A 144179-nucleotide genomic window follows, 5' to 3' on the forward strand; every position below is an offset into this window, starting at 1 on the left:
AGTACTGCGCAGCGAGTAAGTGTGCAGACGTTTTCAGACGTGCTGATGGTGACTGTGTTGAAAGTGGCTCAAAGAACACATATTGATGACGCTATGAAGGGTAGAATACTAGGGTGACTGGAGGCTGGCCAAACAAAGCAGGTCGTAACACGGGCTCCCCGTGTGCCACAAAGTGTGATCTCAAGATTATGACAACGATTCCAGCAGACAGGAAACGTGTCCAGGCGCTACAGTACGGGACGTCCACAATGTACAACACCACAAGAAAACCGATATCTCACCATCAGTGCCCGCAGACGGCCACAGAGTAGCCTTCCTCGGGACCTTACCGCAGCCACTGGAACAGTTGTCTCCAGACACATAGTCTACAGACGACTGAACAGATATGGTTTATTCGCTCGGAGACCTGCAAGGTGTATTCCACTGATCCCTGGTCACAGGAGAGCCCGTAAAGCAGGTTGTGTTCACGGACGAGTCCAGGTATAGTCTAAAAAGTGATTCTCGACGGGGTTTCATCTGCCGTGAACTAGGAACCAGATACCAACCCGTTAATGCCCTTGAAAGGGGCCTGTATGGAGGTCGTGGTTTGATGGTGTGGGGTGGGATTATGATTGGTGCACGCATGTCTTTGACAGAGGAGCTGTAACAGGTCAGGTGTATCGGGACGTCATTTTTCACCAGTATGTCCGCCTTTTCAGGGGTGCAGTGGGTCCCGCCTTCCTCCTGATGGATAACGCACGGCCCCACCGAGCTGTCATCGTGGAGGAGTACTGTGAAACAGAAGATATCAGGCGAATGGAGTGCCCTGCCTGTTCTCCTGACCTAAACCCTATCGAGCACGTCTGGGATGCTCTCGGTCGACGTATCGCTGCACGTTTTCAAACCCCTACGACACATCAGGAGCTCCGACAGGCACTGGTGCAAGAATGGGAGGCTATACCCCAGCAGCTGCTCGACCACCTGATCCAGAGTATGTCAACCCGTTGTGCGGCCTGTGTACGTGTCCATTGTAAACATATCCCATATTGAAAATGGTTCAAATGGCTCTGAGCACTATGGGACTCAACTGCTGAGGTCATTAGTCCCCTAGAACTGAGAACTAGTTAAACCTAACTAACCTAAGGACATCACACACATCCATGCCCTAGGCAGGATTCGAACCTGCGACCGTAGGGGTCTCGCGGTTCCAGACTGCAGCGCCAGAACCGCGCGGCCACTTCGGCCGCCTCTCATAATGATGTCGGGGTACTTGCGCAGGGAACAGTGGCGTTTTGTAGCACATGTGTTTCGGGACTGTTTTCTCAATTTATCGCCAATACCGAGGACTTAAGATCTGTGTCGTGTGTGTTCCGTATGTGCCTGTGCTATTACCGCCAGTCTTGTGTAGTGCATATTGTGTGGTACCACATTCTTCAATTATCCTTAATTTATGAGCATGAGTGTACTTTAGCACATTAACACAGCGAATCATATATTAAACTTTTAATTGGGTTTTATAGCGGAATGTTTTTACTTCCGAATTTCCATTTTGATATCTCCTGTTAATTTTGGTTGTTTCCAGAGGTGAAACACAGAACCACTTACGAAAGATTAAGTACCGTAAACGGAATAAACTTAGAGACATCCAAAACCTGTATGACTAGACCACAAATTACACAAAGAAAGACTGGAGACATTTGGATAAGTATGGAAGAAGTAAGGTGCATCTTGGTCTAAAAACACCCTGCAACTCATGGCCAATCCTCACTTGTATTTTTTACAGTATCACTCCATTTCCTAACAGTCACCCAAAGCTCCAAGAGGGTATTTATATCGATTACATGGCTGTCGCCTGCTCGTATATCGTTCCTGATACAGACGTAGCACAGGTTGCAGAAAACCAAATCGGCAGGGGCACCTGAATTACTCAGTGTATCAGGACCAGCCACGGAGTGTCAAATGACACGTGTGCACCGTGTGCGGGCCGCAACCATGCCAAGCCCCGGCCTGTCACTCAGGTTCGCCCAGTCCTTCTCCTAAGTACCCGGAAAAATCCCATATTTCATTCAGCATTGCGGTGCGCCATTTTTCGGTCGGCTCAACTCTCTGAGTTCGGAATAATCGTGGTGTCAGCGCTGGTTATCTTTCGCTAATTGTTCACGGTATGAAAGACGTTCACAGGTCCAGTGGCTGTTTGAAGAAAAAGAGCCTATCGTCACAATCCTTTAAAACGTACGGGAATGACAGAAGAGGGGGGTTAGAATTTGCATAAGCGATGGGTACTGCGTATTTTCTATCAAACGACATTACAGTACCATGCAGAGAATATTTAAACATTTAGTGACAATGAAAGAGCCAAAAATTACAACGATCGACAAATGGGGCTCGATGTACTGTACGTCAAGAAGCACAGTGAGCTAAATTTGTAAGCATGGAGCACTTGAAGAAAAGGATGGTACGAACAGCAAAATTTCTGAAGTCATACGCATTATTCCACTATCAGTTGCAATGAAGAGTATGAAAGCTTCATATATTACTGCAAAGTACGTTGGTGAAGTCAAAGGGCATTCTTGGAAAGATTTTTAAATTTAAAATTTGCTGTTGTTGAATTTATGAAGGAACGAAAATGAGAACATCCGGAATGGATTGCAGACTTCTTCTTTTAAGTGCACTTGACTGCACACTGCCCAAAGTAAAACATTGCAAGGTAACTTATTTTTCATTTGATGCGACTTTATTTAAAAGAAAGTCGCGTGTGTAGATTTGACACATTCTGACGTGCACAGTCCAGCTCCCCAAGTTCACTGGCGTTAAAGAAAGCGCGAGGCTTGCAAAATTCATTGTGGTCTTGCAAGAATTGAAAGGATAGTTTTATAAAAGTTTTTAAGGCACTGTCAATCTTACATTTCTCTTCGAGCTGTTTTAGAGTCCGTTTGCCGTTTCATTTGGAAGCGTCCTGTACGTGTGCAGTAGTAACTGATTGACCTCCAAGGTAATTCCAGTTTCAATGACGAATCTTTTTACGTTAAAACTGTCCAGGATGCCTACATTGATTTCCTCAGGTAGATTTTCTAAGCCTCCGTATTGTGGTTACAAAAGTGCCACAATATTTCGATCGACGTATTTCAGTGAAGGACCTGTTTTCGATCATGAAACTAAATAAGTCACGATTACATGTCAATTTGAGTGCGAAACTCTGTGAAATTGTCTGCGTCTGTATGTATGCCGATAATTTTTACAGAAAAATTGCTTTGTTTGTGATCTGTGTTGTGTAGAAATGTGAAATATAAAACCAAGTCACATACAGTGCTACTGCACTGCCATTTAAATGCCGTTCGTTCGCTGTTTCCGCTCTTCCCCTTCCCCACGCTCAGGCAGGGTGGCGTGGCGGTGGGGGAAATGTTAAGCGCTTTGGCACTCTGAAGTGGTCTGAGACTTTCACATCCTGGAAAAATATTTTAACTGTTAGATAAAATTTAATCAGTTTCATTCTTGGTTCCATTTGATTCTTTTCAAGACCATTTGCTATTTGTTTTGGGTCAGAAAGTATGTGCCAGAGATAAAAATGGCCTCCCATAAATAAACATCGAATAATTGTCAACAGAAAATTAATAATAATTAATAATAATAATAAAATAATAATAATTATTATAATATTTCTTAATATTTGAAATCGTAGGAATGATGATTTAGTGGCTGCAGATGTTGTTCATGACGATCGCCGAAGAATGAAACCTCTTACCATGTAGCTCTCCCGCTTCGTCGATAGATAAATTGGAGCGGCAACACAATAAAATTGCTGCACTTCTCTTTAACACAGAGCAGCGATTATTAAATAATGTGGTCTGAAGGTACAATAATACAAATAATAAATGCCGGAAAGTTAATTACTGTAAATGTGTATATTCCGTAAGAGTTTCTTCGTAACGTCGCATCAGGTGCAACACTACCGAGCGCACATGTCGAATTATTAATATGTAGCGCCGCAAGAGCGGGTTATGCGGTATAGTAGCAGAGCAGTCGCATTCGCGTCCTAAATCAGTCGGTGCTGATACCAGACAGACATAAGAAGCGGAGCTAATCTGTATTTTCTTAATTTTAAACAAAAGGAAAACGTAACTGCAACCAATGATGCGGGGCCGAATTTTTAAGCTGCTACTATGTCTGCAGAGATTAATGATTCAAAGCAAACGTATAACTATCAGGAAAAACAGTTTAAAACATTACACCCTGTAATAAAATATTAGTCCGATTTTAATTCTGTTTGGTCCACATTTTTAATTACACTTCTCGTAACTATGTCTGATCGCATTCTCTTTCAGTCCAGTACCCTATCTTTAGATACTAAAGTCTGCAATCAACTGTCTCAAAGTTAATATCTACGTTTACACGCCGTAAGCCAGCCCGTGGCGTGTGGTGCAGGGTACTTGTCATATCACTGTCATTTCCTCCATTTCCCGTTCCTGCTCCAAATAAATGGATGTGGAAGAAGTTCGGTTTCCAAGATCAATGTTATTGTCTGTTTAGCCGAACATTGTTTAGGAAGATGTGGACGTAGGAATAGCAGAGCATGCCTTGAAGTTGACGTCACCACTCGATTTCCCTCAGTCGATTACGCCCAATATTTTTTCATTCAGGTCGGAATACAGACGTCCCTGGAACTGATAAGTGGCAGCAGGGACTCTGATAACTGTGCCCACAGTATATTATCCTGCCAAAGTGTGAAATCTGAGAAGACGTATGAACAGTGTCAAGCCGCGGCAGAGTTACGCACGCAGCTACACTACTGGCCATTAGAATTACTACACCAAGAAGAAATGCAAATGACAAATATATTATACTAGAACTGACATGTGATTACATTTTCACGCAGTTTGGGTGCATAGATCCTGAGAAATCAGTACCCAGAACAACCACCTCTGGCCGTAATAACGGCCTTGATACGCCTGGGCATTGAGTCAAACAGAGCTTGGATGGCGTGTACAGTTACAGCTGGCCATGCAGCTTCAGCACGATACCACAGTTCATCAAGAGTAGTGACTGGTATACTGTGACAAGCCAGTTGCTCGGCCACCATTGACCAGACGTTTTCAGTTGGGGAGAGATCTGGAGAATGTACTGGCCAGGGCAGCAGTCGAACATTTTCTGTATCCAGAAAGGCCCGTACAGGACCTGCAACATGCGGTCGTGCATTATCCTGCTGAAATGTAGGGCTTCGCAGGGATCGAATGAAGGGTAGAGCGACGGGTCGTAACACATCTGCAATGTAACGTCCACTGTTCAAAGTGCCGTCAATGCGAACAAGAGGTGACCGAGACGTGTAACCAATGGCACCCCATACCATCACGATGGGTGACGCCAGTATGACGATGACGAATACACACTTCCAACGTGCGTTCACCGTGATGTCGCCAAACACGGATGAGACCATCATGATGCTGTAACCAGAACCTGAATTCATCCGAAAAAATGACGTTTTGCCATTTGTGAACCCAGGTTCGTCGTTGAGTACACAATCGCAGGCGCTCCTGTCTGTGATGCAGCGTCAAGGGTAACCGCAGCCATTGGCTTCGAGCTGATAGTCCATGCTTCTGCAAACGTCGTCGAACTTTTCGTGCAGATGGTTTTTGTCTTGCAAACGTCCCCATATGTTTACTCAGGGATCGAGACGTGGCTGCACGATCCGTTACAGCCATGCGGATAAGATGTCTGTCATCTCGACTGCTAGTGATACGAGGCCGTTGGGATCCAGAACGGCGTTCCGTATTACCCTCCTGAACCTACCGACTCCATATTCTGCTAACAGTCATTGGATATCGACCAACGCGAGCAGCAATGTCGCGATACGATAAACCGCAATCGTGATAGGCTACAATCTGACCTTATCAAAGTCGGCAACGTGATGGTACGCATTTCTGCTCCTTACATGAGGCATCACAACAACGTTTCACCAGGCAACGCCAGTCAACTGCTGTTTGTGTATGAGAAATCGGTTGGAAACTTACCTCATGTCAGCACGTTGTAAGATGGCAAGAACTATGCCCCTTACATGAAGTCGTTAAAGATCACCTAACTCACCTTGAGCGAACAGTAGGGCTGAACAAAAATGACTGACAAGGCACAATGCATCTTGTAGAGGGTATAGTATGGACGTATTGAAATAATTAATGTCGGGTGATGGTTTTAAAGTAATTCACACGACATAAAAACTTTGTGGAAACGCATCGATTTACTGGAGGCTAGTTTATTCCAGGGAAGTACTCAGAATTGACCGTGGCCACCGGGGGAGCGGCTAAGGGAAGCGACAAGAGGCAGCTTAAGGTGGCTCAAGCTCTGAGAAAGTGGTAACGGGGCGCGACCTCCAGCCGCCTTAAGATGAGTGACAGCATGGGTGGTTGCCCCCTACACCATGCTGGTGTACCGGGAAGCAGACGGAGAACATGTACTCCTGTTGATAAATGTCCGTCGTCCCGTTTTCAGTGAGACATGCGAGAAAGCCGCGCAAAGCTATGGTGGAGCGGTCAACAGAGGTCAAAATATGTGTGTTCCTGACTATAGCAACTTCACGCTGAATTCACAGTCCACAGAGTCTGAAGTAAATCAGGTGAAGAGCGACAGAATGACATACGCCGGCCTCCGATGGGAATGTAGGACTGAGGAATTTGAAGTACTCTCCTGGAAGTCAGAATTCCGGAAAAATTGGTGTTTTGTGCAGCCGCTATCCTTGGTGGGTGGCCTGGGACGAGCCAAATAGCAAAAGTTGAGAGGAAGGGAAATTTTGTGGGAATTTGTTCACTTCTGGGAAGCGACGCATAATTAACGCGGCTTGCGCTGCAATTGGCGTAAGTGATTTTGCTGGAGGGGAAACCGAGACGAAGAGCGGACTGGGAGAAGTCCCCGTAGAGGTCTTCCGTTCCCAGCTTGCCTAGAGTGCGAACGTGGCGTCCTTTACTCAGCTTGCCTGAGAAAGAGTGAGCATATCTGCAGTTTAGGACCTAGCAAACGGAACAATTGAGCTTGGAGATAGGAAGTTTTGGTTCAGCTATGTACTGAGCAAGATAGCTAGAAGTGAATAGACGAGCGCAGCCTTGCAGCACCACGAGGTGGGCCGACGTCCGCACAACGATTCCGCTCCGCCACGCTGAATTCGGTGATATTGCGCCCGCTCCGGCCACTGATTAATTTGTTGGATCACGTCGGCAAAGTTTCCACGAGGGTTTCATGGACCGTGTATTGTAGAATTCTTCTCGCACTTCGCATTACGCCTGGGTCAGTCGATAGGAATTGCTTTTGATTTATCGCACTTTACTCCACGCAAACGCAGTTTATTACCACTGGCTGTTAGGAGAGTCATGTAATGTGATGATTGAAGGTCACGAGTTAAAATAAATCTGTGCTAATCGTCTGCATCTGTTTTCAATCAAGTAGTTGAAATCCCAAGTCACTTTCTTAATTAATTTTATGTTCAACATTTGCATCTGGTGTTCAATAGCTGAATATAACATCAATGTGCACCCCTTTTTAATTAAAAGGGATCAATTCTGAATCAATTAATGTCAACACTGTCACCGCAGTTCAATCAGGAGTCACAAGGCCTCATTACTTTCTTTGCGTTATCCGACATTGCGGCAGTTTTGCTCTCTCCGTTGATCTGTTAGTCAGTTACCTGGGGTGAACACACACCAAAACCAGATAAGTGATGGGTGGGGTGTTACAACGTTGTAGGTGTCGGCACTGGCGCCAATCTTGTGTGAATGCTCTGAAAAGCTAATCATTTGCATATCACAGCATCTGCTTCCTGTCGCTTAAATTTCGCGTCTGTAGCACGTCATCTTCGTGGTGTAGCAAATTTAATGGCCAGTAGTGTATTTCAGCACAGGCCTAAGAGCTTGTAAGTCTGAGAGCATCAGAAAATCAACAGGTACAGTTCACATGTAAGCATGGACTGCATGTCAGTATCGTCTTATAGCAGTCTGTCTGTTGTCGTGCCACTCCTAACACTTATTCCAAAGTGTAGCTGACTCTGACGCTCCTTCCTGCCTGGAGTGTACACTCTAAGAAAGAAAAAAAAATGGTGCACCACGGAGGAATCGTTAGATGTAATGTATTTGTACAAACAAATGAATGATTACAATTTCAGGAAAATTGGGTGATTTATTCAAGAGAAAGAGCTTCACAAATTGAAAAAGTCAATAATACATTGGTTCCCTTCTGACCCTTATGCAAACATTTATTCGGCTTGGCAATGATCGATACAGTTGTTGTATGTTCTCCTGAGAGATGTCGTGCCAAATTATGTCCAATTAGCGCATCAGATTGTCAAAAATCAGGGGCTGGTTGGAGGGTCCTGCCCACAATGCTCCGAACATTCCCAATTGGAAAGAGATACGGTGACCTTGCTGACCAAGGAAGGCTCTGGCAAGCACGAAGACAGGCAGTAGAAACTTTCGCCGATGCGCTAATTGGACAGAATTAGCACGAGATCTCTCAGGAGGGCATCCAACAACTCCATCAATCAGTGCCAAGCCGAATAACTGTTTGCATAAACGTCAGAGGTGGACCAACGTATTATTGACTTGTTCACTTTGTGAAGCTCTTTCTCTTGAATAAATCATCCACATAGAGTGCTCTATCAAGATTGTTTCTTGTGGATTCTAACAGCTGCGCGACGTGTACTGCTGTTTTGGCGATTGAGATTTATCCTGGATAAATCGTTTGATTCGTGTGCTGGGGTGGTTCCTACGAAAATGACACGGCTGATCTCCTTTCCCATCCTTCCACAATTCGAGCTTGTACTCCGTCTCTAATGACTTCGTCGTCCACAACATCGCTGATAGTTCCCTTACATAAATTTCTCGTTCATTTACGAATTTTCTCGTGGTACATGTTGTATCTTGGAGTGGGATGTATTGATGACCTCATTTGAATGTTGATACTGGGAAACTTCTGTTACTATCTATTAGTTGTGTAAGTTATTTAAAACAAATATTAGCTGCCTTGGTATCGGCGGCGGTTTTTCAGGACAAGTCTACACAAACGCAGAAAAATTAGACGTAAGTTGTTGATGTATTTGTAGACTAATTATTTCTTGTAACATTCTCAAAAAATAAGTCAAAGCGGTGTATGGACATGTATAACAACAGAAAGTTTTCCCCCTTATACCTACAAAGGTAGAGTATTAGTGTGAGTACTGTCAACTTTAATGTACTAGATGCCTTTATAAGCAAAGATATGATTGTCAACAATTCTTCACATCCTCATGCACGAATTAATCATTTTGCTGTAGTTCCCATTATGCTGATAACTTAGAGTGACGTAGAGAGTATCAAGGTCAGAGAGAACCATATACAGCAAACATACATCCTTATAATCGACTGAATAGTAACTTTGTTGTTGTTCTTGCTATTAATACAGGACAGTCATCGAAGTTAACCTGTGATTAAAATAGTTGGAACTGAACGACTCTGCGAGAAATACACTACTTTGGAAAAAAGGAGTGTTGATTCTCCAAATATATTATCTAGCAATTCCTTATCTATAAATTCGTTCAGCATATTTCATTCGGTATAATGATGAAAAAGAGTTAAGAAGACTTATTTCACATTGCAAATTATCCCTCTAAGAACCAAAAGGGATTTATAAATTTATATTCGGACGCTGTATAGATTCAAAGACCCTCTATTGTTCTCCAATACACGTACACCGGACAGAACAATCACTGGGAGCAGTTACTTCCATAAAATATTTAGGAGTATGTGGACGGAACGATTCCAAGTGGAAAGACCACACAAAGTTAATCACGGGTAAGGCAAATGCAAACTGAGATTCAATATAAGAATATATATCAACTACCCGAGTAACTGGTGTTTCCTGGAAGCGCATTTATTCCAATTTTCTGTTAGTTCACCCCCTCCTCCCCCCTCTCTCTGTCCATTCCCTCTTGCTCCCTCTCGTTGTTCATGTCCTCCTTCTGCCTTCCCCTATACCAATACTTGAATATTACTTGTCAGTCTGGGATCCGTAGCAGATGGGATTGAAGGGGAAATAGAGAAGATGCAAGAAGAGCAGCGCCTTTCGTTGGAGGTTCATTTAGAAAGCGCGAAATCGTCACGGAGATGCCAGCTATCTCCAGTGGCAGACGCTGCAAGAGAGGCGTTCTGCATCACGATGTGGTGTACTGTTAAAGTTCCGAGAGCGTACTTTCCTGTGCGAGTCAACCAATATATTGATTCTTCCTACGTGTATTTCGTAAAAAGACCACGGAAAGAAAATGAGAGAGAGACGAACCCACACTCTGGCATCCCAGCAGTCATTCATTCTTCCAGTGGACTATGAGGGCAGTCAAATGAAAACCGAATACCCGCCACAACGGGACCATAGTATGCTTCCATTCAAAAGTAATCACCACACGCGTGAAGACATTATCCCACTAGGAGCCGAGACGATCAATTCCTGTTTCTTAGCAAGCGGTTGGCCGCTTACGGATCCACAACTACAGCCACTCTTGCACTACGCCGTCCGACTGAAACCGACGTCCACGGATGTCTTTCTTCAGGTCGCCAAAGACATGAAAATGACACGGTGAAAGATCCGGGCTGTACCGATGACGTTGCAGTGCTTCCCGGCCAGATAAGTGACGCTTAGTCTTCTTCCTGTTCGCACTGTGGAGGCGGGAGTTATGGTGCAACAGGATGATTGCGAGGTGCCGGGGCTAGCAGTGTATTTAACACTAAATTCTTCTAGAATCTTCATACGGAAATGATGCTCTAAGCCTCCCCCCCCCCCCCCTCCCCCCTTTTCTAACTCCGACTTTTGCTGTTGCACATGGATTAAGAAGAAACGCGAACTGACTGTAATAGACCCTACAAGTGGAGTAGAAAAGAGTTTGGCACCTGCAATAATTTAATTTGAGAGAAATTAATTTGATAAAGGAAAGTTTCATTAACGTAGTGAGAAATGAAAGGGTTGCTTTACCGATCCACAGAATGAAAGTTCTGCCCAAAATAACAATTTGATTTATTATGACAAAACTAAACTAATAAACAGAACACATGAAACATTTACAATACGTCAAATTGGATACTCAAATAAATGCTGTGAAGGTGAAGTTGTCCATAAACTACACTCCTGGAAATGGAAAAAAGAACACATTGACACCGGTGTGTCAGACCCACCATACTTGCTCCGGACACTGCGAGAGGGCTGTACAAGCAATGATCACACGCACGGCACAGCGGACACACCAGGAACCGCGGTGTTGGCCGTCGAATGGCGCTAGCTGCGCAGCATTTGTGCACCGCCGCCGTCAGTGTCAGCCAGTTTGCCGTGGCATACGGAGCTCCATCGCAGTCTTTAACACTGGTAGCATGCCGCGACAGCGTGGACGTGAACCGTATGTGCAGTTGACGGACTTTGAGCGAGGGCGTATAGTGGGCATGCGGGAGGCCGGGTGGACGTACCGCCGAATTGCTCAACACGTGGGGCGTGAGGTCTCCACAGTACATCGATGTTGTCGCCAGTGGTCGGCGGAAGGTGCACGTGCCCGTCGACCTGGGACCGGACCGCAGCGACGCACGGATGCACGCCAAGACCGTAGGATCCTACGCAGTGCCGTAGGGGACCGCACCGCCACTTCCCAGCAAATTAGGGACACTGTTGCTCCTGGGGTATCGGCGAGGACCATTCGCAACCGTCTCCATGAAGCTGGGCTACGGTCCCGCACACCGTTAGGCCGTCTTCCGCTCACGCCCCAACATCGTGCAGCCCGCCTCCAGTGGTGTCGCGACAGGCGTGAATGGAGGGACGAATGGAGACGTGTCGTCTTCAGCGATGAGAGTCGCTTCTGCCTTGGTGCCAATAATGGTCGTATGCGTGTTTGGCGCCGTGCAGGTGAGCGCCACAATCAGGACTGCATACGACCGAGCCACACAGGGCCAACACCCGGCATCATGGTGTGGGGAGCGATCTCCTACACTGGCCGTACACCACTGGTGATCGTCGAGGGGACACTGAATAGTGCACGGTACATCCAAACCGTCATCGAACCCATCATTCTACCATTCCTAGACCTGCAAGGGAACTTGCTGTTCCAACAGGACAATGCACGTCCGCATGTATCCCGTGCCACCCAACGTGCTCTAGAAGGTGTAAATCAACTACCCTGGCCAGCAAGATCTCCGGATCTGTCCCCCATTGAGCATGTTTGGGACTGGATGAAGCGTCGTCTCACGCGGTCTGCACGTCCAGCACGAACGCTGGTCCAACTGAGGCGCCAGGTGGAAATGGCATGGCAAGCCGTTCCACAGGACTACATCCAGCATCTCTACGATCGTCTCCATGGGAGAATAGCAGCCTGCATTGCTGCGAAAGGTGGATATACACTGTACTAGTGCCGACATTGTGCATGCTCTGTTGCCTGTGTCTATGTGCCCGTGGTTCTGTCAGTGTGATCATGTGATGTATCTGACCCCAGGAATGTGTCAATAAAGTTTCCCCTTCCTGGGACAATGAATTCACGGTGTTCTTATTTCAATTTCCAGGAGTGTAGATTGTGACATTTATGACCAAGTGGTATGTGGAGCCAATTCCTTGCAACTCAAATCTTAAGAGAAACACCCAGCCAACCCAAAATTAATTGCTGCTACAGTAGTGAGAACTCAGACAATGAACACCTAAGACAGAACCACATTAGAAAAGGCGAGAACAGGCGCGCTCTGTTGAGCTCTGATTGTCACATAGCAAAATTCCCTGATTTGCCGGTGCTCGGACATACATCTGGCTTCTTAACTGCAAGGACACGATCTGGCATACCGGAGGCGATGGCTGGTTGTTTCGACGTCCTGTCGTGGTGATGATAATGTCGCGAGTGTAGCCTGGTCTGGTTGTTGCAGACTAAAGGCTTCCTAGCATGACAAATACGCCTCCGAGGGACACGAAGAAGGCTCGCTACACAATCACTGACGGTACAGTGAGCGATTTTAAGAAGCGAAGTCACACAGTAACTCCGATACGGTCAACTTTAGCCAAAGCTGCTCAAGACGGACAACATAGGCCGCTTGTACGCAGAACGCTCAATTGCCAACTGTACTCGGAAAGTTACATTGAAGTCGAAAATTCAGCAACTTCGTCAAACAGTTACAATTAAATGAAAGTGTATTAGACAGCCAACAGAAGGCAGGGTGTCCAGAGCAGTGAGAGCTCAGTCTTGTAACCTACCCCGACCGAAAGGCGAGAGCCGACCCTGTCAAGAGCACCCGTACAAGCCGAACACAGAACATTCTCGCCCCCAAGACAGTGGCCGTGGTTAAACGTTCCAATCAGCAACTCGAAAACCAGCGGAAAATTCCACTCTATTGCCGACGCACTACTGTTCGAACAATGGAGATACTTGGCGCAAATTTCTGCGCCGTTTTTGCTACGTCACGGAGCTATCCCCCGAGCAAGCCAATCACAGTTATGATTTTGCAGAAAACGCGGGAATTTGCCCGCGAAGACTGCCTGGGAACACAAGTCACTCCCACACCTCGCTGGTAGCCCGCCAGAAAGTGTTTTCACTAAGTTTCTGCGAAGTAACGGAATCTCTAGCCCCGCCGCTCCGTCAGGCGCCTCGTGGGCGTGTTGCGCCCGCTCTTATGATAATGTCGGTGTCTGGACAGCATCCACTATATTCCCTCACACCCGTCGGCGTAACCCTTTCAAGATCAGCAGTGGGCTCATGCCACCTCTCATGATTTCGTCCGACAACGTTCCTGAGCGTCTTGACATTATGGCGCGGCGCTGTTTCTGCAGTGTCTTCGTAGCGCTGCGCATTGAATGTAGTTCCAAGCTTGAGGAACTCGACGAGGAGATGAAGCATACTGTAACACGACACCGTCCGCGCCCACACTGCCAATCGGACGAAGGCTACGCTTCGGCGATTTGGTTGAGAAACATTGCAACATCCCCTGTACAGTCCAGACGTTCCAGCGTGTGGTTTTCATATTTATAGCGACCTGCAGAAAGATACGCGTGGACTTCAGTTTCAGTCGGACGAGGAAATGCAAGAGTGGGTGGCGGTTGTGTATCAGTCAGCGGCCGACAGCGTTCTGTGAAACAGGAATTGATCGTCTCTCCTCCCAGTGGGATAAATGTCTTAAGAGAGATAGTGATAATTTTTGAACTCAACAATTCCGTGGTCCTATTTTGGTGGGTGTTAGGTTTTCATTTGACTGCCGCTAACATACGCGACTGGAACAAGAAAAGGGGAAGTGATAGTGGTACACAAAGCACCGTAAGGTAGCTTGCGCAGTATAGATGTGGATGTAGATGTAGATATTGATGAAAGATATGTGACAACTATAATTATCAGCTGCAAACAATAATATTTTCTTCTGTAGACATTAACTTTCTTTAGAATAAAACAGGTTATTCCATATCTGTTGAAAAACGTCAGACACACAAATTAAAATCGGAAGTCCATAGAGGAGCTGTTGTGTTGTGTATGTAACAAACTGTTAAATAATGCTTGGTTCCAAAATCAACATATTTAGACCATTCAATGAACATGAGACTAGAGAAGAGTACTAGCAATTTAATTTTGAATTCCAGAAAATTTTTAAATTGTTATTGTGTACCTAAAGGCACCATGTTAAATGTTTTTATGTAGCAACTGCCCGAGTAGCTGGTGTTGCATGGGAACGTATTTATTCCAATCTTCTATTAGTCCATCTTCTCCCTCCCCCTCTCTCTGTCCATCTCCCACTCTTCCCTCTCACTGATCAATCCTCCTTCCGCCTTTCCCTATCCACCTCTTCCTCTCCCACCTTCTATCCATCTGCTCCTCTTCCTTTCTCTGTCCACCTCCTCCACTTCTTCCTCTATCTGTCCGTCTCCTCCTCTTTCTTCTCCACCTATCTCTGACCACCTACTCCATTTTCCTTTCTCTGCCCATCTTCTCCTCACTCCTCTCTCTGCCCATCTCTTCCTCCTTCCTCTCGCTTCTCTTTGTCCATCTCTTCCCCTTTCTGTCCATTTCCTCCACCCATTTATCGGTGTCCATTCCCTACTGCCCCCTCTCTTTCTCTCCATCTTCATCTTCTCCTCACTCCTCTCTCTGCCCATCTCTTCCTCCTTCCTCTCGCCTCTCTCTGTCCATCTCTTCCCCTTTCTGTCCATTTCCTCCACCCATTTATCGGTGTCCATTCCCTACTGCATCCTCTCTTTCTCTCCATCCCCTCTTAACCCCTTCTGTCCCCCTGTTAATATCCCTACCGCAATAGGAGGTTTCTGGTTTTCACTCCCTCAGTATTTCTTTCCAAACAGTATGTAGTATGTGTGGTGTCACCGCCAGACACCACACGTGCTAGGTGGTAGCCGTTAAATCGGCCGCGGTCCAGTAGTATACGTCGGACCCGCGTGTCGCCACTATCAGTGATTGCGGACCGAGCGCCGCCACACAGCAGGTCTAGAGAGACTTCCTAGCACTCGCCCCAGTTGTACAGCCGACTTTGCTAGCGAGGGTTCACTAACAAATTACGCTCTCATTTGCCGAGACGATAGTTAGCATAGCCTTCAGCTACGTCATTTGCTACGACCTAGCAAGGCGCCATTATCAATTGCTATTTATCTTGTGATGCATGTACCGTCAGACCGATGTTCACCAATTATGGATTAAAGTTAAGTATTCCAACAGCTGCGTACTTTATTTGCTAGACTCAAATCCTTTACCTGTTCCAGACCTCACGCCAGCCTGCGTGAGCTTAAACGGGTGCCTTTCGGCTTCACCTCCTAGTGGCTTGGCTGTCTTGCCAAGTCACAACAGTATGTTTACTAAGTTTGGTAGAAACCGTTCCAGAGGTTTAGGAGGACCGTTTTACACTTGGCCGTGCTCGTATACGCACGCGTGACACATATTTCACATACGTTTAAGATATTTCGAACATATTTGTACGTCTAGTTCACCTGGATCTCTAGCTAATTTTGCCTTGCAGTTTCGTTTTCACTCAGCTCAATGTTTAAAACGTCACACCTCCTGAACTGTGTTTACTGTACAATGGTATAATTTTGTGGTTACTTTCAGCAGCATATGTGAATACCGTCTGGACAACGCACTGCGAATGCAGTTAGTAGTAAAGAAGAAATAAATTAAAACGTCATGTCCGATGCGCGTTTCTGCTGCATGAACAGCGAGAATGTAGTTTCCTTTCAGCATTTTGTTGGGACTGTCGGGGAGAAAAAGTTTAGTAAAGGTTTGAAATTATGTGTAAAGTTTGTTGCAAGTCACTAAGTGCCCTCATTCTCTAATTGTGGATTAATAAAGTCTGTGTATTTGTGCGTCGTAGGATACATTTTTTTTCACTCCCATCCCTTAGATAAGCAGGTGGTTCTTATCACCACAGCGATTCTTTCCAGACAGTAAGTGATAGGTGTACCAAGTTTGGTTGAAACTGGTCCACTAGTTTAGGAGGAGATGTGGAAAAAGCACTCATACATACACTACCTGAACAAAAGTATCCGGACACCCCCAAAAATATACGTTTTTTGAAATTAGGTGCATTTTTCTGACATCTACTGCCAGGTACTTCATATCAGCGACCTCAGTGAGAGAGCAGAACGGGGCGCTCCGCGGAACTCACGGACTTCGAATGTGGTCGGGCGATTCTGTGTCGCTTGTGTCATACGTCTGTACTCGAGAATTCCACACTCCTAAACATCCCTAGGTCCACTGTTTCCGATGTGATAATGAAGTGGAAACGTGAAGAGACACGTACAGCACAGGCCGACCTCGTCTGTTGACTGACAGAGACCGCCGACAGTTGAAGAGGGTCGAAATGTGTAACAGGCAGACATCTATCCAGACCACCGCACAGGAACTACAAACTGCATCAGGATCCACTGAAAGTACTACGACAGTTAGGCGGGAGGTGAGAAAAGTTGGAGCGGCTGCTCATAAGCCACACATCTCGCCGGTAAATGCCAAACGAAGCCTTGCTTGGTTTAAGTGGCGTAAACATTGGCGGATTGAACAGTGGAAAAACGTTGTGTGAAGTGACGAATCACGGTACACAACGTGGCGATCCGATTGCAGGGTGTGGGTATGGCGAATGTCCGGTGAACGTCATCTGCCAGCGTGTATAGTGCCAACAGCAAAATTCGGAGGCGGTGGTGTTATGGTGTGGTAGCGTTTTTCATGGAGGGGGTTTGCACCCCTTGTTGTTTTGCCTGGCACTAGCACAACACAGGCTTACATTGATGTTTTAAATACCTCCTTACTTCCCACTGTTGAAGAGCAATTCGAGGATGGCGATTGCATCATTCGGAACGATCGAGCACCTGTTCGTAATGTACGGCCTGTGGCGGAGTGGTTGCAAGACAATCACATCCCTGTAATGGACTGGACTGCACAGAGTCCTGACCTGAATCCTATAGAAAACCTTTCGGATGTTTTAGAACGCCGACTTCGTGCCAGGCCTCATAGACCGACTTCGATACCTCTCCTCAGTGCAGCATTCCGTGAAGAATGGGCTGGCATTCCCCAAGAAACCTTCCAGCACCTGATTGAACGTATGGCTGCGAGAGTGGAAGCTGTCATGAAGGCTAAGTGTGGGCCAACGCCACATTGAATTCCAGCATTACTGATGGAGGGCGCCACGAACTTGCAAGTCATTTTCAGCTAGGTGTCCGTAGACATTTGATCACATAGTGTGAATACAAATATCCATTTTTGTGACATGTATGGATATAAACCTAGAAATTTAAGTAAGGAAATCGGTTTTTATATCCCGTATTTCGGTCCTGCACGTGAATCACCACCACCTGAATTTGGATTTTATCATAGCTGATAATTGGAGATGCAATCCCCCCTTTCTCGCCGACTCAAGAGAGGAAATATCGCATTGTTAGTTCGTCCCGTCCACGGCTGATAACCTTCGCGTGACCAGCAGCTGGCAGAGCGCTGGCGACTTACCAGCGAGGAGAAACTGGTTTAGCGTCAGCGAGACTTCTGTCTCCGGGAAGGCGACAGGCAAGCAGGCGGCGCCGCTCCGAGGAAACGATGCCGGCAGGCCGGCACGGAATGTGCGGCTAGGTCAGTTCCAGCTTTCACCGCCGCTTCACTCTCCCAACTGGCGCTGATTAAATGTCTGCTTGAGACACTGTGCACGGGAAAGCACTGGTCCCTTCACGGTAAAACTGTTTATCACTGCAAGTCTATTTTAATACTTACAGATCGTTGGCGGAAAGCATATTGTACCATGGTCTGGATTTACAAAAATATTTATTATTGCTACCAGTTTCGACTTATTACTAGCCAAAATTGGGTACAATAAATTATTCAGTAAATCTGTGAAGATACAAACAGGGAGTACCATACCATAAATAATACACTGCCAAAAAGAAAAAAAAAAGAAAGAGAATTGAAGCAACAGAGGGAGAGAACGAAATGAAATACAACTTCACTGTTTGAGACGGTATGTCACGTAATTTCAGTGATTACAAAATCGAGCCCAGTTTACAAAGAATTGGCAGTATGGGCCTACTTAACAGTACGATGTTCCACCCCCTCTGGCCTGGGTGCATGCGTTAATTCGGATGGGAAGGATGTGATAAACCGTTATGTCCTCTCCTAAGGGAAGATGACCCGCAACTGTTGTAACTGGTCCTTGACATCCTGGGTATTGGCACTGGGATGGAGTTGACCTCCGGGCTGGGTCCACATTTGTTCTATCGGTGACAGATCTGTCGGTCTTGCTGGCAGTGGGAGTAGGTCAGAATCACTCAGACAGTTCATAGAAACCTGTGCCGTGTGTAGACGAGCGTTGTCCTGTTGAAAAATTGCAGCACAATACAGTCGCATGTGAGGTAACTTATGAGGACGCAGGTAGTCCGTCACGTATCATTGTGCCGTCAGATTTCCCTCGGTTACTACCATCCAGAAATTGAAGTCACACCCAACGGCTCCCCCACGCCTTGATGATGAGAGCAACACAACTGAGTCTCTTCAAAACACTGGAAGAGTAGGACCTCTCCCCATGTCGAAATCATACTCGCCAACGATCGTTATCTGGAGTAGTGCGTAACAATGATTCATCGCTCAACACAGTGGAACACCATTCATCAGAATTCCATGATTTCCAGTCACGGGAGCACTCCAAACACAGTGTAGCGTTAACGGCAGCCTACGCTTGGGATGATAATTTTCTAGTCTGGCACCTGCGAGTCTCCGACCAACGGCGTGGGATGACATAGAACGCTGCAGCAAGTCCGTTGCCTGTTCTCGGACGGCAGGCTCAGATGTGAAGGGACCACGATGTGCTTGGTGCACCATACGGTGATCCTCCCTGGCGGTCAGACATGGTGTGTGAGTATGACGAGAAGATGACTGGCCTCAAGTTCCCATGGAGTCCAACATCAGGCCACTGGCTCATCCGAATGCCCTATAAATATGGATACTGCACTATCCGACGAGCCGGCCGAATGGAGAACCACAATGAAGCCCCTTTCGAACTCTGTCGGGTGCTGTTAACGCTGTCTCATACGAGTACGCTGCAGTCCGTGTCCTTCACAGTGATCTCTTAACATAGGACGGTATTCAGGCCCCTTATGTGCTCCAATAGGCCTGGTAACAACACTAATCACGACCAGCGCTAATGGACTCTGGTGGCCATTCTACTGGTCACAGAGAATTTACATACAAGCCGACGGTGTGTACGAACATGACATTGACAGGCGACCACGTCTTCTGGTTCCTTAGCTTTTCTTGGCAGACAGTGTAACTAAACTTGACGTACGTGAAAATACTGAATGCGACGATGGAAGCATAAACGTTTCAATAATCACAGACACGCAAATGAGCCATTTGGGAGACAACTGTGAATTTGGTAACGGAACGCCACTGTCCTCAGTATTTCATATTGTCCTAGCTAGTAAAGATGTACGAGGGTCGTTCAATAAATAATGCTCTATATTCTTTTTTACACACGATAATGTACAGGGTGGTCAGAAACGGTCTGAAAACCTTGTAGGGGTATTGTAAGTCAGGTAGAGATGAGAAATACGTAATTGTTGCGCCATTTTAGAGTTAATTAGCATTGAAGTTAACCAATCAGGCCGTTGCTTGTGCCATTTCGAACGACCCTCCAGAGATGGTGTCGCCAAACGTGTTCTTCGTTTAATTTCCTGAAACCGAACGAGAAAGTGATACGTGAACTGGACATGGGATGGTAATAAGGATCCAACCGAGCAGAAAGCTCAGCAGTCTTATGCGCTACCATCTACGCTATGAGAACAACTGTCGCGAATTGTATCTGCTGGGCCCTTGAATTTGGGCGCACAAAGGGCTGGTTTGTTAACTTCAATGCTAATTAACTCGGAAACGGTACATCATATCGATTTTTTCTTAACAATTATTTCTCAGTGCAGCCTACCCTGCAACACCGTTACAAGCTCTTCAGACTGTTTCTGACCATTCTGTACATAGGAAAACGCTCTTTCAGGTTCTTCAGATTTGATGTTTCTTCTGCATTTGTGCGAAGTTCGCAACTTATTTCGACAGATGGTAGAATGACAATGAATCATCAGAATAGCGTCTACACAAGTCACTAGTCGCGAGCGAAGTGCTTAATTGAATTCTTGGTTGCGGAAAAGAAACTTTCAGCTGATTGGTTTGAGTGGTAATTTCAGGTATAGCTATGTGGCACGTCCGTTTTATTCTGTAGAAAAGCTCTTGAAAAGACGAGTGCTTTGATGTAATGCTTATTAATGTTAAGCACATTATTTTATTTAATATGAAATCAGTTCCATGCCTTTGCTTGTTCTGATGATTACATAGAATTAGTTTTTGCTTATGATATTTTAATTTCTTTCGTAATCGTAAGATTTCTGTTATTTTATTAGTGCCATACCTTATTACATTCTTTGGAAATCAGTCGTTGAAGATTAATAGAATTCTATCTGGGGAAGCAATAAATCTATACGTAATTGACATGTTTCATGTCGTACGCATCGCTCCAGTCAGCTTCCTGTACTTCTCTTCATGATTTCACTTTATTGTGATCAGGTAAATTATTAAAAACAACCAGACAGGCCATATCACCGACTGAGTGTACATCCACAAATATTTTGTGTTAGTGACAATATGTCCTGAGCAGCTGTGGTGTGTGTGTGTGAGAGAGAGAGAGGGAACACAAAAAGCAAACTCAAGTAACAAGTGTTAAATAACATTTCGAAATTATTTCGTTTATCTCATTTTTCAGAAAATTTACATTAAAATCACCACAGATTATCTTTTACTTTCTTGTATCCACGAGGAGGGATAATAATGGCTCCAATTTTCCTAGAAACTTTGTCAATTTCCCATCAGGGATGCATTTACTGTGATAATTATAACTGACATTCTAGGTAACAGTAATTCAGAAGCACAAGCTTTCAAATGTCAGTTTAAGTCGAAACTAATGTTTCAATAGATTTAAATTTGATGCTGTTTTTGGCATACATGACTACTCCTTTCACCATTCTTTCCATAAATAAATAGGCTGTTAATGCACAGTCCTCCATGTTTAACGCATGTTTTCCTATATTTACGTGGTTCTGAGACAGACCTAAAATATTAACTTTCTGTTGGCTTCTCAGCTCATCACAGTACTATTTAAATATGAGAGATAAAATTCAACAAAATTATCCAGTAAAACAGGTATTGTGTAAACACGACTGTCAGTTCATTCCTTAGTTCAAGTCGTAATTGTTCGACGACAGCCTGGGGGCAATCCTTCTCGTGGAAATTTCCTATAAAAGCTTTTAAATAAACAAGCCTGCTGATAATAGGGCTTGTTTCCGCCATTAGCTTCATACTTATGTTCAAAATATTACTAAACTTCAAATAAGGGTAAGTGGATAAAACGAGCTTTTACGGCCGGTGACTGGGTGATTAAATCAGTTGGTTTCTTATTTTTTGTCTTCTATTTCTTTGCCGTTAGTTACATAACTGTACCATCGTGATGACGACTGTGAGCGTTGGACGTGTTTGAGAACCGTCTTGCTTCGACGATCTTTATAATAATCGCTCACCTTCGTCTTTCTGTGTGTTTTTCAAGTTCGATTAAGTCTGAATAGTCTTACTTGTTTCAACAACCGGCAGATTATCATCTGAGATATTATACTGAGGGATACTTTTACCCGCTTACTATTTATTATGCAGTTTTAATAGTTGTCGAAAGCGACCGATTTGTACTCGGAAGAATAAAAGCAATGTCCAGTCCGAATTTATCTGTAAAAGAACATCTTTTGCAGAGTCCAGATGCATTTAATTTCGTCAGCCACAACTATTCGTACCAGCTAATGAAAACTGTTAGTACTGCTGTAGTGTTAAATCAATGGAGTTGGTAATAAAGTGGATGAAAGAGAATAACATTTCTAGATTTTGTTGTTTTCTTGTAGCGCAAAGATCAAAGTCCAACAGAGCAGAAGCTCCTCAACGGTCTGATAACACGTTCATACTTGGGAACGTGCTGGAAACTCATCCAGCCTTAAAATATCGACCGCATTCCCACAATGTGTAGTCGAAAGTGCGAAAACACGGAGCACAGGGCGATCCGCGTGACCGCCTTCACCACCAGACTGCGACTCCACGTCTTGACGCTTCCTTCAAATTCTGTTGCTACAACTTGTTCTTATTTGTTATCATGTGTGTAACATATCTGTCGCGATTAAACGTGGTTCAGACATTCACACCCTACCACAATTCCCTAGCACTTGCTTATGATACTGTTAAGCTCAGCAGAAGCTTGAGGTCTTCCTTGCGTCAGAGTAGGAGTATTAACGCACTCGTCTGACGCCTAAGTGGTTCTGCATTAGGGCTCCGTGCTTCTCACGAAATAAAGTCCTCTTCCTCTCAGAAAAGCGAGCAAAAATGAAACGACAACAAAAAGCAGATTGTACAGGAGATGGAAAAAGCCGCAGTACCCTCAGACTCTTTCATAATCTAGCTTTAACTTTATACTGAAGAGGTCGTTTCCACTTCCAGTTGTATTCATGCAGTTCGTTTGTTGTGCGATTTTTGCTCAGTATTTGAACTAAGAGAGCAAAGAGAACCACAAAAGAACAGTAACAAGGATTCACAGTTTTCAATTCTCATGTCTGTAATAAGTTTACCATGTAGGAGAGCATCACATACTTAAGCGAGTTTCTCCAGGTAATAGGTTGACATGAGAAGCGCTCGCTAACTCTCCGCCATCTTATGTTCGCAGGGATTCAATATTTACACTGCGTTTCGAAAACAGCATTAGAAGAAAGTTGCATTGTACAGATTTATTGTAAAGTTTCTGACTTCTTCTAGTGGCTCTTTACGTTCAACTGTTTGATGTAAAAACTAAACGGCGTTATTTGGGCGCTCGGAGCCTCGCGTAATGGGAACAACATCCGCCTTGTTTGTTAATTTCTCATTTGCCTCCATTTAACACCGAGCGAGAACAGTCGACAATTCCTGTGTGCCCTGATTAGTCAGGACAAATGTAATTTTTCGAAAGTAATAACATGAGAAATAAACTTGAATATCTCTATTTATAACGTCGAAAAATAATTCAGATTGGAATGCTAATTGCAGCGAAACAGTTCCCGGATGCTGCCATAGGGATAAGATAAACTGAACAGCAGATGTTGCCCTTTAGCTGTCACTTGTGTTTCTCGGCGTGTGTCTTCGCTATCTTTTGGCACAAGGGAACTAGTACTGCCAGCTTTTAAATACTTACCTACCTCTCTAGCGTGCAGAAGTATTGTCTCACGAAAGCAAGGAAATCAGTCTAATACAATATATGAAAGCAGTCTAAAGTTGGGTATGAAATTATGAGGTGAAACTGCAGACTCATAGAGCTGTACCATGTCCAGAAAATTCATATAAAGGAAGTCTGCTGTCACAGAAAGATATATTGAATTTGTGTTAGATCGCTAATGGGTCAATGAACACCGTCGCAAAGTCTTCGACTTTAAAAAAACAGCTGTTAATGTCTGTATTTCCTCTAAATGCAATCGGAGAACGAAAATGACGCTTTCAGTAAATCCTGCCCATCTTTACCCTTCTCTATAGGAAACCGTCATACCCAAATCTATAGAAACTGCCTGTCTACAGTTTGTTGTGGATTGTGGTTTCTGTCGCCAGTGATTCTCTTCCGCTGAACAATTGTCGTTTACGTACTTGTAACAACATATTAGTTTTAAAATCAATGTTAACGTTTTTATTTATAAACGGCTGTTTTGTATTATATTCAAATTGAGCACCCCAACGAATTTAAATACACATATTTGGAGGCACTGTTTCATTCTCGTCTATCTTTATTTGCCTGCCTTTATGAATCCGGAATCTTTCAGTTATCACTAAATGTTGACAGACTATGGCATTTCTAAAATGTAGCCAATAAGCCCAGTTTTAGTTAATAAAAGTAAAACTATAGAGCATACAAAGTATTTTAATTGTTTGTGATATTGAATATTATTCATAAAAGGGCTTATACGTGGACCAAGAGCTGAAACGAGGAGTACAGCTCTGTTGCACAATAGAGATAATATTAGGGAAGTGCAAATATTTAGAGCGTGAAAAGTAACTAAACTGGTTTTTACCTATAGATAATGTGAGCAGTTTCAAAATACTGGAATTAATTTCAGGCATAGCTGTGTAATATACACTTTACGAAAAAAAAAAAAAAACACAGTGAAGGAATCATCCAAATGAGATGAAACTTGGTAGATATACATGTAACTAGTGGGGGAAAGCCATTTCTGGGACAAATAATTTGTTCAAAATGGCGGCGGTTTCACTAGCCCTTCTATGATGTCACCCCCCCCCCCTCTCCACTGCCTGGAAATGGTGGGAAATTTTAGTGAGAAAAGGTCAATTAGACTATCTATGCCAACTTAATTTCCCCTCCCCCTTTTTCCCTCTTCCTCACCCCCGAGACATCACCCTTGGAAATGGTAGGAAAAGGTCAGTTGAGCTAAGCTAACTCATGGAAATGTTGAGAAACAGTAATTTCGTACTGAAGACGAAGGCATGGTATCTATTTGTTTGTTTATTAATAGCTTAACTCCTTAACTGGTCTACCTCCAGTAAACTAACTCGACATTCAGAGACTGATTGAGCTAGTTGGCACTACATTCACCATAGGATGCTGTTGGCCTTACCTTCCTCCCTTTCTTCCCCCACTCCTCCCACAACTTACCCTCCCCTCCACCACCTTAAAATTGGAAGGAAAAATACTCAGCCTGTGTTGGAGAGTCCACCTGTTTAGCTGAGTGGTAACATGCTTGCCTCCCATGCAGCAGGTCCGAGTTCGATTTGCAGGCGGGTTGGAGATTTTCTTCACTCGTGAACTGGACGTTGTGTTTTCCTCATCATCATTTCATCCTCATCGCCGGTGCGTAAGTCACTCAATATGGCGAAGACCGACATACGACTTGTACTCGGTGGCTGAACTTCCCCAGATGCGGCCTCCTGACCAGCGATGCCGTACGTTCATATCATTTCATTTGTGCTGGAGAGAGGTTCTTATGCCATGAAATTCAAATCATATCAATTATATAGTGCTGCATATTGTTTATTTAATAAGTTTGTGGTAGACAAGGCTCCTCCCTGGTGAGAAATAACTCAGTTGCAGTACTGCCACTCTTAAGCCACCATCTCACACCCTGTTGGTGTAAATCCTTGCTGCATTGATCCCACAATCCTTTGGTTCCCCATTTTTGATTGATCGCATGCATATTGGACAGGAAATATCTCATCAGTTTGATTGACTTTGTGGAATAATGCAATTTGTGTGAAAAACACTTGTCACATAACCAGGGTTTTGTACGCAATGACGCATGGTTACACAAGTACCCTCCTCCACCACCAGAGACGATATATGACAAAAAAAATCTTCCTATCGCTTCTTCAAACTGACTGCAGGGCAGTGTGCCAACCACCTTGCATATTCCTGTATGCACAGATTGGGTGAGAGACCTGCACACAGGGCTGGTTCACGATGCACGTACCAGAAGTCGCACTAATCGCTGAACAAAGTGTCAGTTGACGGCAAGACTTTGCACGGTTATGCCAATAGGTCATACGTGATAGGAAGTACTAGCTTTCTGCTGCCACAAACAACAGATGTGATGTCCTGCTCTGTTTACAATGCTACAGACTGGTGGTGGGAATAAAATATAACAAAAAAACACTAATGAAGATCTACACCTTCCACAAAGATCGTAGAAAAGTCCCCACCTAACACGTATACTGCAAATAGACTCTATAAAACAAACACCCACTATCAAGCCTTGTGCCCAGATCTGCGGACATTTAGCGAACGATTCCAGCACCCAAACCACATTGATGGGAACTACCGACTCGTAATCACATCACAAAGAGTGATGTGGTCCACCCCCCCCCCCCAACCCCCCCCCCCCACCCCGCCCTGTGTATAGACAGATAAAAGCAAATCAAATAATTAAATTTCAAAGACACTTGCTGTATATCGGGTGTTTGGTATGCAGAGGCATTTGAGAACACAAGCACACTCCTCCATACATTGCGTGTAACTAATACGATGAAGAAAGCAACCAAAGGCGTACTGAGCAGTAATTCGTTATTCACCTACCCTGAAGACGCCTCGATTGTAGCCAACTGGACTGTCCAGCGACCGCAGAGCAGAAGTCGGCGTCCTTCGATATCTGATGTCTTCGAGACTGCCTCTGCTCTCTTTTAAGTGGCTACTTCCTGTTTGTGTGTGAATCAACATGTCCAGACACACAGACAGAGGTTTCATCCCTCCTTAGAATACCTGTGTTCCTGTTGTCTAACGCTGGGGAAAAAAGGGAGAGCTCGCCCAAGCTTGCGATATAAAAAATGGAGGGAAATGGTCAATTTGCACTACTCTATCAAATTAATTGTTTAACAATTTACAGGAGTCAAGCAGATCGCTTAAAACACTCACCACCACGTTACGATGATCGATATTCATAATAAAACATATTTTCAACGTTTACGAATCACATGCAAACATTATACAAATCAGTTAAATTTCCGCCACAAATAGACTGTACAACTAAATATATCCGAGTTCTGGTACGCACAGACTTTTGAGAACACAAGCACCCTCCTCCACCACAACATTGCCTCTAGACAATATCTGGCGAAAAAGCCTTCCACAGTAACCATCGCGGAACGCGCACCATCAGATGACTGCTGGAGAGTGGCGACCACGACTGTCAACTTGGGCATTTGCGGCTGTTCCAGACGCTCAGGGGCTAGAGATACTGTCACAGTGGCTGCCCAGCCGTCAACCAATTAATTTACATGACTGGGAATAATCGTCCAGCACAAACACTTGCCATATTGAGTGTTTGTGCTGGACGTTTGACGGCTGGCCGGCCACTGTGACGGTATCTCTGGCCCCTGAACATCTGGTACAGCCGCAACCGCCCAACTTGACAGTCGTGGTCGCCACTCTCCGGCGGTTATCTGATGGTGCGCGTTCCGCGATGGCTAGTTCAAATGGTTCAAATGGCTCTGACCACTACGGGACTTAACATCTGAGGTCATCAGTCCCCTATAACTTAGAACTACTTAACTAATCTAAGGACATCACACACATCCATGCCCAAGGCAGGATTAGAACCTGCGACCGTAGCGGTCGCGCGGTTCCAGACTGTAGCACCTAGAACCGCTCGGCCACACAGGCCGGCCGATGGCTAGTGTGGAAGGTTTTTTCGCCAGATATGTCTAGAGGAAAAGTTATGGTGGAAGAGGGTGCTTGTGTTCTCAAACGTTTATGCATACAAGAACTCGGATATATTTAGTGCTACGATCAATTTGTGGCGGAAATTTAATTACTTGATTTGCATAATGTTTATGTGTGATTCTCAAACGTTGAAAATATCTTTTATTACGAAGAAGAATCATCATAAGGTGGTGGTGAGTGTTTTAAGCCATCTACTTGACTCCTGTAAATTATTAAACAATTAATTTGATAGCGTAGCGCAGATGGACTATTTCCCACCATATTTTCATGTCGTCATTGGGCGAGCTCTTCCTTTGTCCCCAGCATTGGCAAATGGGAACACAGTATGCTGAGGAGAGATGAAAACCTCTGTCTGCGTGTTTGGACACATTGATTCACACACAAACAGGAAGTAGGCATTTGAGAGCGAGTGAAGGTCATTTCCCAGGCATCAAACATCAAAGGATGCCAAACATCAAAGGATGCTGACTTCTGTTCTATGGTCACTGGACTGTCCAGGTGGCGATACTTGAGGCATCCTCTGTGTAGGTGAATAGTGAACTACTGTTTAGTAGGCCTTTGGCTGCCTTCGTAATACCATGGTTTATGGGCAACGAGTGGAGGAGGGTGCCTGTGTTTTCAAACGCCTCTGCATACAAGACCCCTGATATATGGCGAGTGTTTTTGAAATTTGATTACTTGGTTTGCTTTCGTCTGTCTGTGCACATGGGGATGGACCACGTCACCCTTTGTGATGTGACCACCAGTAAGTAGTTCCCACCAATGTCGCTTGGGTGCTGGAATTGTTCGCTAACTGTCGGCATATCAGGGAACAAGGCTTCCGAACACCGTGGGAAGCGGAATGTTGTCACCATAGTCCCAAAGAAGTACACTAAGGCAGCAATTTTTATAGTGTCATGCACCTGCTCAGAGCTGTTAGAATGTGTGTGTTTCATAGAGTCTATTTGTAGTATGTGTGTTTGGTGGGGATTTCGCGATATTTGTGGAATGGTTAGGCCTTTACGAGGGTTGGAACTTAAATAGTGGCAACTATTTATTCACAACCGATACCAAAGAGTTACATGTTTGCACCTGTTACTGTCCTTCAAAGTAGTCACCAGCGTTGTGTAGAACCCGTTGCCAGCGATCAGGAAGGCCTAGTATACCGTTAGCAGAGCCTGTTCTGTTGGTGGTGCGAATGGAGTGGTCTACTGCCTGTCGAACCTCTGGAACAGTTCTGAAGCGCATGCCACGAAGTGGTTCCTTCATCTTCGTAATGAAATCAAAGTCACAAGGACTTAAGTCCGTGGAGTATGGTGGATGGTACAGTACTTCCCAGCCCCATCGGCCGAACAGAGCAGCCACAGCTTGCGCTGTATGCGCCCGCGCATTGTCGTGCAAAATGATGGGTGGGTTGCGCCGCTTCTTTCGCAAAGCTGGTCGGAGGTGATGCTCCGAAAACGAACAGTAATACTGTGCGTTGACGGTCTGCCGTGGAGGAACGTAATGTATTAGGATAACACCATCACAGTCGTACACGAGAATCACCATAACTTTCACCATACTGAGGCTCTGACGCACTTTCGACTTTCACAGCGACCCATAATGACGCCATTCGTGATTGGCGTTTCAGTTTTGCCTCGTATGATGTGGCCCACGTCTCATCCAGTGTTACGATACGGCGTAAGAAAGTGTCTCCTTGATCCTACTCTGCTGTTCCTGTTTCGAAAACATAGTGACACCGTTACGTTAGACCGCTCGCTCACAAGTGACCGTGTTTCCCTCGACTGTGCGCACGCGGATGACGTGGGACTGGCGAGTCCATTTGCTCGGAGGTAAGGTAAGTGTGTCAACAACGTGTGCTGTCAGCGACAATAGTAGATTCCACTGCATAGAGTCTCCACAGCAGTGTTGCCACTATTTAAGTTCCAACCTAGGTATCAGCGTTTTATTTTTGTGATACGTTGTTCCCATAACCAGCCTGTAGTACTGTAAACAGAGCAGAACAACACATCTGATGTTTGTGGCAGCAGAAAGCTAGTGCTTCATACCACCTCTTACCTGTCAGCACAACCACCAAAGACTTGCCGTCACCTGACCCTTTGTTCAGAGACTGGCACGACATCTTGCCATTTCCAGGGGTCTGAAGCCATAGGAGGGGTGGGGGGAGGGGTAAAGCTAGGTTGTCGAGGTAGCTCTCTTGACCTTTTCGCGCCAAAATTTCTCGCCGTTTCCTGGGGTGGAAGGCGGTGTGTACTGTTATAGGAGGCCCGGGAGGACCGCCGCTTACGTGAGTAAATTATTTATCTCGTAAACGGCTTTGTACCATTACCCACAAATGATTGCAATTTCCGAAAAACATCAACAACTGATACTACCACCCTTCAGAGAATGTACCTTTAGTGCTGACTCACGCTGCATAACTGTTCCCGTCTTTTTAAGAAATTACAAACGCAATTAAGGAAGTTACACCGTTCCATAAGAAGACATACTAACGTTTAATACCTCGCTAAATACAAAAGTTAATAGCATTACGTGACTCTCTGTGAAGCATCATTCGAACGGCTCACGATATCCAAGGAGCGTTTCGTTTTGAGCGACCCACCCTTTGTACACCAAAGTGGTGCAGTGGTTAAAGCAATAGACTCGCATTTTGGAGAGGCGAGTTTCGAAGCCGCACACATATTTATGTTTTCCATGGTGTCTCTAAATAAAAAATTCCAGGCTGATTCTTTTATAAAATGCCACAGATAATTTCCAAGTGCTCTATCTCTTCGTCGACTGGACGTAAAATCATACTTTTACTTCCTTGTCAACACTGGGTTCACATAAGGAGAGGACAGAAGCTTTCGAAATGTAATGTTATACAAGAATACTGAACATTAGATGGGTGATCGCGTAACTAATGAAGAGATAGTAAATCTAATTGGGGAAAAATTAGATCTATGGCACAACTTGACTGATTAGTTAATGGTACACATTCCGATTCGTTAAGGTATCATGAGTTTGGTGACAGGAAGAAGTGTGAGAGGTAAAAATTGTAGAGGGAGAACAAGGCTTGAATACAAAAAGTGGGTTCTAATGAGTGTAGGTTGCAGTAGGTATGCGCGTTGAAGTGGCTTGCACAGATTAGAATAACATGGAGAGCTGCTTGAAACCATTACTCGAACTGAAGACCGCAACAACAACATCAATACAGGATCATACAGCAACGATTCATTTAAAACTCACACCCACGCTAGAGACAAAGGCAATATCGCAGATTGTGTCAGCATGGCACCACATGATCCTATATTCTTTTTGTTTATGTCAGTGATGTGACATCGGTTTTATCCTGCTGCAAAGACCATATGTACACTGATGACCTTCAGTTGAATCTTAGTACAAAACTAGTAAAACTGAAAGCAGCTATCGAGAATCTCAATACCAGTGCGTGTGCACTGTCAAAATCGGCGCATGGTATAGGGTTAAAGCTCAACCCATCCAAAACTCAAGCGGTATTCACTGGTCATTTCAGGCTCATTAGCTCCAAATATCAGAAATACCTACCATTTTTAACCTTAATCGGGACAAATGTCAACTTCTCTCCCTCAGAAAGGAGTCTAGGAGTAGTAATACACAAAAATCTAAGTTGGTCTGAGCACGTAACCAAGTGTGCAAGATGCCATCAACATCTCTCCATGCCCTACAAAAATGTGAGAAGCTCTTCCTTCTTTACCTGAAAAATAAACTTGTAAAAACATTCATGCTTCTTAATTCTTCATTTGTGTGGCCATAGTGTCCGTAGTTGCCTTATGATTCTTGAGGGTATTTTTGTTCTGTCGTTCCAACTACAAAATGAGTGCTTTTTTTTCTTTTTTTTTCCAGGCCGCGTTTCGCTTTATTGAGGTAAAGCATCATCAGTGGTCTGTAACTACGTTATTTACATTTTGATTTGCTTTTACATCGAAAAACAATTCGTTAATAATAGGTTGATTTGTATGTACGGTGATTTTTCGGCTAATTTCTCGTTTACATCGGGAAATGCCGTCTGTTAGCACATCGTTGTTCTTCTGTGTTAGACAGTCATCATTTTGTAAAATGTAAATTCTAAATATTATTTTAATACCATCGCAGTCATTCTAGCATAGCATAATACACGTGTTCACTTCGGTAGAGCCTCGAAGTATTTTTCAGTGCCCGGACGAACAATTCCAGGACCGTGATCACCATTTCGGTTCGTGTAAACGTATCTGGATCCGCTGATCAGAGTCCGATATTGGAACTGGCGTGCTGCGGCATGCGGCACACCTCGGAGGGGAGCTATTGTTTCGGGCTGTTTGTCTTTGGCTGACACGTGGAGTTTCGCCTTTTATGTCTCACAGGTATTGTCTCCATAGTCTCTAAAGGTAGACCTCGTCAGTACGTAGTGGCTGCCGGCTCCAATACCGCGGCTGTTGTGATTGCGTGTTTCAAGTGCCTTCCGTAGACAAAGTGATTAATTTCTCCGCGAATATATGCTTCTTACTGGATTTGCTTTTACGCCGCAATATACAGTTTTTATGCAATATACAGTAACGGTATAACCTTCCCGGCCATCCAGTCGTGTACTGACTGTGGTCTTCTGTTATGCCTTTCCATGAAATTCGGAAAAGCGATAAAAATGCTTTATTAGACGCTATTAGTTCGTTTTTCTGTACCAGAGTAGGTCCCAATTTTAGTTCCTTGTCGTTTAGAAACTCGTTAGTGAGCTAAATATCGCAGGTGTTTTGTTGATGACGACTGGGGTTGAAATCGAAATTCAAATGGTTCAAGTGGTTCTAAGCACTATGGGGCTTAACATCTGAGGTCATCAGTCCCATAGACTTAGAACTACTTAAACCTAACTAACCTAAGGACATCACACACATCCATTCCCAAGGCAGGATTCGAACCTGCGACCGCAGCAGCAGCGCGGTTCCGGACAGAAGCGCCTAGAACGGCTCGTCCACAGCGGCCGGCTTCAAATCCAAAGCCGACAGTCGACGATAAGTTTCTTTACATAAAAGGAGCCCAGGTGCGGTTTCAGTTCGACCAGGACGAAGTTCTCTTCTGCACTGCACAAGCATAAAGTCTTGGTATACATTTCCTCAATCTTATGAAATACTCAATAATGATGTTATGATCATTTTCAGTAAAACGGTTATTCAATAAATTCCCTTCCTCACTACGTGTGAGAAATTTGTGATTTATGTCATATGTCGTTGATATAGTATATCTTAAGCCAGCACAGGAAATTGTATAACACTTCGTTGAAAGGTGTGATGTTTACTTGTTAACGTTTGTATTTTTGTGTTAACATATTGTAAACGGTGTGTATGTTGAGCTGAAACCACAGTAAACGTATATACGAGCAACGGTGGAACTGGAAGCGCGTCACTCGAAACGGCGGTTTGAATACGTTATCGGTCTGCATTGATATTTCTTCCGATGGATGAAAATAAGCAGCACTTAAAGCAGATAGAAAAATATATTGATGGTGAAAGTAGACATTAAAGCAAATATTACAGCCTTTACAAACGTATCGCAAAAATAAACAAAAAACTAAAAATTTTTGTCGGGTTGCCAGAAATATATATTTTGCTACAAATTATTTCATACTATGTTAAGTAAACCGCGTAGACTCAAGTACAACATTTGAGTGACTGGCTTATCTGTGACGTAAAAATATACCCTCTAGCCAAAGGGCCACAAGCTGATAGCGCGCAACAGGTTTCAGCCACGTGAACAGTATCAGAATTTGATGACACTAACACGCTCTGCGTCCTGATAGGCCTCATTCACCCAGAATCACACTCATATGCATGTGTACTCAAGCCACAACGCAACAAAACGTAGAGATAAGAAAAGTGTGACACTTGGTGATTCAAATCAAATTAATGTTCCACACAAATCGCGACTTTGTTTCTGCTTGCATTCTTAGAGCACATCTGTTGTAAAAGATGCTTTCCGGTAGGACCGGATGTACCCTGGAAAGTGAAAGAAACGAATGTTTTAAACAAAACGTTGAAACAGCTATTTTCTGTTCTTTACCTTAGAGGAAGTATTTCACTTCGTTCATAACTTTATGAGTAAACTATTATTATTTGTATTTCATTTCAGCAATTTAAAACAGTTTATAAAACAGCTATCAAAAAGCTTCAGTTCGAAGAGCGTACACTCAGAATAGGCGTGCCAATCAGGCAAAATCGCCGTGAGCATCGAGGTAATCATACCACCGACTCACCACACTGAAGACACCCGTTTGATAGAACGCCGTGTACCGCTGTGTGAAGAAGTCAGTAAAGGCTATTTTTTAAGGAACCGAGGGCGTGATAATTACGTGGAGAGAAACCACGATTATACGGCAGTGTTTGTCTTTCGGCAGCCAGGAAAAGAATAACACCAAGTTGGTCTTACTTGGACGCATTTGTTAATAGCGTCGCCTAGTTCATGTTTCCTCATTTGCCGCAGGCACGTCGGAAAGACACGAATGCTACACTAATCCCTTGGCTTCATATCGGTGCTTATATACCCGCATCGGAGTCGCCCTGCGTTACATATATGCTGCAGCAACGCACTCTGAAGGCTACTTTTGGATAGCCCCTATAGTTTGTCCTTAAATAGATTTTCGGCAGTCCATATGTCTACACTATCAGGCTCAAGTCCAAGTGTTACAATCGACCCACCGCTGCTTCAGCCTCTTCTTAAGGCATGTTTGGGATTAACTGAAGGGGTTGTGGTTAGCACACTGTACTCCCAGCGGCGAACATCGACTTTCGAAAAGGAACCCCTCCTTCTGTTGCTCAATATTTCTCACCAATTTATGAAGACTTGACACACTGCTAAATGGCGAAATCTGCGATAACCGAATTATTGAAACGTTTTTATTACAGTCAGTTCTTGCACTTTCCTACAACCATAACTGGTTTCGTTCAAGTACTGAACATCTTCAAATCATACTATCTGCACTTTCGTACGCAAGTTCAATGAACATCGTCCATGAGTGGCAAATGACTCGTTGTGGTGAAGCAACTACATTCTTTGATAATTTGAACGAAACCGGTTATCATCTAAGAAGGTCCTACTTTAGACAGTAACATAACACACTTCAGTTCTCACTGATATTACGTTGGCTGGCCGGAGTGGCCGAGCGGTTCTAGGCCTTACAGCCTGGAACCGCGCGACCGTTACGGTCGCAGGTTCGAATCCTGCCTCGGGCATGGATGTGTGTGATGTCCTTAGGTTAGTTAGGTTTAAGTAGTTATAAGTTGTAGGGGACTGATGACCTCAGAAGTTAAGTCCCATAGTGATCAGAGCCATTTGAACTAGAGATGGGCAAAACTGTTCTTTTCAGAGATCGGATCAGAACTGTTCACTCCCTGAAATGAATTAGCTCTTTTTCATGACTCACCACTCATTTACAATAGAAAATAAATGGAAGGCACATTGCCCTTTAAACTTGGTTTATTCCAGTACTATACCTGTATTTTGATCTTATTTGATCCTATTTTGAAGTAACACAGATAATGAGTAAGAATTTTGTATTGTTTATTGAAATTTCCACGATATGACAAAGTTTTTGATTGTTGATTTATTTTGCACTATCGTGGTTTTTTGGGTGATCGGAAAATGTTGTAACTTGAGATTTACATTAACAATATATTTGGCTACAATGTATTAAAATTTCATTAACCTCATACAAATACATCGCAAGCCATATATTTTTAAAGTGAACGTTTCCTTCCGAAGACGCCTAAAATCGCAAAATCCGTACCAGAATAAGAAAAAAACTATAAATTTGACTGTAAAACGAAAGTGCTGCATATAGCCTTACGCAGAATAAAACAAGGAAAATATTGGTGTATCACATTTTGCGATACGTTTATCGGTTCGCTCGTAATTAAAGCGTAAATTCGAGTGTCCATAATAAAAATCCTATAGTAAGAGGAGTCGTCAGGAACCTAATCTAATCAGTTTAAACAAATAAAAATAAAAACAAATGATGTATACATAACATAATAATGTAATATACGTAGCGGTATTACTACGAAGAACAATATCCAGTAGAGACGAACTCCGATGCCGAGCCGCTGAGTCGAGCAGGTCGAGCCGCGAGCTGTATTACTGCGTGAGCCGAGACCGCAGAGACCAGAGTGACACCTGAGTCGCTTTGCTCAACGCTCTGGCTAGAGTCGAGACGGTGGGGTGAGCGTTGAGCGGGCGAGTTCCCAGGGGGGGGGGGAGCGGTGAACTCACCCGCTCCGAGACAAATCGTCTGTTCTCTTGCGAGCAGGTTGTTGCAAATAGTTCCTATGTTATCCGCTAGGTGGCTCTCTGTCCTGTTGCTCGCATCAACTGTCCAGAGGGCGATGCGAAGTCAAGCTGCGCCAGACACTGCGCGCGGCAGACGACGCACAGAGACGGCACGGCATATGTGAAACACTAAATCCAATGGGGCACTGCACAATGGAGGCAGCCAAGGTAGAAGCAGGGCAGAGGCCGGCGCTGGCTGTGTTGTGTGGCGTGCACTGTGCTGTGACCAGCAGAGGCGCCGCTGATATGCTCCGTCTCTCTCTCTCTCTCTCTCTCTCTCTCTCTCTGCCGTGGGGAACGTTTGGAGCTACCGTTCTTTTTTTCTGAATCACTGATTGTTCACTCCTTTGAAAGATTCAACTCTATGAATTAGTTCAAGAGTGCATCCCCCATCTCTAATTTGAACCACTTTGACTCTTTGCCTTGGAAAACTGGGAATGTTGCATCTGAAAGGTAAGCAGACGGGTGGGTGTGAAACAGCGTGCCGTATTCGCATCCATTGTGTTGATGAAAGAGAGAGGGGGCGGAGAGTGTGAACCGCAGTTCCGGCGCATAGCCTACTTCATTCCATTCGACGGGCGGAGTACCATTAACGGAGTTTGTAACGCCGGAAATGCATATCCTCCTATTTCCATCGATTGTACTATTATTTTTTTTCCTTGTTTTGTTACCTCAAGATATGACATTTCTGTCTCTTTATATATTGTAATTGTTTTACTGTTTGTATATATATATTTATGCACTTGTGTCGATGTATAATTGGTTTGTTGTGTAAAGAGTATTTGTATTTTTACGCTGGGTCTTGCCTAGGGAAAACTGCTATCGAACGATTACATCGATAGGTCGTGTGAAGAATCAAAGTTTGTAGGATCTTTGGTAGTGTTAACTCTGCCGCGTGGAGCGCGGGCAGAACAGTGAGAGTCTGGCTGGAGTAGCGAGTGGAGCAGGTGTGTTGTGTGACGCTCCCGCGAGTTGCCGCGCTTTCGGGGTTTGGCAGCATGTAATTGCGCTCGACTCGCGATGATAGTTTCTGACATGGTGTCGCGGACGGGAAGCATTAGCTGGCGCACATCAAGAGCCCGTTTCGCCTGGTGACCGTGTCGAGAAGAAGGCGCGCCAACATCCAGCTTCTGCAACAGCGACGGCCGACAATGAGTGACTGTCGCCACCTCCTCGATCGACGGCTTCAAACCTTCAACCAACCAACAAGGAAGACTAAAAGCACGTAAAGTTTCAGAACTGTATGGCAGACCTCAGCTTTTCAAATTGTTCCATTTGCCTCGCAAAATTACAGCAACTTAGCATGAACCTTTGTTGCTCATTGTCCCGATTGCATTGCCAAGCAGGGTCCCTTCCTTTTCCGAAATGAACCCGAGTGTCGTTGAAATTCAAACGCCAGCATTAAAATAATATAATTAGATTTCACTGCTTTAATTTCAAAGTTCAGTAGCTGGCTACAATATTTAGGTTACACGAGCACAAATTAAGAGTGCGAGTTTTGTTAGCATATTTTAGCTTACCTGTGACTGCAGCTCAGCTTGGTACGTACTAAATTTTACTATTGTTAATTGTTCAGAATCATTTAATTCAAGATCAAAGTTAAATCTCTTATTTCTAAATTGCGTAGATTCAAGTAGCTTTTGAAACGATTGTTGAGGTAGTCCAAGACTAACTGTATTTTACTGAATTTCGATGTGCTTCAGAAAGAAAGCTCACTATTAACTTCAGTCACTAAATTAACTTTCGATTTTCCGGTTTTATTAATTCTTTTGCTAAATTAAGTCAGGGTGTAGCGAAATTTATTACTTCTGACAAACTTTCAGTTTTCACACTACACGTGTCAACCTTCAGTTGCCACGCTTCTAGTGCTAATTATATGTGTAATAATCTTTCTTTTTCAGTTACTATAGTAATTGTCCTTAGGACTGGCGACCGTGATTTCTCCCAAATCTCAAATATCTAATTACCGCTAGTTAATTGTTAACGTAACGGCCGCACATTTACTTTCTTTATTAACTTTACCCCTTTTCAAAATTAATTTCCACCAGTTTCATTTGCATTTTTCCTTTCATTTAGATGTAACCCTTTCCTCCCTCTTTACCGATAGATTAACTTCGGTGACGATTGCTTTTCCCAAATTTCCATTAGGTACACGCGGTTTAATTTTTCACTGTCATTAAGGTCGATAAGTGAGGGGGAGGTTACACGTGGCGACCTGGTGACAGGACAATCTTCAAATTTGAGGTTGTTCTGGACACGAATTTTGCATTGTGCAAATCTCGTAACAAAGTACTGGTTACGAAATGGTCGATACGTCAGCGAGAATATTCGTGTGAGGAATCCTAATTAGAGTTGAGATTTGGCAGTTATATTGAAAATTATTAAAATGAGTGAAGGCAACAATTGCCAAAATTTGGTAGACTTGGATACGGAACAATCGGTCGAACAGTGGGAAACGCGCACCGCGGTACCCATTGTTCAGGGGCAGGCGGCTAGCATGAAAGACGCGACCGGCGAAACGCAACAAAGAGCAGAAATGGAATTCCACACTTTAGAAAATGTTTCGGAGTCGGAAGTGAAAATCAAATGCAAATCCCTCGATGACGAATACGGGGGGAGAATTAAAGAGGAAGCCGCTACGGAAGTAAAACCGGTAGTTTCCGGGAATTTAACTGATTTATTGAACGTTTTGATTAACGAAATCAAGAGTCAATCGGTCAAGCAAGAAGCTCAGTCTGAAAAATTTGAACGGATGCTAGACAATCAGAACAAAGCTATTAACGTTGTTAACAACAATGTTGGAGTTGTTAACACAAAAGTTGATAAAATCAAAGAAGATATTGTTGTAATTAATACCGAAATCGGTAATCTTAAACAGGAAATGATAGGCGTTCAGGCGGAAATTGCGAGCATAAATACTCGTTTTAATTCTGAAATTAGCAGAATCGAGAAAAGTGTAGGAGAATCAGTTGCTCCGATCATCGAGAATAAGGTGACGGAACAAATTCAATTAGTGAAAAAAGAGGATCAACAGAAGGTGGAAACTTTAAAGGCTTTAGTATCCGAAGTAGATACCAAAGTGACGAAGCAGGCTAATACCTGCGAAGAGAAAAAGAGGGAAGTGGAAACGCTTGCGACAACCACTTGCCAAGTGATTACGAGGGTGTCGGAATTAGAAAGGAAACTTGACGAAAAACAGAGCTATGTGCCAATCTGTGCACATAGTTCGGAGTTGTTGACGAAAGAGGAGCGGTTCGACCCCTTGAAAAAAGGCGGTATACACCCGACGGATTTCATTAAAAATTGTGAAAGAGTTTTACCCAGATCATGGACTGATGAGAGAAAAATTAATGCGATTATTGATGTGTTGGCTGGTGATGCCAAGCGTTGGGGCTTAAACCTCAACATTACGAACCTGACTTTTGACGAATTTAAAAATTTGTTTCTGGCTGAATACTGGTCAGGGCAAAAACAGCAAAGTGTCTGGCGCGAATTTGTCGTATCGAGGCCTTTCGATGCGGATTCGCGCGGTTCGATGAAGGAGTTTTGTGAGGGCTGGATCCGCAAGTTGGAGTATTTGCGTGACCGCCGCTCGGAATCCGAAATAGTTTGGGAACTCTACAAGAAGCTTCCAGATGATACAAAACGATACGTAGGAAGCAATTACAGAACAATAAATGATTTCCTGGAAAGAGTGGAGGACGAGGACAATTGGCGCAATAATCGCGACAGTGGTAGAGGCCGTGGTAACAACAACGGGTACCACAGCAACCACAACAACGATAACCATGGGAATAATGCATACCGCAACCATGGTAGCAACAACAATAATGGTTCGGACCGTAATAACAATCGGTACAATGCAAATAATAACAGGAATGACGGAAACCAGTATCATACTAACGTGATACGGGCTTCACAGAATAGTAATAACGCCAGAGGGTGTGATCAGCCGCCTCAGCAGCATCCGAGGAGCGTATCTGCTGGGACGAGACAGGGAAACCATTAGCCGCGCCGGTGAGGGGCCGACCGGGCGTGGAGAAATTTTGGCGGCCCAATAGCAGGAGAAAACCCAGGTGTCGTCGATATGAAAATTCCGTGTGGAATAATCAACGGCGGGAGAGTGCGCCAGTGTTAAGAGAAAGGAGTGCGCCCACAAGTAGTAGATCAGCTGTATACACGGCAGTAGAAGGTACATTCACTGTCAGTGAGAACAATTGAAGTAGTGTTCCGGAAATCGATTATAAGGTGCCAGCTGTAATACCCACAGCGGAACTGGAGATTGAGTTTAAGAATGATTCGCAATTGTTGAGAGAAGATCAGATGTCGGATAAAACGTCCGTCATCGAGCAAGGGGATGCAGAGAGGGATGAGGTCTGGTTAAGGCAGTTCGGTCGCTTATACGACGAACTAAGAGATTATAGGGGTCTGTATGGGAGAAGTGTTTATGGGGAGCGCGTGCAGTATTTGCCGCGTCTCGTCCCACAGGAAGATAGTATTTGTGAAGTGATTGAAAGTTCTGGCCCTAACCGGCAGACTTTACCAGAAATAGTTGATGTTAATGGGGAGCACGAGCAAGATTCGTCGTGTTTCGTCCCGCAGGAGTTAGATGTTGAAGGAGTAACGGAAAGTTCTGGCCCTAACCGGCAGACTTTACCGAAAGTTATAGTGGTAGAAGTAGCCGACCCATCCGACGCAAAACTCCAGTTTAAACGTTGCGAGAGTATTAAGGAGAAAGATTACGAAAATTTTAGTGATAGCCGGACACGATTGGTAGAAAACCACGTAGATTACAGTGTGTATGAGGTTAGAGCTGACGTTATACGGTCAGACGATAGCAGTGTGGGTTGCGCAGATCCAGAGGAAGTAATTGCAGATACTACTGGGCACATGTCTCCAGGTAGATTGGCAGATAAGATCAATCTGATTAAAGAGGAATCAACGAAGGTGACAATTAGTGAATTGATAGCAAAGCTACACTCACTAGTTGACGAGTTACAGGAAAAGGTTTCGGTATTGGAGGCGACGCTACAGACTAAGCCTCAGGACAAACGTGTTGAAATAAAAACTGTATGTGAACAGAGGCTGAAAAAGCCGCCAGATAAACTGGATTTAGGATCAAAGCCGGACGGTTTATTCTGGAATGACCTGGATATAGACAAGGATTTACTGTGGGAAAATAAAGAAACAGTCGAGGACAAGTGTAGACAGATAGTAGTGTCTGCTAATATGCACGGCCTACAACTAAACGTGTTGATTGACACCGGTGCAGAATTGAGTGCTGTATCTGGAAAAATATTTCAGTTACTGAAAGACAGACCTGGCATCGTAGTTATGCCAGTAACAGGGGTGAAAATTATCGGTGCTACTGAGAAGGCCAGTAAACCGGTCACAAAACAGACTTTTGTCAACTTCGAGATATGTGGGGCACGATTTGAACAAGAGTTTGTCGTCGTGCCAGACTTAACTACGGAAGTAATTATCGGGTTAGATTGGCTATTAAAGTACCGTGCAGTGATTAACTGCGAAAGCAAAACTTTGACATGTATGTCACTAGATAAAACAATGATAGTTAGTTTTGACGAGGCAGGAGACGGTGTGCATAGGCAATACCAGCCTATACACATTGTTAACTGGCCGGATGACATTGACGTAGGAATGAGTTTGAACTGCCGTAGTGTGAGGAAGTTCGGCAATGACAAAAGTGTAGAAAGTGAATTGGAAGAGATAATCAAATTCCCTCTACGGATTGACATTAGTATTGGTGTGAAAAACGATCGTTTGCGAGAAGTAATGAAGCTAAAAGCCGATGCTCGCATACGTCGTAATGACGCTAAAGTGCGTTTTGCTAAGTTTGCAATCGGAGACTTAGTACTTGCAAAAGCTCATGAGAAATCGAGCGAGATAGACAATGAAATCTCTAAATTTAAGTTTGTTTATAATGGACCATATAAAGTCATTGGTATACCTCACACAAATGCTTATTGCTTAGAGTATCCAAGCTCTGGAAAGCTATTGTAGACCTGAAATTGTACCAACCAAGGATTGATTAGTACCACAGATAGGGTAATTTGTACAATATGTAAATATAGAGTGTAAGATTTAAGGTTTGCTAGATTGCCATGCTTTTGCCTGACCAAGAGGACATTAAAGAAGTTGTAATTAATAAGTAATTTTGACTAAATGATTTAAGAGAGAGTGATTATTTATCAATTGAAAAATCCAAGCTGCTAGTTTAAGTTTTCAGCTGAGTCACAGTAGATTAAGGAATGTAAATATGCTTTTGTAAATAGTTGTAATATTTCATAAATATGTGATTTACTAGTCATTGCCGATGTACTTAGACGCTGTTTTAAGTTTCAGGCTAGTACATGCGTGTGATGATGGACAGTGTTGAGTTATCCACTGTGATAGTGTTTATGGACTCCTTGAGATTACTCGGGAGTGAGTTTTTCCGAAAGAATTCAGTGAAACGGACGTTCTGGAAACGCCGTCACAAGGGCGAGTGAGATCAAGCGTGCCGCACACGCGGGCGCAACAATACTGGCGAGGCGAGCCGCTGTCGGCTCTTGTGCCGCTGTTGGCTCTTGGGCCGCTGTCGGCATTCTTTGTACTTGCGAGTACTGAAGGCGGAATTGTTTTTCTTCCTGGACAGCTGAAAGAATTCTGCTGTTAATATTTATGTTTTTGTCGATCTACTGTACATTATTTTCTTGTTTAGCGTTAAATAGATTCTCGTGACGATAATATTAATTATGAAAAGGTTATATAAAATGTGTATTCTATGTAATAATAATTTATTTGCGTGTTTTGATCTACCTGTTTCTATGATCATGTACTCTGATTAATTTTGTAAATAGTATTCCATTTCTTGATAGTGTTACGGATTTTGATGATTTTGCAATACCTAAACCATTTTCTATATCTTCTATGAATTTTAATATGTTGTCAACCTGTTTTATTTTGTGCAAGATGACAGAGTGGAATAAGATTAGGAGTGTCTCCACTCAATTATTATGGTCTAAAAATTGATTTATGATTAAATAGACGAATGCTAAATTTTGTTGATGTTTTGAGCATATGCATTTCCGCTGTTTCTTTTTTGGGACATTTTCTGAGTCTGTTTACGTTACACGAACATCCTCAGACAATGTGGGGCACGTGTAACGCCGGAAATGCATATCCTCCTATTTCCATCGATTGTACTATTATTTTTTTTCCTTGTTTTGTTACCTCAAGATATGACATTTCTGTCTCTTTATATATTGTAATTGTTTTACTGTTTGTATATATATATTTATGCACTTATGTCGATGTATAATTGGTTTGTTGTGTAAAGAGTATTTGTATTTTTACGCTGGGTCTTGCCTAGGGAAAACTGCTATCGAACGATTACATCGATAGGTCGTGTGAAGAATCAAAGTTTGTAGGATCTTTGGTAGTGTTAACTCTGCCGCGTGGAGCGCGGGCAGAACAGTGAGAGTCTGGCTGGAGTAGCGAGTGGAGCAGGTGTGTTGTGTGACGCTCCCGCGAGTTGCCGCGCTTTCGGGGTTTGGCAGCATGTAATTGCGCTCGACTCGCGATGATAGTTTCTGACATGGTGTCGCGGACGGGAAGCATTAGCTGGCGCACATCAAGAGCCCGTTTCGCCTGGTGACCGTGTCGAGAAGAAGGCGCGCCAACATCCAGCTTCTGCAACAGCGACGGCCGACAATGAGTGACTGTCGCCACCTCCTCGATCGACGGCTTCAAACCTTCAACCAACCAACAAGGAAGACTAAAAGCACGTAAAGTTTCAGAACTGTATGGCAGACCTCAGCTTTTCAAATTGTTCCATTTGCCTCGCAAAATTACAGCAACTTAGCATGAACCTTTGTTGCTCATTGTCCCGATTGCATTGCCAAGCAGGGTCCCTTCCTTTTCCGAAATGAACCCGAGTGTCGTTGAAATTCAAACGCCAGCATTAAAATAATATAATTAGATTTCACTGCTTTAATTTCAAAGTTCAGTAGCTGGCTACAATATTTAGGTTACACGAGCACAAATTAAGAGTGCGAGTTTTGTTAGCATATTTTAGCTTACCTGTGACTGCAGCTCAGCTTGGTACGTACTAAATTTTACTATTGTTAATTGTTCAGAATCATTTAATTCAAGATCAAAGTTAAATCTCTTATTTCTAAATTGCGTAGATTCAAGTAGCTTTTGAAACGATTGTTGAGGTAGTCCAAGACTAACTGTATTTTACTGAATTTCGATGTGCTTCAGAAAGAAAGCTCACTATTAACTTCAGTCACTAAATTAACTTTCGATTTTCCGGTTTTATTAATTCTTTTGCTAAATTAAGTCAGGGTGTAGCGAAATTTATTACTTCTGACAAACTTTCAGTTTTCACACTACACGTGTCAACCTTCAGTTGCCACGCTTCTAGTGCTAATTATATGTGTAATAATCTTTCTTTTTCAGTTACTATAGTAATTGTCCTTAGGACTGGCGACCGTGATTTCTCCCAAATCTCAAATATCTAATTACCGCTAGTTAATTGTTAACGTAACGGCCGCACATTTACTTTCTTTATTAACTTTACCCCTTTTCAAAATTAATTTCCACCAGTTTCATTTGCATTTTTCCTTTCATTTAGATGTAACCCTTTCCTCCCTCTTTACCGATAGATTAACTTCGGTGACGATTGCTTTTCCCAAATTTCCATTAGGTACACGCGGTTTAATTTTTCACTGTCATTAAGGTCGATAAGTGAGGGGGAGGTTACAAGTTACATAATCTCACTCTATCAACTACTGCAGAATCTTTGGGATTTATCTCAGGATAGTGGAGTATTTTTTATTAATCAGAAAATTTTCGGATGCCCCTTCCCGTCTAACTACATTCTAGTGATTAATATTTATTTCACAATAAAGGCTGAAGCTGCCTTTCTCCAGATCCAATGCTTCTGTAACAACAATCTTGGCTACAAAGGCGTGTCGGTGCTCTCACTAGAAAAATTTTTGACAAGGAGCAGGAACCGGACCCAGTTCTTCCGCATGTCAGTCAGGCATGCTGACGACTCAGGACTAATCACGGTCCAGTTATCGAACCCTGTGGAACATTTCCTAGATTTGTTTCTCTAGTTATCGCCTTAAGAAATTCCTCTCAGGAAGCAACGAATTGTAGCTAGTACGATAGCAAGAACGTGGCTCACTCGTGCGAGCACCGGCAGGCAGCATAAGTCGCGGTGAGGACTGGTGGTAATCCGTAGGCAGCCGGCGGACGCCGTAACGCGCGCCGCGGCGCCGTGCAGCGCCTCGTTATTGCAGCGGCGCTCACGCTGCGTGAGCGCGGGAGGAAGCAAAGCGCAGGTGGCGGCTCCGTGGCCATTACCAGCGGGGCGGTGGGCGCGCCTAATGAAACGCCGCGCTGTGCGGACTGCCCCGCGTCAGGCACGTCCACGTCAGCTGCCTGCACACACGTGCCTCGCATAGCCACTGCACTCCGCTGCTCCTGAGATAATTCAATACTACACACTGAAACTGCCTGCCCACCACAGCTTTGCACTTCACAGTCCAGACGACGCACGTAAAGAATTATCTAAAAACGACCGATTGCGCCGGTCTGTATTCGACTCTCTCTGGAAGACATTGTAATATATCATTACTGATCGCCTCCAACAGCTCCTCTTCAGTCGTGTGAACACTAGATCAAAGAAGACTAACGAACGAGAGACGCTGGATTCCGCCGAACGTTGGTCGCTGATGCATTGGGGTTTGGATTCTCATTCATATTATCATTAAACTTCTTCATACTATCATTTATTGCCTTTATACTGTCTAATAAAAAGCGAGAGACTAAAGAATTTGAAATAGAAGGTAGAAGGCCACGTGCTTACCGTAAGAATAGTCTTTGAGGGGGTTAGTATAGGCTCGGTATGTATCAGTTGATTGGTTGATTTGGGCTAGGGGACCAAGCATCTGAGTCATCGGTCCCATGATCTAGGATGGCGGGTAGCAAGGCAGGATCACTACAAACAGCACAGTCCAGTCAACGTGCAAGCAAAGAGGGAAAAGGGATACGAGGGCAGCAGGAAGAGGAAAGAACAGGAGGGGGGGTGGGTGGAAAGGGGAGAGCAGGGGTGCCCCAGAAACTTTACGCGCGGTGAGGCACCAGCACCATCGCGGACTTGGCCCGACACCCACACCATACCATGATCACGATATAACAGGGCAACGCCAGGGGAGAAGACACAAGAAAAGGAGAAACAAAACAGCACAAGGGACCAGACAAAAATCTAGAGAAAATGCTGGGAGAACCTAGCTGGTGTGGAGGCAAGGTCAAGGCCTCCATAACCAACGCCTACGCTAACTGAGGGAGTAATTCGGCATGTATCGATGCCACAGGGCATCCGGTAACACATTTTGTGCCCCAAATTAATTATTTAGGATTAATTTGTTTAAGATTATGTTTCACGTGTTTGGTTGTTCAAGAAAGTTTTGTTTGCTGCGTCCTATGGGATATAATTGGTAGTGTTTCCAGAGAGAATGTTAAACGACTATGTGCTAATGTGCTATAGTTCAACTTCAAAAGAGCATTGACACTATGCTGCGAAGGAGTGACAACCGGATTATTTATCTTTCGTTAGCTAAATGAGTAAATAGCTGAAGCTAAGAGCTTACGTCCAATCCTCTGAAAGACGTGTCGCGCTCCTGTCTAAGTACTGGTCGGGTAGGATAAGAGCATGTTTTAGAAGTACCCATTGTTTTTCAATGTATGGGATTGGATTAGTCTATAGATGCCTTTCACGATGAGTAAAACCGATGAGCTAAGAGACTGTATATTAACAATCATAACTAAAGAATAACCACGATCAAACAAATGTTACCTTACATTCCCTGGAAAAACCATTAAGGAAGGATGAATACCTACCAATTTAAACTTTGTTCGTGTTAATTCTAAAGTAATAGTGGTAAGACAATTGTTATTTGTGTCAGCTGTCTGTTAATAAGTTGAGGCGAGAAGGAGGCATTGTAATGCGCCAAAATTTGTGTTGCATTAAATCGGCATTTACTAGTAGGTGTCGCCCCATCTGTTATCAAAATTTTCTGTTATGAAAAGAAACGAGGGTGTAATGAGTTGTTTGGAAACTGTTCTTATCTTTATTTTTGTAAAATGTTGTAGAGATCGTCGCCTGAAAATATCTGAGCAACAAGCCTAGTTTACACGACGACATTGGGTTGCGCCACTCGTTGCGTGGAATGAGTTGCACGCAAATGGTTTCATATTTGATTGTAGACACGGCGAAACCAGTATACACTTCAGTTTCGTCGTTTTGTGGGTTCCTGAAGCGTGTCTGAAATGAAAGTTTTGGCAGCTACACGTCGCACGAGTTGTGTTGCGTGGAATCGCTGCATAAGGGGGGAAAAAAATGAAACGTGCTTCGATTCGTGACTGGATGAAGAAAAGACGTCAGCTCGGTTGCTCAGCATCCTTGCTGAAATAATTATTAATGGAAGATCCAAGAAGTTCTTTTATTTATCTTAGATTGTCACCAGAACTGTTCACGTTTCTTCTAAATAGAGTTAATTATGCGACAAGGAATAAAGATACTGAAACGCACGAAGCACTGTCGCCAGAACTGAAATTACATATCACATTCCGTGCATTACCATCGAGAATACTCGGCATGCTATAAGATGCGAATTTAGTTGGTGATGACGCTTTTTCATTTACACCAATAATCATTAACATTAATAGTAATAATCATTAACATTAACAGCAGGAATTATTCGAAGCAGGCATTAAGAAGATAATGGTTTGCAAACTAGTCTCTTGAAGATAGATCTGTACAGTGGCAATATTTCAAAATTCCAACATATATCAATGGGGAGCACTGCTGCGATGTTTTGAATAGATGAATATTGAATAAAGAATGTAGCTTTTTGATTTGTGTAGATTTGTGTAGGCTTCCCTCCTGTCAACAATATTTCTTTAAAAAAAAAAAGCCGTGGCCAACTCGAACAATGGGATTTTAGTCTTGTAGACGAGAGCATTTCCACAGCTAGAATTACGTTTGCTTGTATTTTTCTTAATTCAGTTGTATATGTGCTTCTAACTCAATACATTTTGCCCTGCAGCTCAGATATTGTCAAACTATCTGTGTTCTGATCGCACGTGAAGGTCTCAGGAGCAGCAATATATTGCTTATTTCTGTAATAAGCATCACTGTAATCCCACAAACACCTATGCAAACATAGATATCCAAAAAGCGAACATTATTCTCCGTTCCTCACTGCATATTTCAGTTTGTCTGCACTCTACGAACACACATAACCTCAAAACTCATGCAACTAGTGTCGGCAAAGTTGGAACACGCCGAAAGTGTTTAGTTTCACCGACGAGTTGCACAAACGCGCGGAGCGCATGCGCAGTGGCCTGTAGCGCAGATGCCTGCAACCTAGTGTCGTCGTGTAAACTAGGCCGCAGAATCCGATCAAAGTCAGCGAGTTTACTACCCACGGACGACTGCAGAGTTGCGCTTCCGGCAAAGATAACATCTACGGCGCATCTGACCACCGCAAGACACCTATGACAGCCGCAAAGTAAAACCAGCTGTTGTTAAAAGGGAGAATCATCGTGCTGTTTGTTCATTGTAAGTGGTTCTCGGATTAGTTAGTCGCTGTTGATTGGTAGCTGGACTAAGATCAGACCGAATCGGGGTTAGACTGAGGACTGTTTGAGTCAAAAGTTACAATCGCTTAGGAAAATTCCATGAGATTGTTATCGGCTTGTCCGAAAGATATTTACGCCAATCTGTGATAATTTTAATCTCACTTTGTGGGGCGCAAAGCGTCAAGTGATTGATTTGTGTGGGAACTTAGAATTTTATCTGAGGTATTAGTAGTAGCTACAGTATATTGTAGTTTAGGATTAGCTTTCTCGTGGTTGGCGATTTTATGCTAAAACAGTTACTGAACGAAGTGTAACTTGAAAGCCGCTCGTTTGTGGGCGATTCGTATCTCGGTTAGATTGGGGATTTTCCATTTTGTTGTTGGACATAAGAGGCACTATTACGTGAAGTCTTTATTTGAGTTTAAAGGTGGAAAAAGCACGGATTAAGGGAGTAGTGCCTCTGCTTTGTTATATTAGTGGACCTGAAGGTGAAAGGAAGCGCTTAGAAAATAGTGATTTTGCGATATTGCGTTAGGGGTCATTTTGCGACTTCAGTGTGAGAGTCGATGTATTTTCATTAATGTCTGGAAATCTCTATATAGATACACGGACTGTGTTATCTTTGTAATTAGGAGAATGGACGTCCTGCTGTTATATGTGATATAGCGAGAACCAATATAAGTTAGTAGGATATTTAGGAGTTTGGTCTTGAATTTAGCAGCTTTTCTTGTAAAACCCTAAACGACAAAGCAAGAACCATTGTTACTGAGGACACACGAGTTGTCTCTCCTGTTGTGCGAGTGCTATGTTTTAACACTTTTCGATAGTAGTCGGGCCGCGGCAAGTCAGCGCTTGAATTTGGATTAGTTTTGTGTGTATTTTAAACTTCAAGCAGTTTAAGAGTGGAGGTGACACATTTCTTGTTGAATTTATTTCCTTTTTTTACTTTTCCGCTTGGTGGAATTTGTTTGATTGCTCAGCACTTGTAAAATCAAAGCTGACTTGTACCAACGCATGAAAGAAAACAGACAGTAAAGATAGAACAGTTTCTGTTTTAAAAATAAAAATAGTGTTTCGAATCTCATTTGCTCCATATTTAATATTCAAGGATGTTTTAAAAGGAAAGTTTATTTTTATAGTAAATGAATAATTTTGGGATATTGTAAAGTAAAGTGGTAAAAGGAAGTCAAAGATTAGACAAAAGTGTCTGGAACATTATAAAAAGCTAAGTTTTTAATTCCCGAAGAAATGGGAATCTTAGTTAAGATTTTTTACTTTCCAAAGAGATAACATATTTCATATTTCTTAAGTTAAAGAGAAGAGAATTAATCTTGAGGATCTTATTTAAAGGGAAATATAATTAATTCTTGAGAGAAAGAGAATTTATTTATGGTGAAGAGGATGAGAATTTTAAAACGAATTAATACGTTGGTATTCGCGTTATGCAACGATATTGTTTTAGTGTGGTTGCTACGCACCGGAATTAACTCTGATTAACATCATTTATTAAACAAGTCAGTAAATTATACCTCTGAAAGTGCCACGTAAAATGAATATTATTTAAAGGTGCAGACAAGCACACAGCATTTAGCTAGTTCTACACAATTTCGTTGTGCTTTTAAACCGGAAAGATATTTATACGGTATTTCTAGCACAACAGCTAGTTTCGTTTTTACAAAAAAAGTTGAACATTTCTGTTACGTCGTTGCTTAGCGAGGTACGTCATCGTGTAGTAGTGTTGCACACAGGAAGATTCAGTGTGTGGATGTGAGTGGTCAGGTCAAGTATCAGATTTTCTCTCCAACGTATACTATAGTACATAGCATTTACATTGAAGCTGAGGTCGTCATCTGTTGAATTTATTTGTACGAAACTTGTAGCCCTTTAACCGTATAGAACGTTTGGTAATCAGATGCGTTATTAATGTTATGATCATCATATTCCGGTAGCTGCTACTAGCCCGTCAAACCACAAGTAATATCTGTGGCAATTATGTGGTACACAACATCTTCGTAGTAATAACGTAGTGTGGGTTGTATCGGGAGCATTTCAACATCCAAGTAAGAGTGTCTACGTTGTGATCTGGACGACTTCATTTCCAGTACAAAAGTTTTCCTTAGGCTTAATCTTAGGCTTATGAACTCGAGCGGCGTACTTCCACAGTAGAGCTAACATAGTAGTGTCTTGTGTTGTGATTCTTGAGGACAACTGAGCGAAACTAAGTTGTTGACTTCTGCCGTGCGGTGCTGCTCTCCTCGTACGTGTCTAATCGTTTTGTTGTTTCCATGAGGATGGTCGTGTCTGCAGTATGGTGCATCATAAAGCCTTCTGGAAATCTGAAAACGTGGAATCAATTTGAAATACCCTGTCGATAGCACTCATTGCCTCATGTGTTTCACAAGAGCGATATTTCCTGAATCCGTCTGAATCTATTTGTCAATAAATTATTTTGTTTGAAGTAGGTCATAGTATTCAATAACATATACCTTCCAAAATCCTTCTGCAAATCGATGTTGGTGATATTAGTGATATGTATTTGAAATTCAGTGGATTCCTCTCATTTCTTTTCTTGCGTATTGGTGTGACGCGCATTTTTCTACGTTTTGGGTACGAATCTGTCGGCCAGCGAGTGGTTACATATGACAGCTATGTATGGAACTATTGCATTAGCATACTCTGAAAGAAACCTAACTGGTATACAGTCTGAGCCATAAGAATTGCATTTATTAAGTTATTTGAACTGTTTTGCTACACCGAGGATACCTACTTCTAAGCCACTCATATTGGCAGCTGTTCTTCATTCGAATTCTGTACCTTTTCCTTCGTCTACTTTGACAATGGAATTTCGGTAAACAGTGTTTAGTAACTTCGCTTGAGAGGCAGTGTAACCCGCAAGTAAACAATTTTTGTCACAAAGCAAACATATTAATTCTGTTGATTGTGTCTTGCCGTTGGTGTACTTTACATACCACGAGAATCTCTTTGTATGTTCTGCCAGATTGCGAGACAGAGTTGCATTGTGAAAGCCTTTAGAAGCATCTCGCAATGAAGTCTGCGCTAAATTTCGAGCTTCAATAAAACAACGACAGTCTTGGTGAGTTTGTGTTGTTTTAAATTAATTTATTTGGTACATGTCTCTCAATTGCCGTTTTTGGTTTTTAGCCACATGTGGTTAACACAAACATTTTGGAAGGAATGAAGACCGTCTCTTAGGAAAGCGTCAGTCTAATTTTTTCTGCTTTTTTTGAAATGTATAATGTTTTGAGTTTCTTTTTTGGTGGATTTGGATGTTACGGTATTCCGTCGTGCGACAAAAACGCTGTGATCACTAATACCTCTACGTGTCATCATGTTCTCTATTTGCTCTGGATTATTTGTTGCTAAGAGGTCAAGCATGTTTCCCAAATATTTACACTTCCAGATGGCTCCTGAAGTAATTACTTAAAATAATTTCCCGAGAGAGCGTTCAGGACAGTTTCGGACGATATTTTCTGCCTACAACCGGCTTTAAGAATGTATTTTCGCAGAATAATTGAGGATAAATTGAGGTCACCACCAACTATAACTGTAAGAGTGGGGTATCTATTTGAAATGAGACAAGTTTTGCTTGAACTGTTTAGCAACCGCATCATGTGAAGCGAGGATCGGTGAAAGGAACCAGTTATTAATTTATTTCGGTTATCATGTACAGCCTCTATCCATGCTAGCTCACAGTAACTATTTATTTCAATTTCACTACAAGTGAAACACGTATGTAACATAGCAGCGATGGCGAGGCATTGTAGCATCTGTGACCAGAGAGTATGCGCTTGACCGCGCGAGTGTTGCGAGCGGTTCTCAGTCAGTCAGTTAGTCGTAGCGAGTCTGTAGCTCTGTCTAGTTGAGAGCAGTACTCAGTCTGTAGTCGTCATGCAGAGCGGTCGGTCAGTAGTAGCAGCCCAGTGCGGTTGTGTGATGTAGGCGGTCGGCAACACTGGTCAAGATGAGGAATAAGGTATACTGTTAATTAATATAATCATTAGATAATGAAAAATTTTATTTATTGTAATTATTCTCCAACAAGTCTCCCAATAATAATTTTTTTTATTTCAAAAGCATTTTCTCAAAAATTTAATTTTTTATTGAACTCAAGATTTCGTTGCACTTCCCATTTCATTCCACTTCTTTTAAAAAAAAAATTCCAATAAAATCACAAAAAAAAAGAGAATATTATTATTTGCAATGCAGTTCCTCCAAGCGGTGCGCAACAACAAGAGCAGATATGTGACATCGATTTATTCTGAGGTAAGACTTTAATTCTGATTGTTTTACACAGGGCCAAAGACCGATATTTCGGTTTAATTGTATTTTCTTGTCACTGAACGGACTTTAAATTTTGTGAAGAATTTATATTTGAGTCAGATTGCGTATTTCACATTTTTGTTGCCATTGTCAGTACATTTCATTGTGGGCAGGTTACGCTTAGAGCAATGTCCATCAGCATTTCTAATTAGCATCGTCCTTTTTTTTTTAAAATTTTGTGGGGAGGTTACACTTGGCTCCCCATTTCTATTAAGTATTGTCTATTTTCTTTCTTTTAAAATTACGGTAGTCGTTGTGAGTAGCAGTCAGTCAGTCGTTGCGAGTCTGTAGCTCTGTCTAGTTGAGAGCAGTACTCAGTCTGTAGTCGTCATGCAGAGCGGTCGGTCAGTAGTAGCAGCCCAGTGCGGTTGTGTGATGTAGGCGGTCGGCAACACTGGTCAAGATGAGGAATAAGGTATACTGTTAATTAATATAATCATTAGATAATGAAAAATTTTATTTATTGTAATTATTCTCCAACAAGTCTCCCAATAATAATTTTTTTTATTTCAAAAGCATTTTCTCAAAAATTTAATTTTTTATTGAACTCAAGATTTCGTTGCACTTCCCATTTCATTCCACTTCTTTTGAAGAAAAATTCCACTAAAATCACAAAAAAAAAGAGAATATTATTATTTGCAATGCAGTTCCTCCAAGCGGTGCGCAACAACAAGAGCAGATATGTGACATCGATTTATTCTGAGGTAAGACTTTAATTCTGATTGTTTTACACAGGGCCAAAGACCGATATTTCGGTTTAATTGTATTTTCTTGTCACTGAACGGACTTTAAATTTTGTGAAGAATTTATATTTGAGTCAGATTGCGTATTTCACATTTTTGTTGCCATTGTCAGTACATTTCATTGTGGGCAGGTTACGCTTAGAGCAATGTCCATCAGCATTTCTAATTAGCATCGTCCTTTTTTTTAAAAAATTTTGTGGGGAGGTTACACTTGGCTCCCCATTTCTATTAAGTATTGTCTATTTTCTTTCTTTTAAAATTACGGTAGTCGTTGTGAGTAGCAGTCAGTCAGTCGTTGCGAGTCTGTAGCTCTGTCTAGTTGAGAGCAGTACTCAGTCTGTAGTCGTCATGCAGAGCGGTCGGTCAGTAGTAGCAGCCCAGTGCGGTTGTGTGATGTAGGCGGTCGGCAACACTGGTCAAGATGAGGAATAAGGTATACTGTTAATTAATATAATCATTAGATAATGAAAAATTTTATTTATTGTAATTATTCTCCAACAAGTCTCCCAATAATAATTTTTTTTATTTCAAAAGCATTTTCTCAAAAATTTAATTTTTTATTGAACTCAAGATTTCGTTGCACTTCCCATTTCATTCCACTTCTTTTAAAAAAAAATTCCAATAAAATCACAAAAAAAAGAGAATATTATTATTTGCAATGCAGTTCCTCCAAGCGGTGCGCAACAACAAGAGCAGATATGTGACATCCATTTATTCTGAGGTAAGACTTTAATTTTGATTGTTTTACACAGGGCCAAAGACCGATATTTCGGTTTAATTGAATTTTCTTGTCACTGAATGGACTTTAATTTTTTGAAGGATTTATATTTGAGTCAGATTGCGAATTTCACATTTTTGTTGCCATTGTCAGTACATTTCATTGTGGGCAGGTTACGCCGCGCGAGTGTTGCGAGCGGTTCTCAGTCAGTCAGTCTGTCGTTGCGAGTCGGTCAAGTTAGTCGTTGCGAGTCGGTCAGTAGCAGTCAGTCGGTCGTTGCGAGTCTGTAGCTCTGTCTAGTTGAGAGCAGTACTCAGTCTGTAGTCGTCATGCAGAGCGGTCGGTCAGTAGTATCAGCCCAGTGCGGTTGTGTGATGTAGGCGGTCGGCAACACTGGTCAAGATGGTGAATAAGGTATACCATTAATTAATATAATCATTAGATAATGTAAAAATTTATTTATTGTAATTATTCTCCAACAAGTACCCCAATAATAATTTTTATTTCAAAAGCATTTTCTCAAAAATTTAATGTTTTATTGAACTCAAGATTTCGTTGCACTTCCCATTTCATTCCACTTCTTTTGAAGAAAAATTCCACTAAAATCACAAAAAAAAGAGAATATTATTATTTGCAATGCAGTTCCTCCAAGCGGTGCGCAACAACAAGAGCAGATATGTGACATCCATTTATTCTGAGGTAAGACTTTAATTCTGATTGTTTTACACAGGGCCAAAGACCGATATTTCGGTTTAATTAAATTCTCTTATCACTGAATGGACTTTAATTTTTCATCAGGAATTTATATTTGAGTCAGATTGCGAATTTCACATTTTTGTTGCCATTGTCAGTACATTTCATTGTGGGCAGGTTACGCATCCGCGCGAGTGTTGCGAGCGGTTCTCAGTCGTTGCGAGTAGTAGTCGTTCGGTCGTTGCGAGTCTGTAGCTCTGTCTAGTTGAGAGCAGTACTGAGTCTGTAGTCGTCATGCAGAGCGGTCGGTCAGTAGTAGCAGCCCAGTGCGGTTGTGTGATGTAGGCGGTCGGCAACACTGGTCAAGATGAGGAATAAGGTATACTGTTAATTAATATAATCATTAGATAATGAAAAATTTTATTTATTGTAATTATTCTCCAACAAGTCTCCCAATAATAATTTTTTTTATTTCAAAAGCATTTTCTCAAAAATTTAATTTTTTATTGAACTCAAGATTTCGTTGCACTTCCCATTTCATTCCACTTCTTTTGAAGAAAAATTCCACTAAAATCACAAAAAAAAGAGAATATTATTATTTGCAATGCAGTTCCTCCAAGCGGTGCGCAACAACAAGAGCAGATATGTGACATCGATTTATTCTGAGGTAAGACTTTAATTCTGATTGTTTTACACAGGGCCAAAGACCGATATTTCGGTTTAATTGTATTTTCTTGTCACTGAACGGACTTTAAATTTTGTGAAGAATTTATATTTGAGTCAGATTGCGTATTTCACATTTTTGTTGCCATTGTCAGTACATTTCATTGTGGGCAGGTTACGCTTAGAGCAATGTCCATCAGCATTTCTAATTAGCATCGTCCTTTTTTTTTAAAAATTTTGTGGGGGGGTTACACTTGGCTCCCCATTTCTATTAAGTATTGTCTATTTTCTTTCTTTTAAAATTACGGTGGGGAGGTTACACAAGGCAAACTACTTGTAACAGTAATAAGCACCCCATCACCAATTCTATTAATTTATCCTCTCCGACCATCATTAGGTCCTTTGTAAAAATTACGGCTGAACTTATCTTCGGCTTTAGCCAGCTTTTAGTGCTGTCTACTAGCGCTTGGACTTCTGGTGCTTTCCCAACACACTACAACAATTTACGATTACAATACCGATTGTTGTTAGGTCCTCCCTCGTCCTATGTTTGCCTTGACTCTTTCCAACTGACTCCCTAAGCGGAACCCGAAAACCCACCACCCCTGGCCCAAGTCAAGGACGCTGCAGGCGACATGGTCGCAGAACCGTCTGACTCTCTGATTCAAGCTCTCAGCTGGGCTCTATACCAAAGGACCACAGTCGGACCTGTCGACTACAGATCTGCACAATTATGCCATTATATTCCAAGCAAAAAGGACTGAATTTTGATGATGGTGTTCAATGTTACCTGAGGGCAGCATTTTTTATTGCAAATATGCTCGAGGAATGGTGAGTATGAAAACTGAACTTTGATCACCTAACATTTTTAGAAGTTTTTCTGTAATGATTCACTTCATAGACTATCATTTTAGAGGAAGAGATGCTAATGAATCGTTTTCTGCACTAGAAAAACGTTTCTGATGTTACTGAATGACTAATACAGCTTCTTATTAGCTTCGATTCTAGGCCTAGTTCAGGCTAGCGTTTCATATATACGGGATACATGTTATTGAAGAAGAAACTGAGGAAGAATGGTTTCAGATATTCACAATGTTATTAGTGGCTGCCAAGCTTTTCCATCGCAAACCTACAGCATGCGCAGGAAGACCATCGTCCAGCTCCATAGGACAAGAAACAATTTGTAATCAAACAAAACGTGTAATCTGTATCATATGATTCCATATTACATTTATGTAAATGGGAGTGTAATTCTCAACCAGCATATAGATCTTGGTTAAATAATGAACTTAGGCAACAATATGCCAAAAACATGAACTAAACAGAAATCTCTACAATTTACAGCTGCAGAGAGCAACTTTCCTCAACAATCCTACAGTCCTATGGCACATGATAGATAAAACGAAAAAATTACCTAATAAAATATCAAGAGAACAGCAAAAACACAAAAAAGAAATTAAATGCACCCATGAGAAAACAGCTGCAGAGGAACACACATATACAGTCAAGACTTCCAATTTATGTTTTACACCAGAATAATGAATCTTACTCACATACAACTAAGTGATGTGGAAACAATCGTTATGGAAGATCATACATTTGTCATTCACAGGAACAAGTTAACGAATGTAGACATTAGGGACATCATAATAGAAATAGAACATATTGTAGCGAAAGAAGGAAAAATCGGAATAATTATGGAAATACATGATTCATGGGAAAGTGGCAGTAAAACAAGCTTCACAAAGAAGAAGAAAACTCATAAAAAGGAACAGGAAGGTAACGAAGAAGGATAACAATTTATGTCATTAAAGAAATAACTTCAGGAAAGGGGATAAGAGCTACAAAAGTAACACAGTAATGCTCATAGATGTACATCAATATATGAATAAAACAATGGTGAAATAATGTTGAAGCACTAAAGTCTGATTCAACCATTAGATTCGAAGTGAAACTGAGAAACACACTAAAAATGCCAAAAATTTACAAAAACACAGAAATAGAACATAGTACAATAAAAATTTCACAGCACCAGCACCATGCTAAGGAGCTAGCCCAAAATACTTAAAGAAAGTAGCGCCTGGAAATCAGTTATCTATTTGAAGAATTCTCACACATATCACATTGTGAAGTCTGGACTCAAATATTTAGCTGAGCATTAAAAATGAGAGAACAGAAGTACATAAAACTCTTTAGAACCAACCCAAAAAATAAAAGAAACACATATCCCAACAATTACGAAATTTCTAAGAACCTTTGATGTGCAAGACATATACACTTTCATGCTTCTCAATGACGCAATCAGCATCATAAAAAAACAACTGGTAGGAAACACAGAAATCCCAAATACTGCTAAAAAAGAAATTATACAAATCATAAAAATTACCACTAAACAAAACTACATTCAGTTGATAGTTCATTATGTCTAGAAAAGGAAAATCTCACAATATAAACTCAGTCTCGTACATAATAATAACAATCAATCACACTGAAAATAGAATTTTTGCCAAAATAAGAGACAGAGGGAGAGAAGGAGATCATAATAATAAAATCCAACTCAGCTAGAGACATAGTTTCGTATTCAGGAACGAAACAGCTACAGACACGATACTAGACCGGAAATCAAACCACCCACATTCCCAAAAACGTTCATCCATCAGACTTATGGTATACACAGAATGCAGAACACCTCAAAGGAAAAACATCTATTGAGAAGAGCTAAAAATTATCATCAACAGAGCAAAGCGGAATGCATACAACACCAAGGTACTACACAATACCATTAAAGTAATATATAAAGAGAAGAAAGCAAAAATAAGGACGATCCAGATATACTAATTCACAACTATAGCACACAATGCAAATACACACAGACACACACACATCAGAAAATTCATTTCATACAACTAACACACAATAGCATGTTATAAATACCACAACCAACACAAACACTAAATTAGTAACAACTTCAAAACACAGAGGACGAACTGCACAACAGAAAATAAGTTAAAAATCGTGAAGAAAGGGAAAGATAATTAGAATATAATAGTTCTGGAATACACGAATTGAAGTGTTGTAGCTGTAACTGCAGATATGTTGAGATGACAGCAAGAAATTTTAATATCAGGTCTGGGAAGAGTGTATGAGATAAAAGGGCATATATGAAAATGGAAATTTACTCGATGACAAAAAACCAGTATGACACGCTTGGAGGTTGTGCATCATGCAACAATAATTACGAGTGAATGTATCCAATCCATATATGTACAAAATCCAGTAATACAATCTCACCAGCAAACTGAGATAAAAACAAGCATGGCAACTTTATGCTATAATAACACTGTCTGGGAAGAGTGTATGAGATAAAGGGGCATATATGAAAATGGAAATTTACTCGATGACAAAAAACCAGTATGACACGCTTGGTGGTTGTGCATCATACAGACAAAATAATTCCCAGTGATTCCTTGAATATACATGTGTAGCCACAATACTGTAACATAAGAAAAAATCATATGCAAGGTGGAACATGTCAACAAGGTTCGATTTGTGGTAGACAATCCTAGAGAAATATAACTGATGTTTACTACCTAATATAGCTTTTAATTAGTTTCGATATTAGGTCTACATGATGTTACATTCCGGTCAGAAATTAACTTTCATCATCTGACGTTTTTTGGATGTTTTTCCTCAATTATTAAATTCCTCAACCATCATTTTAGGGAAACAATGATAATGCATCACGTTCTAGAGTGAAGAAACCGTAAATGAGCTTACAGCGTTAATCCTGATCTTATTTTAACTTTCTATCGAACATAACAAAGTGAAGCAATCGTGACACGTGTAACCATATTAATGCATGACAGATAAAGTAGGAAGAATATGAGAATCTGACTGAGACAAACAAAGTTCTCATCTCTGCAAGAAGTCTGCTAGCATCATAGGCCTTAACTCGAGGAATAAATTATTAAGATTGTCCGTCTGGAGCACAGCATTGTATGGAAGTGAATCATGACTGTGATAGAACAGGAGCAAAAGATAATTACAGATTTTAATTGTGTTGAAGATTAAGTGGTCTGATAAGGTACAAAATTAAGTTCTGTGCAGAACTGACGAGGAAAGTAGTGTGTGGAAAAGTGTAAATAGAAGAAACGATGGTACAGTAGAACACGTGTTACGCATGACGGAATAATTTCAATGGTGAAATGTACAGGAGACAGAGATTGTAATACATAGTGCAAATAATTGAGGACGTTTTATATGTGTCTTTTCTGAAAGATTGGTACACATGAGAAGACTACAGCGGGCCGACTCAAACCAGTTGCAATACTGACGAAAAGAAAAATAACATTAATCATAAAAATGAATAGTGACAGACTACTTGAGCGTAGTCGTGTAATTGTTCATGAAGAGTCTCAAGTAATATATATCTTTCAACTTATAATTTGCAGTCAGAACTGTTCCGTCTCTAACGACATAGTCGCCGATCGTACGTTAAACTCTAATAATCCTTTCTTACCTTTTTGCGAAGGCTGAAAGCAGTATCTGTCGATATAGTAAACACGAGGCATAGAGTAACAAGCGCAGCGCAAATAACTCGTGTAAACAAAGCAGACGAGTAGCGGAAACATAACTCAGAGCACTCGTGCAACAGGTTATGACGTCACTCACAGCCTAACGCGTTGCAGCTTTGCCGCTCCGCTAGCAATCCGATTACTTTCCATCATACGGCAGATAATAACCAATTTCACTTATTCTCTCTCTGTCCTCTCCGAATAAACAAGAACTTCCTATGCCTAGCTGAGTGAGTTCTCGGGGGCTGGGCAGATTGATCAGATGTTTCGATTACGTCTTTTTCCGTAACCAGTCTGCAAATGACACGTACGGAATAAATTATTATTTTCAGCCCCATGACACATTATAAAATAGAAACAGTATAAAGCCGTATGTGAGAGAGCCGTAACATAAGAAAAGAAAATAGCTCGGTAACGCATCTAGCTCGTGGAATGCTCAGGGGTGGCCTAGTCACTGGACGTAACGCTGACGACAAAATAAAGCAGAAAGATTTATGCTCCAGACGAGTATTGAGGAATCACCATCGACGCAAAAGGAGCAGTTGAGACCGTCTGTGGATGTGTGAAGCTACATTTTTCAAAAGAAAGTCATGCCATGGCCCTGTCTCATTGAAAGCTAAAGATGTGTTCCATTCGAGAATAGCTTTAGAAGGAACTAGTTTTCTGTTTTCCGTTCCTCAGTTTTTGTAAACGCGTGACAGTCCGTATGTATTACCCGTAGAACTCAGAACTTTTATTAGGATGAGATTCTGCTTATAGTGAGCAACTCATTGCGAAAGGAAGGAAAGTAGTGTAAAGTCCATCGGCGACACCCTAATTTTGTTGTACAAAATGGTTCAAATGGCTCTGAGCACTATAGGACTTAACATATGAGGTCATCAGTCCCCTAGAACATAGAACTACTTAAACCTAACTAACCTAAGGACATCGCACACATCCATGCCCGAGGCAGGATTTGAACCTGCGACCGTTGCGGTCGCGCAGATCCCGACTGAAGCGCCTAGAACCGCTCGGCCACACCGGCCGGCAATTTTGTTGTACAGTGGTCGGGGAGGACTGGCAATAGTCTAACTGAAGTAATCTTGTCTACGAAGGAAAAAAATGTGTCTAGGTGGAGCTGTCCCATACTGTTACCTCTCCTGTCTTCTACTCCAGTCTCCATCAGATTCTGTATAAAATCCATTTACTATTGAGAATATCGGCCATAAAACCGAAATATAGTATGTGAACGTACAAAGGTACATGTTGGTAGAGTACTAATACGTCATTAGTGCTATGTTTTTGTGATTGTGTCGATTTAACTTGATCTAGATGTATTTACGTAATTTACTTATCCTATGCATCGTATCATACTTGACATACCACTGTAAAGTTCTACACACATACAGATGTTTTCGCACTTATTTTTCGTATTAAATTTGACAAGAAATCAAAAAGTAATGTGGCCCTTTAAGTAATTGTAGTTCCTGAATTCTCAAATTTAGTTACATTACTTTTAAGTTGTTTGCTTTAACCTGTTAGATCATTGCGTGCCTTGCATCTCCTATCCTAATCCACAAACAGGATTTTACATTTCACTGTGAGCTTCCACTTTCCAGTCGAAGACCGTTGTGTTTTGAAAAGAAATTCGGGTGACGACGCGAATTGTGGGCGGTATTTATATAGTCCTCCGGCTGGGGCGATCACATGAAAACGCTGATGACTGCATGACTGCCATAATTTAATTCTAGCTGTAATGTTACGAATTTCGAATAGTACTCCAGTTATTATTTACAGTAGCATTAGTAATATTTATATTAGGGATACCTAACAGCCAGCCGGAGTGGCGGAGCGGTTCTAGGCACTAGAGTCTGGAACCGCGCGACCGCTACGGTCGCAGGTTCGAATCCTGCCTCGGGCATGGATGTGTGTGATGTCTTTAGGTGAGTTAGGTTGAAGTAGTTCTACGTTCTACCGGACAGATGACCACAGCAGTTAAGTCCCATAGTGCTCAGAGCCATTTGAACCATTTTTGATACCTAACATCTTCAGCCACTGAAATATATTTATACATTTATTAACGCTACTGATTTACAGTGTTTGCTGACAATCAGGGTGGAGATAAGCGATTTGTGAATGTTAAAAGTTACTGCACTGTTATAAATAATTCTTTATTAGTCAAGATTGCAAAAATGATTTCTAATCACAGATAATTAGTTGTGGATAAAACACCTAGCCATCTTCACATCTGAAATTTTATATTAAACTGCATGTGACGGAGAGTAACGTCACATAAACTGTCATTATGGCAAAGGTTAGGAAAGGTTATAACGTACCAAGTGAGTCAAACATTACTGTGTCTAATCACTAGGCAGATGAGAGACGCATTATCATTATTAAAATATGTCTTGTACATAACAACATTCATAGCCCCACCTTTTTATTCATGTGCAGCTCTGTGAGCATTTATACACGTATTATCTAAAAATATACTATGAACAGTCAGAACGCGATGACCACCTAGCTAATAGCCGGTATGTCCGCCTTGGGCACGGCTAACAGCGGCGACGCGTCGTAGTGTGGAAGAAATGAGGCCTCGATAGGTCGCTGGAGAGAGTTGGCACCACATCTGCACACACGTCGCCTAATTCCCGGGAGGAGGACGATGACCTCTGACGCCAAGTCCAGTCACATCCCAGATGTGTTCGATCGGGTTCAGATCTGGCGAATCAGGGGGCTAGCACATCAGCTGGAACCGGCCACCATGTTCCTCGATCACACTCTTGGTATTGTGACAAGGCGCATTATGTTGTTGAAAAATGCCACTGCCGTCGGAAAACACGATCATTATGAAGGGGTGTACGTGGTCTGCAACCAGCGTACGATACTCCTTGGCCGTCATGCTGCCTTGAACGAGCTCCACTGAACTCATGGATACCCACGTCAATGTTCCCCAGAGCATAATGGAGCCGCCGCCAGCATGTCTCTGTCCCGAGGTATAGGTGCCAAGGAGGTGGTCCCCTGAAACACGAGGGATTCGCGACCTCCCATCGTCTTGATGAAGAAGGTATCGGGATTCTGCTTCTTCTGTTAGTGCTGATGTTGTCCAAGTTTCAGCGGTTCACCCGCTGTAAATAAAAAATATTTACCAGCAGCTCCCGGCGGTTGAAATATGACATTTTTAAACACTTAGGAGCTGTGGGCAAGCCTGTACAAAATATTTTTTTAAAATTTGTATTCTGTGTTAACAAGTTTGTCATTTAAAGGAATGTTTTCCTTGTAATTGCCAGTCTGGATAAAAGTTGTTATAATCTAAATTTGCGATGCAATTTTCGTGACTTTGTTTTAGCACGTGTGTATCTGTTCTAATCGCATGTGGATACCAGCTAACATAGTGCTGTTGTACAATGTTTACGGCGGTTTGAAATATTAGGGTAGGATGTGTTTTCAACATTTCTAATGGTATAATGGCACGTTGCGTCCTATTTTCTATTCGGATCAGTCAGAACAATATAACCACCAACCTACTATCTATATACACCCTTCCAAGCGATAGCAGCGTCACATGGCGAGGAATGACTGCTTGTCTGACACATGCACAGTGCATGTAGCATCAATGAGCGTGCTGTCCAAGTGTAGAGTGGGGAAAGCGCGCGATCTATCTGAGTTTGACCGAGGGCAGATTGTGATGGCTTGGAGGATCAGCATGAGCATTTCGGAAACTGTACGACTTTTCGGATGTTCGAGGAGTCCTGCGGTAAGGGTCTTCAACACGTGGCAAAACTAAGGTGAAACAACGTCCAGAAACCGTGTGGTTGGGCGGCCACCCTTCATTACAGATGTCGGACGTCGTAGGTTGCTCAGACGTAAAACACAACAGGCGGCAAACTGTGGGGCAGCTAACATCAAACGTCAATGCTGGGCAGAGTACAAGTGTGTCTGAACACACAGTGCATCAAACACTCCTAACGATGGACCTCCGCAACGACGGCCATGCATGTGGCAATGTTAACACCACGACATCAGCAACTTCGACTGGAATGGAACGTGACCATCGGCACTGGACGTGGAGGCAGTAGCAGAGAGATGCATGGTCTCATGAATCCCGATACCTTCTTCATCATGTCGATGGGAGGGTGCGAATCTTTCGTCATTCAGGGGAACAGCTCCTTGACATCTGTTCGAAAGACCTATGGACCCAACACATGGAAACAAAGAACGAAAGGAGACCTGCACTAGTGGTTTGAAAAGCTACAAATTGGCCGAGTATTAGGGCACAAGACGCTACAGGGGTTTGGTCACATCCGTCGAGCTGGTAGACTGCTCCCATACCGAGTCGAGCGTTTATAACCTGCTGGGAAGCACACAAGGGGACCTCGAAGGACGCGATGGAAGGATCGAGTATTAAGAATCCTCATACAAGCGGAGCCAACGGTAGTAGAAAACGAAACTTGGGACCGGCAACGATGAAATACTATCTGCAGTTGATATCTCCTACCTTGGGACTGACTGACCTCCTTTTTCATTGTGTTCCTGTAATGCGCTCTTTTATAATTTTTTATAGTGTACTGTTTTTTCCTTTCGTAGTGGTGTTACGTCTTTTGTTTTTTTTTCTACTGTACGCATTAAAGGTCCGTTGATACAATAAATGATGATAATTTACAACCAGTTCGATCTTCAGATCATCGACAATTATCATAAAGTTATTTATAATAGTTTTCATGGGAAAATTAAAAATGTGCCGTCAAACAGTATACAAGTAAAATTCATTCAGCGTCATTTCATCTTGATGTATGGGTATATGGTTGTTCCGTTGGGGAACAACCATTTCTTTTTAAATTTCGTTCTTTCGATGCATTCTGCCGATTTTTGTTTGTTCCGTTGATGTGAAAACAAAAAGAGACATTGGAATGGCATTGATGACCGACAGTCCCCTGCTGGGAAAGTTCGGCTACCAATATGCAGGTCTTTTCAGTTGACGCCACGTTGAGTGACGTGCGTGTCGATTATGGAGAAACTATAGTACGGCAACACAACACCCATTTCCCGAGCGGAGAAAAGCGCCGACCCGTCTGGGAATTGAACCTGGGCCTGCTGAATGGTGGTCAGAAGCGCTGACCACTCAGCTAAGAGTGCAGACTCCTTAGATACACCACGATGGCAAGGTTTACTTGGTTAAGCCAACCCTGGAATATGAAATTTTTCAAATACGATATGTGAGGCTCCAACTGCTCAAAATGGGTTTGTAATGTAAGAAAGCTGAAAATCGATAACGTTTCTGAATGAAGAACTATTTATGAGCATGTCTTAACAATTGAAATATGTTATTTTTCAAATAACTGAAAACTCTGGAAGCCTTTTCGGAAAGCGTTTGCCAGTTCTGTACCCTTGAACGAAAGTGAAACGTGGACGATAAACAGTTCAATGAAGGTAATATAAGGAGCGATCTGAAAGTTCCTGCCCGAAGGCGTTAGTGCAGCGTATATGCAACGTAGCGCGATCCCGATGCGGGTATATAAACACCGACGTGTAGGAAAGGGATCAGTGTGGGATTCTTATCTTTCCGACGCCGAAGTGAACGCTGAAACGGCTGCCGAAGGACAATCTCTGTTGTGAAACGGTGCGCCAACTTCCCTTCGACATGTGAAGATAATGTTTGGTTTGTGGGGCGATAAACTGCGCGGCCATCAGCGCCGTGCAAAGTCCCAATTTTTACACAGTCCAATTTTTTTCACAGTCCAATAGAGCCAGTGTCACGAATGATGATGATGATGAAATAATGAAGACAACACAAACACCCAGTTCCCGGGCTGAGAAAATCCCCAATCCGGCCGGGAATCAAACCCGGGACCCCGTGAGCCCAGCAACGCTAGCTAGTAGATCAGGAGCTGCGGACCCTTCGACATATGATGCCGCTACTTCATGATAATGCACGTCCCCATATAACAAAAGTCGTAAAGCAGAAGTTACGCTTTCTCAACTGGGAAACGCTCGAGCACCCGCCCTATTGTCCTGATCTCCCACCATGGGATTATGAAGCCTGTGGTTCCTTAAAAAAGGTCTTGAAGAATCGACGAATCTCGTCGGACGAGGATGTGCATCAGGCGGTTACGAACTTCTCCGCGCAGCAGGACACTGTATTCAACTTGATGCGTCGGTGGAATGATTGCCTCAATGCTCATGGCGATTTCGCCTGATTGGCATACCGAGTCTGGACCGTACGGCCTTCGAGCGGAAACTTTATTTTCACCCCTTATAGAAGCTTTTGAAATGTGATGCTATAGTGCTCTGTAGAAGATTGATAACTAATGAGAGATAACGAATTAACTTGGAGAGAAAAAAAATTATGGCATTATTTGACTTTAAGATGGAGTCAGTTGATAGGAAACTTACTCTGGCATCAGCGAATCGTCAATTTGTTAAGGGAGGGAGGCGTGGAGAGTAATAACTGCAGAGGGAGGCCAATACTTGAGTGCAGTGAGCAGCTTCAAACGGATACAGGTAGCAGTCGTGCAGAGATGAAGAAGCTTGCACACAGTAGAGTAGCGTGGAGAGCTGCATCGTATCAGGAAAGGTTCATTTATGGATATGGTACGTTAGGTTACATGGCATAAGAAACAGAGTTGTAATCTTGTTAAAACATTAACTTTTTTTTTTTCACGGGTTTCTTGTGCTGTCGTGGGTGAATACCGATATGGTTCCTACCGACGATTCCGTCTCTTCATTCTTGTTTAGCTGAGGGACTCTCTGACGACAAACGTTTGATTCCTAGAAAAAATATAAATAGACTCTTGCGACTTAGGCGATAGATTTTTAAGCTCTCGGGGCAGAAGTACAGAGGCACGTTAAATCGCTTGTGACTGAACGGATGGCCGTGTAGTGAAGTTGTTAATGGCTGCGGACTGCAGATCAATACATAGTTGAAAGGCTGAAAAATGATAATCGCTTGAGAGTATACGTTACGTTCACCGGAATGTGTGAAAATGACAGAGTGGGAGAGTGCGAAATACAAGACCAGTGACAGGGTTTCAAATTTATAGCATGTTTGGTTAAAGATTATGGACACGTCGTACAGGAATGTGTGTGCGAATAACATTCTACGCTGTCGCCTGTGAGGCAGTGTTCCGTAAATAAAGAAGTGTGAATCGACTGTGTGTCTGCAAAACAAATTTGTACAGCTCTGTCCTTTCCTTTAGGCAATAATGCGTTGTATCGGTCCTCGAAGCAACGGCAAGGAGGTGCCAAGCTAAGCAAGTAATTGCTGCTAGCAGTTAGAGGAAATAAGCTGTTTCCGAAATTACGGCTTACAGAATCGGTAAAGTAGCTATCGATCTGCATTCAGTTGAGATTTACTTTTAAATAGCTAGTTTGTTTCTCGGGTGAAAGGAACATTTTCTTTCACGAAAGCAAAAGTTGTAACAGCGGGAGAAGTTGATACTGCAGTGTTCTTCCAGTTTATTCCTATAGCGCAACGACATTAAAACCATATATATTTTCTTCACTTTCCGACAGCTATGGTTTGTTCATTACTTTATTAACAGTTTTCTGTCAATAATAGTTCAACATTTACACATTTTCTTTTGGGTTTTAAATAAAGCGAATGCAACCAATAGCTTCATACAAAAGACAACACGATTTCCTTTTTACATCAGTAAATTACAGAACACAAAAAAATTGTATCCTCGAATATAAATTCACAGCAGTATGCAGTTATGGTATTAGATTATGACATGTACATCCTTCGCCGCTGTCACAGATTGTTAGAGGAGTTTCAGCTAACAAAAAGACCACATAGGAATCGGTCTTTTGTATATTATTTGTATTTATGGTGCCATGAAGATCAGAGCCCAAATACCAGTTTATGAAAGCAGTCTGATGCAGCTCTAAAAATTGTCTGGAAAATTTACTTTGAAGTTTTCCGATGAACTTTAATTCACTAAATACAAAGCACATGTGGCGGTGGGCGGCGTGACTCCTTCCGTTGTGTTGCAAGATGGAAGTCACGTGATCAGTGAATCGCTCATTAGAATTTTGCTATGCTCAGTTTTTTTAGGTTTTTTGTTCATATCGAATACCTCCATCATCTACGAGTAAATAAACAAAAATCAGTTGCCACATGTATGAAAGATCATCACCGGAGAACGGCTTGGCCGATTTGATTGAATTTTTTGTTGTTGTCGCTGTGATCATTATTGTCAGGACAAGGTTTATATGAAATAAAATTTTTGGAAAATCTACCGGAAAAGTCGTAAATTAAAATCAATTGCGAAAGGGTACTGCTTGAGAAGGGCTCGACCGATTTCCCTGATTCTTTTTTGTTGTGTTCGTAATTGTGGATGGTAATGGAATTTTTGGTATGAAAAAGAAAATTAAAAACTTGCCTTCCCTTTGATAGTTTTGCTGTCACATTGTAGCGATGCAAGGGGTACGAAATTTGTTATAAAAGTCAGTAAATAACTCAACGGACAGTATTTTTCAGTACAGGTATTTGGTTCATTCCAAGCAAGTGTCGATTCGTGACGTCATCGTCCAGACACGAGTTGACTGTAATCTGAATCCGTTTTAGCAAACTAATAATTTCTCTCAGTTGATAAAATTTTATTGATTATGAAATACAAGCTCTTGAAGTTTATTCAGAATGAGAAATGTTAAATTAGTAATTACATGCCATAATTTATTTGTTCAATATAAAGGTATTTTGAATTTTGTATGCATAGAAAAACAGTCAATTTATGTGCGGCTTTTGCTCTGAGACGAGTTATCACTTAGAGTGCTAGAAGTGCGCATGTACAGTTCACTGATGTATGTGGTGAATTTTATTTTGTGATCTTGACCTGAATGGAGAGTAAATCCAGTTTCATTTAAACTTTACGTGAGACAGACACTTCACGTTACTGTAAAAGAGTCATTTAGCCCATTAGGGAAAACTGAAACCTAAGCACGTGATTTGAAGTACGTTACACGCCAGTGCGTGATCGATCTGTCCAGTAAATCACGTACAATAGTCACAAATGCGTTTGGACGTAATGCATGAAGTTGGAAATTAATTTTGAGACGAGTGCTGATTTTGACAAAAATGAGCCGAAAGTTTATTCAAAATATCGAGGTCCAGTTTTAATTGAGACACCATCACCTTGTTGATTACGTTGCCTAGCAACACTGTAGAGCAGCTTAATTAATTCATTAGAACGATTTGCGACGTAGTAAGGCCCATTACACACAGAAAATATTACACGAAGTTTGCTGAATGCATGAGGGTATGAGAGTGTTTTTCTTTCCATAAATGCCAATAAACCAGCACTTTCAAAAGTTAAATTATTAACTGTTGCGTAACTTCATTGATTGTCCTACACCACTATGGAACTTGTTGTATCGTGTCTCTTCACAAGAGATCTCAAGAAGCCGGGATAAACAAGAAGAAGAGGCATCGGTATAATTTGTTTTCATAACAAATAAGATCAGTTGTTGTTATGGTCTTCAGTCTAAAAACTGGTTTGATGCAGCTTTCCATGCTGCTCTATACTGCCTGAGCCTATTCATCTCCGAATGACTACTGCAACCTATATCCTTCTGAATCTGCTAACTGTATTCACCTCTTGGTCTCCCTCTACGATTTTTACCCTCCACGCTTCCCTCCAGTACTAAACTGGTGATCCCTTGACGTCTCAGAAAGTGTCCTACCAACCGATCCCTTCTTCTTGTCAAGTTGTGCCACAATTTCCTCTTCTCCCCAATTCTATTCAGTACCTCTTCATTAGTTACGTGATCTATCCATCTAATCTTCAGCATTCTTCTGTAGAACCACATTTAGAAAGCTTTTGTTCCCTTCTTATCTAAACTATTTATCGTCCACGTTTCACTTCCATACATGGCTACACTCCATACAAATACTTTGAGAGAAGACTTCCTGACACTTAATTCTATACTCTATGTTAACAAATTTCTCTCCTTCATAAACGCGTTTCTTGCCATTGCCAGTCTACATTTCATAGCCTTCCTACCTCAACCATCATCAGTCATTTTGCTCCCCAAATAGCAAAACTCATTTACTACTTCAAGTGTCTCATTTCGTAATCTAATTTCCTCAGTATCACCTGATTTAATTTGACTACATTCCATTTTCCTCGTTTTGTTTTTGTTGGTGTTCATCTTATAGCCTTCTTTCAAGACACAGTTTGACAGTTATCTGTATAATAATAAAGGGGAAAAGTTTTCACCGAAAATCTCGAAAAGTTCTTGGCCGATTTACTACAAATTTTTACACGCTAATGAACGAACGGGCCGATATAGCCTACATATTTTTGTAGTACATATATATGTAACGCTACTGCCGCATCTGACGATAAATTTTTAGTTCGAATGAAATACTGGCTACTGTTTGCTACAAGATCGTGAGTCGTCTCAGTTGCGCAATCACGTAATTTGTTTACCGAGACAATGTGCTTAGGCATTAGATTTCTTCTGACAAGTAGAAAACGCGCTATCACCCTCAGTAACACGCAAATCAGATCTTATGAACGAGCAAACTTAGGTTTTTCTTATCCCAGTTTACAAAAGTCGTGTTGCAAAGTCTGTCTTCCACGCATTTTAGAATAACTCCTCTGCACGCATCTCTCATCTAAACAGTTCTGTGGCATCTCTGCTTTCGCTGCATCCACTGTTAAGGCCGTTCCAATTTAAAATTAGTTGCAATATAATTCTACCGAGATCAGTACCCGCAGTTGTATCTATATCTCTCTAATACAGAAACTAAAGTATGATAGCGTAGGTACTTTTAAATTTTGCTTTAACAAAAATAGTTTATTTAGAATAAGAGTCAAAATATGTAATTCATACTAAGACTATGCTTTTATGAACTAACTTGAATATATATTCAAATATAAATGTGTGGAAAAAAGGACAAATCTCCGAACTGCAAACAAAGTAGACTATGACATAGATTTTATACTGTAATTATTACACTGTATCATAGCAAGCATATCTTTGAGCTAAACGTGCTTATTTGCACTAAGCTTTTAAGAACTTGTTTTGAATACAACGCATAGTCTGTGTATCATGCTGTATGTGCGTGAACCACGACGAGTATAAGATCAATACAACTACACACTTTTCTAAGGCAGTGGCTTCATACGTAATACTGCTATCATATGTTACTCAAATCTACTATGCTTTTTACACACTGAGTTTGGTATGTTACTTTTACTATTGCACTTTTGTTTCCGGTATGTTAAGTTGATACTACATACATTTCAATTCTTTTAATTCTCGTCGAACTAGTACTAATCGGTGTTTATTTTCCCCATCACTATTCGACATTCCGATACCGGTATTCATATTACATACGACACTGTGAAATTATCGAATACTTGGTATCCATTCGATATTGTAACCAGAGAAAGAAATGTGTCGGTATTTAGCGTATCAATAACATCGGAACATCCGTATGTACACTTATTGACCACTAGGCAACTCAGAAAGCGAAGGGCTGTTATACGGGTTGTATCTTCGCAGGCGTCTACGCGCATCCGTTCGGTTCCTACCGAGTATAATCCGGCAATTGTTTTTACTTCGCTGTGGCAACGGTATTGCTAGCTTTTAGGATACTTCTTTCGCCGTACGGAGTGAAGTCCAAGGGCTCATTCTTGGCGTACTGAAAGTTGAGGGGCGTATTAGGAACGCTTAGTTGGTAAGAGCTTCGTCCAGGACAAACAAAGGAACGGGTTCGTTTCCCAACCAAGTCCTGAGTATTAATTTGTGAAGCTTCATTTCAGAGCATGTTCCTGTGTAGAATGAAGGATTCATTCTGAAGCAATCCGTAACTGTCTCTTGTTATGGTAAAAACTACATTAAGTCCAACGGAATATTAACGTAAATGTAATTAAATATATGCTAAAGTATGTAAAAATAGACCACTTTAGAAAGTAGTGAAGTATACCATGAGAACACTTTGACACTTCTCTGCTTGTAGTGTTAGCTAGAAACTGTACAGAATAAGCATGGCTACAGATCTTCTATGCTACTGACTGTTGCCTATACTTAAATCTATTAAAATCTTCCTAAAATGATGTTACCCATGAGTTGTAAATGTAGAAATTAGATTGGTTGTGACGATATGCGTCAAGCTGTATGTATTTTGTGTAATAGCTTTTTACACGTTTTATTGAAAATAATTGAGGGTTGTATAAAAGCAAGTAGGTGAGCGTAAGACCAAATTTGGATTTAGATCGGATTCACCAACGACATTCCTCGAAAAACTACGTGTCGTTTTGCAGGGAGACCCACTTTAGAAGTGGATGCATGGCCTGCACCGACACTGAGCGAAACAGAAGTTACAGTGGCAGAATTTGAGATAAGTTCGTCCAAAACGTATTTGGGAAAACTATCAATAGGACGTAGAAGCTCAAAACCTACCATATAAACAAAGAGGCTCCAGGATTTACAATTGGAATTGTTTCCATCAACACACGTCAACTGTCTCAATGAGGTGGACGTAACGAGAAGATATAAATATTTATCATCATTATTTAACATACTTCTGATACAGGAAAATATACGGTTTAGAGCAACGTGAAATTTGCCAGTCTGATCATATTCTTTTTTCAAGGAATAGGCGATTCACTTGTTTTAGTCACGGTGGAAGTTCTGTCCAATGTTTTCTAGGTTTTACAGTGGATCTTTCACGAATAGGTTGATACGAGAAAGCTTATCTTTGGTATTCCTCCGTCTGGCATTCTGTCCAGGTATGAGAGTAATATTTCTTTATTTTCATTGATTCTGTCTTCTTGCAAAAATATTCAGTCCTCTTCGCACACCGTCATTTCAAAATCTATCCAGCCTCGTGCAGTGTTTCATGGATATCAGGGCATCAGGTACATCCCGTTCTTCGCCTATGTCCAGGAGACCAACTGCATAACTGACAGAGCCGGAAATGGAAGTTAATTACACCATCATTTTTCAAACTTTGTGGAGTTATTCTGCACGTAACGGGTGTTAAACGATTTAAGTTTGAGGCATTCGGAACTGATATGCATCAGTCAACATCAGTATGAGGTGTGAGACCCATGGGCACGAATATAGTCTTATATTCATTGTTCTATTCAAGCAAATCGCCTCTGAATATCATCTTGAGGAATTTCTTGTCAAGTCTGTACACATACTGTGTCAGTTCATAAAGATTGCTGGCGGGAGGTTATCAAGAAATTATGTGACTTTCCATCGCATCCCAGACAAGCTCTACGCATAATAAACTATGGGACCAGTCACGCCTCTCAAGGATCCGTACATTCCTCAACGCGATTGGGGTGTCAACAGCATTGTGAGGTCTTGCATTATCCGGTTGGAATATGCTAGTTGATATCTTGGTCATGAGGGACAACACGAGATACTGGCGAGCATTTAGCATTTCTTAAAAATACCAAATCAATCCTGCTGTTATGCCCAGTGTTACTTAACACCGTGATTCCAGGAGCTGTAGAGGTACGGGCCTTGAGAATCGCTGCTCTCTGTGACTTTCCGTCTCATCGTCTATGGACTCGGTCTGACCACCACAAACAAAAGTGAGATTCATCGCTAAACACCTCAGCGTGCCAGTCCCAGGCCCGGTTGACAATAGCTCTATATCATACAACTCTCTGTTATCTGTGGAATGATGTCAGCAGTAAACACGCTTGACAACTAGAAATCTGAACCAAACTTACAGTTGTCTGCTCCCGATGATTCGTGGTAGCACTCTGCCCATAACATCTACCCGGATTTCAGCTGTTTTCATCCGTATATCCGTCGAAGGCAATTGAACACTCTTGCGGTCATCTAGTGTTATAGTCGTTCTGGAAGGATCCATGCCTACCCTTTTTACCACAATACTGTCCTGAGCCCAACCCTTCACCATTCATTCGACTGTCATTGGACTACAGCCAGCGGTTGATGGGACCATTCGCTAAGATGCTCCCTACACGACAATGATTCGACCTTTCTCAAAGTCCGAAAGATGGCGAAAAGCTGAAGGTGCATGTGCTCTGGGTATGCTGCGTTGCAATATAAACCTGAAAAGTTTCAGTGACGTTGGAAACGCCTAATAACCGTCTACTCGCACCATTCTTCGTCTATAGAAATGGCTTTTTTCTGTAGGGAAAATAACCTCGCATGATAATGAAAGTTAAATCAACATATCCCTTAGGCATGGAAGTACTGGAGTATCAGTTTTGTAGCGTTCAGTCAACGTGTTCATGGTGTAACATTTGCCATTTCCGGCAGTATAATAAGCCGATTATCAGTACCAACAGGGTGGAATCCCATTTCGTTTTAATACTAACAACTGCTAATTCACAAATGACTTTTTCCCTATATGTGTAGAAGGACGCTATCAGAACATCTGCTGATACCTGCTGCAGAGCCTCCCAGTAACCGTGGTCTCCCATCATGTTATAACGAGAAATGAGCCCCGGGGAAGATACAGATTACTGATCAATTGCAAGAATTCATTGATATGCTATTGACAAAAGTGGCATACCGGTGTTCATTAAAATTTCTCATTTATCGTTAATGTACACCAAAATATGAGTAAACACATTTGGTGTAACTTACGAAAATTGTTCATAAAATATTGCGAGGCACAGTGTTGGCTAATAGGGCTAGAAAATTATTGGTTATTGAAACTCTGCCTGGCTGCATTCAGGCTAAGGAAACCTTTCACGATTTAAAACTGTTTCCAATTGTCCTGCACCCGATTTTAAGCAACAGTTAAGTTTAATGAGAACCTAACACTTCATGCGAACAACGTAGCACAACACTGTGAGATGCGAGGAGTGAAAAACGTTGATCTGGAAACACTGAAAGCTATTTGTTGGAAATTTATGTGGCAGAAAACGAACAAATTACTGTAAATACAACTGCGTGGAACGGAAACAACGTTACTAAACCTTTCGCCAACATCGAGGTCATGGGAAACGGAAAACATCTTCGGGCAGTGCATAGTTAGCGCAGGGTATCGGCCAAAGCGTGATCATAGGAGCATTAATTTCTGCACCTTCTGCTGTAATTTCCATTCTGTTTCCCTCGCATTCTTCAAATAACTAAAATTCCGTTATTCAGGGATTTAATAAACGTCTGTTGCGAGGAGAAAGAAACAGTCTTCCGCCGATAATGCAGTAATTAGAGACATCAAACTGTGCACATGGTAACGCAGCAAAGACTTGGAGCTCATATATATGGACCGAATGTACCATTTATGTGTAAACGAGCACATGTTATGAAATCTCTAAGGGCTAATTTGGTTGCACTGATTGCTATTCAACTTGGTAGTGGAGGAGGCGAAAGAAATTTGCATCTAAATTAGTTGTGACGCTCTGGAAAGTATTCAGTAACAACGAATGTTACAAGCAGTCTCTGTTAACTAACGTCATTACCGAGTTTGTTCTAGCAGTGCGGGAAAGTCTTTCTTTGGAAACTTCCAAGAAGCGAAGTCAGATCCAATCTCCGTTTGCATATTCTTACCGTCCGCAGGAACAGCAGATTTCGTAGCAGTCTGGCGCCTTCCTGTGCTAATGCTGCTTCAGCATTCTTTGAATATTTTAAGAGTCATTCACATTTAATGTATATCAATGAAGGTTATGTTTAACAAAATTACAAAATATTACGCAAATATGTTAGCGGTAATAAGTAGACAGCAATGGTGAAAATCAGCATGCATGGATAATTTAAAGGTATATTCTTTAAATATTTAACAGTCACTAACATTTAATGTATGTCAATGAAGGTTATGTTTACCAAAATTACAAAATATTGCGCAAATATGTTAGCGGTAATAAGTAGACAGCAATGGTGAAAATCAGCGTGCCTGGATAATTTAAAGGTATTTATTTTAATTGCACACATAATTTCAACACGTCTGTTTCAAGTACTTGTGGCCCTATCAGTTCCAACCAATATGATATGTGCGCTATTAAAATTTTATTTCATTTTTAAAATTCAAACTGCTTGGTGCAATAAAAAAAAAAAAAAAGAAACTCCCGAAAGTAGCACCCGTAAGTTTGAGGTTAAACTCGGAAGATCTGATCGGAGATTATTACGACAATTGGTGCTACTTCTAGCAATGTTTTTTTCATTATTTATTTTTTTTAAAAACAGAAAATAAAGTTCTTTTCAAACTAAGCCTAGTATAATATTGTAGTGTTAAAATCAACCTTGTCAGGAAAATATGATGTGCTTATAACTACGTAGTTCAAACACAGTAAAGCTACATGGCCATTGTATAAGGATAATATCCGCCATTACCGACCATGTCTTCTCTGAAAGCAAACGGTATCCATCCCGTCAGTCATTCAAACATATCGCGATATTTTTATAAAATTGTTTAAAAACAGCGGCGGTCAAATATGGAGATATAAAGTAAGCCAAGAGTTTCAGAAGTAGGAATAATCGTGTCTTAACCTACTTATTAGTTTCGGCCGTTATAATCCAGAAAAATTTCACGTACAAAATTCAATAATGAATATGATAGTTCTAAAAGGAAATATCATGCAGTTACGAAACCATAAGCTCGATTACGGACAGTAGCAACCTTGTCGGACAGAGATCCTCGGCGTGCTTGACACGCAGTGAGTTCAAACGCATGTTTATGTTAGAAACTATTAGCATAGAACTTTTGGTAATCAGTATCGTTACGTTTATTCACGAGCATATAAAGAGCGACGTTTCACAGTGGTGAAGACATCAGACTTGTATTCGGAAGGAATGAGGTGTAAATCTCCATCTGGCCATTCTCATTTAGGATTGGCGTGCTTTTCCTAAACCACTTCTGGGTCATACCGGGACTGTTACTTTGGGTCAGTCACAGCTGACTTGCTTCCAGTTCCTTACCTATCCGGTTGCTATACCATGTCTAACAACCTCACTGACGACGAGATGATAAACAACAGCCTTCTTGCTGGCCGGTGAGGCCGAGCGATTCCAGGCGCTTCAGTCTGGAACCGCGCGACCGCTACGGTCGCAGGTTCGAATCCTGCCTCGGGCATGGATGTGTGTGGTGTCCTTAGGTTAGTTACGTTTAAGTAGTTTTAAGTTCTAGCGGACTGATGATTTCAGAAGTTTAGTCCCATAGTGCTCAGAGCCATTTGAACAGCCGTCTTCTTTAAAATCCTTCCATCGAGATATTTTACAAAGAATACCACGGGTAAGCTGCAGCTCCGAACGAAATGTCAGAAAACTGGTTGTTTGCCTCTGGCAATAGTGTTACGCAATGTGGAAATGCGACGGACACGTGTGGATGTGGAGAGTAGTGTTTCGATTGTGGCATCTGTCATGTTCACGCAACGCACTTGTTTTCAGTGACTTCGTATTGATACACCAGATTTTTTGTTTTGTTTCACGAATACCGAAGCATTAGCAGGGATAATGGACAATTTCCTGCTTAGCATGATGTAAAATTTTTCAGCTGGTCATTTTCACGGCTTTTTAGTTCACAAGAGGAAGGCACAAAGCGGTATGCTCTGACGAAATGTGAGCAAATCAAATGCAATCTCTAACATTTGGCAAGTCTGGTAGAGGTTAAATCTTCCATTGGTAACCAATCTGACCACTCAGAACCACTACGGGAATGTTTGCACCTTGAGAAGAAAGAAAGAAGGTTAGAGTTTAGTATCTCATCCATTTTAATATCCCTAGGGAACGGTAACAGTTGCTTTGTTGACAGGCAGTAGAAGGAATCAACCGTAAAAAATCAATCGTCACAGACTCTCGATGTATGGAAATCCGTCGTTCTTGTGAACACGGGACAGCGGCTGATAATATAAGTAAAGAAACCGAAGCACCACAGACGTATAATCAAAGAAATTTATTTCAAACGACTAATTTCGGCGCAACACTTACGCCACCTTCGATACATGGGCCAAGGAATGAAAGTACTCTTTTGTTTTACAGTGGGCCTGAAGACGGCTTAAGTCTTGAATCTAAAGTAATTGTTTGAAATAAATTTCTTTAATGATACTCCTGTGATGGTTCGTTTTATTTACACTCTCGATGTGGTTTACGAAATCAAGGAGTTCTCATAGGGTTTACACGTCCGTGTGTACAGATACGGCCTCTTTACGACTGCACATCTTTTTCCCGCTGCGATGCACGAGAAATAGTTAACTACTTCCGCCGCATGTAACAGTCACAGAATTTTAAGTACTATGTCTTAAAAGTTAAGTTTATAAGACTGTGGTGTCCTGAAAATACAGGAGCAGTTTTTATAAAATTATATCAGCAATTAGCCACCATTAACTTACTCGTTTTACGAGGGGCGTTCAGAAAGTAAGCTCCGATCGGTCGCGAAATGGAAACGACTATGAAAATCCGATAAAGCTTTGCACAGATGTGTTGGGTAGTGTCTCTAGTATAACCCCAGTTAGCATCACGTCGCTCTTCTCATTTCTGAGCTCGCAGTGAGAGCGTAAAGATGTCTAGAAAATAGCGTCTGCCGCCAAGTACGAGGGCCTGGTGAGAAATTTCGCCTGAAGCTATGCAGCTAACATTACATAACTGTCGTGCTGTTTCTTCTTCAAGACAATTCTCAGCCGCATTCTGCAGGGGCAATGACGATGCTCCTGCATCGTTTTCAAATGGAAATGTGAGATTACCCACAATACAGTCCGCAATTGTCTCCCCCTGAGTTTCATCTCTGGTCACATGAACCGCTGTCTTTGAAGACAACATTTTGACACAGACAACGAGGTGTAGGCCAGCGTGGAGAATTGGCGGAAAGCACTGGCGGCTGCCTTCTATGATGAGGCTATTGAAAAGTTGGTACAACGCTATGACAAAAGTCTAAGTCAGAACGGCGACTACGTAGAGAAGTAGCTGAAAGGTGTAGCTAATTGTTACAAGTAAAACATTTCTGATGTTCACTGTGGTTTCAATTTGGCAATCAATCGGAGCTTACTTTCTGAACAGGCCTCGTATTTAGAATAGAGCAGTCATCGTTTTCCAACCGATATTTGTCCTTCAGGCGGATGTACGCATTACATTTTATGTCTTCTTAAAGTTGGATAACGACACTATGTCGCCACATTCTTGATGCGATTAAAGATGCTTGAAGTACTGATGCTCTCCAGCAAAAAAGTAAATTACGAAAACATTCTTTTAACAAAAGAAAATTGAGTTAATAACAAAGTATAGTAACGTCTTGTTCTTTTAAGGTTGAAAAATAAACTATTTTTGTGTGCTGCTTACGTCGAACCCTGTACCGATCTGAGTGACTAATGCCAGACGTCAGATTTACAAACAAAACAGAAGACCTGCTGACACAATTAACGGGTGATACCGATGAGATATGTTATTATACATTGAAGAACCAAAGAAAAGGGTGCACCTGCCTAATATCGTATGGGCCCCGGCGAGTACGCAGAAGTGCGGCAACACGATGCGGCATGGACTCGACTAATGTCTGAAGTGGTTCTGGATGGAACTGACACCATGAATCCTGCAGGGCTGTCCATAAATCCGTAAGAGTACGAAGGGATGGAGTTCTGTTCTGAACAGCACGTGGCAAGGCATCCCAGATATGCTCAGTAATTTTCATGTTTGGGGAGATTGGTGGCCAGCGGAAGTGTTTAAACTCAGAAGAGTTTTTCTGGAGCCACTATGTAGCAATTCTGGACGTGCGGGGTGTTGCATTGTCCTGCTGGAACTGCCCAAATCCGTCGGAATGCACAATGGACATGAATGGACGCAGGTGATCAGACAGGATGAATACGTACGTGTCACCTGTCAGAGTCGTATCTAGACGTATCAGGGATCCCATATCAGTCCAACAACACACGCCCCACACCACTGCAAAGCCTCCACCTTGAACAGTCCCCTGCTGACATGCAGAGTCCATGGATTCACGAGGTTGTCTCCACACACGAACACGTCCATCCACTCGATAACAATTTGAAACGAAACTCGTCCGACCAGGCAACATGTCCAATATCGGTGTTGATGGGCCCAAGCGAGGCGTAAAGCTTTGTGTCGTGCAGTTATCAAGGGCACACGAATGGAACTTCGGCTCCAAAAGCACATATCGATGATGTTTCGTTGAATGGTTCGCACGCTGACACTCGCTGATGGCCCCGCATTGAAATGTGCAGCAATTTGCGTAAGGATTGCGCTTCTGTCACGCTGAACAATTCTCTTCAGTCGTCGTTGGTTCCGTTCTTGCAAGATCTTTTTCCGGCCCCAGCGATGTCGGATATTTGATGTTTTACCGGATTCCTGAAATTCATAGTACACTCGGGAAATGGTCGTACGGGAAAATCCTCACTTCATCTACCACGGAGATGCTGTGTCCCATGGCTCGTGCGTCGACTATAACGCAGCGTTCACACACACTTCAATTTTGATAACCTGCCATTGTAACAGCAGTAAGCGATTTAACAACTGCGCCAGACACTTGTTGTCTTATATAGGCTTTGACGACTGCAGTGCCGTCTTCTGCCTGTTTAGATATCTCTTTATTTGAATACGCAAGCCTAAACCAGTTTCTTTATACCAGTGTCCTTGGCGTTCAGTGTACACCACCATAAAACTTCTCGATAAACGCCGTGGTAGTCGTGTCTCAGTATGAAACGTACTTCCTGATTTGTTTCATTTGCGTAACAAAATTTTGTGCCGTTGTAAGTGTCAGAATACACATAACCCATGAGCAGACACGTCGAAAATTTATGTCAGATTGGCATTCTTCAATAAAAGGTGTTACTGGCATCAGATGTTGATACTGAATTGAGAAACGTATTCTTGATCCTGAGAGTACATTTGTGTCGAAGTGTGAACTGGATCGTAGGAAATTCTAAGAATAAGAATGGAAGATTAAAAAGGTAGTGTTGGGAGTAAAAAGGGCAATGTTTGAGATATTCTCCTCTACTATTTAATCTGTGCAATTCAGAATCAATGAAGGAAACAGAAGAAATGTTCAGTAGTGGAATTAAAATTTTAAATTGAATCATACCAATGATGAGATCCGCTGATGGTATTGCTGTTCCCAGTGAAAGTGAGGAAGAAATAACGGGACTTGTTCAATAGAATGAGCAGTGTACTGTTTGCAGAATATGAGTTGAGAGTAAACTAAAGGAAAAGGGAATCATAGAGTCGTTCGACAAATGAGAGTATTGACAAACTCAAAATCAACATTGGGAGCACGTAATACCTCTTCAACGCTGTAAGCAAAATAATGCATGCTGGACGACACAAGGAGGACGTAAGAAGCACACAAACAGAAAAAATTCTACCACTTTCAAAAATAGACTGTGATGTGAGAAAGAAATTCTGAGGATGTACATTTGGAACATAACCATTACACAAGGTTTAATAATCAATTTTTAAAAAAAGATTAATACCTGGCAAACAGGAACGTGCGACTACGAAACTGGTGATGACCTCAGTCCTCGGCTACATATCCGCCCTTTAATGTGACACATTTTTCCCAACAGTGGATCAATTGGCAGAGAACTTGGATGTACAAGTCTGCATTTTGGCTGTTCAGGAAATGTTCCACCATGAAAAATATCTGGTAGTCATTCCGTACGTGGCTGCCATGCGATAGTTTCTTCATTCGAGGAAAAAGCAAGAAGTCATTGGGACCAGTGTGAGAATAAAAAGGAAGTGAATCAAAATTTGACAGCTCAGAGAAGTAGCAAGTGTGACTGTGCTCTGCGCAGAGGGAGCTCAGACGGTGTTGTGCAGTAAAATCTATCCCTGGACAGTTTCAGGCGACGCTTCGTTTTGACAGTCTCCCTTGACTGGCTCGGGTATGTTAACAGCACAACCCGGCTGTCCGAAAAAGTACTCACCAGCACGTTAGCCGATGCCACATCTTCCCATAGTTTGCTCTGCTCTTTTGGTTCTGGGTCATAGTGAATACATCCAGCACTCGCCGATATTCGATTGGGGGAGTGAAGGAGTCATCTGGACTGGCACGAAACAGCTGCAACATTTCCGCTAATGCCTCTGATCGACGGGGTTTCTGAATGAGTGTGAACAGTCGCAGAGCCCTGCAGCGGGGCCGGCCTGTGTTTGTTCAAAATGTCGTGCAACATATTGAAAACTAATCCGTGACTAATTTTCACAGTTTCCACTATCGCCGCCATTGTTGTACGACGATTTGGAGAGTCAGTGTCTCCAATTGTGCTTCCCGTTTCTTCACAGGAAGGTGGGCTGCCAACACGCCGTTCGTCATCCAGACTCGTTCGACCACGCTAGGAGCGGCTGCACCGTGCACTTTCACCAACAAAGTGTGAATTTTTCCTTCAAATGCGACGCTTATCGATGAGCTACACCATTCGTTCTTCACTCTAGCGGCGTGCTACAGTACTGAGTGTGGTGCGCGGAATTCCATGCGTACCAGGACTGCAAACAGTTACTTTCAAAGAATCAAAAAACTAATCTCAATATTTCATTTTGTCGATGTATTAACTAAATCTTTGTGTCTACTGGTCGCGTGGAAGTGAATCGTGGACTGCGGAAAAACTGGAAAAGAGGGTACTCGAAGCGTTTCAGTTGTGATATTGGAGAAGCATGACGAAAATTAAGTGGACTGATAAGAAAAGAAATGAGAAGGTCCTCTGCAGAATTGGCAAGGAAAGGAGTGTGTGGAAATTAATGAAACGACGGGCGTTCAGTTAGTAATGCGACACATTTTTTTCTGAAAGCAGGTTGGTTTTTCTCAGGATTCCAGTACACCATATTATTCCCCACTCTTTTGGCTAAGAAACCTAATTTTTCAACATAATCTCCGTTGTAATTCTGTCAGAGAGAGCAAAGGACTTGCAAGAGCAGTTGAACGGAATGGACAGTGTCTTGAAAGGAGGATGTAAGACGAACATCAACAAAAGCAAAACGAGGATAACAGAATGTAGTCGAATTAAGTCTGGTGATGCTGAGGGAATTAGTTTAGGAAATGAGACACTTAAAGTAGTAAATGAGGTTTGCTATTTGGGGAGCAAAATCACTGATGATGGTCGAAGTAGAGAGGATATAAAATGTAGACTGGCAATGGCAAGGAAAGCGTTTCTGAAGAAGAGAAATTTGTTAACATCGAGTATAGATTTAAGTGTCAGGAAGTCGCTTCCGAAAGTATTTGTATGGAGCATAGCCACGTATGGAAGTCAAACATGGACGATAAATAGTTTGGACAAGAAGAGAATAGAAGCTTTCGAAATGTGGTGCTACAGAAGAATGCTGAAGGTTAGATGGGTAGATCACATAACTAATGAGGAGGTATTGAATAGAATTGGGGAGAAGAGGAGTTTGTGGCACAGCTTGACTAGAAGACGGGATCGGTTGGTAGGACATGTTCTGAGGCATCAGGGGATCACAAATTTAGCATTGGAGGGCAGTGCGGAGGGTAAAAATCGTAGAGGGAGACCAAAAGATGAATACACTAAGCAGATTCAGAAGAATGTAGATTGCAGTAAGTACTGGGAGATGAAGAAGCTTGCACAGGATAGAGTAGCACGGAGAGCTGCATCGAACCAATCTCAGGACTGAAAACCAATCTCCGTTCAGTGCCACGGCCTTACGCTACCTTGTATTGTATTGAACTGGGGACCTAGAAACGATGGAGAGGCTTCGTCCCCGTCGTAGCTCCCAGTGGTACACAACCCCACGACAGGCTACAGCAGTCCACTCATCCCACCGCGCCCCACACCAAACCCAGGGTTACTGTGCCCCTGGAGCCCCCCCCCCCCTCTTCCCCCTATCGGGAACGTCTCACACCAGACGAGTGTAATTCCAATGTTTGCGTGGTAGAGTAATTATGGTGTACGCGTACGTGGATACAGTGTTTGCGCAGCAATCGTCGACATTCTGTAACTGAGGCGGAATAAGGGGAACTAGCCTGCATTCGCCGAGGCAGATGGAAAACGGCCTTAAAAAGCATCCACAGACTGGCCGGCACACCGGACCTCGACACTAATTCGCCGGGCGGATTTGTGCCGGGAACCGGCACGCCTTCCCGCCAGGCAAGCAGTGCGTTAGACCGCACGGCTACGCTACCTTACTGGGAGGGCATGTAGGCCGGTATGGTAGCACTCTACTGGTCAACGTCGGAAGCAATATCCTGCTGCACCACTAAGCTCCCCGGTATCCACCTACTGTTTCCTTCGGAGTGCATTCTTCATGTGGCCAAACAGATAGAAGTGGGAGGGAGCGAGATCTGCACTGTAGGGTGGATGAAGAAAAGACAATCCAATCAAGTTTTGTGGGCTCCTCTCTAGTGTGCAGACATGTGAGGCTATCCTTTGTCGTGGGGAAAGAGAAGTACGTTTGCATTTTTGTGACGATTTTTTAAATCTGCTGAGGGCCGGCCAGAATGACGGAAATCGGACAGGTTTGCGCGATCGTGCTGCGATGATCACAGACGCCTCGGTCAAGAGCTCACCGTGCTTGTTGCTCACTGCCAGGTGTCCGTAGACGTTCTGCAAGCGCCTGTGAACATCTGTGATGATCTGGTTTTCCGCCAAAAGAAACTCATCGACAGCTCTCTGTTTGTAACGCATCTTCGTTACAGACGCCATTTTGGAGGCTACGTACAGCGCCGCCACTTCGGAATTTCATTTGTAACACCCTACCCGTCACTTACCTGGTTTTGGTGTGTGCTCACCCCGGGTAATTGACTAACAGATCAACAGAGAGTGCAAAACTGCCGCAGTGTCGGATAACGCAAAGAAAGTAATAAGGCCCTGTGACTCCTGATGGAACTGCGGTGGCAGTGTTACATTAATTGGTTCAGAAGTGAACCCTTTCAATTAAAAAGGGGTGTACATTGATGTTATATTCAGCTGTTGAACACCAGATGCAAATGTTGAACATAAAATTAATTAAGAAAGTGACTTGGGATTTCAACTACTTGATTGAAAACAGATGCAGTCGATTAGCACAAATTTATTTTAACTCACGACCTTCAATCATCACATTACATGACTCTCCTAACAGGCAGTGGGAATAAATTGCGTTTACGTGGAGTAAAGCGCGATCAAAATTATTTCCTATCGACTGACCCAGGCGTAATGCGAAGTGCAAGAAGAATTTTACAATACACGGCCCATGAAACCCTCGTGGAAACTTTGCTGATGTGATCCAACAAATTAATCAGTGTCCTAACTCAAGCTGGAGCGGGCGCAATATCACCGAATCCAGCGTGGCGGGGCGGCGTCGTTGTGCGGACGTCGGCCGGCCTCGTGGTGCTGCAAGGCTGCCCTTATCTATTCACTCCTAGCTATCTTGCTCAGTACATAGCTGAACGGAAAACTTTCTATCACCAAGCTCAATCGTTCCGTTTGCTAAGTCCTAAACTGCAGAGATGCTCACTCTCTCTCAGGCAAGCTGAGTAAAGAACGCCACGTCCGCACTCTAGGCAAGCTGGGAACGGAAGACCTCTACTGAGACTTCTGCCAGTCCGCTCTTCGCCTCGGTTTCCCCTCCAGCAAAATCACTTACGCCAATTGCAGCGCAAGTCGCGTTAATTATGCGTCGCCTGCTCTGGGAAGTGAACAAATTCCCACAAAATTTCCCTTCCTCTCAACTTCTGCTATTTAGCTCCTCCCAGGCCACCCATCAAGGTTAGCGTCTGCACAAACACCATGTTTTCCGGAATTCTGACTCCCAGGACAGTATTTCAAATTCCTTGGTCCTACGTTCCCATCGAAGGCCGGCGTATTTCATTCTGTCGCTCTTCACCTGATTTACTTCAGACTCTGCGGACCGTGATGCAGCGTGAAGTTGCTATAGTCACGGACACGCATATTTTGACTTCTGTTGACCGCTCCACCGTAGCTTTGCGCGGCTTTATCCCATGTTTCACTGAAAACGGGGCGACGGACATTTATCAACAGGCGTACAAGTTCTCCGTCTGCTTCCTGGTACACCAGCATGGGGTCAACCACGCCTTCACTGTCACTCATCTTAAGGCAGCTGGAGGCCGCACCCCATTACGGCTTTCTCAAGAGTTTCAGCCGCCCTAAGCTGCCTATAGTCGCTTCCCTTCGCTGCTTCCCAGCCGCGCGCCGTGGTCAACTCGAATACTTCCCTGGGGTAAACTAGCCTCCAGTAAATCGACGCGTTTCCACAAAGTTTTCATGTCGTGTGAATTACTTTAAAACCACCACCCGACATTAACTATTCCAATACGTCCATACTATACCCACTACAAGATGCATTGTGCCTTGTCAGTCATCTTTGTTCAGCCCTACTGTTCGCTCAACGTGAGTTAGGTGATCTTTAATGACTTCATGTAAGGGCATAGTTCTTGTCATCTTACACATTAAACTATATGGGCTAAAGCGGGAATATTCCACTACGTCCCACAAGAAATTCCACATTTTTTCAACTGAAATTAGTTGAGAAAAAATGAGTTGCATTACTTATTGAATGCCTCTCATAGAAGTTCTGACATTTATCGAAGCATAACGGAATAATCTCGGTGGTACAGGAGGGGACTGTAGGGGGCAGAAACCTCGGGTGTAAGTGTTATTCTGATATGAACAGGCTGGCACAGGAGAGGAAACTGCCGCGGGCCACATCAAGCAAATCTGACGTGTCCTCAATACCAAAACGCGGCCAGAAAAGACGGAAAGAGATTGAAAAATGCAAGGATAAATTGTATGAAAATGCTGTTCCAGAAGAAGGCAGAGGTTGTTGTACATCCAAAAATGATTTACTTGGCAGTTATTGGGTGGAGCGCTAGAGGGGGAAGATTGTATGGTCAAAGGAAGATAATAATTTGTAAAACAGCTATTCGAGTACGTTAATTGGCATATGAGATATTCAGATATGAAAACATTACCAAAATACACTCCTGGAAATGGAAAAAAGAACACATTGACACCGGTGTGTCAGACCCACCATACTTGCTCCGGACACTGCGAGAGGGCTGTACAAGCAATGATCACACGCACGGCACAGCGGACACACCAGGAACCGCGGTGTTGGCCGTCGAATGGCGCTAGCTGCGCAGCATTTGTGCACCGCCGCCGTCAGTGTCAGCCAGTTTGCCGTGGCATACGGAGCTCCATCGCAGTCTTTAACACTGGTAGCATGCCGCGACAGCGTGGACGTGAACCGTATGTGCAGTTGACGGACTTTGAGCGAGGGCGTATAGTGGGCATGCGGGAGGCCGGGTGGACGTACCGCCGAATTGCTCAACACGTGGGGCGTGGGGTCTCCACAGTACATCGATGTTGTCGCCAGTGGTCGGCGGAAGGTGCACGTGCCCGTCGACCTGGGACCGGACCGCAGCGACGCACGGATGCACGCCAAGACCGTAGGATCCTACGCAGTGCCGTAGGGGACCGCACCGCCACTTCCCAGCAAATTAGGGACACTGTTGCTCCTGGGGTATCGGCGAGGACCATTCGCAACCGTCTCCATGAAGCTGGGCTACGGTCCCGCACACCGTTAGGCCGTCTTCCGCTCACGCCCCAACATCGTGCAGCCCGCCTCCAGTGGTGTCGCGACAGGCGTGAATGGAGGGACGAATGGAGACGTGTCGTCTTCAGCGATGAGAGTCGCTTCTGCCTTGGTGCCAATGATGGTCGTATGCGTGTTTGGCGCCGTGCAGGTGAGCGCCACAATCAGGACTGCATCCGACCGAGGCACACAGGGCCAACACCCGGCATCATGGTGTGGGGAGCGATCTCCTACACTGGCCGTACACCACTGGTGATCGTCGAGGGGACACTGAATAGTGCACGGTACATCCAAACCGTCATCGAACCCATCGTTCTACCATTCCTAGACCGGCAAGGGAACTTGCTGTTCCAACAGGACAATGCACGTCCGCATGTATCCCGTGCCACCCAACGTGCTCTAGAAGGTGTAAGTCAACTACCCTGGCCAGCAAGATCTCCGGATCTGTCCCCCATTGAGCATGTTTGGGACTGGATGGAGCGTCGTCTCACGCGGTCTGCACGTCCAGCACGAACGCTGGTCCAAGTGAGGCGCCAGGTGGAAATGGCATGGCAAGCCGTTCCACAGGACTACATCCAGCATCTCTACGATCGTCTCCATGGGAGAATAGCAGCCTGCATTGCTGCGAAAGGTGGATATACACTGTACTAGTGCCGACATTGTGCATGCTCTGTTGCCTGTGTCTATGTGCCTGTGGTTCTGTCAGTGTGATCATGTGATGTATCTGACCCCAGGAATGTGTCAATAAAGTTTCCCCTTCCTGGGACAATGAATTCACGGCGTCTTATTTCAATTTCCAGGAGTGTATGTCTAAAAGTGCTGCTTTCCTTCTGCCGTGTACCTTATAGTCGCCGAACTAAACGAATCTATTCGTCGTAAGCAGTCACGGTCATCTTCTTCAATAAAGAAAGCAGAGAGGCATGACCGAGGCTGGTAATAGTTTGCTCGCGTTGAAGGCCGCCTGGAGTGGCAGTGGAGCGATAAGAGGAGCTGGTGCTGACGCAGGCGCAGCGCGAGACATTACGTGGGCCCAGGAAGGCGACCATCATCCACTCAGCTGGTGGTGTGGCGTCGCGCGGCGCGGACCGCCGGCCGTTGCCGTAACGACAGCGGGCCTGCACTGATGACGTCCGCCAAAGCGGCTTTCATCAGCGCACGGGCCCCCTGAGTGCCATTTACCGCTCCGCGCTCCAGTCGCTTTGAGCGTTCCGTAATTGGTCACGTTGACCATGTGCGGCCCAAACGCCCCTCGCTGGCGGCCGGCGAACTCCGCCGAATTGGCTATTCGCGGCAGTCACGTGCTGCCCTTACGGCCCGGGCTGCGTCTGTCGGTTAGGGGAGCGCACAAATGCCCCAATGTCTGGCGACTTTACGGTTGATCTGGAAGTGGAGAGAGGGAGAGTAATTCAGCACGAGGCTGTCATTCAACTACCACAGTTGTTCATTGTAGCTCCAAACTTAAATGATCGTCGACCACGCTTGTTACCTTACACGCAGACCCGAGAATCTTTTGCCTATTTCGAACCAACGTACAGCGATTGTGCAGGTTTCCCGCCACGTGTTTCTTCTGGGTTTGCTACTTTTGGCGCCAACAGGCGAAAATTTTCGGGTAATTCCATTCCATTTGCATTTGCACAAAGGTGTTCAGCGTACACGGCTGTGAAAATGATTGCGGCGTTGCTGCGAACTCCCCGACTATTGGAAAACGGTTCGCCTGTGTCTGGCAGCGTAGCACCTGGTCCCGCCACTGCAACCACTTTTATTCCCACGACTCATCACGCACAGAACCAGTCTTAAATACCACTTTTATAAAATCAGTATCACACTGTACGATTACAGTGGCTATAGCCTCTTACAACTGCAGAAGAGACTTTCAGAACACACGCCTTCTATCATATGTTTAGCCTCGGCTGAGAAAAGGTTATTTTAGAAAAACCGTAAGAACTTTTTTTTGAGCGAATCACAATTTCTGTAACTTGAGATTTCCGCTACCAATATATGTTATAATTTCATTCACGTTACACAAACACATTTCACAAATACATTTTAAGCTATATGGTTTTGAAGAGAGCAGATTCTATCAAAGGCGCCGAAAATCGGACAATCCTTACTACAATCTAAAATCAAAAATATTTATTAAAACCTAATTGCTCCATATAGCCTAACGTAGAATTAAACAAGAAAAATATTGGTAAACCTAATTTTGCGGTATGCCTATTGTTTCGATTGTAATTAAATCTTAAACTCGAGTCTCCACAATAAAAGATGCGATTAGTATGCTGTCTTGTTGTGACATAGCGTTCATAGGGGTTGCAGCTTTGTCCAAATATTTGTATTTATCAAATCTGAAATGAGATCAGTAATAATTTCCTGGCACACTAGCCCTACCAATGTTTGCTATGTCCTTGTATGAGCATCGGGATCTTCAGCACGGGTTTTTGTAAGTTCCTGCATCTCAACCTTCGGATATCTAGTTTCCCCGCAGACACACGTGATGTTAACGTAAATTCTTTCTTATTTTACACCGATGAGTCAAAACATTATGACCACCTGTTTGATAGCGTGAGTGCAACAGAGATTCTATTTGGCATCGATTCTACAAGTACTTGACAAGATTTTAGAAGGATGCAGCACCAAATGTCTGCCCACAGGTGAAGCAGATCCCACAAATTACGGGATGTGCTCTACGGGCACGCAGCTGGCATCTGAAATGTGTTCTAATGGGTGCAGATCAGGCACATTTGATGGCCAAGATACCAATGTGACTTCACTACAATGGTCGTCAAACCACTGTAGCACGATTCTGACCTTCAAAACGTGGACGGTTGTACTACTAGAAGATGTCATCGCCATAGGGGAAGACTTCTAGCATGGATTGGTGCAGGTGGTCCGCAGTAACGTTCACGTAGTTCACTGCTGTCATGATGTCTTCGATTACCACCTCAGATCTCATGGAAGAGCAACTCACTGTACCCCACAGCGTAATTCTGCCCTCACCAGCCTGCATGTTTCGTGCAAACATTCGTCTGGGTGATAGCGTGTAAGGACCCAACCACCGACCTGGTGTAACAAGAAATGCTATTCGACAGGCGACACGTTTCTATCGATCCACGATGAAAACTCAGTGATGCCGTGCCCACTGCAATCACAACTGTCGATGTATTTGGGTCAACACAGGAACACGTAGAGGTCGTGTGATGTGGGGCTCCATCTCAACAATGGCCTTTGAACGGTGTGCTCGGAAACACTTGTGCCTGCACCAGCATTGTACTGTCGTTAGAGCTGCCACAGATCGCAGCCTGTCTTGGATAAACCAGTGGGGGATCTCGGAAATTGACATACGGCCGGGAGGGCAGTATGCTGACCACACGCCCCTCCATATCGGGATAAAGTGACGCCTATGGTCTGAGGATGACACGGCGGCCGGTCGGTACCGTTGGGCCTTCACCTGTTCGGGAGGGTTGTTTTTTCTTATTTTTTTTAAATAGATCTTCCGACCTCTACGTTTTGTGATCCTTCAGCCACTTTCCATAGGTGGTCACGATAGTAGGACGCCAACAGGTGACCAGCTTCGCCGTTTCAAAAATTTTCGTTTCCAGCCGCAACGCCACAGCAATATGCCCCTTGTCAAAACCGCTTATATGAGAGGGTTACCGCGTTTGCCGCTCGTATCTTCGTTATAATAGCTGCCCATTCGTCTCTCTTCCGCTTACATTCTTTCCTTACTGCGTCACGTGCGCGCAACACCACCGGGATGCATTAAACCTCGCGGTGGGCAGTGATGATAATATTTTAGCGCTTCAGTGTATATACTTACGGTTTACAAAAGAAGCTCATGACTAAACGTCAGATATTGTGTATTCACACGAATAGTATTTCATTACTTCTATACCACTGATTATCATTCTGTAAGAGACGGCAAATGACTTAGAAGATCAGTGAAAGGAATGGATATTGTCTTGACGAGGGGTTATAAAATGATTATCAACGTAACAAAACTTACGGTAATGGAATGTAGTCGAATTATATTATGCGATACTGAGGGAATTAGATTGGTATATGAGACACTAAAAACCGTAGATGGGTTTTGTTATGTGGGCAGCATAAGTGACGATAGCCGAAGTAGACAGAATACACATGCAGAATGGTAACAGCAGGAAACAACTCTTCTTGTGTCAGCGGACAGATGGCTGTCGTAGGTCAGAGTAACCTGCATCTCGACAAGTCTTTGCTTGCGGATTCAAATGGTTCAAATGGCTCTAAGCAATATGGGACTTAACATCTGAGGTCATCACTCCCCTAGACTTAGAACTACTTAAACCTAATTAACCTAAGGACATCACACACATCCATGCCCGAGGCATGGATGCGACCGTAGCTGCATCATAGTTCCGGACTGAAGCACCTAGAACCGCTCGTTCACAGTGGCCGGCTTGCTTGCGGACATATGGCTCAGCGACCTCTTTTTTTGATTTGTTTTAGCCAGTATTATCTCCTGTATGAACACACTATTTTTAATAGCCTGTCTATTATTGTTGGTCCTACTCTAGCAGTTTCATCCACATTACGATAGTCTGAAGTGCGACACCTGTGGATTGGGTTATAACCGTTCGGTGCAGCAAATGCGACAATGTTATGTAAGCACTGAAGTACGTAGGTGCGCAAGTCTTAGCATTCGAGTCCATGGTAGAAAGTCAAAGTTCTTTATCTCGTTCGGTATATTTATAGAATCAATGTCCTTGGTGGGCTGCGAAACAGTTGCACTGTCTTCATCATACACACACTACGTAATCAAAAGTTTCTGGACACCTGGCTGAAAATGACTTACAAGTTCGTGGCGCCCTCCATCGGTAATGATGGAATTCAGTATGGTGTTAGCCCATCCTTAGCCTTGATTACAGCTTCCACTCTCCCAGGCGTACTTACAATCAGTTGCTGGAAGGTTTCCTTGGGAATGGCAGCCCATTCTTCACGGAGTGCTGCACTGAGTAGAGGTATCGATGTCGATCGGTGAGGCCTGTCACGAAGTCGGCGTTCCAAAACATCCCAGTGGTGACCTATAGGATTCAGATCAGGACTCTTTGCAGGCCAATCCATTACAGGTGCTCGATCGTGTTGAAAGATGCAATCGCTATCCTCGAATTGCTCTTCAACAGTGGGAAGCAAGAAGGTGCTTAAAACATCAATGTAGGCCTGTGCTGTGATAGTGACACGCAAAACAACAAGGGATGCAATTCCCTCCATGAAAAACACTATCGCACCATAACACCACCGCCTCCGAATTTCACTGTTGACAATACACATGCTGGCAGATAAAGTTCACCGGCCATTCGCCATACCCACACCCTGCCACCCGATCGCCACATTGTGTGCCGTGATTCGTCACTCCACACAACGTTTTCCCACTGTTCAATCGTCCAATGTTTATGCTCCTTACACCAAGCGAGGTGTCATGTGGCATTTACCGGTGTGATGTGTGGCTTATGAGCAACCCCTCGACCATGAAATCCAAGTTTTCTCACATCCCGCTTAACTGTCATAGTACTTGCAGTGATCTTGATGCAGTTTGCAATTCCTGTGTGATGGTCTGGATAGATGTCTGCCTATTACACATTACAAGCCTCTTAAACTTTCGGTTGTCTCTGTCAGTCAACAGACGAGGTCGGCCTGTGCTGTACGTGTCTCTTCAAGTTTCCGCTTCACTATCACATCGTAACCAGTGGACCTAGGGATGTTTAGGAGTGTGGAAATCTCGCGTACAGACGTATGACACAAGTTAAACAGAATCACCTGACCACATTCGAAGTCCGTGAGTTCCGTGGAGCGCTCCATTCTGCTCTCTCACGATGTCTAATAATTGCTGAGGTCGCTGATATGGAGTACCTGGCAGTAGGTGGCACCACAACGGATCTAACATGAAAAAACATATGTTTTTGAGTGTGTCCGGATACTTTTGATCACATAGTGTATCTCTAAACTGCAATAAGGACAAAATAAGAGAGTTTATGTTTCGATTCTCCCTTCCTTCATACTTGAATGCAACAGGGAAAGAGATGTATGAATGCATTGAGGCAGAAGAAAGCAGTTATTAGCGCTTGAGAAGAGAGACTTCAAAGTGGCCCGGGTTCGATTCCCTGCCGAGTTGCAGATGTTCTCTGCTCACCGATAGAGTATTGTGTTGCCGCTACGTCCGTGTCGTCGTAACTGACATTCAACAGTTGGGATGGCTGTACGGACACGGCCCGAAAGCCACTGAAAAAGAGAGAGAAAGAGGGAGGTCATCAGTCCCCTAGAACTTAGAACTACTTAAACCTAACTAACCTAAGGACATCACACACATCCATGCCCGAGGCAGGATTCGAACCTGCGATCGTAGCGGCCGCGCGGTTCCAGACTGTAGCGCCTAGAACCGCTCGGCCACTCCGGCCGGCAGAGAGAGAGAGAGAGAGAGAGAGAGAGAGAGAGAGAGAGAAATTGACTAAAAATACAGGGTTATTACAAATGATTGAAGCGATTTCACAGCTCTACAATAACTTTATTATTTGAAATATTTTCACAATGCTTTGCACACACATACAAAAACTCAAAAAGTTTTTTTAGGCATTCACAAATGTTCGATATGTGCCCCTTTAGTGATTCGGCAGACATCAAGCCGATAATCAAGTTCCTCCCACACTCGGCGCAGCATGTCCCCATCAATGAGTTCGAAAGCATTGTTGATGCGAGCTCGCAGTTCTGGCACGTTTCTTGGTAGAGGAGGTTTAAACACTGAATCTTTCACATCACTATGCGTGAAACTTGCCCGCACGCGTTCAACCGTTTCTTCGCTCACTGCAGGCCGACCCGTTGATTTCCCCTTACAGAGGCATCCAGAAGCTTTAAACTGCGCATACCATCGCCGAATGGAGTTAGCAGTTGGTGGATCTTTGTTGAACTTCGTCCTGAAGTGTCGTTGCACTGTTATGACTGACTGATGTGAGTGCATTTCAAGCACGACATACGCTTTCTCGGCTCCTGTCGCCATTTTGTCTCACTGCGCTCTCGAGCGCTCTGGCGGCAGAAACCTGAAATGCGGCTTCAGCCGAACAAAACTTTATGAGTTTTTGTACGTATCTGTAGTGTGTCGTGACCATATGTCAATGAATTGAGCTACAGTGAATTTATGAAATCGCTTCAATCATTTGTAATAGCCCTGTACGTCCGACACGACGTATACAATGGCTTGTGGAGCATGTCGTGTACATGTAGCTGTTAAGAAGTGCTTCGCAGTCATTACTAGTGCCACAGCTTACATGCAGTTACGTCTCCCCTCCTCTTAAGCGTGGCATTGATGCGAAGAACCGAAAGTTTTCGGTCTTTCCTTTTGGAGAGGAGAGTAGGTGTTAGATGTTTCGACGATAATCAGTATTGGGCAGTAAATATTCATGATGAGATCATTTGAAGATGAAAGAAAGTGGTGTGTGTGTGTGTATGTGTGTGCTTTCTTGGCGAAATGAGTTCAGAGACGATCAACTGCGATTGTAAGGTAAAGTTTCTCTGTTAAGCACAGAGAGGTTTAACGTCTCGCCGATGTCGCAGTCAGTAGAGCCTAAGCACTAACTGTGTTGAAGAAAGAGGGGGAGGAAATCAACCACTGTCCACTGTCCGGCTCAAGGGACTATACCGCTATTCGCCTGAAGTGGTTTAGGGGAAGCGCGAAATCAGTGTCTGGAGAACTCCAACCGCCCTACTCTCCAAAGCGAGTAGAAAGCGAGCTAAGCTGTATTCTGTTGCACTTCCAGACCACCTAGTACTGCAATACGACACTCAAGAAGAAACTTCTTAGCAGTGAGTACAGCTGTTTCGTGCTCAAGACACTCATGGCCCGTGTGACAGGAACTCTTCTAGACGCCAAGTCTTCCTGCTCCATGCCGGTTAAACGATCGCCAGCGGCTCATCAAGATGGCTATGGGAGCATATTAAAGATTACCGCATCCAGTAACCCACGGTGCTTTCAGTAATCAGTGGCTACATTCTTCTCTCTGACTTGTGACGCGTGATGGGGCAGCAGCTTCAAAACTCCATTGGTGTTCCTGCTTGAGAGACACTCTGCCTCACGTTGTGCTTTACCGTTAAAATTGCGACAGCGGACGTTACGAGAAGAGTCAGTCAATATACTGCTTCATCAAAGGCAAATTTCGCGAAAAGACCTTGAAGGAAAGATTAGACACATTCGAATTCTCACTGACGATTACCCACAACCGTGCCTCCTGCGCACCATTCCCGACTGGAAAAGAAAATGAGAAAGTGACAGTGGTAGAGGAAGTACACTCCACCGCACGCCATAAGGTAGGAGTATAGCTATAAATGTAGGTGATCTGGCTGCTCAGCGGTTGTTGTTGTATGACGAGTAATTTACTGCCCGTGGCTCGGTGTTCGCCTTAACAATCCACGATTGTCGACGGCGACTCCTGTCGCTAACACATCGCTGCTCAATGTGGCTGACTCTGGAGACCGCGGTTCTCTCCTACTCGAGGTACTAGACTTACACGCTTGACAGGGTGTCAAGTGAAAAGTTCAACGTCTGCGCTATCTCGGAGATGGGTGTGTCGCATGCGTCTGACGCCCACGACACTCCCGCAATCAGTTCGTCTGATAAGCGCCTCTTGTGCTCTTGACCGTCACACCGACAAGCGATACGAGGTCTGACAGCATCCATGTCATGTTGGCTTGGTTTTATTCTTCACTCCGAGTCATAAAACGTGAGCTTTCACCTTTCAAGAAAATCCGGACTCACGGTCCACTATTGACGTGCTGTCCAGTCATTTTAGGTTGGTGTGCCTGTTGTAATCGTTGATGGATGTGTAGGTCTCAATCAGTTACAATAAAATGAGCTTTACAACAACAAAAACAAATTATGTTTCTGGTGTACCAGCGTATGTCTGCTACAGCAGAGACGCAGCACGGTTAATTTAAATCCCTGTTTCATTTTTATTCATTGACCCTGATTTTATAGAGGAAGACGAAATTAATTTTGTTAGATCTTGAAGTGTTGTACTAACAAGACATAAACAGCTCTTACGAGCGATTAAGTCGCCATTTTTACAACAATAAGCGATTTTATTAGTTCATTACAGTGACATTGGTACTAACTGAAACTAGTACACCCGCCTAACATCATGTAGGACCCCCGCGAACACGCGGAAGTGCCGCAACACGACGTGGCATGGATTCTACTGATTGCTGAAATAGTGCTGGAGGGAACTGACACCATGGGTCCGTAAGAGTACGAGGGGTTGGAGATCTCTTCTGAACACGACCCTGGAAGGCATCCCAGATAAGCTCCATAACGTTCATGTCTGGAGAGTCTAGTGGCCGGCAGAAGCGTTTAAATTCGGAAGAGTGTTCCTGGAGCCACTCTGTAGCAATTTGGACGTGTGAGGTGTCACATTGCCCAGCTGACATTGCCTAAGTCCGTCGGAATGCGCAATGGACAAGAGTGGATTCAGGTGATTAGACAGGATGCTTAGGTACACGTCGCCTGTCACAGTCGTTTCTAGACGCATTAGGGGCCCCACATCACTCCAACTGCACATGCCCCACACCATTACAGGGCCGCCACAACCCTGCTGACATGGAAGGTCCATGGATCCATGAGGTTGTCTCCATACCCGTACTCGTTCATCCGCTCGATACAATTTGAAACGAGACTCGTTCGAGCAGGCAACATGCTTCCAGTCATCAACAGTCCAATGCCGGTGTTGATGGCCCCAGGCGAGGCGTAAGGCTTTGTTTCGAGCAGTCATCAAGGGTACACGAGTGGCCCTTACGCTCAGAAAGCCCATATCGATGGTGTTTCGTTGATTGGTTCGTACGCTACATTCGTTGATGGCCCAGCATTGGGATCTGCAGCAATTTGCGTAAGGGTTGCACTTCTTTCATGTTGAACGGCTCTCTTCAGTCGACGTTGGTCCCGTTCTTGCATTATCTTCATCCGGGCGCAGCGACGTCAGAGATTAGATGTTTAACCGGATTCCCACTTCATCGTTACCTCGGAGATGGTTTGTCCCATGGCTCATGCGCCGACTATAACACCATGTTCAAACTTACTTAAATCTTGATAACCTGTCATTGTAGCAGCAGTAACCGATCTAACAACTGCACCAGACACTTGTTGTCTTATATAGGCGTTGGCATATTCTGCCTTTTTACATACGAGGGTAACCCCAAAACTAAGGTCTCCTATTTTTTTTATAAGTACATAGATCTGTTCATTTCTACAATGGTTTACATCAGTTTACAGCTTGAACATTTAGCTATTTTTCGACATTATCACCATTTCTGTCGATGCATTTTTGTAGATGCTGTGACATTTTTTCTATGCCCATGTCATACCAGCTTGCCGCCATGCTGTTCAGAAAATTGTGAACTTCTTATTTCACCTTGTCGTCGTCCAATTGTTCTTTTAACCTAGGGAACAGGTGATAGTCAATGGGCGCCAAGTCAGGACTATAGGGTGGGTGGGTGATTATGTTCCACTGAAACTGTCGCAGGAGAGCAACGGATTGCCGTGCGATGTGTGGGCCAGCGTTATCACGTTGTCATGGAGAATGTGTACACCCTGACAGTATCTGTCAACGTTAACTGTGGTCCCAGCGATTCAGCTCCGAAGACGAGGTGAAAGAAGAGGTTCATTACTTTCTGAACAGCATGGCAACGAGCTGGTATGACATGGGCATACAAAAACTGCCACAGAGTCTACAAAATTGCATCGACAGAAATGGTAATTACGTCGAAAAATAGCTAAATGTTCAAGCTGTAAACTGATGTAAACCATTGTAGAAATGAACAGGTCTATGTACTTATAAAAAAAGAGGAGACCTTATTTTTGGGATTACTCTCGTATCTCTGTATTTGAATACGTATTCGTGCATCAGTTTCTTTGGCGCTTCAGTGTAAAACTTTTTTTTTTGTGGGTGTGGGGGATACGGGCAGGGTGTGATGACTGCTGCGACCCACTTGAAGCAAAGGAGATACATTATGGAAATTATGTGCGACTTTTATCAAAAACTGCGGGAAAATAATAGGAAAAGACTGGAAATGCTATGGTAGTAAAGGCCGTTGAGTGACGCTATTCCAAACTTATGCTTTGATGAGAAGAAGAACATTGGACTGTACACACTTCTGAAAAAGTTGACTGGCGATTGGGGGCTTGGTCAGCAGCAGAGAGAGAACATGGTGGAATCCGCTTCCCCCCCCTCCCCCTCCCCCTCACCCCCCTCTCCCTTGTGGTGCCCAGGCAGAGGTGAGAGCGTGGGCGGCCGGCCGCATTCCTGCCGCCCCCTGGTCCGGCCCGGAATGTCTGCATGTCTGAACCGCGCGCAAAAAATATTGTACGAGTGTTAACGTGCCAGCAGCAAGCGTGCCAAGGTCCGTATCGCGACCTCAGTGCTGCTCCAGGATCCTGGTCAGCAGCCCACAATAGGGACCTCGCGCGACTTGACAAACGACCAGCAGGGCAGGGCGGCTATCCGGTTCTACTGCTCACTGCGAAATTTCTCATAAATCACGTCCTTGTTGTAGGCGAGCGTAAGTTCGCGTCACTGAAACTGTGTGTTCGTCCTACTGCTGTTTTGAGAATTCGGACGCGTCGGTGATCCGAGTTTGGTACCTACAACGGGCGATTTTAAAACTGTCTCCACAAATAGCATTGTTACAGGGGATTGTTATACAATTTTAGTTGAAACCTAGAAAAAAATATAGTGACGTAATTAATTTTATGTTTGTTGCAGGTAGATTTTTCGAGTCCTGGTACACGTCGGAAACCCCGCGCCACAGTACCGTAGCACATCATCAGAGCAGGCAAAATAAAATAGAGTAGTGCAGATGGAATGCACCGTTTTCTTTTGGATTCTCTACAGGCATATCATAGTCGCGGCGCCGGCTAGGGTGGCCGAGCGGTTCTAGGCGCCTCAGTCTGGAAACGCGCGACCGCTACGGTCGCAGGTTCGAATCCTGCCTCGCGCATGGATGTGTGTGATGTCCTTAGGTTAGATAGGTTTAAGTAGTTGTAAGTTCTAGGGGACTGATGACCTCAGCTGTTAAGTCCCACAGTGCTCGGAGCCATTTGAGCCATAGTCGCGGCCAATCGATGTACTGGCCATGTGACGTACGTCACAGCACGTGACACCATTGCGACAGTCTGCAGCAGGTACTACTTGAGACCTCTTTCATACGTTGTAGTTGCGCTTTAAGAGAGACGCTCTTGATAACCTATGACAAAGTGAAGGACTTCGTACGGTTTCATTGGCGCACTGTTTTCCCGCCTGGCTCCGTATGCAGCCGATCTTTCGCGACGTTATGCCGGGCAAGGCGACTAGGGTGACTCACAAGTTGGTTGCGGGGCCCGTTTACCGGTGGGCCTGGCTATAGTACTTTGTCGCAGGGGTTTCCATGTATACCGGGAGTGTAAATATGTACCTGCAAACGGAAAAAATAATTAATTGCCTTATTTTTCGAGGTGATAACTAAAACTTTATGTCCAAATCCATAGAGGTAGCTTATCACTGCTGATAACAGTAATTTTCGATAAAAGGACAAGAAGGAAATTTTTCAGCCTGACATTGACAGTGTTTTTTACGTTGAGAATTCTCTTAATTTTCTACGTATTCCCTGTGCGAATCTGGAAGAACTACTACATAACCATCTAAAGCTGATTCATTGAAGTCAGTTAATTTTCCAATTCCAGATTTATTCACGAGGGGAAATATCTGGCGCTCGGGAGATGCTAAATATGGTACAGAACCTAGATAGTTCATTCGTTTTCCACATTCCTAAAGCACTTTTGTGAGCAGGTGCACTGATCTTATCATATCTATTCTTTTCCAATTCAGTCACCTTACCACGTATTTTTCTTCTAGTTGAGTTCGAAGACTTCTAAGCTGCACGAGATATTATTGTTTTACCCTTGGCAAGATAGGTCTACATACGTACATATGTAATCCGAAATCACTGTGAAGTCTATGAAAGACAGTACATAGCATTGCACAGTTTCTTCCCGTTAAAGTCACGTATGGATCGTGAGAAGAATGTGTCCAGATGCATCTCTGTGTTATGTAATCTGTCTGATCTTTACTTCACAGTCTTTACGGGAGCGATACGAAGGGGATTGCAGGATATTTCTAGATTCTTCACACAAAAGCTGGTTCTTGACATTTTGTTTGTGGGCTGTAGCAGAAATATTGGCGTTTGCCAACTCAGGTTTTTCAGCATTTCCGGGACGCCCTCCCGTGAGTCAAAAAGAATCTGTGAGCATTTGTGTTGTCCTTTGTACGCGTCCAACATCATATGTTTGTCCTATTTGATGCGGTTAGCACGCGCTTCAGCAATATTACGAGGGTTGGAACTTTAATAATGGCAACTATTTATTTACAGCTCGAAAAAAATTGATACGTGTTTCAAAGATTTACTGACCTTCAGAGTAGTCACCTGCATTGTGTATAACTCGTTGCCAGCGACCGCGGAAGTTGTAGGATACTGTTAGCAGTGCCAGTTGTGTGACAGTTCGAGCGGCGCGGTGTATTGCCCGACAAATTTGCAGCAGTTCTGAAGCGAATACCGTGAAGTGTTTCCTTCGGTTTAGAAATCGAGTTGAACTCACTAGGGCTTAAGTCAGGGGAGTGCACTTAGCAGCCCCATCAGCCAAACAAATCAGTAACAGCTTGCACTGTAAGTGCTTTAGCATTGTTCTGCAAAATGATGGTCAGGTCCTGCAGAAAGTGTCATCACTTCTGTCTCTATGCTGTTCATTTTTGGAACACAACCTACGACCATCTTAGGGACAGAAGTGATGAGACATTCTGCAGGACCTGGCCATCATTTTGCAGGAAAATGCTAAAGCACTTACAGTGCAAGCTGTCACTGATTTGTTTGACTGATTGGGCTGCTAAGTGCTATACCTTCCGCTGCACTCCCCTGACTTAAGCCTTCGTGAGTTCCACTCGATTTCTAAACTGAAGGTAAGACTTCACGGCATTCGCTTCAGAACTGCTACAAATTCGCGCCGCTCGAACTGTCAACACAACGGGCACTGCTAAGAGTATCCTACGACTTCATGATCGCTGGCAACGGGTTATGCACAATGCTGGTGACTACTTTGAAGGTCAGAAAAAATTTGAAACACGTATCTATTTGGTACGAGCTGTAAATAAATAGTTGCCATTATTAAAGTTCCAACCCTCGTATAAGACGTGACACGGCAGCGTTTTGTAAGCAGTCTCTTTCTTAGACTGCATATTCTCAGTATCCCACTAATGACCCGAAGGTTCTCGTCTACTTTACCTATCACTGAACCTCTGTGACCATTCTCTTTTGTTTCTTTAGGGTTACGTGCCTCAGTCGATAAAAACGGAACCTTTATAGGATCATTTTGTTATCCGTCTGTTAGCTGCCCGACTTTTAAAAACACTTTTTCTCAGGACGTTGTTGACGTATCAGGACAAAATTTATGTATAATACTGAGGTCTTTCATCCCTTGGCGGTGTAAAACTTTGCAGCTTCTAAGCCAGTGCAGTCAGAAGATACGGCCATTTATGTTACATATTTAGATAATCGCGAACTCACTCACTGAAAACTATAGGAAACTTATCGTTGGTCTAGAATCATGAAATTCGTCAGTAAGCAAGGTTCCTCAGTACAAGTTAAGAGAAAAAATAAAAAGATTGTGAATTTGTCATTGTATCACAAGAAAAAGATATTTATATTGTAATTTGTTGTCCGACGTCTCTACTGAAATTCAAACAACCAGTAGCTCTGTATCCAGGGTGACTGGGTAGCGATGGTAACAGTCAGACATTAGCCAAAGAATAGCTCTATTCCTCATATGACTCGTTTCGGAATTTATCTATCATCAGGAATCCAGAAGCGATTAATGCACGTAGACAGGGCGTTTCGTATTGTATGTGAAACAAACATTCGCAGACTAATTTGCGAATGTTTGTTTCACATTCACCTTAAAACGCCAGATATACACACAGTAACCGCTCCTATATGTCTCATGATGGATAAATACCCAAACAAGTCGTATGAGCAATAAAGTCATTCCTCACCCGGTGTTTTACGTTTACTATCGCGTCTCTATCAGCATGAATGGGGAACTACTTATTGTTATAATAATGGTCCCCTACCCCTGCATGGTTTTATGTCACATTAACACTACTGGCCATTAAAATTGCTACACCAAGAAGAAATGCAGATGATAAAAGGGTAGTCATTGGACAAATATATTATACTAGAACTGACATGTGATTACACTTTCGCGCAATTTTGGATTCATAGATCCTGAGAAATCAGCACGCAGAACAACCACCTCTGGCCGTAATAACAGCCTTGATACGCCTGGGCATTGAGTCAAACAGAGCTTCGATGGCGTGTACAGGTACAGCTGCCCATGCAGCTTCAACACGATACCACAGTTCATCAAGAGTAGTGACAGGTGTGTTGTGACGAGCCAGTTGCCCGGCCACCATTGACCAGAAGTTTTCAATTGGTGAGAGATCTGGAGAATGTGATGGCCAGGGCAGCAGTCGAACATTTTCTGTATCCAGGAAGGCCCGTACAGGACCTGCAACATGCGATCGTGCATTATCCTGCTGAAATGTAGGGTTTCGCAGGGATCGAATGAAGGGTAGAGCCACGCCTCGTAACACATCTGAAATGTAACGTCTACTGTTCAAAGTGCCGTCAATGCGAACAAGAGGTAACCGAGACGTGTAACCAATGGCACCCCATGACATCATGCCGAGGGATACGCCAGTAAGGCGATGGTGAATACACGCTTCCAATGTGTGTTCACCACGATGTCGCCAAACACGGATGCGACCATCATGATGCTGTAAACAGAACCTGGATTCGTCCGAAAAAATGACGTTTTGCCATTCGAGCACCCAGGTTCGTTGTTGAGTACACCATCGCAGGAGCTCCTGTCTGTGATGCAGCGTCAAGGGTAACCGCAGCCATGGTCTCCGAGCTGATATTCAATGCTGCTGCAAACGTCGTCCAACTGTTCGTGCAGATTGTTGTTGTCTTGCAAACGTCCCCATCTGTTGACTCAGGGATCGAGACGTGGCTGCACGATCGGTTACAGCCATGCGGATAAGATGCCTGTCACATCGACTGCTAGAGATACGAGGCCGTTGGGATCCAGCACGGCGGTCCGTATTACTCTCCTGAACCCACCGATTCCATATTCTGGTAACAGTCATTGGCTCTCGACCAACGTGAGCAGCAATGTGGCGATACGATAAACCGCAATCGCGGTAGGCTACAATCCGACCTGTATCAAAGTCTTTATACGGGGCGTGACAACAACGTTTCGCCAGGCAACGCCGGTCAACTGCTGTTTGTGTATGAGAAATCGGTTGGTAACTTTCCTCGTGTCAGCACGTTGTAGGTGTCGCCACGGGCGCCAACGTTGTGTGAATGCTCTGAAAAACTAATCATTTGCATATCACAGCATCTTCTTCCTGTCGGTTAAATTTCGCATCTGTAGCACATCTTTATGGCGTAGCAATTTTAATGGCCAGTAGTGTGTACTACTGAAAGTAAATCATTCTCGACAATCTTGGAGTCTCTGGGACCGATATCTTATTAGTATAAATATCGATAATAGGCAAATATGGTTGAGATTCTTGATCCCGGACTAGATGAACTTGAACTGTCTACGTGCATAATTAAGTTCGTACGGAACACTCAGTGTGACAGTCCGACCCGCACCTGACCAGTTTTTTTTGTCTTTTCTTGTCGGGACACCATCGGCATGGTTATGAACGGATTTGGTGTGGTTAATTGAAAGGGATCACCGGGTGCCCTTCCTGTCGCCTCCCCCCTAACTCCCCAGGACGGAATTTGTGCAACCCAACTGTCTGCGTATAGTGTTATTCATGTGAAAGTGCGCGGCAGTTTTGATAAACGTTTGAGAATCGCGTAACTGAGGCGGTACTTAGGTACCAGACTGGTGTTCAACTAGTCGAATGTGGGAACCCGGCTAAAACCTACATCCAGGCCAGCCAGAACATCTCGTCGTAAATCCGCCGGGAGGACTCCATGCGGGGCAGGCGCATCTCCCCGTCCTGAAACTGGTGCGTCAACGTGCACAGCATTCCGGGCGGGTCCTATGACCATTCCATTTCATAAATACACATACTGCTACACACAGCCATTTGTCTGACTTGACTGCTTCCAGCTGTGAATCATTTGTACTATAGTCGTAGGATACTAGCTTTCCACGTTAAGAAGATCCTCCGTATCTCAGAAAATACTATCTTTCTGGCATATTTAATGGACCAAGATGTTTCTTCATTTCTATAGATCAGCAAGAACAAGGAGTATTTTTATCTATCTGAAAACTAAGTGCTCCTGAAATGCAAATATGGTTGACAGCGAGCGTGGCTAATATATACTGCACTGATCTTGAAAAGGATGAAGATTATTTAATGATTCCCATCTCCGACCTTATTTTTCTAAAATTTTGTAGTTATTTCAACTTACTTCTTTTCTGTTTCATATTCATATAACTCCATGTGATATAACTGTAAAACCAGCTCTAAAATCCTTGTATGCCTTCTGCCCCATCAGAAGTTTGATTTAGATTTCAAACTATTCATAGAAATGGCCAGGGAATGTTTTACACATCTCTCGTAAATAGTTTTCATTTTCTCGCTGTAGAGAATTAAAATCTTGAGACCCGTCTTTATGTCACGGTAATTACACACGTCAAAAATGGTTTTGCATCACCTCGGTTCCGAAACTTTCGGAACCTGTACAGAAAATTGGATTGAAGATCAACATGAACATCATTTCCGCCCTTTTTATTGCTCTTGAAAACCACACATTGCGTGTTGTACCACCATACAGCGAGACCTTCACAGGTGGTGGTCCAGATTGCTGACACACCAGTACCTCTAATACCAAGTAGCACGTCCCCTTGCATTGATGCATGCCTGCATTCGTCACGGCATACTATTCACGAGTTCATCAAAGCGCTGTCGGTACAGATTGTCCCACTGCTCAACGGCGATTCGACGTAGAACCCTCAGAGTGGTTGTTGGGTCACTTCGTGCATAAACAGCCCTTTTCAATCTATCCCAGGGATGTTCAATAGGGTTATTGTCTGGAGAACATGCTGGCCACTCTTAGTCGAGCGATGTCGCTATCCTGAAGGAAGTCATTCACAAGATGTGCACGATGGGGGTGCGAATTGTCGTCCATGAAGACGAATGCCTCGCCAGTATGTTGCCGATATGGTTGCACTATCGGTCGGAGGATGGCATTCACGTATAGTAAAACCATTTACGGCGCCTTCTATGACCCCCCCAGAGGCGTACGTCGGCACCACATATTGCCACCCCAAAACAGCATGGAACCTCCACCTTGCTGCACTCGCTGGACAGTGTGTCTAAGGCGTTCAGCCTGACCGGGTTGATTCCAAACACGTCTCGACAATTGTCTGGTTGAAGACATACGCGATACTCATCGGTGAAGAGATCGTAATGTCAATCCTGAGCTGTCCATTCGGCATGTTGTTGCCCCTATGTGTACCGCGCTGCATGGTGTCGTGATTGCAAACATGGACGTCGCCACGGACGTCAAGAGTGAAGTTGCGCATCGTGCAGCCTATTGCGCACAGTTTGAGTCGTAACACGACGTTCTGTGGCTGCACGAAAAGCATTATTCAACATGGTAGCCTTGCTGCCATGTTTCCTCCGAGCCATAATCCACAGGTAGTAATCATTTATTACAGTAGTTGCCCTTGGGCGGCCTGAGCGAGGCATATCATCGACAGTTCCTGTCTCTCTGTCTCTCCTCCAGGTCCGAACACCATCGCTTTGGTTCACTCCGAGGCGCCTGGACACTTCTTTTTTTGAGAGCCCTTCCTGGCACAAAGTAACAATGCAGATTCGATCGAACCGCAGTATTGACCGTCTAGGCATGGTTGAACTACAGACAACACGAGCCGTGTACCTCCTTCCTGGTGGAATGACTGGAACTGATCGGCTGTCGGACCCCCTTCGTCTAGGAGGCGCTGTCATGCATGGTTGTTTACAGCTTTGGGCGGGTTTGGTAACATCTCTGAACAGTCAAACGGAATGTGTCTGTGGTACAATATCCACAGTCAACGTCTATCTTCAGGAGTTCTGGGAACTGGACAAAACTTTTTTTTGATGTGTGTATTTTACAATAGATAGCACAGTAGCAATTTTGAAATGCGAGAGCATTATTTTCTTGTTGTAATGCATTGCCTTAACCTGCCTGATGACATTCTTCAACAGCGTGGTTCATTGTCTGCATGGAAGTCATGCAAATGTGAAGTCAATACTTTTCTTTTACCGTTATTCTGTGAAACGGCTTTTTGTTATACCTCATGTCTGAATGCAATCAATAAATGAAAAAAAAAAAACTCATTGAAACAGCTATTCAAAAGGTGTATAACGAGCACTTTATAATAATAAACATGGAAAGTCTCAGGAAACTGCTCATCTAAAATTTTGGTCTGAGCACCTTAACTATATTTAGTCCCAACCATTCTTCTCAGTGAGTTAATTTGCATTTTGTGAATAAGCATTCAAACTCTTTGTACGTTTTCCATGAGTTTTAGACGTAATAGATACTCTACGGAGATGTGGTTATGCAGAATCAAAATGAGAGTAAGCCAGAGTGTGTCGTAATCTCTCTTAGAAAGTCTTTGGGCCACCCTCGGAGACATATAGCGCAGGAGAAAGGCAATCTTGGCTCGTTAATGGTAATGGGAGGGAATTAGCGTTCTCGGCCGCGTGAATTAAGGCGAAAGCAAGTGCTCGTTATCTGAAGACGAGCTTTCACGGCCCGCGCTTCGCTGCGGCAAGATGGCCTCGCAGTGACGACCCAGCAGCTACGTCACGCAGTGGACGTCTGGCGGGCAGATGGTCGCCTGTCAGCTGTCATCTAACTGCTAAAAATATCTCCTCACTGCGTTCATTCTGTTCGCATTGATGCATTTTGATGAGTACTTGACCTTCGAAACCTCTTAGTTGTGGACACTGACAAATCCACGTCTTAGTTTACTTATGGTCACAAACATCATCCAGAAGTTTAGAGTGCAAATTCTTCGTTCATTCGTCATAGCATTATTGGTGAAGAAATATGCTGTTTCATAATGGTCGTAGAGGTGTGCTGCGGTCATTGGATGCTTCGTAGGAGACGTAGTTTTGCTGGATTCGGAAATCGCAGTTCAGTTCTTGGTTTATTTTCCCTTTTGTTGTAACGTCTCTGGGATCTCTTATTTGGAAGCTAATAAAGTTTTATCATAACAACGTTAGATTTTATCTGTTACTCACGTCAGATGTGATTTGAAAGTTGATCGAAGTATCACATAGCATTCGATTGTTGACCATGTAACCTTCTGTGATTTCTGCTTCAGTCACGGCACCAAGTGTTTTAGTGGTTATGTTATCCTCATTAGGTGAATTTTGTTCGTTTCCATCACGAACTTCATTTGTATCATACAAAAAGGTGTATTTTGACCAGCCAGGGAAGAGAAGACATTTCACCACTAGTGGAATGACGGTGGAGCATTCCACTGCGCCTGGCACATGTTTTTCTGTAGGAATGTAGCAAACCTCCGTTAGACAGGGAATCCTTAAATCTACTGTGAAATTAGGTAAGATTGCGTTTAGGAAGTGTATGAAACTATTCAAATAATTGAGTTATACCGTAGTAAAAAAAAAAAAAAAAAAATACTTCTCAAATAACAGTTATACTGTAGTAAAAAAAAATACCGCTTTGTTTTATAGCCACATGTCAGAGAGTGCTCTATGTGGGATCAACTGGCTTCATTAAAATAGATAATGTAAACCTGATTCTGACTAACATTCCTTTCTGGTATAAAACCATAATAAAATAAAACTGCAGACGGGAAAATATAGGTTTTAAAATCCTGTTCACAGAGTGGAGGCTGCCATGATTATATGTCTCAAATCAGGGCATCTGGAGGCTCAAATCGACAAAAAGTGGAATCCTCAGTCGAAATCCTATTTTAGCACTTAGTTTTAAAGTTTTTGACATCGTTGAACCTGCTTGTGACTACATTGAAAATAGTGTCTAGTATAATGATTGAGTTGTTTCGAAAACAATAATTTTGTGGAAAGGCAGACAGCTGAGAAATTTTAGATATATATTTAGCCTTTAGCTGTCAGTGTTGCAGATTCCTAACACATCTACGCTTTTGTAATTCAGAAAATTTAGCATGTTTTGCAGCTTAACCATGATGGCGGTGGCGTAGCAGAATTCCGTCAATCTTTTAAAAGAATGATATGCTAACCTTCCAACACCTTACTCAATTTGTGATGGGTAGTCATTAGCACCAAGCTGTTGCACTTATAATTTTTAATAGGCTGACAACAAAAGTTTTTAATCAGATAGTGTTACGGACTGCTAGTTACGGATTACAAGTGAGATAACTCTGTAGCTGATATTGCAAGAGGGTTTGTAGAAAATAACATGAGCACTCACCTTCGTGTTTGTTATCCAGAACACCCAGCATCACCCCGGGAACCGAGGCATGCTGAATGATGTTCAGTGCATCTTTCAACTGTTCCTCGCCAAAAACTAGTTCATTTCCCTTTCAAAGACTCTGGAACTTACTTTTGAAAGCCCTGTATGGTGCCCGCGTCCGGCCATCCTGATTTAGGTATTCCGTAATTTCCCTAAATCACTCCAGGCAAATGCCGGGATGGTTCCTCTGAAAGGGCACGGCCGACTTCCTTCCCCATCCTTCCCTAATCCGATGAGACCGATGACCATGCTGTCTGGTCTCCTTCCCCAAACCAACCAACCAACCCTGTATGGTGTACCAAAAGCACTCCCGGCTGATTTGAATCTTATATTTATTATCTTTGCTATCCATTTCACCATTTTCGCTTCGATGTTTTCATTATACTCCTACGTTACTTTAATCTTATTATAAATGATGTATGGGCGTGGTTGTCTAACGGGTAGAACACAAGACGTGGAACAGGAAGGTCCCGGGCTCAATGCCAGATAGGGGATGGGGTTTTTCCTTCTTCCGGTCCCCCCAGGATGGCTCCAGTCAACGTAGCTTCCTATCAGATAAGTATTGGAGATCTTTCCTGGGGCGAAAGGGGGACGAGGCGATGGGCCAGCCTCTGCCTCCCTCCTAGCACCGCGCTGTAGAAAGGCTGCGCTCTACCTACAATGAGCCCAATAGCCTGCCCATGGGCTTGCGCCAGATACTTTACCTTTATAACTGATTCATTGTAAACTTGATGTCTTAAGTTTTTTCGTTTGTGGTTTGATTGTGTTAGATCCAAATAGTACAATGACGTCGTAAAAACGAGGGAGGTACATATATGTTCCACTATATCCTTCACCATTTTCACAATTAGGGGTCTGAAACTTTTCCTAATGCTGTTAAGAATGGTTTGTAGTGATATGGGACCTGTGTTTCGTCAACTGTTCTTTCAATTATCTTCTTTTATTTCTGTATTTCCAACTATCATGATGGAATGTAAAGGGAGCCGTAGCATTTATGTACATATTCTTCAGTATGGTGACAAAGGCAATCATTGCCTGTGAGGACAAATGAATAGAACACTTCCTCAAACGCCGTGACTCCTAGGAAAAGTGGTAATTCATTTGCCTTGATCCATTCTATAATTTAGTGCAAGACTCGCAAATTGTCAGTTGGCCCATATTCACTATTCAAACCAGCTTCTTTATTTGCTTGTTTAATATCCACAGTTTTTTCGATGCAGTTGGTGATAATTTTCGGGACGCTGAGAGGTTTGTAATTTTTTTTTTTTTTAATCTCTCTTCTTGTGAAGTAGAACAACTGCAAGTTGTCCCAATTTTGGTATATTGTCTACATCCTAAGAAGACCCATAAGTAATGGTGTACGTTCTTGTATTATTATTCCTCAAGCTTTAATGGTTTGTATAGCAACATCTTCATGACCTAGCGACTATTCTTTGTTCAAATTTCCAAGTCCTTTATGCTCCTTGTAAGCTTACCGTGTACACGCAGACTCACTCGGGGCGATGTTCTTTTTCTTCCGCCAGCGGTTATCTTTGGGCTGCCGCACGGATATGGTAGATCTGTGGTAGCTGGCAGTGCTTTCAACTGCGAAATACAAACGGCTGCAGGCGAAACAGTAGACTCCTATAGACCTGCGACAACGCTGAGGCGTTACCATGGAGATGTATACGCGTTTATTGAATGGTTGAGGTAGGCGCGCGAAACAGCCGCTCCAAGTCCACAGCAACTGTCAGGGATTTTCTCTTTGCGACTCCACTTCTAGTACAGTACGAGTTCGGACATTGCCCTCGCCGAACGATGGTGTGGGTTCAGAGTGCGAGCCATGTGGTCTCATTGGACCAGGAAATTCGCCAGGTTATTTCATGGCGTACGGTCAATGTAAATCAGGGGCATGGAACAGATCGTGAGCACGTCCATAACGATTTAATATTTGGTGAATGTTTGTACTGAAATGACTACACATCACAAATTATTAAGAGTAGGTCAAGTTTATGGGAATTAATTTAAATTTCTCAACGACGTGAGCATGCTTATAATCACTACCCAGTGAATATTGTGTAGTGATTATTGAACATACTCAAAATATTGACTCACTGTCCTGTAGCCGTGAGAGACTGGAGCAGCAAACTGAACTCACGTTTAACTAAACTTCGGAGGACTAATAATCTAATGGGGCCATATTTTCTGAAGCTGAAAACGGGACACTTCTTAACTGACACTTTTTTCTAAAAAAGCTTTAACCTCAGACCTTTAAGTTAATGCAGTTAGAATATCTAAAACGTTATTTACGTATTTATTATTAATAAGCAAAATGTAATTATCAACCTACTCAAGTTATTCAGTAAGACAAAGGCAATATTATTACAATATACAAAATAATATTATGTATAGCGTTACAATTACGATAAACGTAAACACCCAAATAATTATTTCGTTATATAACTGCTGAAACTGTTTGTTATTGGACATATTTTTCTAAGGAATGAATTTTCTTCAGAAGTTTCTCATTCTGCTTCACGTAACTGAAAACTCAATGTAACGATATTTGAAATTTATTTCGGCGTTTCAACTTTCAGTTGCGGTTTTGCTAATGTCAATATTTTGTTCATTCTCGCAAAAACTCTCTCTACACGTCCACTACTCTGGGCAGTGATAATCCAAATTCAACTACCTTAGAACAGCTGCTGAATGATAACTTTTGAGACGATAAATATTGAAACACTTCTACTAATCTCAGATGAGCTTCGTTTCCCTCATCTTTTCACTGAGCAGTTTTGTCTGCAGTTGAAAATCGGTTAACACAAACAACTCTTGTTGAAAATGGCATTATTATCGATATTTGTTGATTCACCAATTTCATTTCTAGTCGCTGGGGTACATATTTCAACATCACTCCATTTTAGGACATTGTTAAGAAAGATCCATACAAATTTCTCGTACACTTCAAATCTGCCAGTCGAATCTGTTAAGTAGGCAATACATGAACCATGGAAAGCATATGTTACTATTTGAAAATCCTCTACTTCCACCTCACGTTCATCTTCTAACTCACGCAAAGCACATTTTACAACATGTGGGATAAAACTGTTCTTTTCCTCAGTCATATGTTTTTTCAACTTGGAAAGAGCCTTACCTACTTCAAAACCTGTTTTAAGCTCACCTGCAACCTGAAGAACTGCCTGGTGGAAAATTGTGGGCTTGTTGTGGAGAAGAACGACTTTAGCCAAGGGTTTTTCAAAAAAAGGATCTTACTATCACTTGACATTTTTCCTGGCTAAGAAAACAGGACTTCAGTCCTTCAGAAAGTGGAAGAACTCTTTCAAGTGCTGGCATTAACACTAATCGTCTAGTGTTAGTATAACCTAACAATTTCCTGCACTCAGTCTCAGAAATGCTGCAAAAATCCTTCAATGATTCTTTTTGTCCGGTGTGAAAATCATAGTAAATTTTGTGAACAACAGATTATACATAAATAGGTAAACAATCTGCAGCAGTCTTAATTGTATTGTGCACTATATGCGTTGCACATCCAACCCCAAGCATTTTACGATTCAACCCCATTTTAAGTTTGTGAAAAATGTTTCTTATTCCTTTACGTGATGCCCCACCAAAGTTACTATTGATATTATCACCACAGCAGTTGCAGCCAAGTACGATTCACGGTCTGTTGCTGAATTTAGCCAAAAAATGAAGTTACACTTCTCGATGATGAGTAGCAATTTCTGCCTTTTTACGTTTATTTGAATTTATATGTTGCTCAATGCCGCTCTTCCCTCCTTGACATGCGCAAAACTCGATGTTTCTAATTCTGCAATGAACATCAGAGTCGCACCGCGTTTTCTTCATGAATATGTTCTTGCTACAGAAGATAAAGTATAAGTAAAACAGACTTAGTGCTTGTTGATTTATCAATAATTATCGTGAGTTAATTTAAAATTATCCATAAACTGCAAGGCCTACGCCATAAACTAATACACTGGTTTTCTTGAAACGCAGAAGTTAACACATACTTCCGTTTTGGCATCTTGAATTTCTCACGGAACTGCCGAAACAACGCCCCTCACACTCCGACAGTCACTGAGTCACTAAGAGAATGGAATCGAATTGTCGAAGTGAAGCAAGGGACCACAACAATATCAGTAGTGTGGCCATTTAGATGATCTGTTTTTCGTAACGAATTTTGTACATCGATAACATAACTTTCGTTCTTAGCAAAAAATAAATGCAACTTTCTAAGAAAATAGGCCAAAGAGGTGTCCCAACAAATCTGTCGAGTCACCGGGACCGCAGGTTAAAAAACGATACTGTGGCGTTCAAAATGGGGCGTGTGGTTACTTCACATAATCTGATGTATCGTCTAATGCACAGAATGGTAGAACTGTGTTGTATTAGATTGATTGTGTGTGACTTCGACCAGTTAGATATTAACTCACTGTTTCAAAATAAATAACAACAGCGAATTTCACCGTCGAACTGCTCTTATTTCTTTTCGTCAATAATATGTATTTTTAAACAAGGAATCTAGTCGTTATCTTATTTGTGAGGGCACAAGTTTGTTGTTAATAACAATGCGATTTACAGATGTGCACCCGCTAGCTGTCAATCAGTAGGACGGTTGAATATTAACAGATTATAACGGTAAACACTGGTAGCGAACTTACAACTAATCTGGCATTACTTTCGAAATGTCAGTAATTTGATAATTAATTGCAGTCGTTTCTGATTCATATTCTGAGATATAGGCCATCACTCTCAACCATACATCAACCGAACCTGAGAACGGGTTCCCAAGGAGCTCAAACGAAACTAGAACGCCTGGTTGTCCAGCGTCATTACGTCATTTCACTGGTGCTGCCGCTGGAAACAGGCTGCAGACGGCTGGTCAGGGAAACAATACATCAGCCCCGCCTCGGCCGTATGTGCAGGACCAGACTTCCTACAAGGACGCCCGCTTGTGAGAAATACTGGCTAAACGTTTTGTCCGTCATGTCTTTTGTTGTTATACTATTTGTATTGATAGCCACTGTGATTCAGGAGCACCAAGTCGATGAAGTCGGTTTAAACTGATACCAAGCCATTCATTCTGCTACTACTGGTCATAAATATTTTAAAAAAGACATGTTTTTAGGACTCACATACAGTTCTACGAATGAAATAAATCCGACCTTTATTAGTAACAAGCACAAAATGGCGATTTGCATACACTTTAAGGCTAATGAATAAGAAACTTGCATATCATTGAAAGCGCAACAGTCAATAATTCAATATTCGACATGTGTCTATTTCGTCAATATGGTGACCATTAGAAGAAACACTTTCGACGCAAGTAAAAGCCACTGACAAAGAGGAAACAGTTATTTATTTTCTTCTAAACGGCTTACCAAATTGGAAACATTTTACAGGAGACAGATATGGAGCAAAAGATGTCCTTTTCATACTAACGCACGTGTGAATGCTATAATGAAATATCAGTTTATCAGAATATGGCTGCAAGGTTATCAGTCGGAACGTCCACTCCAACACATTATTTGCAGATTATTTGACCTGAATATGAACCAAAGAAGATGATTCACGAAGACCTGTCCATAAACTTAAAAATATTTCACTCTATAGAAGTAACGGCTGTTACGACCAAAATAATAACCTTCTGAGAGGAAAATTCCATTGCGAGTAATATTTGTAGAAATAAAAAAATCCTGAGAAAAGTAAAGGCTACAAATATTTTGCTTTTAAACTTTAATTTCTGATTTACGTGAATATTTGAGGTAAACACTGTGAAGTCTGATAAATCTATAGCAATAATGAACGAGGTACTGAATCAAAATTTGGTAAAAAAAGAACACATTAGAATCAACAAATACACATGCTTGTAGTCAAAGACTTCACTTAGAATGGAGGAAAGCAGACTAACAGCTAATCAGCTGAAATTCATGCGTTTAACAGCAGGCTACAAAAAATGGGACAGAAAGAAAAATGAACAGATTCTATGTGAACCCGAACGACAAACGAAATTGGAGAGAGTACTTCAGTTCAAAAAATAAAAAATAAAAAAATTGCAGCATGTCGATAGGATGTGCACTTCAGAAAACTTATGTCATCATCAAATGAAAAATAGACTTCACACAGAGTGGAGTGAGAGTCTCAATTCCCATTATTAAGTTCCTGTATCGCTAAAGACGTCTTTAATCCCACAGATGACAACATGATATGAAATAGAGGAATTGTAATTGGAATTGACGAAACTTATAGAAGAAACTAGAAGCAACTAAAGAATATTACGATTATGTCCTGGACGAAAGCTGATGTGGTTCGTATCTTTTTTCATATGTAGTCACAATACATATATTCACACACACGTTGTATTTACATTTGCTGTCAGCGCGATAGTGACGCCTGTGCGTTATCTCCTGTTTATTCGCCGGAAAAATGCGTAAACAATCATAGCTTTCGACAAGACTCAAACATAGAAACTCTAGACGTCGAATTACTCAGTCTGAAGTACTACACTTTTTATATGTGCTTTTCTTTCATTTTTACTGACCGGTTAGTTATTGATTACAATATAATCTGCCACACATTCGCACCCAAATTAAAAATTCATGTATGGATGAAAGCAGCGACTGTCTTAGAATTTCGTAGTAGTTTACATTTTTGAGTTCTTCCACGTTTAATATAAAGTGTTGCATTTAAGGTTAACGATAACCAACGTGTAGTTTTATATTCTATTCTATTTAAACACTGTTTACATCAAGATAGAAATAATCCATTAGTATTTTAGAAATGGAGATATCTTGGGATATATCGTATCACACCTGCGTGATTCGCGAAGTTTTTATATTTCTGCTACCGATGGGCACTACTCGCTGGTCATAAGAAATTATAAAGGAATAATTCAGCCGTTTTTAATTCCCATTCTATTCTTGTTCTTTCCTGTAGCTGGTACTTACACGTATTTATATCGTATTCATTGCATAAATGCTATTAATAGTTGAGATTTGCAGATCAGTGTTTATTTGAAAGGGGACCTCAGTTAATGAAATTAATATTTATTACGAAAAATAATTTTTGCGCTTGATGAGAAAAAATTATTACTGATAAAGATTACAGTGTGTGATGCATTTAAGTTCCTGCCTGGAAGGGCTAATAATTGGGAGGTTTAAGTTCACTTTTATTATGGTGATACCTCGAACGTGTATCTTCGTGAGATACTTCAAAGATTACTTTTCGTAACATTTTATGACAAAAATATTTTGCTTTTCTCCATAAAGTTGCAGGTAGAACAAGCAGATTTAACACCATTTCCTTTTCCTTGCAAATACAACACACATTATGATCTCCGTAATGTTCAGTTTTTCAGAAACTAGGTACATTCCTGCATTTTGTTATAATTGGAGCTAAATTCAACAACTGCAAAAGGCCAAGAAATAAATGTAAGAGATATCGTAGCGTATGTTTCCTTAAGAACTGATGAATATGGCTTTAATAAAATGGATATAGACTTTGAAGACAATTCCAAGAGATGTGTACGTATAACGACCATCCTCTCTGCTCTGGTGCTTGTGAAAAACAAGCAACGTATTAGCACTTTTAGTTACCTTACAGGAGACCCGATGCAGCACAGTCCTAATAAAAGAATCTTTACCTATCTTCTCGAGGCTTCTCTTGATGTGACTAAGTCGTTCTTGTTGTTGTAATAAACAGTGTCCTTTTTGAGATCAGACTCTTTCTGTATCTGTATGTAAAGCTTCATGTTCAAGATGATATTTGAATAAGCTCACCCACATTGCTATGCACTGTTTTTCACATTCGATGCCATTGTAACAAAGCTCTATTTCGTAGAGTAATATTTTACAGAACTACACGTATTTAAAAGCGAACAGAGAGTGACTGTACGGAGAGTTACAGAATACACAGACACTGAATGTGCACAACGTGATCGTGTCCACGGGACATATTTAAAACATTGTGTGGAACAGTTTTTACAAAAATTAATGTATAGAGTATTACATTTTCAGTAACAACAAAAAAGAGAGGAATTGTGGGAAACACTTTAATATAATTGGTAATGAAACTGTTCTGCCTAACTGACTACTATGCTTGTTTTGTAAATAAAAACCGCCTTTTATTGCTGAAATGTATTTTACTTCTCCAAGACGGGTTTCGCTTTTTACTTTAAGGTCGTGTCTTCAGTGGGGTCTAGGATGATACAATTTTGTTTTGATGTGCCACATTTGTAGGTTATAAAACAGTTCACGTCTCGTTTTATACGTAAATAAGCGATTACCTACAGAGGCGAGAGGCGTGTGGGAGAAGTAAAATAAACTGCGGCAAGAAAAGGCGATTTATGTTTACGGAACAAACATCTCTGTGCTTGCTGCGGATGACCGTCACGCTGACAACTCGTTAACCGCTATGTATTTAATAAATGGCTTTGATATGAGGTTCAGCTCCTATGGACGGAATTTTCAGCGCGTACATTTTTTCGTATTTTTACAGCCCGCCAAAAAGTGTCTGCAGAATAACATTCTTACAATCGAGATATTTAGTAATTAATGTATATAATGTGTATGAGAAATGTTATATAATATACACTAATAAGCGAAAACACTATTGCCACCGCTTACCGCGAGATTGAATGCCACCTGCTGGCGTTAGTAAAGTCGTATAGCACTGGTGGCTCGAATGTCGCGAAGGGTAGGCTCAGCCGATAAACTGGAACGCTTTCTTCTAGCGTTCGCGCATATTTGCATCCTCCAGTGGCGAAGTGCGAGAGTCGCATGTTTAAGTGTAGCTGGCAAGTGTACGGGTGCGTGTGTAGTGTGGTGTCCTGTTTGTGTTAGGTGATGGTGCAAACCTGGTGCCGGCACAAAGCCTACTCCTCTCAAAGAGCACTAGCATTAGGGTGGCCGCCGAGACAAACGTCCCAGTCCGACAAACAGATCGCCATCGACAGTGACACTTGCCCTCACGTCATGACACACTGTGGAGTTCGGAATTTAATCCAGGACATCGGTCAGAGACTGCTCCTCAGGGGCTTTACACCACCACTCTTCCTCTCCTTGTCATAAGTATAAAGGGGAAGTAGCTAATAGCTCGTCGCGTACTCAAGCGACTACACTCCGAGTACTGGCTACGCCCGGCGTTACTTGGGTGATTTCACCGGTGTGTTCAATGAAGCAAGGCCGTTGGTATCTATGTACCGTTGCGGGTACGTGACGCAGTAAAGTAAATATATAAGAGAAGCGTAAATTATTGTGAAATCACGGTACGGGTCGCAAACTGAGAAATCCAATGACGTGAGCGATTTTTAGTTTCATCATGTTTGGAGGGTGCTGATCCCTCAACTGTTTTTCAATTAATTGCTAAATCACTGACGATGCATCTCTACGGCACAACTATTAGACACACTTGACAATAGCCTAGCAAAAAATGCGAAAACCGGTCGTGTGGTCTTAATAAAGTTCTAATTATGCAGCTGGAACAGCTTTTCATTAATACGCGATTTTGACAAAGGGCAGGTAGTTATGGCCTGGAGCCTTATAACGATCATCTCGGAAACGGCGAAGCTGGTCGTTGGTCGCAAGGATGAGCAGCGCATATTTTTAAAAATAACGTTATATATTTAATCGATATTTACAAAGTACCGATATTAACGAGGCAGAAATATTTATATTTTGATATATCGATATTTTCAGCCCATACTTATTCTAGAGAAGTCTCGGGAGTGAAACAATTCTGACACGTGTTCTGCGCATAAAATACTGTACTTGTGTTAAACATTTGAGACAACGAGAGTCCATTTTCCGCTAAATACCAGTGCAGTAACGCGTCTGATTTTTGTGCCGAGTCTACGTTAATTTTATAGTTAGTTTATCTTTTCTTGATTCAGGCGCTCAAGGAGCAAAGAGAGCGCACATTCTGCCTCACAATTTGGAACAGGAAGTGGTAATTTCCACCATTTTCGCAGAGTGCTGTCACGAAACGTCATCATTCGCAGTGTTAGAAATGACATTTGGAAGCAGCAAACTTTCATCAGTACGCAGTGCAGATACATTCATTTTCAAATCTGGTGTTCATGTGTAGTACTGAACATACATTAAATTAAACCCATTGTAAGACATTTACTGTTATACTTCAAAAGACTGGTGTAACTGGCACGGGCAAGAAATCTTCCGATGAGAACTATAGTGCCTTTGAGTCAAGAAAAAAGAGAATACATATCATTTTCGATACTCAGTACTTCATACTGATTGGTCTATATATGTTTAATTTATACAGGGCTCTATATATATATATATATATATATATATATATATCATTAAGAAAAACCATCCTTGTTCTGATATATCGATACCTGTTGCTTATCCCTAGCTGGTCGGCTGTTGACGAATAGAATTTATGAGCTTTTATGAAAAGCGGTTGAAGATGTGGCAATTTGTGGCAGAGTTGAAGACAGAGCACTAACTTGGTGCAAGCAAGCGTTCAGCGGGCATTGTTGAACATGGTGTTGGGCAGCGAAAGCTCCTACGTTTTTCCTTGTTGATCAAAAGACATCGTCAGTTACGACTGCAGTAGACACGGGATCGTCGGGACTGAACCTTGGATCATGGGTGTCACCTCGTCATATGGCTCATATTTCTTGTCACACCTGGTCGATGGTAATGTACGGATACTCAGTCACCCAGGAGAACGGAAGCTCGGAAAGTGCGCTGCCCCTTGCACACAGGCCGCTGGGGGCGATCTTATGTACAGGAAACGTTTATCTGGACTTCCATGGTAACGTGGCTATTAACCGAAGGTGTCAGGCTGCTGTGGACCACGTGAACGTTACTGTGGACCAGCCGCGTTCCTTCATGTTTGATGTCCTCCTCGATTACAACTGCATCTTCCAGCAGGATACTTGTTCTTATTATAACGCTACAATCCTGCTACAGTGGTTTGAGGAGCATGATAGTAAACCCACTTTGATGTCTTGGCCACAAAATTCGCCTCATCTAAACCCAACGAAACATATCTGGGAAGCTCTCGGGCACTAGCCCCGTGCCCACAACCACCAGCCCTTAATTTAAACCTAGGAAGGACTTGTTGAATCCATTCCATCCAATAAATCTCCTGTATTACGTTCCAAATGTAGATGAACACCCTGTTAAGCAGGTTGTCATAACGTTTCGGCCAATCCATGAAAGGCGATCTGTTTCACATACACTTCAATGTTATCTTCAGCCCATAGTCATTACCACAGTAACTCGTCAGTTCACTAAATTGAGTACGTCAACTTATGATTTAGGCATTGTGACAAAAACTCGTCAGTTCTTACGACCATATGGCCGAATATAACCACCAACTGCAGTTGACACTGGTTGCTTTACGTAAAGGAAGTATAGTGATTTACATATTACAGTAAAGTTTTACGCTTTATAAAGTTAATAACCGCTGTGGTATGGAAATTAAAGAAAGCTTTTGTTTTCAGGAATAAAATGTTTAACTGGACATCTGGAGTGCTACAACGGCACTTATCTGCTGATCTGTCAAGGCAAGATGTGAACTACTCAGTCTCCAGCAGCCATAACGTACGTTTAATTTCTGTTACGCAGTATTATTTTCTGACGCCTATTTGATGCTGTACTAGCAGTAATTACTAAAGAGACATTTAAATTCTTCAGCGCAAGCAACTAATTACAACGAAGAGTAATTTGCCATATTTGATTCGGACGGAACAGACGACAAGAGAATTTACAACATGGTGGAATATTCGCGAATCCTGTGTGTGTGTGTGTATCCTTGATCACGTATAAGTATACACGATGCACTAAGAAACCTAACAGAGGACGTTGATCTGCTTATCAGTGTGAACCGTCTTCTGAGATACGCATTACCCTCCTGTCCTGAAAGAGAAAGAAGTTATATGGCGTTTTTAGCACGGAGGTTCCGAGACATAGGTTCACCTACCAAACTTTTAAGTTTTTCTTTTTCAGCGCACTACGGTACGTTTTCCTTCGCAAAGTTTTCGAGTTGTGTCCTTTGTGAATCTGTTAAGGGTAGGGTCTAGGGAAGGCAGCTCCTGAGGTTACTCCCCCCCCCCCCCCCGCCCCCTGCCACTCCCGCCCCCACAATCACCTTCCTCTGACTGGAGGTTCGCTGTCAACACTGTCACTTGCGCTCACTCCGTAACACAGTGCAGAGATATTTGATATTTTTTACTGAATTTCAGTTGAGGATGGTGGTGATCAGGAACTTTTATGTCACTACCTTTCCTTCACTTGCCGATGAAATTCTGGAAGTGAAAGTTACACGTACGACCAGGTTTCGAAGCGAGTACCTTGGAGCTTGCGTTAACGACCTCGACTATGGAGGAGAAAACTGTTCTCGTAACACAACAACATCGAACTGGTGCGCACATGGAATTATGTTTAGACCTGACGGCAATAGCTTGTCAGTGACCCCATGAGTGTTTTTTGTAGTAGATGTGTTTATAAATGAATCAGTGTCCTTTCAAAACAAATTGTCTGTTTTGGGTGGTTTTGGTGGCTTCGACTCCCAGACAAAAATCGAGCGAGATCAAAATACTTGACTAGCCGTCGGTTTGATCCCGCGTCTGGGTATCAACATTTAGATTATCAATGATTTCCCTAAATCGCTTAAAACAAATTCCAGCCCGCATCCTTTGAATAGGACACAGTCGACAGCCTTCCCAATCCAAGCTTGCTCTTCATTCCTAATGACCTCGTCGTCAGCCGTAATATTCCTTCCTTCTATCGAAATAGAGAACAAGGGACTCCATGTTATTCCATCGAATGTTAAAGTAGGTGTACGACATATTCACGTTTTATCTCTCGTAAAACGAACATAGTAGTCGCTTTTTTTATTTTCCTTACTGAACGGTTATCGAAGTAACCAAAATAGTGTATGAGAAGCAATCAAAAATTTTCCGTTCTAAGACCGTACAGTCCAGAATCGGTATGACAATGAGACAAAATCGCCTTGAGCATTCAGGCAGTCATCCCACGAACGCACCAGGCTGAAGATACCCGTTTGGTAAAACACCACGTCCTGCTGCGTGAAGAAGTACGTAACTGCCTGCCGCACGTCCTCATCGACGTAAATCGCCCAACCTTCAAGGCCCTTTTTAAGGGATCGAAGACGTGATAATCACATGGGGAGAGATGAGGACTGTAGGCCTACGCTCGAGTCTCTCCCATTTGAGCTGGCATAACCTCCGCATTTCGACATTTGTAACATGGGGACGTGCGTTATCGTGAAGCAAAAGCAGCCTTGTCGCATCATTCCACACGGATGGTTTTTGACATACATGCTGCCCCATACACATTCTTCCTTCTCCAATGGATCTGTGTTTGTAGATCGGCAGCGAAGGGAAGAGTAGCAGCACGTTGGTCCTGTTTGGACCCATTTGGTAATAACGCCGCCATAGTTCACTTTCCCGCATTTAATGCACGCACGTCGGAAAGATACGAACGCCACATTGATCCCTTACATACACTTCGATGCTTATCCACTCGCACCGTAGCCGTGCTATGTTGCATGTATGCTGCAGCGTCGCCTTCAAACGTAAACTCTTCCATGGCATTTATACAAGAGGTACTCCTGTTTGGCAACCTTCTGGAATAGTACTAGCAATCTTGAGATAAGTAACACCCTCTTTCAAAAGACTAACATGTTTTGTCAATTTTTTTCAAGATAACTCTCTAATACGAGCAGTATTACTCAATTTGGCGAGATGCCGACACTGATTATCTTTCTTTCCATATGTCAAGCGCACAGACCACGTGCACCTGTCTCTCTAGATAACTACAAAATTTCTATGAATTGTGGGCGTCATATCGGACAATTTCATACAGAATATCGCAGTTTACTCTAGATCTAAACACTTCGATGAAGAGTTTCGTACATTACTGAGTTTGTATACTTCAAAATTTAATTATTTTAAATTGAAAACTTGATACCCGTGGTTACTTAGAGGTTATAAGCTTTTGTCAAAAATTAAAACGTATTTATGCTTCACGCCTAGTCAGTCTCGGCCTTAAAGCCTATCGTCAGAATTCTTATTATCTTTCGATAGTGGCCCCTCAGGCCACAACTAGCCAGCCGTGATGTACAAGTAAGTGTTCACTACGGAAAACGCATTCATGATTCGTTACGCTATGCTACTTAGCTCATGACGCATCCCAGAACGAGCATTACTTGAGCAGCTACAAAGTACACAGCGACGAGTGGTAGTGAGTGCTCTCTGTTTGTCCTGACAAGCCAGAAAGGAACACAAAGCCTGCCGGTGATGGAGGGCCAAGCAATAAGCCCGCAGAATGGAGAAATTGAGTTACGGCTGATGAGTAAGTCCTAGAGGGTCGTCGAATTCTGTTAACGCTCGCGATGTTTCTTTAACGGGGTAGACGGTAGAAGGCGTTACGCGGCGGCCACTGAGGGGGGCGGTGGTGCGAGCAGGGCAGCGGGTGAAGGACACCACCGGCAGTTCGGACCGTGGCGTACGTAGAGAGAGAGAGTGTGAGAGAGAGAGAAGGACCGTAGAGTCGCGAGGTTAAACAATTACAAAAGAGAAGAGACTGCGCTCTGAATGACTATCACCGGCAGATGAAAATCCCTAACGGAAGGAACGAGCAAAGACTCGACATTACCCTTTGGAACGAACCATTCCGCCGTTCACCTTAAGCGATTTTGGGAAAACATGGGAAACTTAAAACTGCGTGACCTGATGCGGATTAGAGCCACCGTCCTCTCGTATATGAGTCCAGTGTTTTACACAGCGCCACTTCAGTTGCTGAAAATTTTTAATAGTATTTCGATTCTGACACCACACCCTAGTAAACTCATTGGACAGAACATTAGTCAACCCCTAACCAGAGAATACTGGTTGCTTTGGGGCTCTGTAGATGGTACGGGTATCATGTGGTCGTCTGGCCCTCCACCCTGTGCTAATGAAATCGTGAGGGTGTACCATTAATTTGAATGGGTCCGGCCCAGAAAGTTAGGTCAACATACATGTGTGACGTAGTGGAATAAAGGAGCTATCAAGTTTGACTGTGCCCTTGGTCACACCATGAATGAAGTTGATGCTGTACCACTCGAAGCCATGCAACAGAGCCCAATAACAATAGTCATAAAACGATCCTAAACCGACAGAGGCCGAAGGGGAGTGACACGCCAGTGATAATCGGATTCAAACCCGACAGGAATTTACGCTTTAAGCTTCCTCCCTTCCTTTTGCCGACAAGAACTGCGTCTTCCAGGAAATGCATGTACATCTCTTCGAGTTTTCGAGCGAACGCTGCCAAGGGAACCGTGTGCAGTGGACATTTGGAGTCAGGTACCACGGGAAAGGCTGTTGGTTGCAGCGGCATATAAGGTTGCACATATTTAACGTGCAGAACTTCGGGAGCCTATAGCGTCATCTGGGATCCGTGATGCCACTGTGCCTCCCGATTCGCACATCTCGGCCGGTCGACAATTACCTGACAGTGCTTGGCGAACGCTGGCAGGATCACCGAATCTATGGGCGGGAGGCGAAAGTGGGTACTGGCCCTAAGGACGCCTGCTGCCGAAAGTACATCCAAGTCAGCACGGGATACCTCGCCTGTTGGAACTGCGGACGATTTTCCTGAGAGGCCCAGACAAGCCGCAGGGTGGGTTCGGTTTTCGTTGGGAGCTCCAGTGTTAGGTAGATGATGGAGCAAATGGCGGACAGATGAAGAAGGCCAGAGGGGTCTCGTCTGAGATGTGGAGTAGGCGCTGCCGGCAACAACGGAGCGTACTGGGTCCATCAGGTTGCAAATCATGGGTCATATCGGCACGAATGAGGCCTGCCGTGTGGACTCAGAGGCCGTCCTCAGAGGCCTCACCCATGGAGTGAAGACAGAGCTATCGTTTCGTAGCATCGTTCCCACAACCGACGGCTGTGGTTTGGAGTAAAGTGGAAGGCTTAAACCAGAAGCTCAGACGAATCTGTGACTATCTTGGAAGCGAATTTCTCGGCTTCCGCTGTCGGGTGGAGAAATGTTGACACCCACCCACCCCCTGCCTCAAAAGGTAAGTCGTGCCCTACACGCAAAAAACTGCTACTACGGTAACGAGGTACATGTGGCGTGCCCATGTGGTGTTTCTTTTAGGATAGAGGGATCTCTCTACACGCCTGGTAAGATGCCTTCTGAGTCCAGTTACAATAGTATTCGTCATAGCAGATTGGGCAAAGAAAGTGTCAACACAGTATTGGTTAACTACGTACAAGAGCATTTATAAAAAGAGCGCGGAGCTAACCTCGCTTATAAACGATAACAGTATCGACATCGCACTAGTGTCAGAAAGCTGGCTGAAACCCGAGGTTTCTGAATTTTGGAATGTTACCAAAGATAGGCTGAACGCTGGTAGTGAAAGTATGTTTATGGCAATAAAAAATACGATAATATCTACTGAGGTAAAGACTCAGAACGCTAAATAAGTAGCTAGAAGATAACTGTTAAACGTGTTTCAAACACTGTCATCGGATGCTTCTATAGACCTCCGCCTTAGCGGCGGTAGTGCAAGAAGAGTTGAGGAGAAGCTTGGAGAATATTTCACGTAAATTTACTAGTCATGTCATAGTTTTAAGCGCAGATTTTCAATTTACCATCTGAAGACTGGGAAACTCAAGTGATTAAGACGGGTAGTGGGAACAGAAAATTATGTGAAATTGTTCTAAGTATCTTATACGGAAATTACCTTGAGCAGTTAATCAGAGAACCAACTCGTGAAGATAACTCAAGATAACATCATAGACCTGCTGGTGCCAAACAGGCACGAATTTCTCGGCTCAGTGAGCGTAGAACAGGCAACGAGTGATTATAGGGCAGTTACAGCATTACTGAATACGGCTGTAAATAGGAATACAAAGAGAGGCAGTTAGAACTTTCTGTTTAGCAAGAGCGACAAGAGACAGATTTCATATTAAGTGACAGGTCATCACGGAAATTTCATCTCCAGTACTGATAATGTTGAGCACAAATTGATAAAGTTCAAGAGAATCGTACGATATGTTTAGACATACATATCGCCAGAAAAATTGTGACGGGTGGAAAAAACCCACTGTGGTTTGACAACCATGTTAGGAAACTGCTACGAAAGCAAAGAGAGCTTCAATGCAAATTTATACTTCGCCAAAACCTCTCAGACAAACAAAAGCTTGATGAAGCAAAAGTTACGTAATGAGGGCTAGGCGTGTAGCATTGAACTAGTACCAAAGTAATCCTGTGTCTACCAGCTTGGCAGAAAATCCCATGAACTTTTGGTCTTATATTAAATCAGTAAACGGACAGAAGCTATCTGATCTCATATTAAATCAGTAAACTGATAGAAGCTTTCTGTCTACAAACGTTGTGACCATAATGGCTGTGAAACAGAGAATGACACAGAGACTTTTTCCAAAACTGTTTCACAGACGAAGGTTACACTGTAACTCTTCCTTTAAATCGTCACACGAACAACGAAATGACAAATCGAAATATGTGCCCAACGGATAGAAAAGCAACTGAAATCTCTCTAAAGAGGAAAGGCCACTCTACCTGACGGAATGCCATTTCGGTTCAGCACAGAGTATGCGAAAGAATTTGCCCCTCTTCCACCAGCAGTGTACCGTAGGTCTCTAGAGAAGCGAAGCATTTCTAAGGATTAGAAGAAAACACAGGTCATTCTCGTTTCGAAGAAGGGTCGCCGAGCAGACATACAAAACTATAGGCCTGTATCTCTGACATCGGTATGTGGTAGTATTTAACATGTTAAATGATCGCGTATTAAGACATTTCTGGACTTCGAAAATTTCCCCTATTAAACCAGCATCGGTACGGAAAACAACGATCGTATGAAATCCAGTTCGGTCTTTTCCTCCATGAAACCTAGAAAGCAGTAGATACCATTGCCCAGGTAGATGCCGTGTTCCTCGATTTCCAGAAGGCATTCGATTCAGTTCCGAACTGCCGCCTAATGAACAGAATACGAGCGTACGGAATATCGGACCAACTGCGTGACTGTGTTGAAGAGTTTCTAGCAAACACAACATGTCATTCTGAACGAAGGGAAGTTTCTGACGTAAAAGTAACTTCTGACGCGTCCCAGGGGAGTTGTATAGGACCATTACTTTTTACAATGTCCGTATATAAATGATCTAGTAGATAATGTTGGAAGGTGCACTGGACTTCTCGCGGATGATGCTGCCATATTAATACTTAGAAAATTGTAGTGAAATGCGGGAAGACCTGCAAAGCATCATCGCTTGGTGCAGGAGCTGGATACTGACCCTCAACATACAAAAATGAAACATTTTGCGATTGAATAGATAGAAAGACCCTTTATTATATGGTTAAACAATTGCAGAACAATCACTGGAAGCAGTTACTGCAATAAAATATCTAGAAGTAAGCGAATGGAGCGTTTTGAACTGGAATGACCACAAAAGAGTTAACGCGGTTTAGGCAGATTCCAGACTGAGGTTCACTGGTAGAACCCTCAGGAAATGTAGTCTATCAGCAATGGAAGTAGCTTACTAAACACTCGTTCGGCAAGTTCTTGAGTAGTGCTCGACACTAAGGGATCCGTACCATGTAGGACTGATAGGAGAAATAAAGAAGATCTAAAGAAGAGCAGCGCGTTTCGTTACAGATTCATTTAGCAAGCACGAAGGCGTCATGGAGATGCCCAGTCAACTCCAGAGACAGACGGTGCAAGACAGGCGTTCTGCGTCGCGTTATGGTCCACTGTTCAAGTTCCGAGGGCGTACGTTCCTACGTATATCTCCCGAAAAGACAATCAAGATAAAATTAGAGAGATTCGATCCCACGCGGAGACTTACCATCGATCGTTCTTTCCACAAACCATATATGCCTGGAACAGAAAAAGGAGGAAGTGACACTGATATATCAAGTACCCTGCACCACACACAGTAAGGTGGTTTGCGGCGTTTAGATGTAAAAACTGGCAATAGCTTGCTGGAGAGTTGAGTACGGGTGACTAGACGAAGTTTTACCTCTAATAAAATAATGCATGGCGTCAAGTGCACTAACGGCCCAGTGGACTGTTTAATACAAAGTGTGTGAAGGATCTACTTCAGTCCAGAAGAGGTTTTGTGATTTGTCTGAAAGCATTAATTGCGTCCTTCATTAAATTTACCGTGAACATGAATTACAATGTTTGTTTTAACATTCTCTGCGACCAAGTGTCGTCCTTTCTTCTACATCTTCATGATGAGTATGCTGTGGGCACGCCTGTCTTCCAAGAAGGCAATTGATGTGTCCAAAGCGCGGTTCGCACACGTTGCTGTTTGACGAACTCTGTCACCCTATCGAACCTCGATTAGCTAGAAAATCATCCGACCTTAATCCTCCATAAAACGTATGGGGCTTTTTGGACCACGAGTGAGATATAGGAAACAACATCCCTGCAATTTGATGTCCCTAAGGGATGTAATTATCAACAATTCATATCATCTGAATATGGCACAAATGTAGGAACTGTGGCTCCCTTCTTCGCTGTATTTAAGATTATTTAAGATATCTGAGGTATATATGGAAGGGAATCCGTTGCTATGGCTGGATGACACTCGTGAGGAGAGCACTCATTCAGACTGTCAGCACCAAGGCGGATGTTAAAGAAAAATAAAAATAAATAAAAAGAACCGCTCATTAGTGGATGATGTTCATTTGTGACAAACTGGGTGTTGTTCCTGCATGTTCCTCCCCCCCCCCTCCCCTCTCCCATAACAGGCTCAGTGTGATATAATGTATATTTTTTACCACGACTTCCTTTTATAGACAGATGGAGCAACACGGTGTGCATATCGTCCCGCTTGTCTGCCGTGGCCAGCGGGCTCCAAAGAACGATAGAATTGACGCTGGGGCCTTTATCTTGGTCTCTGAAGGCGGTTCATTGCCTGAAACGGTCAAAGTGATGGTTTATTGATGCGATGTGAAACCTTATGTTCCCCCTCCCATACAGTCTTCAAGTACATAAGATCCAGGCATATGTCTTCACAGTGTAACACCAGGTCCTTCTACAGAGACTGTGGACATCAGTTGTACATAGAGACTCTCTGTGCTGCTCCCTACATCTGTGAACTGCAGGGAGTTCCATTCCCCTGTTCACTGGACTGAACTGTTTTTCGAAGAGAAAAGAAAATCCAAGAATATGAGACTCTTGACTGACTTATGTATTAGAAGATCAAGAAGAAATAAGATCGTACATATAACGACGACGTTTGCTATGGCTACAACGACATGAACCTCTCTAGTGATGGTAACTTCACAGTTAATGCCTTCTGCTTTCAGCTGATGGGGCAGATCAACCTGTTACCCTTTTGGCTGGAGGCCCTCCACTTACTGTTTGTCCCAGACCCACTTCAGGAGCATCGACTCTCCACTCACCAGGTACATCCAACCCCAACTCCCAACTGGAAAAGCAACACTCGCCTCTGCCGTCTCTCACCAGCAAGGCGTCACTCGGGACATTCCCCCGACAGTTTTCTGCTGAACACTGTTGCGATGAATACCTGCCAGTTGCAAGGAGCTACACAGTGCTGATCGTAGAGTTTTGCATCTCTCCTCTGTCCCAGAAATTAGGCAGACAAGCCCTTGTAGACAATGAAATCACCCAAGGAGAAGAGGGACAAGACTAAAGAGGTTCCGATGGTCCCCATGCTGCAGGACATCTCATGCTACACTCCCGTAACCAGGGCATAATGCTCTGCGTCTCTTGTGGCACTGGATGCCCGCATACTACCTTATTCAGAACTAATGCGTATTGATACTGCATCATCACAACCAGTAGCAGCAGGCGACTCTAGAGTATGATTTGTCTCCTCACTCCCTTCACTCTCTACAAGATATCGATTGTGTAAGCCTCCATTGCAACTGTATTGGTTCATTCCACCACCTAACCCTTTTTTCACATGAAATATTGCGAACCATGGATGAAGGGTATCAGACGGATGCCATATTCCTTGACTTCCGGAAAGCGTTTGACTCGGTGCCCCACTGCAGACTCCTAACTAAGGTACGAGCATATGGGATTGGTTCCCAAGTATGTGAGTAGCTCGAAGACTGCTTAAGTAATAGAACCCAGTAAGTTGTCCTCGATGAGCCGGCCGGGGTGGCCGTGCGGTTCTAGGCGCTACAGTCTGGAACCGTGTGACCGCTACGGTCGCAGGTTCGAATCCTGCCTCGGGCATGGCTGTGTGTGATGTCCTTAGGTTAGTTAGGTTTAAGTAGTTCTAAGTTCTAGGGGACTGATGACCTTAGCAGTTAAGTCGCATAGTGCTCAGAGCCATTTGAACAACTTTTGAATTTTGTCCTCGATGGTGATTGTTCATCGGAGGTGAGGCTATCATCTGGAGTGCCCCAGGGAAGTGTGGTAGGTCCGCTGTTGTTTCCTATCTACATAAATGATCTTTTGGATAGGGTGGATAGCAATGTGCGGCTGTTTGGTGATGATGTTGTGGTGTACGGGAAGGTGTCATCGTTGAATGACTGTAGGAGGATACAAGATGACTTGGACAGGATTTGTGATTGGTGTAAAGAATGGCAGCTAACTCTAAATATACATAAATATAAATTAATGCAGATGAATAGGAAAAAGAATCCTGTAATGTTTGAATACTCCATTAGTAGTGTAGCGCTTGACACAGTCACGACGATTAAATATTTGGGCGTAACATTGCAGAGCGATATGAAGTGGGACAAGCATGTAATGGCAGTTGTGGGGAAGGCGGATGGTCGTCTTCGGTTCATTGGTAGAATTTTGGGAAGATGTGATTCATCTCTAAAGGAGACCGCTTATAGAACGCCGGTGCGACCTATTCTTGAGCACTGCTCGAGCGTTTGGGATCCCTATCAGGTCAGATTGAGGGAGGAAATAGAAGCAATTCAGAGGCGGGCTGCTAGATTTGTTACTTGTAGGTTTGATCATCACGCGAGTGTTACGGATATGCTTCAGCAACTCGGGTGGGAGTCTCTAGACGAAAGGAGGCGCTCTTTTCGTGAATCGCTACTGAGGAAATTTAGAGAACCAGCATTTGAAGCTGACTGCAGTACAATTTTACTGCCGCCAACTTATATTTCGCGGAAAGACCACAAAGATAAGATAAAAGAGATTAGGGCTCGTACAGAGGCATATTGGCAGTCATTTTTCCCTCATTCTGTTTGGGAGTGGAACAGGGAGAGAAGATGCTAATTGTGGTACGAGGTACCCTCCGCCACGCACCGTATGGTGGATTGTGGAGTATGTATGTAGATGTAGATGTAACTTAGCTACATCGTCTCTTATGGATTTCCCCTGCTTTCCGTACTGGTATTCAGGAAACTTGGTTCGCAGCATTAAGAATTGAGTAGACTATGACAGAGTCTCAGGTGGAGCCCCATGCACATTCTGGACTCCGTTTACAGCGAACAAGGAGCTCTCCACATGACATTGGAGGCTGTGACTGTTCATGTCAGGCCAACTCTGGATTTTACCTTCTGCAACATGTATCTCCCTCCCGATAGTGTAGTGTCTCATACCGTGTTGTCTCCACTGATTTCTCAGATCCTCCTACCCTTCCTCATTCTGGGTGATTTCAATGTGCAGAACCCTTTGTGGAGTGGAACTACAACCACTGGCCATGGTAAAGCTAATGAAATTTTGATTGCAGAGCCCAGGTCAGTTGAATACCAGTGCCCCCACACATTTAACTTTGGCAAATGGATATAATTCGGCCACTGAACTTTCCATTTGCAGCCACAGGAGAGTTCATGATGACCTGTGTGATGGTTATCATTTTCCAGTTGTCCTGTCCCTCCCTCAGCCTCATGTGCTTGGATTTCCAAGCACATGGGCCTCAATAATGCTGACGGGGATACCTTTGTCTCTGCTGTCGTACTAGGCACCCTGTCACATGCAGATATCGATGCAGCTGTTTAGAGAATAATTGCAGTCATTCTATTGGCAACAGACTTACCGACCCCATATTCCTGTCAGAACCAAGTACTCCTCCTTCGCAAGCTTGGATGCAGTTTCGACACCTCTATGGACACTAGTCCCCACAGATGTACCTGGTATCTCCCAGAATGGTGTTGTCTTCATTGACTCAGATACTGTCGCTAAAAGTTTTGCTCTGCATTTTGTTCAAGACACTGCGTTCGAGAATTATCATCCTGAATACAGTGTCTGCAAACAGTGAGTGCAGTGAATTCATGTACTATTCACTACATTTCACATAGAGCCATAAAATACTCCATTCACTGAGTGGGAATTCCTTAGTACCCATGGCATTAGCCCCGACAAGGCTCCAGGGCAAGACTACATCCGAAGCCAAATGCTAAAATACCTGTTGGTATATAACCAACGTCACATCATTGCCATTTTCCACGCTATGTCAAACGAGGGTAAGTTCTCACCTCTGTTGCGAGAAGGTCTGATCGTCTCAATTCCGAATTCAAGTAAACACCGCCTTGAGATGGACAGCCGTGCCCTAATTCTAAGGTTTTCTGCAAGTTGCTCAAACACATGGTGAGCCAGTGACTATGTTGATACCTTGAGTGGTCGGGTCTTTTGGCTCTGTCCCAGCGTATTTTTCGCCAAGGCAGTTCTACTGCTGACAATTTGGTCTGTCAGGAGTGTGCCGTCTGGTCAGATTTTACTCAACATCAATACATTGTGGGCGTCATAACATCTTTGTTACCCTGCATGAGTGAGATCTCCAGGGCTCAGTCCCAACTTTTGTTTGGAACTTCTAGTCACACAGTACTTTGAGGGTTCTAGTTTGTACTTCCGATAGTACCCCCATATACCAGAGAATGTAGCCCCTTAGGATTCTGTTTTGAATGACCCCTTTTTCTAATGGCTATCAATAGTCTAGCTGCAGCTATATCACCATCCCTGTGTGCTGACGATTTTTGCATTTGGTCCTCCACTATGGGTGATGCTGAATGCCGACTTCAGCGTGCTATTCGAAAGGCACGGGCAAGAGTTCTCAACTATGGCTTTCAGTTTTCAGCCACCAAGATATGTATTATGCACTTCTGTACACTGTTGTACTGTCCATTCACAACCTGAGCTCTACCATGATGATCAGCAGCTCAATGTGGTGGAGTCTTACCGCTTTCTGAGACTGGTTATAGGTGTGCAGTTGATCTGGCTTCCAAGTCTTCACCAAATAAGTGGACATGCTGTTCCCACCTTAATAGTCTTTAACTGCCTCAGTAACATCAGTGGTGGTGTAGACTGCTCTACATTTTTGTTGCTTTACAAAGCTATGATCCTGTCCTGTCTTACCTATCAGAGTCTGGCATATGGCTCAGCATCACCTTCAGCATTGCTGTTGCTGGACCTGATACACCGTTAGGGGGTCAGACTTGTTACAGGTGCATTTCAGACCAGCCCTGTGAACCGCCTACTCACAGTGGCTGGTGTCCCTCTACTACAGATCAGACAACAACAACTGATGCTCAGGTATATGATACACATTCGTTGCTCCCCTGAGAATCCAAACTACTGTGTCCCTTTTCCTGGTAGAGGTATCCACCTCTAGCAACAGGCAGCCACAAATGGAGTCACAGTCGCCGTTCACATGCAATTTGTCTGCTCTGAACGACTTCCCCAAATGTTGCCTCTTGTCAGGGAGCAACAGTGTATGCCCTAATGGTGTGTGTCATGTCTTGGATCTGTCTCGACTTATCCTTTGGACCGAATGATTCTGCTGACCCTATGGTTTTACACCTCCTGTTCCTGGGCATCCTTGATGTGTTTCTGAGTTCAGAAATGGTATACACTGACGGTTCTATGGATGATGAAGCAACCAGTATTGCGTTTTGCCTATACACATGGAAGGTGCGCAAAACAATGCTCCATGCTGAATCGATGCATTGTATTCGTGCAGAATTAGTGCTCATTAATTAAGCCATCAATCACATTCTGTCTTGCAGCAATGAGACTTTCTTGATCGGCAGTGACTTTGTGAGCAGTCTTCACGACATAGCTCAATGGTTCCCTCGACACCCACTAGTAGTGACTATCCAGGATCTTGTTTCTGACCTCTAACAGGCTGTATGATCAGCCATCTTCGTCTGGATCCCAAGTCACATTGGCATCCCAAGAAATGAACATGCTGACCGGTTGCCCAAGCATGCCAACTTCAGAGAAGGCTGTACTTGAACCACACCTTTAGTCGACTCTATGCCACCAGTTGTTGAGGGCTTGGAACGTTTATTGGTGTGCCTTTGTTTCTCCAAACAAACCACAAGCAAGAAACAGACTACGAATGTGTGCCAGTCCTTCCTTTGGGCTTGTCACAGGGAATCTTCTATTCTCTGTCGACATCATAATGGCCACACTTGGCTGACCCATGGCCACATCCTACGATAGGAGGATGCATCCCACAGTTGGTGTGGCGTCCATTTTGACAGTGGCCCACATCCTAATGGACCACCCTAATTTGGTTATCTTAAGAAGAGACTTTAAACTTGGTGACACATTGCCACTGGTCCTAATGGACGGCACGAAAGTGGATAATGTGGTTTTACGTTTTACCTGTGAAGGTGGTTTCTATTCCACTTTCTGAGGTAGGGCCCTTTGAGCACGTTGGCCGCTTGAGGGACTGGAAGGGGTGCCCTTTCATCTTCTCCGACTGAGGGCCCCATGGCTGCCCTTTCTCTGTGGTCCATCCTGTCTCCTGTCATTCCCACCTTATTAATTCTTCTTATTTTACATCTATCGTTGGTTTATTGCTCGGCTGCAGAGATTACATCTCTCATCACATTTCATGTCCCAGGGTCCTCCAGCTACTTTCAAGTCACCCACCTTTATCCTATTAGGCCTGTCTCACTTTTGCTTACTTCTATTGCTTTTATTGTTTCTCGGTTACAGTTGGGTTCTTCAGCATTTACCTTCGTTTTTTCCTCTCTGAAAACTCTTCTCAGTTTGACGCATAAGTTATGGAGGGACTGATGACCTTTTAGTTCGATCCCTTAATTCCATCAATCGAATCCAATCCAAATCTTCGGATTCACATATGGAGGAGTTAAGATATTACCAGGCGACTGGCTATCAGTAATGGATTTCGTGCATGATGCGTATCAACGCCTCTACCTGTGCGCTAATTACGAATTGTGCAACCTAAGGGTTGTGACTACGTGACATATGGAAGATTAGGATACCCGACGTGGTTAGGGCGACGGTTCGCCACAATCAGGAAATCCAGGTTTGAATCCCAGCACGCCACAAACGTTCATGCGTCAATGCATATTCACAGTATGCGAAATTATTTCATAATGCCTTCAGTGGGCATAATATTTGGTTATACCCTGCTTCCTGCGCTCATAGTCCACGCATATGAATTATGCTGTGTTTGCGGCAGGCTTCTTGTTCTATGTTTTCTCAATCCGTGTATCTTTTTCCACGTGGTGACGAGGTATACGTATTGACGGAATTTTACAATGCTTTAATTTTACAAACTGTACTGACGAGCGTTTGCACGATTGTTATTTACACGTCACCCACCATTTTTACGAGTTATACATGAATTTCGTATAATTTTTTTTATTTGAATGTACACGAAGAGATTTGGTTATTTAAACCAGGGAGTAGTGAGAAAAGTTGGATCCGATCACATAACGAGTAATGCAAGTGGCGTAATGTTGACATCCGTGTTAAGCTCACGATGAACAGGATGCACTACTTCAAGATTTCAAGTGAAATTACTGAGAAATAAATAACAAATAACAATGTTATGAATCTGCCACTTCAACTCGCTTCATGTGGAGTATTTTTCTGTGCGGTTTTGAAAGCTGGATACTGAAGGAGAGAAGAAGAGTGAAAATATTTGAATCATTCTAGGTCTGTGCTGGAGGAGAATGGTAAAAATAAAATGGATGGATAAGGTGGAAAACAGTGAAGTAATGAACTAATGAAAAGGGTATAGGAACTAAGAACTCATGTGAACATGGTTAAGAAAAGAAATGAACTGAGTGGGACATATACTTGAAGGAAAACGAACTAGAAAAACAGCTATCTAAGGTACTGTGGAAGGACGGAAGAAAGCAGAAAGGAGAACAAAAAAATTGAAAAAAAGGAACGATCAAATGTTTAGTGAAATTATTTGTCTAAACGTAAGCAATAAAACAGATGCACCTTTGAATGGTGCTCGAAATCGTGTACAGCAGCTGATATGCCCATACGTTAATGACGTAAGGAGGGCACTGAATGGAATTCCAACAGACAAATACTCTCCAATAGCCTTACAATTCTAGGATTCTCAGTTAAACAATGAACATCAAATTCTCAATCGGTACCTCATTTACAGTACATTATCTCGAACATTATTCAGAGTCATCTCAAATGCTTCTCTTACTTACGTTACTTCTTACTGTTGCACATATCATTTCACAAAACATTTGACTACTGTTACTCAATTTTTTTTTTTATTTTCAGGTTTCTTCATAAATCATAAAATGAAATATATTTAAATATGAATCGATATTTTATTACAATGGAATGTATAGATCACGAGAAAGCAGAGAAATTTCATTTTACGTTCTTGTTGGATTTTTTTTAACACTACATTTATATATCTAGTAGGAGCTGTTCGTGAAATACTTCAATTTTCTTCAAATCATTAATTAAGTTTTCTTAATTACCCTGTTTATTTTGAAACATTTTTTTTTTTTGTAAAATTAGACCACACTTTGGTCAAGTTCGTACTCCATTTCTTGATGAATCTCTTTGTCTGGCTATGAAACATTGGAAAACCATTGTCACATTTTTCCTCAAATCAGTAATTAAGTTTTCTTACTTATCAGAATTACTTTCAAGCGGTTAATTCCTTTTTTCCAAAAACTAGAAGTGACGGTGGTCAGTTTGATATCCCATCTGTCCATTTTCCACTTTTCACTTGGCTACAAAAATTCGGGGAAAAATTCATTGTTTAATTTGTAGGGTGTCTTAGTTCAGCTCCGCTCAAACATTTGACCAAAAATTTTGGATTAAGTGAGAAGAAGAAGATATGAGACTAAGGAGTACACTAAAAACGAAAGGGGACGATCACCACGAAGAAATTATCCGAATGGGGCGGAAATCGATAGGTATGACGTACATCTATAGACAAACAAAGGGCTATAATTTCAGAAAAAGTGGATAATTTATTCAAGAGAAACAGCTTCACAAACTGAGCAGGTCAATACCGAATTGGTTCACCTCTGACCCTTACGCATGTCCTGCTGAGGGATGTCGTGCGAAATTCCGTCGAATTGGCGCGACAGATCGCTAGAAGGCTGGCTAGAAGGCTGTGCTCATAATGCTCCAAATGTTCTTCATTGGGGGGGGGGGGGGGGGGGGGAAATCCTGCAACCATGTTGGCTATGGTAAGGTATGGCAAGCACGAAGGTAAGAAGCAGAAACTCTCGCCGTGTGCCGGAATGTAACCCCAGGATGGCCTGCCACGAAGGGCAACAAAACGGAACGCAGAATATCGTCGACGTACCACCGTGCTGTAAGGTGCCGCGGATGATAACCAAAGGGGTCCTGCTATGAAATAAAGTACCACCCTAGATCATCACTTCTGATTGTCGGACCATACGGCGGGCGACGGTCAGGTTGGAAGCCCTGTGCGGTCCGGGGCGTCTCCAAACACGTCTTCGCTGGTCATCGGGGCCAGTTCGGAGCGGAACTCATCTACTCCGTCAGTCAGATTCAAGACCCAATGTGCCCGACACCACTGCAAACACTCTTGTTTGTCTACAGAGATCAGTGGTAGTCAACTCCCTTTCTGTGAGACGACAATGGTTCCTGGGCCACCAGTTGCACATCGGATCGAAGATAATGATGAATATAGGCCTCCGAGCTTAAGTTTGCTTCAAGTTAACCATTAATCCGAACGGCTCGCAGTTACACGGAGCAGATCAGCAAACGCTAACAACAGTAGTAGTGTGACGGTAACGCGAGCACGACCAGGAATTAGTAGGAATCACCGGCCCACACTGATGGCCGGCCGCAGTAGCCGAGCGGTTCTAGGCGCTTCAGTCCGGAACCGCGCTACTGCTACGGTCGCAGGTTCGAATCCTGCCTCGGTCATGGATGTGTGTGTTGTCCTTAGCTTAGTTCGGTTTAAGTAGTTCTAGGTCTAGGGGACTGATGACCTCAGATATTAAGTCACATAGTGATTAGAGCCATTTGAACCACACTGTAATGAGCTTTAAACAGAAACCCTCTCCAGGAATAATGACCGTGGTGCAGTTGTACCAGAGCTGGTCCAAGCTTCTCGTTCGACAGCGCCCTTACACGAGCTAAAGGAGGGACTCCAAGATCTTCAGGGGCGTTTTCAGGACAAAATTTCCTTTGGAGAACTCCATAGCCCAGGTACTGCCCCACACTAAGCGATCTCTGGCCATACATGCTTTGCCGTGTCGATCAGCTCGCTTCCCTACTGTTAGATCACAATGGTCACAATGGTGGACGGTAGTATACTCCCTCTTGCGCAGTCGCAACAGGCGCTTTAGTTTCTCGGTGAACGAGGAACAGTTTTGGAGAGGTGACGAGGTGTGTAACGCCGTAATGCATTTCCATCTATTGTATTATAAATTTTTTCCTTTATCTGTTACCTGCAGATATGACGTTTCTGTGTCTTTGTATATTGTAATTGTTTTACTATTTGTATATGTATATTTATGCATTTATGCCGATTTATAATAGGTTTGTTTTGTAAATATTATTTGTATTTTTACGCTGGGTCTGGCCTAGGGAAAACTATTCTATCGAACGATTACATCGATAGGTCGTGTGGAGAACCAAAGTGTTTAGGATCTTTGGTAGTGTGGACTCTGCTGCGTGGAGCGCGGGCAGAGCAGTCTGGCTGGGGTGGTGCAGTGGAGCAGGTGTGTTGTGTGAAGCTCCCGCGAGTTGCCGCGCTTTCGGGGTTGGGCAGCATGTAATTGCGCTCGACTTGCTATGATAGTTTCTGACACGGTGTTGCGGACGGGAAGCATTAGCTGGCGCACATCAGGAGCCCGTTTCGCCTGGCGACCGTGTCGAGAAGAAGGCGCGCCAACATCCAGCTTCTGCAACAGCGACGGCCGACAATGAGTGACTGTCGCCACCTCCTCGATCGACGACTTCAAACCTTCAATCAACCAACAAGGAAAACTGGAAGCACGTAAAGTTTTAGAACTGTATGGCAGACCTCAGCTTTTCAAACTGTTCAAATTGCAAAATTACAGCAACGTAGCATGAACCTTTGTTGCTCATTGTCCCAATTGCATTACCAAGCAGGGTCCCTTCCTTTTCCGGAATGAACCCGAGTGTCGTTGAAATTCAAATGCCAGCATTAAAGTAATAGCATTCCATTTCACTGCTTTAATTTCAAAGTTCAGTTAAAGTATTCATAGCTGGCTACAATATTTAGATTACACAAGCACAAATTAAGAGTGCGAGTTTTGTACTATATTTTAGCTTACCTGTGACTGCAGCTCAGCTTGGTACGTACTAAATTTTACTATAGTTAATTGTTCAGAATCATTTAATTCAAGTTCAAAGTTAAATCTCTTACTTCTAAATTGTGTAGATTCAAGTAGCTTTTGAAATGATTGTTGAGGTAGCCCAAGGCTAACATTATTTTATTGAATTTCGTAGTGCTTCAGAAACAAAGTTCACTATTAATTTCAGTCACTAAATTAACTTTCAATTTTCCGTTTTTATTAATTCTTTTGCTAAATTAAGTCAGAGTGTAGTGAAATTTATTGCTTCTGACAAACATTCCGTTTTCACACAACGCGTGTCAACCTTCAGTTGCCACGCTTTTAGTGCTAATTATATGTGCATTAATCTTTCATTTTCAGTTATTATAGTAGTTGTCCATAGGACTGGCTACCGTAATTTTCCCCAAATCTCAGATATCTAATTAACGCCAATTAATTGTTAACGTAACGACCGCACATTTCCACCAATTTCATTTGCACTTTTCCTTTCATTTAGATGTAACCCTTTCCTCCCTCTTCACCGACAAAATAACTTCGGTGACGATTGCTTTTCCCAAATTTCCATTAGGTGCACGCGTTTTAATTTTTCACTGTCATTAAGGTCGATAAGTGGGGGGGGGGGGGGGGGGGAGGTTGCAGTAAGGCAGGCAGCCTTCTAGTACGGTGGCCCGAATAGCGTAACATTTGGTTGAAGACTCATACCGTCCTCCATATTAGTTATTATCCGATTTTGTTCAAATTTGGTACACAGCCTTTTGTTATTAATAGAATGATAGAATGATGCTGTCAAAATTTCATATTTTTATTTATTATAGTTCTGGAATAATGAGAGTTACCTAAAACTCCTAAAGGTAGAATTTTCTTTGTAACTTTTAGTCACTGTGCATTACGTAACACAAAAATCGGCCAAAATTATTATTTTATTATATTTTGCGAGAGTGTATGTGGGACATATGTTAAAACTTAATATTTAATTTTTCGTAAAACATTGTATAAACGAACTGTGGGAAAATTATATTGCAACCACGATTCAGGTGACGTATGTCGATGTGTGCTTGCTTTTGTATAAAAGTAGCCAGAATAAAAGTTAGAGGCGGAATAAGTTTATTTATCATTTGAACAATATTTCGCACTTCGTTTATTTTGGTTAAACAAAATACAAGAAACTGAAGTTTTGCTGACATTAATTACTATCAAATTAGTGATTGGATAAGGCAAGTTTTTCCGCGAGAATGATCTGGAAGGAACGTTCTGATTGGTCGTTTAGATAAACAGCTAATCAGAATTAAGCTATTCCCGCGCTAATAGAGAAGTGGGCTTATAGGAGAGTACCTCGGGAAGAGTCGATTGCTAGCCGGTTACGGATAACACGATGTCACATCGCTCCTTAGAAGTACTCAGTGAAATGAAGAAATAGTCAACTAATGTCGGTTCGAACATATCGTGACTGAAGCGACTGGAGTTACGAACATTTTAATGAAAGATTGGTGTTTCTAAACTAAATAGTTTGAGAGATATGAGCGTGTGAACTTTCTGGTCGTAGTAACAACTCCGCGTGGCGTGTTTCGTGCTCTGTACGGAATACTTTGGCGAGCACCTCCTACATGGAAGAGCAATGAAACGACTGAATGCTTAACTCACGAATAGTTGTGGGTCTGTGACTGGTAGAACGTGAAAATAAGTCGGGTCGGACTTACTAAAATTCTGGCTGTTTTTCGAGTGAATAATTGTTATACAGACAGTGAACTTTGAATGATAACGTTTTACCATATTAAATACGGACTTGATAACCATTTCATAAAAAGCAGAGTTATCTAATTTTAAAGTCTTTTCTGCAAGTGGTCTGAAGATCCCGGACGCCCGATTTTTTAATCATGTACTTTCAGAAACTGACTTTCAACTAGAGCTACGCGTCCTCTGTGTGGTAGGTATTAGGTGGTGGTTTCATCAACGCTGCTTTTTACACTTCCTGGCACGTTTCTGCTACCACAGAGTGAAAGGACATCGGCAAGAATCCTATCGAGATAGGTGGACTGAACGATAGCGTTAACAAATAACGCCAACTACCGAACGCGCCCCGCCGCACGTGCACGAAAGAACTGTACAAATGCTAAGCGGAGAGAGGAGGCAGAAACACGCGACAAATGAAACCCTCTCGTGGGAGCGGGCGCGTGCCGGCGCGCCGGGACGCTTTGTCAGTGCGTGGGCGTCTGCGTCGCCCTCGCTAGACGCCCGGCTCGTGTTGTGCTCCAAGGCGTAGATTTACAGGGGAGCGGCCGCCCCCGCGGAGATTTATCCACGCCTACGCGGCTGACAGCGAAATTTACAGGGCCACCATATGAGCCCAGCGCCGGCGTCCCCGAGCGCTAATGAAATACTGCGACACACGACGCCGCAAATGGCGCGACCCTCCAAACAGGAGATCCTCCGGTTTCGGCGTCACAACAGCCTCGAAGTGCGAGCACGAGGAAAATTTGTTCCTGCTCAAACGGTGGTTCACGAGGCTCGGAGTGTGCGTCTTGACAGGGAGGAATGAGTGAGCGTGTAAATGGCGACGTCCTCTTAATGAGTAGACGCTTAACGCTACCTTGCTGCGGCGACGCCTGTATTAAAACGCAATCTTTGTGTTGCGTTATACGTTATGCTAAAGAACGGCATGAATGGGTTAACACAGTTCTTCTAATAAGACAGTAATTGCTAATAACATTAGCATAGAAATTAGATCCTGTAAACGCCTAATAGCTTGTAGTGACTGGATTGTTGTTGCCATTTATTATCATTTAATTTACACTTGAGTGCGATATTTGAATAATAAATGAAGTGTTGGGAGCGTCAGCCACAAGAATGTAATTCCACAGTCACAAATATTTATTTTGACCATCAAAAGTATTTCGGAACGCGGCTATTGACCTAAGTACCAGGCGGTCATGACTAAAGTACAGCTATTGAAGAAGGTCCACTGTGGCTATGATCTGCAGTTAATGCGTTAATACGGAATCGATTTACGCTGGAAAAAAAAATAGCTCGAGTTTGGTCCAACAGGTGTAAATTTGGCGCTATTGATCACGTCGTTCTAAGGGTGCAGCATCTCTTCGACGTTACCGGAGCTCCTACTGAACAAATTGTGTAAGCGGCAGTCAATAATAAAATCAACATTATGTCTTTCTCACCGTTTGACCTTTTGTGCATATGTCTCGTTCCTAATCCAATACATACCTAAACATTTCTATACGTTTTTCTTGCATTCACAGTACTAGATTTACACCTGGTGGTGAAAATGGGAACTAACTTTTTTCCCAGCGTAAATCGGTTCCGCATTAACGCATTAGCATACCTATCAAGTTTCGCTGCCGTACGATAATTACAACCCACAATGGACCTCTGGAGTAGCTGCATTCTTATTATAACCATCCTGTACTTCAAAAATCATTATTACAAAACAATAATTTGATGTGCCACAGGTCCTCAGCCTTCATGTAATTATTTAACATAGTCGTTTTTGCTTACAGATTTCAAATATCATTTTTTATTTAACCAAAATACAATGAACAAAAAATTTAAAATATAAAATTACATGAGTTGAATTTATGAATTAACCTCGAATTGGCTATTAAAAAAAGAAGAAAATAGGTATTTTTAAAAATAAAATCTGCACATATCTGTTGAGATTACTTCTCCCCATAGATTTCATTCAGATTCATCTGTCGTACCGTACCACGAGCTTCTACGCCCCTTCGTCAAACAATGGTACCACGTGGTGCTTCAACCAGTTACTAGCAGCAACATCGGGCTTATCGTCCGTCGTTGATTCCTGAGTAATCAGCCAGGCCTTCATGTTGCGAAAGAGACGAAAGCCCAGTTATAGGGAGAATGTTGAAAAATCCCACAGCCAAAAAGTCCGAATTTTTCCTTTATTTCATTCACAGTAAGAGATCGCGCATACTCTCGAAGGAGAATGGTTCCTTCGGAACTCATTCCGCGTTGTTTGTTTTTGGACTGACCTGCGAAATTTCGTAAGAGTCTCACAATAAACTTGAGCTGTCACAGATTTCTCACGCGTTTCTCTTATTCAGACAATCTTAAAAAATTTTTGCGATCCCAAAAAACTTTAGCCATAAGTTTGCGGTTTGATAGCATTTCCTTGAAATTTTTAGAATTGCTCTTTAGTTTCAGATTCCACGTACTGCAGACATGACTCGTTGTGCCAGCAGGAAACAAATGACGCAAGGTACCTCGCAACTAGCGGGAGACACATTGACGCCGTCAATTTCAATCAATTTCTGCTTACACTGTGATCAAAGCAACAGAGGGCAGACTGACGCAGC

The sequence above is a fragment of the Schistocerca americana genome, chromosome 2, assembly GCF_021461395.2.
Source record: "Schistocerca americana isolate TAMUIC-IGC-003095 chromosome 2, iqSchAmer2.1, whole genome shotgun sequence".
NCBI lineage: Eukaryota > Metazoa > Arthropoda > Insecta > Orthoptera > Acrididae > Schistocerca > Schistocerca americana.